This window comes from Tasmannia lanceolata, unplaced genomic scaffold, assembly GCF_043159265.1.
Source record: "Tasmannia lanceolata isolate RefF3 unplaced genomic scaffold, GAP_Taslan_0.1 ptg000026l, whole genome shotgun sequence".
NCBI lineage: Eukaryota > Viridiplantae > Streptophyta > Magnoliopsida > Canellales > Winteraceae > Tasmannia > Tasmannia lanceolata.
Genome location: NW_027518703.1, coordinates 7,036,387 through 7,179,925, shown reverse-complemented (window position 1 = coordinate 7,179,925; position 143,539 = coordinate 7,036,387). Strand labels below are relative to the sequence as shown.

Below are 143,539 nucleotides of genomic sequence, written 5' to 3'. Positions count from 1 at the left end.
ATTACTTAGGGATTGAGAAATCCCCTAATAATCCTCAACGAATGGGGGCGTCGCTCCAATTCTTCAAGGCTCCGGTTAGATTCCAGCACAGTTCCAACCTCCTTCAAAGAGCCGCTCAAGCTCTAAAAACACTAAACGGGCATCGGGTAGCCTACACAAGTGCACTTAGGAGCCCAAGATGCTTCTCCTTGAATGTTCCGCCCACCTACTCATTATAGGCTCGGAAAGCAAGGATGATATGCACAACTTTCGATGTGGAACTAAAAGTTAGGTTTTTTTACAATTTTTCTCAGGTAGATTACGATCGTAGCCCAATGCCACGTACGATTAGTGTAATGGATTACAATTGTAAGTCAAGTCAGACAGGTGAAAACAGGGAATATTATGGGTATTCACCGATTTTCAGACTTGATCTCTAGAATCTCAAATTGATGAGGTCAGGGTCGTGTTTGCAATCTGGTTTTGACAAGTTCGGACTGATTCTGGATGTACTTTTAGGTCACAGGATTTTGGGAATCTTTTCTGTTTTATGTGCCTATAAAGTGGTAAATGGCTGATTCACTCAAGGATGCGAAGCCTTTGGGGATCATCATTGGAGGCTTCATCGCGCAATTTATCGTTAGTCCGAAATCAGAAAAATGGGGTGTCTACACCTGCGTTCTGGATTCAAACACTTGATCGTAATTTTGAGTGTAGTACCTAGTTTTGGACTCAATTAGTCATCAAAATCCAAAGCAAATGGGACCTAGGTTGAAGCCACCGCATGCATGTACTAAGTGTACCAAAAGAGATGATAGAGTCAACAAGCTAGATTTTCTCTTATTGTTATAAAGATAGTGCTTAGCAAGGAATCTTTTGGAGCTTGTGGAGTGAAGAGGAGTTCCTGTGAAACTACCAATTACGCTAGAAGCTTCTTAAGTCGTTGGAGATGAAGTTATTTAATCTTTTATACTTTAACACTCCCCCTCACGTGTGGCCCCTCTTTCTAGGGTTGGCCTACATGTGGCACATGTGGACCCTCTTTTGGGTTGGGTATTACATGTGGATTTTTAATATCTAGGAGTTTTGAACTCAGGAGCTTTGCTCTAATACCATGTTAAACTACCAATTACTCCGAAAGCTTAAGCAGTTGGAGATGGAGTTTTTTAATCTTTTATACTTTTAACACTCCCCACTCATGTGTGGCCCCTCTTTCTAGGGTAGGCCTACACATGGCACATGTGGATTTTTAATATCAAGGAGTTTTGAACTTGGGACCTTTGCTCTAATACCATGTGAAACTATCAATTACTCAAAAAACCTAAGCTGTTGGAGATGATGTTATTTAATCTTTTACACTTTAACAGTTCGTGTACGCGTCTAGCCAATCAACTAAAGTGATTTTAGAGGAGTTGGAGTTAGTGCCGGTATCATAGCCTACGTTTTCACGGTGTTAAGGGTTAGTGTGTTGAAAAAAACGTGTTGGCTAAATTTGATTCGTCTGTGTATAAACAAATGGAAAAATAGAAACAAAAGCAAAACACAAGATGAACGCCAAGTTTTATGTGGTTTAGCCAAGATACCTACATCCACAAGCGAGAACACAATCTTCCACTATGAGAAAACAATATACGTACCGCAAATTACAGCTCTTTCCATGTTCTCTCAACCAAGACCGTACATATGAGCAACCCAAGTAAAATCCGTAGGGAAAAACTAAGACGATTCTCTCTCCTTCTCCCCCTTTATCTTTCTTCTCTCTCGTTTTCGCGCCCTAAGGGAAAACCATCTCTTACATTTTATACCTTACGTTTTATACTAAAACCTAAAAAATCAATTTCTTTTTTTAACCTCCCACCGTATGTGGGAAACAAGGAAACTTACCAACATCAAGTAAATGTAAAAAAGGGAACAAATGGCTTTTGGATCATAATGGCAATGAACGTTTAAATAACAATGTTAAAATTTAAAATGGCACTTGTAACATAGAAACTAGACTCACAGTTATGGCGGTATTGAAATCACACCCTTCACATTCGTACACACACTCTGCTTATAACTAAATTCATCGGCTTATAATTTTAGTTTATTCATGAACAAGAAGAGCTAATCACTCTCCACCAGTGTCTTCTATTTTTTCCGGTGTCGATTGTTTCCCTTCTTTTTCCTCCATTTTTCTGGCGTCTTCTATCTTTTTGGCGTCGATTTTTTTTTTCCCTTCTTCTTCGTCTCTTGTGGTCTCCGGCTCACTCAGAGCGGATGAAGAAGACAAATAGATCTATCAGCAAAGAAAGAGACCCGAGGGTAGAACAATATTTTTAACTGACGGCACCAGCTGAGAAAGGTTGAACCACAAGCCACCTATCATTTCATAAACAAAACGCAATTTACGAGGCACTTTCCCTTCAAAAATAAAGTAAGAAGTGTCGTTATCAAAAAAACGAGAGCGGATGCATCGTTTCGTACAAATAAAGCAACCGGAGCGTATTGGAGGTGCTCACACACGATTGAATAACGGCCACGTTACAATAACCAGTAACACAACCCCGTCTTCGAAACATCACTCGTTTTTGTCCGTAAATGCGAAAATCAAACGGCTTCTCGAATAATTCCTCAAATCTTTGTCTGTTCTCCACCAAACAAAGAGCAAGAAAAAAGGAAAAAAAGAAAAAGAAAAAGAATTGTTCACGAAACATCGAAATCATCTGATTATCTCTTTATTGTTTTTTTTTTTCCTGGAGAAAGATTGGGGAAAATTCATCCCTCAGCTATTACTTTTGAAAAAAAGTAGATAGTTTGAGGGGGAATATATGGAAATCTGATAAAAGATTTATTTTTTAATATTTTTAGGGCGAGGAATCTGGTAAAAAAGTCATCGAGTTTTGAAGATTACAGATTATTCTAAACAAGGAAGATTTTATAATCTAATCTGATATTTATCTGTGAGATTTGTCAACATTTGAGGCGGCTATTCTAAAAAAAAAGGGCTTTTTTGTGAGGTCAAAAGATGCTGGAAAGGGTTTTGTCTTTTTAGCCTTTTTGTTTGTGTTTTTTTATCAATCCTCCTGGTTGGGTGATGTTGCTGAAAGATTGGTAGCTGAGAAGTTCTTCGCTTTTAGGTAGGTGTGGAGTGTGGACCCCCTTTCTATGGAAATTTGGGTTTTTTTTTTGCCCTTTTCCCTTTTTCTTTTCCTAGAATTCATGAGTTTTTATTGCCTTTTGTAATAGCTCGTCTTTGAGGAAAGGAAGCAAGATGGGGACTTGTGCAAAGCTTGCGAAGAGGGTTTTGGAGACCGACACTCCAGTCATGGTTCAGGTATTGATTTTAATTCATTTTTTAGGGTTTTGCCTCAATCCCTATATGCCATGAAAATCTGTTCTTGATTTGATATGTGGTTCTTGTTTTTTTTTTTTTTTTTCATGGCCAATTAGTTAGTTGTGGGGTTGTTTGTGCAGATACAGGAACTGGTCCGTGGATCCAAAGATGCAATTTCTCTGGCTCAGGTCTGTTTTTTATATGCCACTTTGTAATGTCTTATTCTTCCTTTTGTACTGATTGTCTCGAGAATGGTAAAATATCTATATAATTTTGTTCTTATACCCTTTTTTTTTTTTTTTTTCCTGCATGGTTGGAATCTGTTTCTGCTGTTGGTTCCTTTATGCCCAGAAGAATAACACAGAGAAATTTATGCCCAGAAAGATAACATGTAGAAATACACGGTTGTGATTGTTTCAATTGCTGTTCTAACAATTCAAGATTCATTAATAGCACTCTTGGGTTTGGACATGTTTGATCCGAAGCACTTTGTTCTGTAAGAGCAAAACCAACACGGGAATACGTGATGTAGCTAAATGCAGATACTGGGCTGATCCAAGTGAAAAATTTCCAACGTGGTCATTTGAAATATATTTTTGTCAATTTAAATGAGAAAAGAGAAATTATATCCAAGAAAAGCTGAAGTCGGAAAACAAGGGAAATTTCAAAATGGTATTGTAAGTTTGTAACATATATCATCAATGAATGACTGTATTGTGGTATATAATCCTATACATATATAGATATGCACATGAAAGTGCTGCCGTTTTTTAAACTCGTACCATCCACTTTGGGTCTTTCATTCTTCATTGGCATTATGATGTAGGGTGTTGTTTATTGGCAACCACCTGAAAATGCTTTGGAGAAGATCAAAGAAATTATCCGGGAGCCCTCAACTAGTCGTTACGGTGCTGATGAAGGTCTTCCGGAGCTTAGGGCGGCATTGACTGAAAAGGTATTCTTTTGAATCAGCTATCCCGTCGCATTCTAAAATAATTGTCATCTATAAACAAGCATGTTATATAAAAGGAGGTCCCTAAAGTTCTTACTCTTCCCTACAGCACAAAGGGTATTTGATTCTTTCTTATAACTCCCTTTTCTGCTCTCATGGACGATGTAAGTTAAATTAAGAGGGTTCCCTAGCAAATGATACTCAATTGCATGTTACTCTATAGAATCATGACAGAATCTTGGTAATGGAGCATCACAATCTAGATATTAGCTCGAATATTTTTTTGGTTACATTCAGTGACTTCTTTTCAACGACTCAAACAAGTACAATGGTAGATCTTTGTTGATGAAGAACCAGAACAATCTACATGGATGAGATAGAACGACAATATTGAGGGAGGATCAAATGCCTTCATAAGGAGGAAGAAAACTACATGAGCTATAGTAGGAAACATATTGATGGGGACCATCCTTGGGCCCATATTCTAATTTATAAGTCTCTTTTAGGTGTTTTTAAGTCGTTTAAGTTATAGGAGGGGTATTGCGGTGTTTTCTCATTAAAATCACTTTAGTTCTTTAAGTTATGAGTGTTTTAAATAGGCCCCACACACGTATTACGAAAATTTTAAGTCATTACTACCACCATACGAGGTAGAGTGGTAGTAATACCCAACAATAGTTGCTCGTTGATATGTTGCCCCCAATATCCATCAAAACATTTTAGGATGATCTAACAAAGAGGATCTTGTTGCTTTCCCAACCACTTTTTCCTTGCTTTCCCAAAGAAAAAAAGACGTTATACAATATATCATCTTTTCTGAGATCCATGTTCATTATTTCTTGTTTTTCTTTCAATTAAGTTTTCTACTGTCTTAGCCTACATCACCATTCAAAAAAAAAGTTTTTTACTGTCTTAAAAACAAACAGGCTATATAGAAACCATTTGGCCTAGGATCTCTATCTCTACTTGGGCTCAGTGCTTCTTCTTTGCTCTCATCAAGCTCTCTCTGGTTTTTTAAATTGAATCTGCAAAGGTTGTACTTCCCTACAATGCAACGGAGCTCGTTATGTACTTTTTCACTCTTCTACTACATCTAGTTTCCTGTTGTACTTCCCCACAATGCAATGGAGCTCGTTATGTGTGGCCGCTTCCTAAGAAGCACGGGTACTCTCCAGAGGCCCACGTACCCGTGTCGGGTGCGGGTTGCTCTTGGCTACTCTTTGGGTGCGTACCGGGTACGCACTTGGGTTTGTGTACGTATCGGGTGCGCACCCGGTTCAATGTAAATCGAAAATTACAGATTTACAATAGAGGGGTTGTCTCAATTAACAAAAGGGGGGTTGAATATATCAAAACATCTATAATATATATGTATCCCATAATTAAAAACCTAACAACTTAGAAGTAATATTAGATTTTGGTGATGTTATTGACTTATTGTTATTTGATCGTTCTCCAATTAAATTGTTTGAATTCTTTAACAAAATATATATATATGAGGAAAGTGTTGGTGAGCTTAAGCTCACCAAACTTATGGTGAGCTTAAGTGCCCCAATCACATGGGTCCCACATTTTCTGTGGTGATCCAAACCATTCATTTGCAAGGCCCTATCATAGATAGGGTGTGTACCAAAAATCAGCTCCATAGGATCATCCTAACCCCTCCATTTGTGGAGGACAAAAATGGGCAGATTTGTGGACAAATAATGTCTGTCCATTTTGACCTCCACAAATGGATGGGTTAGGATGATCCTATGGAGCTGATTTTTGGTACACACCCCATCTATGTAAGGGCCTTTCAAATGAATGCTTTGGATCATCCTAACAAAGTAGGCCCCAATGTGATTGGCCGCTTAAGCTCACCAACACTTTCCTCTCTCTCTCTCTCTCTCTCTCTCTCTATATATATATATATATATATATATATATATATATATATTATATTCAGCGTACCCCAACGTACCCGTATCCTTTTTTTTTTAAATCACGTACCCGTATCGTGTCGCACCCGTACCCGTGCTTCATTGGCTGCTTCTTCACTCTTCTACTACATCTAATTTCCTTTCATGCTATTAGAGGAGTGCTTTTTCTTTTCCTATTTATTCATCCTGCATTGTTCGGGTGTATGGTTTTATTCATCGTTTTCCTTTCCTTTTGTTATTCTTTTTAATTGATATAGATGCACTCGTTTAGGAAGAAATGATTATATGCATATTTCCAGCGCCAGCATGTAGCCATGCCTGAAAAATAACATGTTACCCGAAATATCTGTGCATGTATAAAAAATAACGTAACATAACACAGAGCCTGAAAAGGGTCAAAATATTTGCTCCCAACTGAGGGAAATATCAAGAAAATGGTTAGCGTTTTTATTTAATATTTCCATTGTAAGAAAACTATAATTTCCATTAAAAAATACGTTTTTCGAATTTTTATTTTGATCTCCATTCATTTTGTAAATATGAAAATGACATGTGCATGGTCCCAGGGAGCATTATTTAATTAAGGTACAAATAAGTCATATATTGGAGAAACCTTCATCTCGAAATCTCAAGAACTTGCATTAGTAATATTCCTTCAGTATGAAAAGTAATAACTTGTTGCAAACCCAGTGCTTTAGACTATATGATTATTTAGATTCTTCTAATGGAAGTGTATCATTAGACATTTACCTATCTGTACGTTTACTTATGTTTGTCCATGTTGCAGTTACGTAGAGAGAATGGTTTGCACAAGTCTTCAGTCGTTGTTACTGCGGGTGCGAATCAGGTGAGCAACCCTGGGCTTTCATATTTTCTCATAAATAAGATGTAACCTTATTAAGATAATGGGTACCTATTGTTATTCTCCCTTGGATAGTTTGTGGGCTTTCATATTTTCACATAACTTAGATGCAACCTTATTAAGATAATTACCTATTGTTATTGTCCCTTTGAGAGTTTATTCAGTAATCTATTTAAGATATTTCTACTTCAAGATTCATGTCACCTATTGTTATTGTCCCTTGCATAGTATATTCAGTAAGATAATTAAGATATTTCTACTTCAAGATTGATGTTGGATAAAATCTCCCACAGGTTTCAGACCCAATTATCCTTTTTCAATGTCCAAGGAAACATTATACTTCAATGGGAACGTGTTATGGAACTCTGGCCTCCATTAACGCCATTTACATTCTCTATATTGTCATTTCTCTTTTTTTTTCTTCCTAATTTTTCTCTTGATTTTTAATTTATTCATCTATTATTTATAGAGTGACCAACCACTAATGACATCATAGGAAGCCACTGTTGCTTGTTTGCACCAAGGTTGAGAACCATATGGTTTTTAGATAGCAAACCAGAAGCCCTGGGTGTTATGAGGGCTTGATATAATCAACTGGTAGAAGTTTGTTTCCTCCCTGTTGTAACCTTTCTTTCACATTTACTGTTAACTTAGAAGTCTAGAAGAAGCTCTAGAAATGCTACTGACATACAAGTCTGAGTACCGACTTAGTAACGCTTCCATAACAATGAAATTCTTTAGGGGCTGAAGAATTATTTCACTGGCCTAGTCATAGAAACTGGAGGTATTGAATAAATACAAGGGAAGAATTAATGAGAGACAGTCGTTGGAGATCAAGATGGACACATTTTCTCTTTAATTAAAGCACAAGTCAAATGGCCTATTTAAAAGGAATGAGAATCAACTTGTAAAAAAATTAAACCAGGCACTGCCCTTCTACTCCCAAATATATAAATTCTAACAGCCCCCTTAAGCTAGTAATTTTCCTTGATAGATAGCTGGTTCACTAAAATTGATGTCAAAATACCGTAAAAGCCTTTCTGAATCTGTCAACCACTTGATCCTGAGTCGAAATATTTTGGACCCAATTCACCATCCGCTATCTTCTCAGGCACAAAACAGTGAAAATTTTCAATGTGAAAGAGTAGATTCGACCCACAATCTAATTCCATTTTAATAATAGCAGAGAAGAGCACAAGCATATAGAAGTAACTTCAGTACACTCATTAGGTAATGGAAATGTGTTTATTCAGCAGTAATAGCAACCATTGATTTGTATTCAATTTCCTTACATAGGAACAGTTTTTAACTTACCGCTCCTCGAGATGAGGCAACCATTCGTCTTCACACAGTAACCTACTGATGACTTACAATTATTCCTCTTTGGATTTATCCAATAAATCAGATCCACACTTTTACTGATTCAAGAACATGAATTTTTCTCTTCACTTCTATTCCAATGAGAATGGTAAGGGAACCAAGATGGGGCGGATGGGCATCTAGTGATACCATAGAGCTAGAGAAGTACCATCAAGATGACCAAAGGATAACTTCTCCAAACGCAATAGGAAAGATATGACCATTTTCAAAATATGAAATTATCGTCGTGTAGTTGACAGCAAAAGGTTTAGGCAAGAAAGAGCAGGGAAAGGATAAAAAGAGATGAATGAAAGAATAGAAAGGGTTGCAATAACCGGCGGATGGGCATCTAGTGATACCATAGAGCTAGAGAAGTACCATCAAGATGACCAAAGGATAACTTCTCCAAACGCAATAGGAAAGATATGACCATTTTCAAAATATGAAATTATCGTCGTGTAGTTGACAGCAAAAGGTTTAGGCAAGAAAGAGCAGGGAAAGGATAAAAAGAGATGAATGAAAGAATAGAAAGGGTTGCAATAACCAATAAGGATGGGTTTTAAAGAAAGGGAAGACATAAGCCCTAGGTTGATAACATGCTGTTGTAGCTAGCCATCCAACTCAAATTTGGGAAACCTGCATTGACTGATTGGTTTGGTAAGAACCCTCTAATTAGAACTAATTGAATGTATATGCCTTATCCAGTTGCATAATGAGTTCTAATGTTGGATTATTTCTTGAGAGCTGATTTATTGAAGAGAACGATGTATCAGCTTTTAAAAGAGTATTGGCATATCTTTTGTGAAAGAAGTAATTGACATCCATGACTCTCAAAGAAGTAATTGCTTCATTTTCCGTGCCTAGATTTGTCAATCCGTGTTTTGTAGTTCTGAAATTTTAAGAGAAATATTCTATCTGATTTGCAGGCATTTGTGGATCTCGTGCTGACATTGTGTGATCCTGGGGATTCAGTAGTAATGTTTGCACCATACTACTTCAATGCATACATGTCCTTCCAGATGACAGGTGTCACTAACATACTGGTGGGTCCAGGAAATCCTGAGACACTTCAGCCAGATGCAGGTGAGAAGCTTCTAATGCCTTTGTTTTCAAAGGGAGCTTGAGTTACTAAAGTTCTAAGTCAATGTGTTACATGCTGATAAAAAATGGTCTTTCCTAACTTCTGATGGTGTTCATGCATCTTGATAGCTGAAATTTATTGGAAATCCAACTGATTCTTTTAGAATTTGTTTATGCCCCCTCAATTAGTGAATTACTCTTTAGAGGGTTTCATTAATGTCTTTGTCCTACTTATTTATTTCCTACGAAAGCTTCTCAATTTTACCCATTTGAAACTTGTTTTGATAATGTAGACGAACCCAGCTAGGGTCAGGATTAGACTTAGTCAATTTGAGCCTGGATTCTTTCACCTTCTTCCTGAAAATTTTCTAAAGGATTCATTAGCCGACCCCAACTAGTTTGGGACATAGCCTAAGTTGAGTTGTGTTGAGTTGAGCTAGGGCCATCACATAATGTCATTAATATAATTATGATTATTTAAATAAATATGTATAGCAACCCTTGGGAGTTGTGAGGTTTACATTTCAAAACCCCCAAATTCTTTCCTCTTTCTTATTCTCCGCTTCCTCTCACTCTACGCCGTGGCAAGTTACCTCTCAAGATTTATTTATTTTTCTTTTATGTTAACATGGTATCAGATCCATGTTAACATGAGGTTCACTGTGTTTTCGTGCCCTAGTGAGGGGCTGAGTGCTATCGAAGGTGTTATTCTTTTGGTATTAAGTGAAGGAGGAATTGGTGCAAAGAAGATGACGGTCGCGGTAACATGCATAAAAGATGAGAGTTACTAGATGGTGCCTGTTGAGGGCTATGCCGCTCTAATCACTGATTTGCAAGTGTGTTGCCCTTTTTATGTATTATAAGCGTACTGCCTTCTTCATGTGGACTCTGCTGTCTAGCCGCCCTGTTTGGTGGTTCTATTGGTTGCTGTTCTATTCATGGATTCTATTTGAGGAGTGACTTGTTGGCCTATTTGCTGGTTGTGGGTTCAAGGTTGGTGACTTGATGTCTGCTCTATTTGTGATCTACTTGTATTGCCTTATTTGTGTAGACTGTAGACCAGTTGTTGTCCAATTTGTGAATCTCCATCTTGAGTGAAAAATACACCTAGTCATTCAAACAACATGGAGATGTTGGGGTTGCATCTTCATCTTTCAAATTGAATGGGCCCTCTTCTATGGGCTCAATTTGTGAAGGCAGCTCTTGGTGCAAGGGAAAGTTGAAGTGTCTAACTGAAAGTGGACCTATGTAATTGTAAATATGAAGAGTGTCTTAGAGAAACTACCAATATGGAACTCAAAGTTAATACATATGTGTTGCTCCCTGATATGACAAAAAAGTATGGGAAACATTAAGTGAAACTTACTCTTCAGGTGAAATCACGGGCTTATAAGCTGTTTGAAATTATATTCTTGTTTCAACAATAATCTCTGTGCTTTGTGGGAAGAGTTATATTACTTGCGGGAACTGCTTGCATCCCTGTGCTGATTGATAAGTTTGCTGCTAGAACTGAAACAATGAGATTAGAATTTGAAAATCTAAGTGTGTATACTCAGACTTGTAAGCTAAAAAATATGAAGTTTGATCAGAACCAAGAAAAGCAATTCTTCCTTCTATTTGATAATGTGGTCCTTAACTCTCCTTTGTCTTCAATTAATAATAGTAAAAAAAAAAAGAACCAAAAACTTGTCTTTTTTTATTTAACTTTTTCCTGTTCTGTCACCAAATATGCCAATGAACTTGGATGAACCATAAAGAAATAGCCTTTGTTGGCTCAAGCCCATTTTGGACTGTCCTATTGTTCAGTTTCTTCTCCTTAATTTCCATTTTGTATGTATATTTGGTGATTTTGTAGACTGGTTAGAAAGGATTCTATCAAAGGAAGAGAATAAACCAATCCCCAAGCTCGTAACCGTTGTAAATCCTGGCAACCCATCTGGAACCTACATTCCAGAGCCTCTTCTCAGGGTATCTCTCTCTCTCTCTCTCTCTCTCTCTCTCTCTCTCTCTCTCTCTATATATATATATATATATATATATATATATATATATATATATATATATATATATATACACGTGCGTGCGTGCGTGCAGACTTCTCACATTTGAGCAGGTGTGTGCATGACTCTGGAAATGAATTGGAACTGACTTGCAGGGTCTGTTCCTATCTCATCTGTTTCATTCTTTCTAACTATTCCTTCTTTGTTTTATCCAGAGAATTTCAGATATGTGTGAAAGGGCTGGTTCTTGGCTCGTTGTAGATAATACCTATGAGTAAGTATATACTGGCCTTATCTGTGCAATTTCTATGAAGTTCTTCTCATCCTCTGTTCGCAATAATTGAAAAATGAAAAACTATGAAGACATCAAGTGTTCATGACATGAGAAGCACATGGAAAAGTTCTCCTTCCCCAGGATCTTATCACAGGTCATAGTTTGTGATTGTAATCATTCTATTGATATTTTTTATTATAAATTTCTAGTTACCATGATTAGATCTTTTATCGATGATTCTTTTTTTTAATCTCTGTTTTTTTTTTTTTTGACAAGGAGACCTTCATTATTTCTTATGGTGCAGTGGATTTTTGTTTCATTAATTTTTTTATATAATAGTATCTGTTATTTCTACTGCATTGCAGGTACTTTATGTACGATGGATTGAAGCATTCCTGTATAGAGGGCAACCACATAGTCAATATTTTCTCCTTCTCTAAAGCTTACGGGATGATGGGATGGCGAGTTGGATATGTAAGTAGAGCTTTTGGCTCTTTATGTTCATTTTCATATACAATTATATGGTCATGATTTCTTCATAAGAAAAAAGTCAACAGTTTCAGATTCTTTCCTGTAGTTGGAGGCACACTTCTCATGTTCTGATTTCGTAGTGATGATGAGTATCAACTACGATTAAACATTAATCTTCTGATGATATGGATGTGGATTCAGTTATCCTTTCCATTCATGGACATATAAAATAAACTATTTCTGGAACAATCTATCAGCATCTAGTCATATATTTGATGAATCTTTATAGCATCTGCATTTGTGTAATGCCATTTCCCCACAGCTAGATCTTTGTGTAGACACTTTACTTTGTCCCTCTCTGATCTGACAATAATAAAAAATTTCGGGGTTGCATTCCAATGATGAGAGTGTCCTTGAGAGGTTGAGGAGCTTTTACTTTAAGACACAGGACTTTCGGGTATGAAACCATTGAGAAGAATTTTGCAGTATAAAACATGAAAAAATCAATAGAACTTGAGGGTCATTTACAGGTTTAACTAGAGTACTTTGCGGAAAACATGAAAACTTGAAATAATTGAGAAAAAAAACTTGTTAACTCTTTCTCGAGTTGTGCCTGAAATTCAGTTTGAATCTCTGTTGGTTTACTTGATTACTTGAACAGTTCCAAAACAATTTTGAGTCAATGGTGTGTTTGGTTTTAACTCTATGTAGAGAGACAGGGCTGGTCCACTCCTATCACTACATGAGTACAATTAAGATACTCATATCTTATTAGGTACATTGAGTTCTTCTTGTGCTTGAGCTCTCCAGTCTTCAAGTATGCATATTTTTATCACCTTTTGTTTATTATGTAAAGATAATAGATCTTGTTTATATGATTTACACCATACATTCAGTATATGGTTCTATCCCCACGATTCAGATCACAATTACAATAGTCATGAGCTTAGCACAAGGTACTAGCGGGAAATGTCTCGGCCCGCAAATCAGTTCTGTATATCTAGCATGTGGTAGGCCAAACTTACTGCCATCCCACCATCTGATCCAAGGGTGGTAAATTTTAACCATTCTTCATGTTCTTATATGTTTCATATTGTTTTTGCATTCATGTAAGTTTGGAAAATGTATTGACTCACAATTACAGCGATAAAATGATTGCTCACATGTTACAGATAGCATACCCTACGGAGGTGGAGGGTCTTGCTGATCAGCTCCTCAAAGTCCAAGACAACATACCCATCTGTGCCTCCATTATTGGGCAGCGTCTGGCACTCTACTCTCTAGAAGAAGGACCCGATTGGATCAAAGACAGAGTCAAGAACCTTGTCAAGAACAGAGAACTTCTCCGTGATGCACTCTCCCCCCTCGGAGAGGATGCGGTGAAGGGCGGTGAGGGTGCCATCTACCTCTGGGCAAAGCTTCCAGAGAAATACTCCAATGATGATTTTGGGGTCGTCCGCTGGTTAGTGCAGAAGCATCGAGTGGTCGTGATCCCTGGGAGTGCAAGCGGAGGGCCAGGATTTATTCGGATTTCGTTTGGGGGATTGACTGAGACTGATTGTGCTGTTGCTGCTGAGAGGCTTAGAAATGGTTTGGAAGAGCTGGTGAGAGATGGGATGGTATGATCATCTCTTCAAATGGTTATTTAAATTCTTGTGATATTATCTTTTCTCAATTAAATAGCTATGTTCTGGCTGATGGAATGATCTGAAAACCGGTTTTCACCGGAAAAGAAGCTGAATTTCAGCCTAAAATTGCTGTTGAATATTTTAAAGCAATAAAAAAAATTGTAATTTTTATATTTGAAAATTTAACTGTAGGGGATGATATTTCCACCCCCTTTGGGTAGGTACAATGAGATTTGTATTTGCCCTTGGAGTTGATTGTCTCAGCCTAGAAGCTTGCTCGAATTGTTCTTTGCCGGTTTGGCGGATGACCATAAGCTTGATTTTTTGTTACTGTTCCTACAAAGATCATATGATCCTAGCATTGGATTTTGAGAATCGATTGTGAGTCCAAACTGATAATTGGACTCAAAATTAGGTTTAATTAAGATTGTTGGACAGCTGTTCTCCACGGTGGCCTTTTACTAACTTTGAGCTTGTTAGAAAGAAGCAATCCATCTCAAAGAGCTGCCCATTGAATAAAATTGTTGCATTGGTTTTTTTGAGGAATGTGATGTACGACGCAATAAACCTTCCTGTATGGTGTTTTTATGATACCCACTAGGCCCAGCCAACTGAGGATTGTTCTTTAGCCTTTGCTGCAATGTCAAAATTTAATCTAAAATACCTTCAGGGAGAGGGTTATGATGGGGTGTAAAAAGAACCATCCAATCGCTAGTCGACACGTGGCATTAAGGCAAAAGTGAAATTATACACTAAAGTCAGGGGTAAACAGGTAAAAATACCTCCAAAGGAAAGCACTAAAGCAATCTCTACCCAATTACAGGTTGACACCTGTAAAAGGGTGAAAAGGTAATCTTTTTTGCCCTCACAAATCCAAAGCTAGGGGTCTGAATCTCAAAAATTTACTATTCATAGCTCTGCTTTCCTTATCTACGTTATACTGACATAAGTATCGGAGGACCTATCTGGAGTTACCACTCCGGGCTGGTCGTCTTACCGGGTGCTATCTTGTGCAGGCCTCATCTTCATACTGAACAGACGTCGACATCCTTTCAAACCAACTTGCATTCACTCTTACCTTAGCCGGACCATTTCATCCTTGACTACCATATCGTGTTACAGATTTTAACATTAACATGTTACATTTTAAATAGAGAGGAGTTTGGTATTGAAGGGAGTATATCCGTTTGATTCCAATTCGAGTTTTGTATCAGGGTTCAAAGACATGTATTGAAATACTTGATTGGTTAAAAACGAATAAATTGCTTCCCTTCCCGTTCTGCCACCATGTTATTGGTTTTTTTAGGTAGGTAAGCTGGGATCAATCTGCCACCATGTTACTTGAAAGGCGTCCAAGAAAGGATCGGATCAATTAAGAATCATAGGATATAGGAACAAGATGAACGGATTGAGCAATTTTGATCCACATGAGCTGAAATATTTTACGCTATGATAATGACTAGGAATTGTATCATGGATATTGACATTATAAATTTTGATAGCTAATTTTTCAATCATATGACCATCCCTTAATAAGGGTATTATAAATATTAATCACTCAACTAATTGATATTTAATATTCAAATCTAGACCCTGCACATTTTTTCTCATGAATCTTACGTTCAGTATCAAACACTTTGACCCATACATGGCACAAATGTATGCAATCTGAACCATTCATCAATTAGATCCCATAATAGATGGACTGACGCCTCGAATTCACATTGATCAGATGATCCTGACCTAAATGGAGGACTTCTGAGGATTGCAATAGACAGCATGAAACGACAATGTCTTAACGCTCGAGATACATCGGGTAAAATTCTACCTTTCATCTGGCTCCAGATACAAAAACATGCCACATGAACCGGATTAGAGTGCTTGATACAAGAATGAAAATCTTTGGAGACGTATGCAATGCCCAGTTACCTAAGGATTTGGCAAGGAGTCCCCTCCATGTTTCTGAATTTTCTTAGAGCTGAAATCTTGTACCACTTCTCTTCAGGGTAGGCAAGGCAGTTCTTTATAAAGGTTGAGAAATGTTGCAAGGGTGTTCTACATTTTGAAGATGCAAAACAACATAAACTCATGAATTAGTTGGTGAATGCTTTGAATGAGCTAGGAATAGGTAAGTTGTGGGTGCTCATTTCTTCCACTGAGGCAGACACTGAACAACAACCTGAATCAGAGTTGAGAGAAAATGCATGTTAGTATCAGAAAGAAGAAAGGGTGGGGACAGAGTTGCTTTGCAATCTAGATTAAATAGCCAGTTATTATGTTAGAGATGCTTGAAGGGTGTTAGCATATAGAAGATCGGTAAACTGCTTAACCTCTTATGATCCAAAGCATCAGAGAAGCACATGTGAGGAATTGTTGAAAGATTCACTATAACCCATATGTTTGATTATGGGAAAATGAATCATCCAGCATTTCATGACAAACCATTCCGTCAAAGTTATGTAGGGTGTCAATTTTCATAAGACAAGGTTCTTTATAGTGGAGGAACTGGATTTTACTGTCAGTTAGCCTCCGGGAAGTTATTTTCTTCATGGTTCAGCCAATTCTGAGTCAGAAAGGTTGTATAGTTTCCCTCCATAGCAAGTTGAGGATGACTCACACTTGAAAGGAATGTTTAGAAACTCTAATTTGGCTTGTGAATTACCAGTAGAGATAGCCAAGTAACGGATGGATTCTAGGTGTTGCTGAATTTAGGGCAGGCAATATATGACAATTTGAGAAGAAAAGCGAGTGAAATAATTGCTTTAACCCATAATGAAAACAAGATGACCATAAATCCAAGTGGAAGAGATTTAAGGTGTACTGCTGCAGGGACAATCATACAAATAACTTGACTTATACAATCAAGTTATGGAAAATCAAAGAGAAGAATACAAAACAAAAAAAGAAAAAGAATGATGACTTCTAAACATGATAATGAAATTGAATTTACAATAAAATGGGCTATTTTCAAAAGATTAGGAACACTCGTAAATAGATGCTTAGAAGTCAAATGCGGATGAACAAATTGGGTTATACATAAATAGTATAATAATGTGCAGCGATCTAAGCCTCTTAGGGTAAAGAAAGAACGTTAATTTGTATTCTCAGTGTGTAATTTAACTTCATGATACCCACAGTATGCCAATAATAAGCAATGTGAATTTGTATTCTCAAATATAAGTGTAATCTAACTACTTGATGCCCACAGTATGCCAATAATAATTAACATTGACACTGAAACTACCAGTTACTCCAAAAGCTTAAACTGCTGGAGAAGGTGTTATTTAATCTTTTATACTTTAACACTACCCCTCATGAGTGGCCCCTCTTTCTTTGGGTTGGTGATGCGGACGGAAATCACCAAGAACAGTTTGGTTCGTTTTTTGGATTTGGTCATTGCATGCAGATTTGCTATCAAGGAGGTTTGAACCCAGGCATTTGCTCTGATACCATGTGAAACTACCAGTTACTCCAAAAGCTTATGCTGTTGGAGAAGGTGTTATTTAATCTTTTATACTTTAACAGACACAGTTGGATGGCTTGCCAACTATACACTGCTACTATTCATCTTCCTTTAACTTAGCTCAGAAATGATCACATCTACACAAGTACATTTGCACTGCAGAGGTGTAGTACTACACTTTATAGTTACAAACCAAGAGCACCATCATAATAAAAGAATTACAGGAAATAAAATTTGTATTCCATTGATGAATGATTATTATTTTTTTTTTTTTTTGGGAATGGTAATTTATGAATGAAAGTTATGAATCATTAAAACATCAAATCATGTAATTAGGCATCATAGACAAGAAGAAAAGTTACAGCATACCTTGCCAGCATTTTCCTTATTGCCAACAATAGTTTGACAAGCGAGCCTCCAGGAATCAGGTTTCTGCATTTGAAACCAATGATCAATGAATAGACAAACAGGACTTTATATGAAGAAGATTTAAACAAACAGAAGCTAACTGTTAAGCATTAATTGTTGATGATATCAATTTATCCATAACTAGTAGTAGAACATTTTAGTCATATTTGAAGAATATAAAACAATTTGGAGCTAAAACATGGTACAATTAGCATGCCTTCTTCAAGTAGCGCAGTTCGGTATCTGTTCTTTCATTCAAGAGTTCTTTTCCATCAGTAATCTGCACATAGAATCAATAAGCTGAAAAGAGTCCTCCAAGTTCTATTCAACAAAAGAATGTGAAATTGAGAAAGAAAGCAAAAAACATGAATTACAGTTTATGTAACAAGGACAAACCGCTTTCTGTAGGACATACATATCTGACACTCATCGACACAACTATATGGACAACTTTAGCAATCTATCAATTTTGTTCTTGTTTCTCGGTAAATTTTTTTTTGAATGATTGTTTCTAGGTATTATTTATGTGACATTCTCGATGTTTAATATATTTGTATTTAAAAGGTGGCCCTATATATCTTAAGCCTGTATCAATCAAACGAGAACTATTTTGTCGGTCCTAGCCACATAACACGACACAATAGTCCTGACCTTAAGACAAATCAATACTCTCCATTATATACATACACAGAAAACTAAGAGAAAATTGATACAGAACAAAGAAACTTTGACACGGACACATCAATGGTGATCTTGGAATACCAAAGTAACCCAACCAGCAGCCATGTATCTGTACAGTTATATGATAATATGATTAAAAAAATATTTCATACAGCATATGCTAAAAACATAACTAGACAACCATAAATAAGTTAGAACTATGTAATTAGGAAAGATAATTATTATTTTGTCTTGATAATTGTGTCGATGAGAGTCAGACACATGCATCCTACATGCATAATGAGACATGACAATCTTTAGAGTTTCTAGAAATGCAGTGCCGAATAGAGCCATTTCCATCTAGTGCTGTCTTGGAGCCTGCATTAGACAGTCTTGGTGGGTCGCGCCAGTCAATACTAGCAGAAAACGTCAATTCATTTCGACATAAAATCCTAAAAATACCTCAACAATGCAGGTGCCACAACTTCCACCACCCCCACAGTTCATCACCTTTCCCTATTAAAAGCAAAAAAAATTGTCTTAAAATTCTGCAAATGAATGTAATATATTAGTCTCATTAATGATCAGTAATATTACAAATGTGCAGTTAACTGTGACCAATGATCTGTTGTATACATGTATTTAAAAACTTCCCGAGTCAATCATTGGGTCGTCCAAGTTGATTATTCAAGTTGGCTCAGTTTTGGCCCTATTGAGTCCAAAAATTCCTTCAAATCACCCAAGTCGACAAAAAACTCGTTGCATCAAAGCTATTAGTGTTCATATAAATTGTACTGCTCGGATTGTCATAATTTGGGCGGATTTGTCTGATTATGAGCTCTAAGCATTGGCATATGAGCACCAATCATTGATGCATACATTGTTAACCACCATATCATCTATGGAGGTGAAGAGAGACTCATAACCTACAAGGGAAATGAGGGGCAAATCCGTACCTTAAGCTGGTGGTGGATATATATACGAAAGGAAAAAAGAAGAAGAAGGGAGTGGAGTGGGTTGATACTCAGTCCTTGAAAAGTAGTCATCATACTAACATGTTCCCCAATGAACCCACATCATGACACTCTAAGCCGTTCAATTCATATAGAGCCAACCACAAAGCAACCAAGTAACATGCTCATACTTCACAAAATCATTACAAACCTTATCCAACGGCTTAGACCGTCTGGCTCCAGATTCCCACTAGAGCCTCAAAGAAAATAAAGAGATATAAGTTTCTTTCAACGTCTCTCATATTCTAGAGATGAGAACTCCCCAATGAGATATGATGCATTATTGGCATACCAAATGATTTTTTAATAGATTCTCCTAAAAAACTTATCTAATTTTATCCTCCAAGCTCCTCACTAACAATATCAAGAAAACGTGTATGTATTTAGTATTATCCAGCAAATACAAGGCAAAAGAAAAGTCTATACTAACATGAAGTACCTATTTAAATTAACTATTCTTTTTCACCAATGCTAACTAAGTCTGCTTCTAGTCGTGCTTAAGAACACACAACATTTGCCATAGAATCCAAATATCAACATTTACAAGAGCAAATGAAACAAGAGATTTCATACTAAAACAAGCACAACCTTGTATATAATTAAAAATGGAGCAGTCAAAAGATTTCTCCAATACTACGTGACTAACATGCGCTGCAGTAACGTAATTATAAAGCTAATTAAATAGAATCTGATATGAGCACTCCTCTCATTATTTTCCACTCAGCTCGGAGTTGGTAGCATTTTAAACAAACATATCAGCACAGCAGCAGTAGACATTTAAAAAAGAGAAGAGAGTGCCAATATCAATAGGGATCGACTTACATAAGTGGCGTAGAGCTCAATCTTGTTGTCGAGCATAATGTTCCTCAGAAGCTTCTCCCCGCTAATAGCCTTTGCTTTCTCTACTGGATAACATCCATCTGCCCCTGCTTTACCCTGTTTTTAGCCACAAAAGACAACAAAATAAAAAAAATGGAAAACAGAGAATGAAATAATAGGAGGGGAAATGGAAATGTCAGTTACGGAGATGAATTCGAGCAGGATTTCGGGTTTTGGGGGGTCCAGATTGGAGGGGTCTATCTCTATGGCTCGAGGGGTGGAAATTTTATACTTCATATTAGGAGGATGAAGGGGAAAGAAGTGGGATTTTCTGAGAGAATGATAGGTTTGGGGTTTTTGTTGAAGGGAAGATGATGACGTGGATGCGAGAGACGGTGGTTGGAGGAGAGAGAGTGAGAGAAGATGCAGTGCTGCCATTTTCTCTTGTTTTTTCTCTCTCTTTCGATCTGCTTATTTTTATCATTTTTAGGAGGATTGGTTTCAGCCACATGGTCGAGTTTCATCCATTTAAAAGCTAAATTTCAGGGTAGATTCGCTAAATCAATGGTCTTGATCAATCTTGCAAGCCATGTGGGACTTAAGTTGGGCTATTAAGATCATATCTTAACTTAAACAATGATAGCTTGGCTTGGATACTAAACCTCTAAACTCGTAAAAGCACACATATTTTGGACGAACGATGTTCGCGCATGAAGTAAGCTCTTTTAAAAATGATATCTCCACACCTTTGACTATTGATGATTTTTTCACCCCTAGAGGATAATGCGCCCCACTTTTAACGTGATTTGTAGGGGTGTCAACGGATCCACTTCGGATAGGATCCACCTATGTCTTAGTCATGATCCATTCAAATCCCCTATTGGTCGGATCGGATTTGAAGTGTTCTACCGATCCTACTTCTTTTGTCCCGATCACAATCCATTCCAAATCGGGTCGTCCATTAGAGTGTCCTAGCAGGTCCTACTTACAAAACAACAAAAAATCCCAACTTTCTTCATTTGAAATGAACTCCAAAACTTCCTCAATTCGGAAAAGCATTAGTCACTATATCTAATAACAACCCATGATTTTGATGAATAATAGGATTTTATTGTTGAAACGAACTCCAATGTTTGAGGGTGATCGAGTGGCAAGTTTGCAGAAAGAAAAACCGATTGAGGAGAGGAATAGAAAAAAGATGTCTGGAAAAGGGGGGGAAGTGGAAAGTTGTAAGCTAAGCAATATTTAGTTCATTTTATGAAAATACCCCTCATTTAAGACTTAATATGAGAAATATTTTGAGGATATTTTAGTAAAAGGATTTCGGATTGTGACTATCCATCATATTTTTCTACAATGTCTTGATCACGGTCCGAATTTATCGGATCTTACAAAAAGGATCCAAAATATGTCCATGGATCCTTCTAATGTTCCTACATCCCGACTATCATTCAGACCGTTTGGGCCCATTGACACCCCTAGTGATTTGATGTCAAAAAGTGTTAAAGTCTGATTTAGATTTTGCTCATTTATTTTTACTTCAGCTCATATATAATCTGAAGTAGAAATATTAAGAACACTGCAAGAGAGCGTACCTGTATATGAACTATACTTTTTGTTTATGAGATGTTTTTTCCCTCGCAGGAACCAAAGCTTTTTAATGGGTTGAAGTTCTATTTCAGTGGAGAATTTATGCCTTCATGCAAGGGCATGATTGATAGCTTATTTCAATGTATATTGGAGATGACATGTTTGATAGTAAATAAATCATATTAAGTAATATCTGGGTGTTTTGTTTCTTGTGGAATTGATTATAAGGCCAATGTGAACATTTTTAATCAGGAAGTTCATGCGGATCTCCCATTGATTGAAAAACTCCAATAGATAATGAAACGCTGAGAATATCTGGGTTTGGTTATCCCTTGTCTCTTTTTACTTAGGCTCTGTTCACTTCTTTTTCCTGGTGCTGATTTCCCTGGAAAATATCCTTTTTTTTCCCTACAAGACCTTGACAAGACATAATTTATGTGTTCACTTCTTTTCCAAGGAAAAATATTATTAGATGTGGAATTTCTTATTTAAAAGTTGAAAATGATGTGGAAGTTGACTTTTTTCCCTCTTACTCGAGATTTGGTTTCTGATTAAATATATCGGAAAGAGGCTTTCTAAGGAAAATGAAACCTTTTCCTTGACAGTTTCCCTGGATTCTTTTTCCTTCTGCCACGTCACCTGGAAAGGAAAGGAAAGCGAAATCCTTTCCTTTCCTTTCCGGGGAAAAGAAGTGAACAGAGCCTTACGAGCTTTTCCTTTTCATTTTCCAGGGCTCATTGGCCTAACATGACAGCATATTTTATGATTGGATTGTTGTGATGTGGCTGGTGAGATTATATGTGGTTGAGTATTGTTTGTACAAAAGACAGATGTCTCCTCGTAGGAGAAATCAATTGAGAAACAGGGGGACCAGCTTATCTCTAATCCCATCCATTCAGAATCCCAACGGGAAGCTTGATTTGGTCCCACCCACATGATGAATTTGGATCCTTCATCCGACGACCCCCAGTTTTTTCAATGAAATTTTTTTAACCATTCAATCATAAATCTTGGAGAAATGCTTACCCAAATGGGCGGTTCAGATCCTACCTTGGATCACACCTTAGAATGATCTGGCTGTCCATTTGATAAGTCTTGCTTTGGATCTCTTGTGGCCTCCACGACAGATCCAAAGTAAGCCCTAGCAGGACCCACAAATGCACAATATTATCTGGATATTTTAGTAGGGCCCACAAATCTATTGGATCATAGTAAACATTGATTATTAAAACTCTAGGACTTCAAATTCATGTATTTGTTGATGACTAACGGGTGATTTCAATATCCGCATGACTCTAAAAAGTCCCCGTTGGAGTCCCTAGAGTCTCTTAGTGTCCGCACATTACAGTTCAAGTCCCCAAAGAGTCATGGACAACACGGAGAAGTCTGCACATTAAAATCCTAATTCCCCGAATGCTCTAAACTAGTTGGCTTTACTGTATAGTGAGTAGAGTGCCATCATTGGGAGAAGCAGTATCGTTTCCATTTATTTGGTTACAGATATTGGCGCTCCCATGTTTTGACAATTGCACCAAGTCTCCTTGTCTTTTCAATCTTCCAAAAAAGGGATTTGCTAGGGACCATCGCAAAGGCATTTTGTGGGTTGGCTGTTGCATGATGGAGCAGCCACCTCAGATGAATTAAATGAAAAAGACAAAATCCGTGCCTATGTGTGGCACTGAGGCACTCTCATGCAACAACGGGCCTGCGAAATGCCTTACGCGATGGTCACTCTCGTAAGCAAATAAAGAAAGAAAAAGACAAGATGAGGTATTGCAATTGTCAAAACATGGTAGTGTGAATATCAGTACCCTTCTCTTACCAGATCATAAAATTTCTGCGTATACATGAGGGTAGTTCCGTAATATCGACTCTCCCCGGCCTAAAAAGCTAAAAGTTCAAACGTCTCCATCATCTCAAATGTGTTGCAGAAGAGTGTTCAAACCAAACACATCCAAAATTAAGTTAAGAAAAAGCCCTAAAAAAGCACAGCATTTCCCCAATGCTTTCTTTTCCATTGAAACCCAATCAGAACCCTAATTCTTCAAAACCCTAGGTTTCAAGAATGGTCGGACCACTTTCAGGCTTGCAGGATCACGTGAAATTGGCCAGAGAATATGCCCTAGAAGGCCTCTACGATAGCTCCATCATCTTCTTTGATGGTGCCATCGCACAGATCAACAAGTAATTTCTTCTATTTGCATCTCTCATTCTCATTTTATTCGATTTTTTCACGTCGATTCATCTTTGGGAATTCTTTCAAGATCTCAGTTTGCTGGCTTTTGGTTTCGCCTTTGTACAATTTCCTTTGTTGTCTTATTTATCAATGTCAAGGCGGATTTGCTATTTCTTTTATCTTTATGATTTTGATTTTAAAAGCAATTTAGTAAATCAGCTTAGGTAATTTCACCTTCTTTTTTTTTTTTTCGCAGAAATGTTTCTCTGTTTGATTCAGTGCCTTTTATTTACTTGAAATTTCTGATTAGCTGATCAGAATTAGAAATTGGTTTGTTTTGTTGATGAATTTTGATTCTTGCAATTAGACATTACTGTTCATTTATTTTTGAAATCCATTACAGTTTCCATTATCGCATAAATATTTTAATTATTCTGTGGCTGTTGCTGTGACTTTAAAGTTGACCAGACCACTATAGGAAGAGTGTTCTCACAGTATCGTTATTCCAACTTTCTATTTACCATTTCAGATGAGGTACTATTATTATGTGATGCACATGTATGTTGTTTCCGAGAAGCCTTGATTCTTAATAGTTGTTACAATGCTACTCCCGATGTTTCATCGTATGTATGTTGATGTCTTCCTTGTCATATGACACTAGGATTATGTTTTTGGAGTGGCCTCCAATTGGTTTATGGGCTTTGTAAGTCTTGTATTACAATTTCCACCTTTTGATGAAACATGTGCCGAAGATTGCCCTTTAGCTCTTTAGATGAATTATAGCATATCTGGGTCACCACCTAGTCTTGTGGCCATGACAGTGGTCCAGAAATCCATCCAGTGGCTGCCACCTTGGGTAGCCCAGAACCCAAAAAGCCACATTGATTGGTCATTCCTCACACCTCGATCAATGGATTTCTTGTTAAATATAAACTATTGCCAATATCATTCATAAGTTTTAAGTTTAACTCTCCATTTGCATCCCACTGATCAGATGATTGTGATCTTTTGATCGATGTGACTTCTGGGCCATTGTTCATCTACATTGGGGATGTGCGATCAAAATCACTGCCCATGTGAAGATGTTTCAAACTGCGAATGCTGAATTCCTCAAATTTTTAACTTATATCCACATTCTTTTGCGTATTTTCCCCATTACGGGTCAGCAGAAAGGTAAGATTCTCAAATTTTTTCTGTTTTCAGGCACCTGAGCACACTCGATGATCCTTTAATTCGTACAAAATGGATGAACTGCAAGAAAGGTCTATCCGAGGAAATAGATATTGTCAAACAGTTGGATGCAGAAAGAAGGGCCTTCAAGGAAATTCCGGGGTCTAGACGCCCTTCCTCGCCCCCGATTCCTACTAAATCCTTTATTTTCCAACCACTTGATGAGTACCCGACTTCCTCAGGTGCCCAGATGGATGACCCTGATGTTTGGAGACCGCCCAGCCGAGACAATAATCAGCAATTTGGAAGCAGAAGAACAGGAAGGGCTGGCCAAGTGGGTGTAAGAAAATCTTCTCAAGATACAACATGGGCTCGTAGCTCATCTAGAGGGGGAACTGTTGGTCGTGGAGCAAAGTCAAACAATTCAAGTAGATCTAACTCAGGTGTTCGAGCATCGACTGCATCTGGAGTGCCTGGGAAAAAGAGCACAACCTCCGGCAAATCCTATTCCGGCAAGAATGATTTGCTGGTAATTCTAGTAAATTTATTGGTCTTTGCCATTTCTATATGTTGATTGCAGTTTAGTGATTTCTGCATTACTTAGTTTGTCTAAACCAAGTTGGACATTTTCTTTTTGTTGATTGTGATTACCGATTTCTGCCTCTCGCTTCGAAGTTATGTTGACAAAGTTGAAGTTAAATGAGCATAATATTTGATTGTTCATATCTCTTTCTCTAATAATTATTGACATCGTCTCTTAAATTTAGCTTAGCTTAACTTGGCTTTGACTTGTCTTCGTTTTTAGAATTGGTTTGGTTGACTTTGCTCGACTTATATTGGATTGAACTAGATTTGCCATTCTTCAGCTTGTCTTGTGCCTAGAAGAACACAGCATGGAATCCCCTTGCATCTTCTCACGGCAGTGCCATAGCTGATACACATTTTTCCTAGTAAGTTGCGTTGTAAAATTTCTGATTTGAATTGTCATCTCCGGATGACAGATCCCCAATTTGCTAGTAGGGATCGCTTGCTACTCCCACAAAATTTTTTTGGTCATCTTAACTTGACTAAGCAAAATAAAAAAATTTATTTAAACCACTGTTGCCTTAATAAGAAAATCAATTGACAGGTATTGTGTGTGAGACTTGCAGGGTGGGGATTTGTACAAAAAGAATGTCAAAGTAGACGAGGATAATAGTTGAAGTGGATACCCTGTAGAACTTAGTGTCATTTGGATATGTAGCCTGGGTGGTGAGTGCCAACGCAATTCAGGTTTCCGACAAGGTGGCATCAAATGCGGGCATGGTTATGCTTCCGTTCAAGAAGTCAAAATAAGAGAGAAAAACCAAGAAATAAAGAAATGGAGAAAAATTATCAATCCAATAGAGAATTTTAAAATATCATTCAGTTCCAACCAGGTCTGTTTATGGCAAATATCTAAACTTCTAAACTAACAAAAATCATTTACAACTAATTTGGTTCTCTTTGTGTTGCCTGCTGTAACAAGCATACAAAAGCATTGAATAAACCCTAAATAGATAATAGGAAACCAAAAGAACAAAAGTTATAACTCTTTGACTTGTGGGCCTTGGTTTCCTTTAAACACAGCAACAACAGCAACATAAAATGGAAATAATCAGTAGAACATGAGTTGCAAACAATTAAAATGAAAGGGCATAATTTTCTTTGGTACCATGAATTGCACAGATCATGGCTGGCTTCTAAATGGTGGTAGAACATAACCTTTTTCCGCCATGCGGCTATGTTCCCTGTGCTGTTGAAGAGTGGAATAGGCCATTAAAATTGTGGTTAAATGGCTTTAGCAGGTGCAGTAACAGGAAGCCTTTCTCCATTGATTCAGGATCCAAACTAAGAAGAGATCCCCACTGTCACGAACTTGGGCCAGAGCATTGCATGTATCTCCTGTCCGAAAAGTTCTCATGCTGGCACCTAGAGCTCCACCAATATCCTGGACAAAAGCGACAACCAAAGCTGGAAGTCTTCATCATGTATTATGGTGAATCTGATACTGTATTTTGCATTAGGAAGTCTTAGCAAGAAAATCTCTCTCTCTCTCTCTCTCTCTCTCTCTCTCTCTCTCTGCATGTGTGCATGCATGGTGCAAAGCATGAGGTAGGTGATTTAGTGACAAAAGCCAACATTAGCTGTTCTGAAAAGGGACACGGTGTCATGGGATGCTGGCATGGGTCTTTTTTATGGCATCATGAGGATGCTTCATCTGTTCTGGCCTGGAGTGTCATTATTGTCTTGGGGACTGTCTACTGTCTCCAAATGTTCATGCTGAAAAAGACCAAATGTTAGAAGTGTCTCCAGGTAACACATGTGGCAACTGACAAATTCACAAAGCTTGTGCCGAGATGTCACTATCAAGGACCATTTAACTCGATGGAGCACTTTGCAGAAGGCAAATGATATTGAATGAATTAAATTCAAGGAGATCTGATTGCAGGTAAGTTTTGTCTTTTATAATGAAGGTGCTGATCAAGAAATACTTCATTGAGCTCAAAGTTCCAAGGCGAAGAGTGATGCTCTCCCAAGACAATATCAGAATTATAAATAAGAGTTGTGAATCTTCATTTATAAGAATGCATAGACACCTAATACAAAAAAAAAAAAACAATTTTTAGAATGCCCATGAAACCAGTCAGAGTTAGCTAAACTCTGTAGGCATAGAAGCAACAAAAAGGTATAAAAAATAGTCTAAATGGGTCCAATTCAACCACTTAGTGAGTTGTCTTGCTATATCCCTTGAAAAACTATATTTTTTTTTCTTTTTTGAATTTGTTAACCACATTAACTGTCAATAATCATGATTGATCTTTACTTTTTGCATAATCGCTTCGGTTATAGATGCTGTTGTCATATTTATTTGATATCGGTCATATTTTAAATCCTACTTATCAATTCTGGTTACTTGTATGTGATGTTGATAGGGTGGGGATGCGGAAGAGGGAAAATCAAGGAGAGGACAATATGAAGGACCAGATGCAGACTTGGCTGCAATGCTGGAAAGAGATGTATTGGAAACGAGCCCTGGAGTAAGATGGGATGATGTTGCAGGATTGAGTGAAGCCAAGAGACTTTTGGAGGAAGCTGTCGTCCTTCCTTTATGGATGCCTGAGTATTTTCAGGTACTCCACTTCCATTGGGCCTGACTTTTCCACTGTCAATGTTTTTCCTCAATTTACAGAAACTGCACCCTGATTTTTCTTTGCAGTGTTTCCTTTGTACTTTGCCTTATCCTTTGAAGATTAGTTTTATATCACTCTAAAAAATGTCAACCATCTAAGAACACAAGGATCCAACAAAAAAAGTTCCTTGAGACAGCAAGAATTTCAATCTTAAATTCCCAAATTCTGCGCCGACTAGACTAATAACAAATTAAAGAATTTATAATAATGAATTTAGTAAGGAGAAGAATGTGTTATATTTCTGCCTGTATGCACAGTAGGTCTCATGGAGTCTTAGAATGCCTTAGGTCACTTTTTGTCATGGATTTAAATTTCAACTGAAACTGACAGAACGATAGAAATGTTCGGTTTCCATCCCCACCGAACCTAAACTGAAACGACCAAAATACATAAACCAAAATTGTAAGGGTAATATTGTATACTATATCAGTATGTATTCGATTATTATATTTATATGAATTGCATGCGAAATGTGGTGCATGTATTACATATAAATATTTATATGAATTACATGTGAAATTTGGTATGTACTAAATTATAACGTATGCGCAACACTGCATTGCACTAGGTGTTCGATGTTTTTAAACCATTATGGATGGTTGTCTTGCTTATGCGATGCTTTGTAACTTGTGTGTATTTGTGTTTATAATAGCATTTTATGAAGTTTCATCTTTAAATTCTATCTTTTGCATATGATTAAAGTATAAAAGATTAAATAACGCCGTCTCCAACAGCTTAAGCTTTTGGAGTTATTGGTTGTTTGACATGTTATCAAAGCAATTGGCCTGGGTTCAAAACTCCTTGTTATTAAAAAAATCCACATTTAATGGACAACCCAAAAAGAGGGGCCACGTGCCACGTGTAGGCCAATCCTAAAAAGAGGGGCCATACATGAGGGGGAGTGTTTAAAGTTTAAAAGATTAAATAACTCCATCTCCAACAACTTAAGCTTTTGGAGTAATTGGTTGTTTGACAGTTTCCATATGTTTTCGTGATTATACAGGATTTCCACTGATATTTTCAACCAAAACCGAAACTTTCCGTTCCTTTGGTAACCGAAACCGAATTTGAAACGTTGCTTTTTGTAAAGGGCCTAGAAGGCTAGAACCTTGTTGAGAACATCTCAGTTCTATTCCATTTAATTAGTAGTCCTTGAATGATTACATCATTACCCATCTGAACTGTCTCACAAATGTAAAGGAAGGTCTGCATGGGTGTGCGGTGTCCCAATGTAAAGCAGGCTTCTGGGGATGTATTGGCTTTCAAGTATAGCAGTCAAATGCCCAGCGAGAGCCCCCTGGGCACCTAAGCAGGGTCCATGAAACAGGTTTTTCTAGCATATATAAATGCAGATACTTTTTTTACAAGCATACAAATGGACTTGTTTAGTGGTTTAGTGCCAAAAGATTTTCAAGTCTTATTCAAAAGTCATTCTTACAATAATTTATCAGTTCTAATGATGGGTGGCCGCCTAGGCTATAGGTAGGGCTGTATTTGACTCCCAATAAATCCAGTGAATAGCTAGGTTCAGGATGACTAGGCTGGTTTAGTCTAGACAACAGGCTTTTGGTTCGATTCCAAGGTGCAAGTAGCCTAGGTTATTTTTTATTGCAATGCATAAAAAACCCAGGAATTGAAGATGATTTGATCTTGAATGCTGAATGAATCCAACTAAGGCTTCTGCAACGATTATGACTGTTTTGCTCTCCCTTTTTGAAAATTCTACTTGGAACTTGCTACTTGTTACCAGGTTGAGTACAATATGCAATCACTGCCCTATTGGACTGGTTTATGTCGGAGTTCTATGGTCAGTGATGGATTAATTCTTAACCAGAAGATATAGATCATCACCAGTGCTAGTTTATAGAAATTTATTGTAGATGAAGTAACTTCAAGGTCAGCAAAAGTTCCACAAATTCATAGGAAATTTAGACATAAATATTCAATTATCAAAGTAATTCTGTCAGTAAATGTAAAGCTTTATCTAAATAAAAACCTGCATACATTTTCATTTCAAAAATGAAATTAAGGTTATACAATGTTGAAAATCAAGAGATCTCTAATATTGCAAAACAAGATCAAACCAGTGTTTAAAATGCAGATTCGTGGAACGTGGCCGAAGAAAATCCTAGTCGACTCGGCACGACCCGGTCGAACACTTGGTTGACGCGGTCATAATCCGGGAGAGTCAAAGGAGTTTTTATTGACTTTGTAGGGCAAAACGCGTAACACGGCCACGGTAAAAGGGAGTCGGCTCGGCTGAGTTCCGAGCTGAGTCAACAAGTTTTTAAACACTGCTTGCACCTGTAGCCCTAATATGCGGTTCAGTGTCGCACACATTAGTCCCCCGGGGTGATGAATCACTGCCAGAATACAAGACATTAAATGCACATCATACAGATTAGGCCATCAGGTATACTCAAAATGATTGAACTGTTAAAAATCACGGGATCGTTGGTCAAGGTCAAATGGCATATCTAATATGATATGTTGAGTGTTCATTTTTATTTTTTTTGAAAATGGTGATATGCTGTGTTCATTTAAAACATCTTAGTCAAAAGACAACTCATCCTTCCAAGTGCATGTTGTTTGTGTGATTGACAACCTGTATAAAACTGCAAATGTTATTATAACCACAGTTACAAAATTTTCCCAACAATAGTCAAATATTTGAAAAAATCCCTAATTTCCATCTCCTTGTTTTAAACTTTAATAAAACTTATGTGAGTTAAATGTGATATTTTCCGAACTACACCCAAATCTTCCAAATTAAATGCGAATTTTACGAATAGTTCATTAATTTCTCGTAACTTTCATCCACAAATGAAATTTTATTATCATCTTGTTTTTCTATCATTTACTTCAGAAGTAAAAATAGAGTTTTTACACTGTCTTTGAATCCTGAAGTTAGGTATTGCTTGAATCTAGTTATGAATTATTATTGACTGATAATCATTATTATTTTCAATTGCTACAGTAACTGGAGTTATTTGAATGCTTCCAAAATACTGTTCCTTATGATAATATAGCTCCTATATCTGACAGAAATACTGAGAATTAGATCAGTATTGCAATCAGAGTAGTTCAACGTATCTGTTGCAAGTGTCTGGAGTGAACTTTTTGGTGGTGCATTGCCATATATAGAGTTGCCATAATAATTTCTTTTACGTTAAATTTTACAGGGTATTCGTCGGCCATGGAAAGGAGTTCTTATGTTTGGTCCGCCTGGCACTGGAAAGACTCTTTTGGCTAAAGCAGTGGCTACAGAATGTGGAACCACATTTTTCAATGTTTCTTCGGCTACACTGGCTTCAAAATGGCGTGGGGAGAGTGAGCGCATGGTTCGATGCTTGTTTGAATTGGCAAGAGCTTATGCTCCAAGTACAATTTTCATTGACGAGATTGACTCACTTTGCAATGCTCGGGGGTATGCATATGTGGGCGCCTTCCCTTCTTCCTTTTTTTTCGTTTGGTAGAAATAGAAACTTGTCTCCTATATATGTGTATATGCATATGGATACACTGTGACATAATGCATGCTAAAACCTCTGAAATTTCCAAAGGAAAAAGGTGCATACATATGCATTACCGTAGATACACAGTCCAGAAATTCAAGTGGTTTTTTAGTGTATTAGTATTAGTCCAGGTAACACTATTAATTCATGTAACACAAATTCACATATGTATTTATTTTTATGTAGGCATGCATGTGCTTATGTACTTGCTATACATTATCTTGGCCCCATTTCAAGGGCACATTTATTCAAAGGGGCGAATGTTTTATCTAGTAGTTGACATTCTGCCTATGCTATGCATAGTTCATGGAAACTGACATCAATATTGATGCCCTTTGAACACAGGTTTCGAAATAACTGTTGTGATTTATATATTATCTGTTTATTTTTTAAATCTTTCGGCTTGATATTTCTAGAATGCTTATGGTTATGGTGGCACATTTTAGTGAGTTTGATCCCGTAATTTTGATGTCAATATAGTGGATAGTATTTAAAAGCTTGGGTTTGTCCAGTGCTTCAGGAGAGCATGAATCATCTAGGAGGGTGAAGTCTGAACTTCTTGTACAAGTAGATGGTGTTAGCAACAGTTCCACTGGTGAAGATGGTCAACGGAAAATAGTGATGGTCTTGGCAGCCACTAACTTTCCATGGGATATTGATGAAGCGCTTAGGTTTGAAATCATCTAAAACAGTACTATGAGACTTTTGTGATACGGTTGTTGTTATGGTTTTATTCCGAAGAATTTGAATTTTGGCATATCTTTTTTTTTTTCCATTTTCTTCAAAATGGGCCAGTCTCCTCTTGTGTTGCGCTTGGACTGACTTGGGATGTTATGTGATGCAATGCAGGAGAAGGCTGGAAAAGCGAATATATATACCTCTTCCAAATTTTGAGAGCCGTAAGGAGCTTATCCGGATTAACCTCAAGACTGTTGAGGTAAATGGTTTTTCTTTACCTGTTTAAAGTTCTTGGCAAGTTAATTTTTTTTAATGTGCCATGCTTTAGTGGTTTTTTTTTTTTTTTGATAGATTTCAAGCTTCAGATGTCTTCTCTTTTGAACTTGTTATGCCTTTTCTTCAGATACGGCATACTCATGTCTTTTGTGTGATATACTTATATACCTACATTGAAAGTTCATCATTATTATTTGTCACAACCATTTATTAGTTCAGGAGTCCATTGATCAATAAATTCAATCAGTCCATAAAGGCATTTTGAAGGCATATACTCAATGACCTCGAAGCTCTTATTCTTAGGAATATTTTTCCTTAAGGGGTAGCCCTCTCTCCTAAATCTTACCCTTGAATCCACTTCCGAATCACTTAATGCTCCCACCATCAACTACTGCTATTGCTTCTTATATAAAGCTTCTGTCCCTTTTGAATCTAGATATTGCAACTTTCACTTATTTTATTTTGTTTCATTTTTTGGAGTGAGTGTGTGTGTGCGCTTGGGGGGGGTGTGTCAAATGAGAAAAAGATGATTTATTTGGTTAATTGGGGGATTTTTGCAGATCCGAATCAGCTGGTGGGCTTGAAATTCGTAATCTCAGCTTAATGAACTATGCTCTTCTTGGGAAGTGTCAGAGGAGATTCGGAGAAGAGAGAAATCCTTTATGGGGGAAGGTTATAGTGCATAGATATGGGAGTGGTCATGGTGGTTGGAACCTGAATGATAGATATAAGAACGATACTATCAAGGTATGGAAGGACATTTTGAAATTGGAACGCAGATTCGTGAAAGGTATCAGATATAGAACGTATAAGGGAGACAATGAAGTTTTGGAAAGATCGGTGGTGTCTGGAGTCGTCTCTTGTGGTCTTGTTCATTGACCTTTTTGTCGTGGCTAGTGATGCCGAAGTCACGGTCTAGGATTACTTCAAGTAGGTATGGTTTTAAATTTCCCCGAAATTGCCGAAATAGATTTAGTAACTGAGCTAAGCGGTGAAGAATGAGAACTGGGCCCATCTTTGACTCCCACCCCGCTACCAAGGTGATTCAGAAGATATGTCCTCAAATAAGGGTAGGGAATGAGCTTCCGGCTCTTCATGCGTCGGTGGAACGGTAAACCCCATACGAGAATGAATTGGTTCCGCACAACATGTTTCCATTTCCATCCCCACCGAAACGAAATCTACATGATTTCCTTTTACATCATTATTTCCCCGAAATTTTGACCGAAATTCCCAAAACTCAACCAAAATTCGATCAAAATGGTCGGAACAACAAAAATATGGAAAGATATTATTTGCATTTCATTTCATTTCAGTAATGTAGAGAATGATATCTGATGGGCAACATCATTTAACTGCACAACAAAGTAATCGTATCTTATGCATGAGATATTAGATCGGCATGGGAACGGTAATACATTGTAACTCTATGTCGTATTAAGGTAGAGTTAGGGTCCTTGGAGGAGAGACTGGTCATTGTACTTTCTTTACAATGTACTTCTTTATTGACTTTATTGTTCTAGACATGTGTGACTAGGGGTGTAAACGAGCCGAGCCGAGCTTGGCCAGGCTTGGCTTGGCTCGTTCAGCTCAAAAGCTCGGCTCGGCTCGGGCTCGAACCAGGCTCAGGCTCGGCTCGGCTATATTAAGTTCACACCCCTCATCTTCCCTGGACAACCCTATCTAGTGTAATTTGACTACTTTTTTTAGACTATGGGGGGTGGTCCAAGTAACAAATGGGGTTCCAAAAATGAAGTGACATATTTTGCCTCCCCCTTTCACTCCCTGGACAACCCTTTTAGTGTATATATTAATATATACTATATATATATATATTTAAATATATTAAATTCTTAACGAGCCTTAACGAGCCGAGCCTGGCCTAAATCGGGCTCGGCTCGTTAAGCTTAACGAGCCTGGCGAGCCCGCTCGGCTCGGTTTGTTAAGGATTCGAGCCGACCTCGAGGAGCTTCTGAGCCCGAGCCAAAATTGACACCCTTATGTGTGACAACGCATGTCAGTAGGTGTTCGACGTGATTAAGCCATTTTGGATGGTTTTGTTGCTCATGTGATGGTTTCTAGGTATATATTTATGCTTATTCTAGCATTCCTCAAAGTTTCATCTTTAAATTTCATCATTTGCACATTGTTTTAAAAGATTAAATGCACATTGTTTTAAAAGATTATTATTTTTTATTTGCATATGTTTCTATATGTTTCTGTGATTTTACAAGATTTCTACCAAAATTTCCACCAAAACCAAAATGTTTCCGTTTCCGTGCCGATCAAAACCGAAACCGAAATTTAAATCCTTGTTAGTAGGTAGATGGTAGGGTCTCTTGGAAAGTTAGGTTCAAGTCCTGCCCTAAAAATTAGCGTGGGGATACCCTGTCAAAAAAGAAGAAGAAAAAGTTAGGTTCTGTCATAATTTTTTTCGGAAGAGGATGGATTCATTGGTTAGGTTCGTAAATATTCTCAGCTATGAATTTTTGAAGAGGAACATAAGCGACAAAAGGGTCTGCATCTGGAACTCCATCGAGGTTTTCAACATCAAATCCGTTATCTTCGTCTTTTGTCAGCTTTCCCATCTTCGCCAGCAAAAAAAATTTGGAGGATTCCAGCACTCTCTAGTGTGCCTTCGGATGGTCCTCAACTTTGGTTAAGATTTTGACGTTTGATCATTTGAGAAGTCGAACAGAAGCGACAAAAGGGTCTGGATCTGGAACTCCATCGAGGTTTTCAACATCAAATCCGTTATCTTCGTCTTTTGTCAGCTTTGCCATCTTCGCCAGCAAAAAAAATTTGGAGGATTCCAGCACTCTCTAGTGTGCCTTCGGATGGTCCTCAACTTTGGGTAAGATTTTGACGTTTGATCATTTGAGAAGTCATGATTTCCTATTGCAGGTTAGCTCGAGAGGTTTGGAATTCGTAATGAGAAAAAAGAGGATTTATTTGGTTAATTGGGGGATTTTTGCAGATCCGAATCTGCTGGTGGGCTTGAAATTCGTAATCTCAGCTTAATGAACTATGCTCTTCTTGGGAAGTGTCGGAGGAGATTCGGAGAAGAGAGAAATCATTTATGGGCGAAGGTTATAGTGCATAGATATGGGAGTGGTCATGGTGGTTGGAACCTGAATGATAAATATAAGAATGATACTATCAAGGTATGGAAGGACATTTTGAAATTGAAACCCAGATTCGTGAAAAGTATCAGATATAGAACGTATAAGGGAGACAATGAAGTTTTGGAAAGATTGGTGGTGTCTGGAGTCGTCTCTTGTGGTCTTGTTCATTGACCTTTTTGTCGTGGCTAGTGATGCCGAAGTCACGGTCTAGGATTACTTCAAGTAGGTATGGTTTTAAATTTCCCCGAAATTACCGAAATAGATTTAGTAATTGAGCTAAGCAGTGAAGAATGAGAACTGGGCCCATCTCTGACTCCCACCCCTCTATCAAGGTGATTCGGATGATATGCCCTCAAATAAGGGTAGGGAATGAGCTTCCGGCTCTTCATGCGTTGGTGGAACGGTAAACCCCATACGAGAATGAATTGGTTCCGCACAACATGTTTCCATTTCCATCCCCCCCGAAACGAAATCTACATGATTTCCTTTTACATCATTATTTCCCTGAAATTTTGACCGAAATTCCCAAAATTCAACCGAAATTCGATCAAAATGGTCGGAACAACAAAAAAATGGAAAGATATTATTTGGATTTCATTTCATTTCAGTAATGTAGAGAATGATATCTGATGGGCAACATCATTGAACTGCACAACAAAGTAATCGTATCTTATGCATGAGATGTTAGATCGGCATGGGACCGGTAATACATTGTAACTCTATGTCGTATTAAGGTAGAGTTAGGGTCCTTAGAGGAGAGACTGGTCATTGTACTTTCTTTACAATGTACTTCTTTATTGACTTTATTGTTCTAGACACGTGTGACAACGCATGTCAGTAGGTGTTCGACGTGATTAAGCCATTATGGATGGTTTTGTTGCTCATGTGATGGTTTCTAGGTATATATTTATGCTTATTCTAGCATTCCTCAAAGTTTCATCTTTAAATTTCATCATTTGCACATTGTTTTAAAAGATTAAATGCACATTGTTTTAAAAGATTATTATTTTTTATTTGCATATGTTTCTATATGTTTCCGTGATTTTACAAGATTTCTACCGAAATTTCCACCAAAACCGAAATGTGTCCGTTTCCGTGCCGATCAAAACCGAAACCGAAACCAAAATTTAAATCCTTGCTAGTAGGTATATGGTAGGGTCTCTTGGAAAGTTAGGTTCAAGTCCTACCCTAAAAATTGGCGTGGGGATACCCTGTCAAAAAAGAAGAAGAAAAAGTTAGGTTCTGTGGTAATTTTTTTTGGAAGAGGATGGATTCATTGGTTAGGTTCGTAAATATTCTCAGCTATGAATTTTTGAAGAGGAACAGAAGCGACAAAAGGGTCTGGATCTGGAACTCCATCGAGGTTTTCAACATCAAATCCGTTATCTTCGTCTTTTGTCACCTTTGCCGTCTTCGCCAGCAAAAAAATTTGGAGGATTCCAGCACTCTCTAGTGTGCCTTCGGATGGTCCTCAACTTTGGGTAAGATTTTGACGTTTGATCATTTGAGAAGTCATTGATTTCCTATTGCAGGTTAGCTCGAGAGGTTTGGAGCCGCTTATTAGCTCGCTTTGGCATCTTATGGGTCTTTCCTCTTGGACTACAAAAACTAGTTGAAAGCTAACTGCTAGCCCCTTCGCCAAGAAAAGGAAAGATATATTATGGAGCTCGGTCTTTCATGTTACTAATGGACTATATGGAACTCAACTCTCAACTCAACTCAACTAAGCCTTTGTCCCAAACTAGTTGGGGTTGGCTAATGAATCCTTTAGAAAATTATCATGATGAAGGTGAGTTGAGTTTATGACCGGCTGCCAACTTGACGCCAACCCTCCTCCTTTATCCTGGGTTGGGGCAGGCTTTGAAAAACACGGGCGGAGTTTTATGGACTATATGGAAAGAACAAAATAATCGAGTGTTTAAGGGTAAAGTAAAAGGCTCTCATATCTTCTTTTTAATGGCTGAAATTTTATTAAAGAACCAAAGCGGGAAAACCCGTGACCGAGAAGGTCAAGATAATAATGACAGAGAAAGACAAAAGCAAATGATTGAGATAGAGAATCTATAACGCCTCCTGATACCGCATTGATCAAGGTGGAAGATAGTCATACAATTCTAGGTTCTTCTCAGAAACACCTGCCCTAGCAAGCCTATCGGCATTGCTATTAGGCGACCTGACATGATTAAAAGACATAGAGGAACCTGCCACCATGTCCTGAATCTCATCCAAATATAAGGCAAATCTCCAAGGGGAGGCTTGGGATCCCTAGAGCCACCTAATGACATTGAGGAGAATCATCCTCCACCGCCACGTGACCCATAAGGTTCCTCTCCAACAATCTAATGCCCTGCACGATTGCCCTGATCTCCGCCTCATTGGAATCTAATGCTATTCACTTAGGCCCTGTTCATTTTGGATTTTGTGAATCGATTGAGTCGAAAACTGGTTAATGGATTCAAAATTGCATTAATAATGTACTTTGATCACACTGTTAGGATCAATCGATCAATGTGAATTTTGGGCTGTGGTCTGTCGAAAAGGTCGTCCACCAATTGGATGGTTTGGATTGACAGGCATGTTAAATGATTGGACAATATAAATGCTTTATACACCAAACTATGATGTATATTTTTTTGTATAGGATTATGCCCTTCAATATACTCTTCATTTTCGTTCCACTTCTCAGATTCTTTAGTCAAAGAAACTGAAGATCTGAAGTACTTCGTTCTGGACTGTTGCCATAACTATAGCCGACTGTCTAAAACTACACAGATACGTAATGGTAGCCTTCCAGTGCAATGTTCCAGTTGTGGCCTGTTTAAGAGGTTCCAAATATATTTGATGGTCCAATTTGATGCATATAGAGATTGTTTAGACACTGACAGTATATAATTATACATTATCATTCCCCTTATTTGAGGCACTTGTGTCATTTCCTTTTGGTAGGCTTTATATCTTTCAGTAACTCGCGCATACCCCTCAAACAGGTTGCTCCTGATGTAAATGTTGATGGCGTGGCCCGTCGAACAGACGGATACAGTGGAGATGATCTCACGAATGTATGTAGAGATGCCTCATTGAATGGCATGAGGCGTAAAATTGCAGGCAAAACACGAGATGAGATCAAGAACATGCCTAAGGATGAGATTTCAAAGGACCCAGTGGCCATGTGCGACTTTGAAGAAGCTTTGACCAAGGTTCAACGCAGTGTATCAGCAGCTGACATAGAACGCCATGAGAAGTGGTTTTCGGAGTTCGGATCAGCATAGAAACGGAATATTGAGATTGTGGCGTTCTTCTCGATCCTTCTTCCAGTTCAATGATTGGTAATGATTCTTTTCAGTTTGCCATTTAACAGTGTTTAATCTATGCTTATGTGTTTCAAAAGATCTCAATTTCTTCGGCTTCTCTGTTTTAATTTAATTTGTGCTGTAGGACTACTGTAATACGTTTGGAACACGATTGAATCTTGAAATGGTGATGACAGAGGGTTTCATTGAATGTATCCTAATGTAATATCAGGTTTTTCTTCTTCTCAGGGGGTTTGAAATCCTTTTATCACGTCTCTTCTGATTTTTTTGAAATCCTTCTAGGAATGATATTACTAGTATCAGTATGGTCACAAAATCATTCCGATTTTTGATAAAACTACCTAATCCCAAAATTTTCTTGAGATTTTGAAAACTCGTCAAGATCTTCATATTCTATTTTTTGCTGCGAAAATATCACGAAATATTGTGATGTATTATTGGCCACATTATATTTTGTCTATTGATATCTACACTGCAATGTTTTGATAATGAGACGAACTCTCTTTCTCTTTTCCTTTTCAATTGGCTGCTGAAAGCCCTTTGGGAATTGTATTAGCTTTTGAGAGCTGGTTAAATAATAAGAGACAAGGTATGTTTACCCCATTATCAAAACATGGCAGTGGCAATATCAGTAGCCTTTTTTCATAATTTTGTTCTTAATTTTTATATTTTTAAACATTTCACATATTTTATTTTTTCAGTTTTTCCGATTTAAATCATACACTAACAAAAAAAAAACACTAAAATATCTTGAGATTCACCCTTCCTAAGACATTTCTCAGACAAATATTAGTGACTTCGATTACGAGACATGTATGAGAAGTATTTGTTAGCCCTATGGGTATCAGCACGATCTAAACCCTTCACCGCTTGGTGGGGCCCATCATGGAGATGACATAGCGTTAAAATCACTCTAATCAAGCATTCCTAACCATTCATCACTCCAACACGCATCTTTGATCTTTTATCTTAACCGCACATTTTCCATGTCCTCGGTATGAAAGATCGATCCGAAGTGATTATAAAGTCATCTCAATTGCATGGCAGTCCACTCTAGATGAACGGTTCAGATCATCAAAATGTCAAGTAAGTAGGGTCGGCCGAAGCTATTAAAAAGAGGTACTTTGACATTCCAAAATTTGTATCTTGTGCCTCAAAATTCCTTGTTTTTGGTTCTAGTCATCCTGGTAAAACCCGTCTTGCTGCTTAGGAATAAACACAATAATAATCCATCACCATTGGTCCCTACTCCCAACTTATGCTCTATGCTTTGGCACCATGTGCCTCTGCTGCTCTTTAAAACTCTTCGCAAAGCATTGTACTCCTTAACTTCTTGAAGGGCCCACTTTGTCATTGCTAAAGCCATGGGGGGCTCTACTCTAACAGTATTTTCTTTATGTATTCTACATTTCTTCTTGCTAAGTGGTTGCTTTCGAGCTTCTTATTCCTTGACCCTCCCTGATCCTATTACAGGTACTTATTTGGGAGTTAGGACTTTTTTTTTTCTTTATTACTGTTTGTTTTGGTTTTGGGTCTTTTCTTGTTAGGCACTAAGAAGGGTGATTTTTGGTGTAGCTGCTTTGTGTGCTGTTGTAAATTGTGGGGAAGGGACATGTCAGGCTTCTTCAAATGGTTCGAACCTTCCTATTGATTGCGAGTGTAAACAAGGATGGAAGCAGATAGAGATTGGGTCATTTACTCTCCCTCCATGCGTTCTTCCTAACTGTTAGTCTCTCTCTCTCTCTCAACTCAACTAAGCCTTTGTCCCATATGAGTTGGGGTCGGCTAATGAATTCTTTAGAAATTTTTTATGAAGAACGCGAAAGGATCTATGTTAAAGTAGAAAAGATAAGTAACACCTTTCTCCAAAAGCTTAGCTTTTGGAGAAATTGGTAAGTTAACATGGTATTAGAGCAAAAGGTCTCGAGTTCAAACCTCCCGAATAGCAAAAATCCACCTGAGATGGTCGGCCAAAAGCGGGACCACATGTGCCATGTGTTTGCCAAGTGGGCTACACGTGCAGGGGAGTGTTAAAGTATAAAAGATAAATAACGCTTTTCTCGGAGAAGTTGGTAAGTTAACAATCTACTTGGCTCAAATTGACTAAGTCTAATCCTAACACTAGTTGGGTTCGTCTAAATTGATACAAATATATATATATATATAGAGAGAGAGAGAGAGAGAGAGAGAGAGAGAGAGAACGGTTCCTACACATGTGTAGATAAGTTATCTACACACTAGCTTAAAATACATTGGGGGCCACATTATTTGGGTGATCCAAACCATTCATTTTTTAAGGCCCTCACATAGATAGGGTGTCCACAAAAAATCAGATCCATAGGATCATCCTAACCATTCGAAATGTGGAGGCAAATATGGTTTGTGTGCAACTGCACAGATAAGCCATCTGTGCATGGTGCACAAACCATGGGGGGGCACATTTTTTGTGGATCCAAAGCATTTATTTGGAAGGCTCTTCCATGGATAGGGTGTGTACAAAAAATCAGTCCTTTAGGATCATCCTAACCTTGCCATTTGTGGAGGAAAAAAATGGGAAGAAACAGTGTCCGTCCATTTTCTCCTCCTACTTTGATCGGGTTAGAATAGGATGATCCTATAAGGCTGATTTTTGGTACACACCTATCCATAGAAGGGCCTTCCAAATGAATGCTTTGGATCCCCAAAAAATGTGGCCTCCACCATGGTTTGTGCAGCCATGCACATATAGCTTATTTGTGCAGCTGCACACAAACTATATATATATAGGATTTTTATCGCTATACTCACTTTGGGGCCTACAAAATCAGTGAAACCACTTTTTAGATGCTTGCCTAACAATCATCGTACCATGTGGACCCTCTGCATGTCTGTGGTGATCTTGTCCATGGGTATATTGTGCCTTGTAATTTTCTATTTAGGGAACTTTTCCATGGGAAAAAAAATTCCAGGATCTAGTAGTGTGGGAAATAACTTAGAAAAAAGGAATTTTTTTTCAATTTTAACCCCAAATCTTTCAACATAAAACAAAAAAAGGGCGTAAAAATTTACGTAGGGGAGAAAGTGATTTCGGCTCCCAAAACTTCTACAGCTGAATATTTTTCATTTTCATCGAACAAGAGAGATGCTAAACTGACAGACACCCTTGCAGAAACCGGTTACAAGGGCGTCGCCATTGGATCCACGTCATTTGCTTCTAAAGTTTTCAGTGCCCTTTAAATGAGCTCAGGATGACGTGGATCCAATGGTGGCGCCTTGTAACAAGTTTCTACAAGGCTACAAGGCGCCTGTCAGTTTAGCATTCCTCATGCTGAAAAACATTTTCGGACAAAAATTGTTTTTAAGTAAAACTACCCTTGCATCCAAACAGTCCCATAGAACATTATGGAAAAAATATAAATTGTTATGCCTCCATTTCTTTGGATATAAAATGGGCCGTAAAACAATTTTTACTCCCATTTTAAGTTAAAAAAAATGGGCGTAAAATTGGTTTTACGGCCATTTTACGTCGAAGAAACGGAGCCCATGCGGATTAAGTGTTTGTTTTCCATCTGACACTAATTTCCAGTTTTGTTTTTCCTTTTTATCATGGAATTGTGAGAGTTTGTAGGTTTGATTTTTTTAAAAATGAGAAAGTAATAGTTGATGGTATTATGGTGTATGTACAGGCACTATCGATTTCGACTGTGGGAGCGCCTCTCCTCCTCCGCCTCCATCTCCGATTCCCTTGTTACCACCCGTCAATTTATCGGACCGTAAACTCTCATTAATCATAGATAATTTTATTTTTATTAGTTTTTTTTTTTTTTTTTTTTTTTCAAGAAAAGCTTCCATTGCCTAATGAATGATAAGCCTCCTATTTGTTTGCTTAATTATAAAAGCAAATTACAATGACTGGGATTATTCGACGTATGGGATTTTCGTAATATCGCCCGTTTGGAGGAGGCTTCACTAAACGAATGACTCTGTTCACTATCACAAAGTTCAAATTCACCACAAGAAAAACCTTCTTTGGCGGCAAAAAAGAACGTCACTATAGATGAGATGGTTAATTATCCGTCGCAAAAAGGGTTTTTTCTTGTAGTGATTGAGGAATAATTTAGTGAGGCAAATGTTCAATTATTTAGGGAAATATTTTGTAAAGAATTCAAGAAATTTTTGGAAAAGAATACATTTGTTTTTCTATTTATAATACATAATATATCTGACAAAGAGGTGGGTGCGCGCGCCTACTTAATCTCCTAGTTAATGATGTTATATAAAGAGAGATTGTAATTTGTAGTTTGATTTTGAGAAGACTTTCTTTATTATTACATATGAAATTAAATAAAATAATTTCTGTGTTGCAGCTTGTAACTATACATTCTGTGGTGATGGAATTTGTGCAAAAACCACTGCATTTCCATTTTTCAGTTGCAATTGCAAAGAAGGTTCTGCAAATTTACTGAATTTGACGAGCATGGCGTGTATGAAACAATGTAACACTTCTATCCTTCTTATATTTATTAAAATGAAAATTAATTTAATAATATTGTTAGAAAATTTTCATGTGGGTTTTTTTCCTCTTATTTCATAGGTTATTTTGGAGTGGATTGTCATAATCTCGGGTTTGGCCTGGGTGCACCACCACCCCCTGTTTCATCGAATGGTTCTAACTCCGGTTCTAACTCAAATCAAGCTGGTAAGAATGATTCTAACTCGAAACATGAGGGTAAGTTGTACACCGAACTGTTATCAGTAGTGTTTTGGAGAAATTTACATAAAATATATAATTTTGTAATCATTTCTGTTGCGTTTTAGTTAGTCTTTCATCAATTCAAAATCTATTTTTGCAAAGGATAATTTTTTTTTTTTTTTTTTCCTGAAATGGATGGCGGTGTGTACACAGGGCACAGACATAGTCAATGCGAGCTGATAATCGATCCGTGCATGCTAGGAATTCATCGTTCAGGACCAACAATTGCAATGACCTATCCCTATCACAATGAAAGTTTCAAAGATTACTTTCAAAGGATAATTTTTAGGGAAGTGATATATCCGCCCATTTTGAGTACTTGAGACACCCAGCAGCAGTGTACGTGGCAATCAGCCCCATTGAATCCTTGTGACATGAAGTACATCAGCCCCTCTGCAGTCGTTGATACACTGCTGCTGGGTGTCCCAAGTAATCAAAAGGGGCCGATTTGTCACTTCCCTAATTTTCTTGACAAAAAATGATACAGTGTCTACTTGTACTTGCAATTATTTAAAAGTAAATAAAAATGGTGGACCCATATTATTCGATGATCCTATCCATTCATTTGTCTGACTCTAACTTAAGCGGATACTTATGATTACTTTTTTATTTTATTATGAACTTCGTATCTTAGCTTGGAACATATGAAAACTCAAAGTTTTAATAAAAACACTAGAAAGAATTATAAGAAAATTTCATTTTTCATTTTCGCTCAAAACCAACCTTTTCTCTTTCCCATTTCTATTTTTTTTTAAATCTTATCCGAATTCTTAATTAACGCTCAAGCTGTTAATCGATAGGCCTGATAATTAATTTTTCATATTTTCCGTTTACTTCTCTAAATATGCAGGATCAAGGGAAGGGAGTAATTCTTCAAGGCATAATGTGGTGCTGGTTATAGTACTGTTCTTAGCCATTTTTATACCTTGGATATAGACGGAGTTGAATATGTGAACGGTCTTGTTTGCTCCGTATGGTGCAATGTTACACCGATGAGCGGTCGGATCGCCCGCTTGTCCCACGTCTATGGTTTTTTTTTTTTTTTTATTATTAAATGCTATACTAGGCTTATTATAGTTGTCTCTGACATATGAAGTGAAAAAATGGATGCTAATATCTATCTTTTTATTTAATAAAAGGAAAACTTAGAGTATTTGTTGTTGATTGTGGATGGCAAGGAAACAGAAAAATTACAAAATATATGCAAAATGCTAATTCTAAGGTGGAGTTAATTGAGGACCCCACCCCTCTCTCTCTCTCTCTCTCTCTCTCTCTCTCATGGGCCTAGGTTTTCTTCTTTAATTGTCTACACAAAAATATAGGAGGGTACTTCACTTTATAATTGGGAAATGATAAATGCGCCCCTTTTCATTACTTGGGACACCCAGCTACAGTGTATCTATGACCGCAAAGGGGCTGATGTATTTCACATTTGAAGGAATGAACGGACTTGATTGCCACGTGCAATGCAACTTAGTGTCCCAAGTGATGAAAAGGGGCGCATTTATCATTTGCTAACGAGTGTGTAAAATTAAGTTTCCAATGCACCTTAATGGGTGGTGCCCTTACCCATGTTTTGATAATATACAAAGAGACTTCCATATATAGGGGATGTTTGGCAACCTTGAAAACATATTCCATGAAATATTAGTGCCAATTGTAAGAGATTTGAAGAGATGGGAGCATAAAACACCCCTCAAAAATAAGAAAGAAAAAACTCAATTTGAAGTAGAGTATTTTTTTTCTGACAGAAAAATACGAAAATAGTGAATGGGTGACACCCTTTTGAAAGTTGGTGAACGGAGGTCGAAACACCTTTTTCTGACATGGCCTTTTACCCAAATACCCCTCATGGCAAAAAAAACACGTTATACTAGATTTTTCTCTCTCTTACTTTTCACCTACCAAAGTATACCGCCTACCTCTTGCAAATTTCTCCATTAACGCCTGAAACCCACGAAGTGTAAGTGAAGGTTAGTAGCTTATCTACTCTCTTAGGATTAGTGCTTCCATTAATGCGTTTGAACCCTGTCTTTAGTGTGTGATAATAACCCTGTCTGTATTGTGTGTGATAACCCTATCTTTATTGTGATTGATAACCCTATCTTATAACCCTTTTAAAATGGTGACTTAGGGCTTCTGCTTCTATTATCTCTAAAACTGTTCTTATAGAGTTGGTACCCTACTAATAAAGTTGGTATTAGTGTTTGATGACCCGAATATAGATGGTTTATGTAAACCCTTTTGTACATGAATCACAATTTTTTGCACTTGATAATCCCTTATTTGCTGTTGATAAGTCCCATATATTTACCTGATAAACTTGTTTTGACACTTGATACACCTCGGAGAGGCTTGGTAACCCCCTTGGAGAGTGTTGAAAAGCCCTTGTACATTGTTGGTAACTCCCCTTCTATGTACTTGGTAATCCCTTTAGAAACTTGAAAACCCCCTTGTGTAGAGAGTTGAAAACCCCTAATTTGCAACTTGATTACCCTTTACAGAAGCCTCCGTACGGACTTGAATCCCTCATTAGGTAGCTGATAATCTCTTAGAACACCTTGTGGACTGACTTTCAAACCCCAATTGAGGTAGTAAAACCCCATTTAGAGTCCATTATGAACTTGGTAACCCATTGTGTACACTTGAATACCCCTCAAGAAGATATGAAGATCCCCTTTTAGTAACAACTCTGTTTAGAACCCCTATTTAGAATTTTATAAAAATGTCCGAAACAATGGTTTCTCTTCTTTTACACTATGATGGAGATTTGAAGGATGATGTTTCTTGGGAATACGTCGGAGGGAAGAAGACATTGTTATCTGTCAGCCGCGGAATCAATTTCGATGAATTTGAAGCTGCAATCCGAAGAAGGATTGGTGTTATAGAAAGGCAGGTTTTACTATCAATAAAATGTCGATATGTTGTGGATCCATATATAGTCACTTTAATCGACGTCGATGATGATGATGTCCTCCAAACAATGTTAAGGATGTTTGACAGATACATGTTCAATTCTGTGATGATATACATAACTAAGAGCATAAATGATAAATGTATTAATTCATTGAATTCGTCAATGCTTCCCCCAAACAAACTCTGCACTAGGAGACCCTCTCTTAATCGTAGCATTCCTTCTACTTCGATTCCGTCCCAAAAACGTCTTCGTTTTGAAGTGGACTTGCAAAAAGACTACGAAAGTGAATTTGATGGGAGATATGTTAGTGAAGAGATCAGAGGTGCTCCAGCAGAACCTGTCATAAGGTATTGTAGTTATTTGGCAATGTTTGAATACTTCCATATTTCAATTTATAATTCATATGGATCCAACTTGATTATATATTGCCGAACTATGCAGGTCTGAAATTGACTTAAATGAAACATTGGCAAGTGATTTGTATGGCAACCATGTTTGTGGAGGTATTGATGACTTCCAAAATGTGGGAGATCTTGAAGTGGACTTCAGTAATGTTTTTGAAGACGGTTTCTGTGTGAGGGGTTTAGATTTAGAAGAAGAAATAAATGATGATGATAATGACGATGGTAGTGATGATGATGATGATGATGAGGAGGAGGAGGATGATGATGATGATGACAATTATGGAAATATCGGTGTTAGTCCATGCGCTCAGCCTTTCAGTGCGGATTCTGCTATCAGATAGAGATCTCAACCGGTTCCGACTAACAGTAGTTGGCCAATGAAAGCAGATGAGATGTTTGTTGGGGCCCATGATGTAGATACTAATAATCTTCAGTTTGAGCAGTTAACGGTTGGGGCAATATTTTCTATATGCAACACTTCAAAAAGGTTGTCAAAGAGTACGCTATTCGGCAGAAGTTTATGTTCGTGAGGTCAAAGTCAACACCGAAGAAGTATGCCGTTCGATGCAAGGTAGAGGGTTGGAAATGGCGTATAACGGGTACTAATCATATGACCTGTGTGTTAGTGAAGTCGTTTGTCCCCGACCATACGTGTAGAACTAAATTAAGGGGCAATGATCACCCTCTTGTCATAGCAGCTTGGGTTGCTGAGACATGTTTACGCTTATTTGCTTACCCAGATGATGTGAGGACGAGGATGATACGAGAATATATCAAGATGCATTGGGGTATAATTATAAGCTATTGGAAGGCGTACAACGCGATGAATATCATACTTGAGATTAAGTGTGAGAATGTGGAGGACTCTTATCGAATATTACCTGCACTTACAATTCAGATGATGAGAAGAAATCCCAGCAGCTATATGCGTGTTTTCAGAGCCAGAGATTTACGACCTAGGGGAGATGATAGATTTGTTCGCTTATTTTGGACATTTGGTCCTAGCATACGGTCTTTTCATCGAACACTCAGGCCTATAATTTTGGTTGATGGGACACATCTGCGAGGGAAGTATCTAGGAATCTTATTGATTGCAATCGGGGTCGATGGTAACAACGGTTTATATCCATTAGCATTTGGGGTTGTTGAGACGGAGAACGAAAATAGTTGGAGGTGGTTTTTTATGTTGCTGAGGCAGTACGTATTGGCAGCGGAGATGAACATATTCACCATATGCTCCGATCGACATAAGGGGTTGTTGCAGGCAGTGCCTAATATATTTCCCAATTCTCATCATAGTTATTGCATGCGTCACCTCGCCGCCAATTTGCGATCCGAGTTCAAAGATGTTCTACTTGAGAGATTGTTTTGGAAAGCCGCACGGACTTTGAGAGAGAGTGTGTTCAGAGAAACAATGGAGAAGATTAAGGTGAGGAATGAACGTGCACACAAGTGGATAAGTGACATTGCGAACGAACACTGGGCTAGTTTTTATTTTAAGGGGAATAGGTATGATGTATTGACTACAAATAGATCGGAGTGTTTCAATGTTGTCCTGAAGGATGCAAGAAGATTGCCGATTGCATCATTGGTAGAGCACAGTAGACATCAGACTACAGACTTCATTCAAAAAGCGTCAGAAATTGGGTCATAGTTGGCAAACAAAGTTGACTCATTACACATAAGAACATATAACATTAGCGAGGGAAGAGAGCCGCCAGTATACAGCTTATCGAGTTGGGATTCATGAATATGAAGTACGGTCCCTTGAACATACAAACTTCTCAGATATTGTGATGACTTCTTTTTTGTTATTTTGTAAAGAATGGTTGTAATTGGAACATCAATACATAAACAATTTTTTTGGATATAGATATGCTATTTGTTCTCTATTTAGTTGTCGCTCTCCTACATCTAAACCATGAAAAGGGACTTATCAACAGTCAGAATTGGATTACCGGCACAAACAATAGGATTATCAACCAATTCCCTAGGTTATCAACCAAAATCTAGGTTATCGACTCCCCCAAAATAAGTCATCAACCAATCGGAAGTGAGGTTATGAACACTCAAAATTGGATCATCAACCCATTCCCTTGGTTGATAAAGCTACTGGAATTCAAAATCCAGGTTATCGACTCCCTCAAAACGAGGTTACCAACATTCGAAAGTGGGTGATAGACCGAAAAATTAAAGTTACCAACCTCCCATTTTTTGGGTCATTGACCTTGGAATGTGGGTTACCAACCCAGAAAAAGGGTCACCAACCATTTTTCCGTCCGAGGAGTGAAGCTGCTGGACTTGAAAATTAAGGTTACCAACCTCCCATTTTTTGGGTCATTGACCTTGGAATGTGGGTTATCAACCCAGAAAAAGGGTCACCAACCATTTTTCCGTCCGAGGAGTGAAGCTGCTGGACTTGAAAATTAAGGTTACCAACATCCCATTTTTTGGGTCATTGACCTTGGAATGTGGGTTATCAACCCAGAAAAAGGGTCACCAACCATTTTTTCAGCCGAGTAAAGCTGCTGGAATTGGAACTTAAGGTTACCAACCTCCATTTTTTTGGGTTATTAACCTTTGAATGTGGGTTATCAACCCAGAAAGAGGGTCACCAACCATTTTTCCAGCCGAGTAAAGCTGCTGGAATTGGAACTTAAGGTTACCAACCTCCCTTTTTTTGGGTTATTAACCTTCGAATGTGGGTTATCAACCCAGAAAGAGGGTCACCAACCATTTTTCCAGCCGAGTAAAGCTGCTGGAATTGGAACTTAAGGTTACCAACCTCCCTTTTTTGGGTTATTAACCTTCGAATGTGGGTTATCAACCCAGAAAGAGGGTCACCAACCATTTGTCCAGCCGAGTAAAGTTGCTGGAATTGGAACTTAAGGTTACCAACCTCCCTTTTTTTGGGTTATTAACCTTCAAATGTGGGTTATCAACCCAGAAACACACATGTCTAAAACCTGTTTAAATTTACAAGTTCCAATATTCAAATTGAAACACAAACACAAATACACTTCCATAAAACCTGGTTACATTTACAACTTCTCCACATTCATAAACAAGTTCACAATTCCATAAAACCTGCTTACATTTACAACTTCTCCACATTCATAAACAAGTTCACAATTTCATAAAACCTGTTTCACCAACCAAGTTCTCCACCCATTCACAAACACAAACACACTTCCATTAAACCTATTTCAATTTACAAGTTTTCCACCCATTCACAAACAAAAACACAGACCATAACAACTTCCCTTGCCATTTAACAAATCCCCTGCCAATCTCCATTAAAAAATAAAGTTTGATCATCAGAAAAAATAAACATCCATCAACATTAGAAGGTGTTCCTATATAAGTGTGCAGTCCCCAAACTCTCATCGTAAAAATCTCTCACAGAGTTGTAGCCGAAATTCATGAATGTCTGTCGGCCCAAAGTTCAGTGGTTGACCATGGTAGAGATGCTCAATCGCTTTTAGGACAAAAGCGTCGCAATCAACCATGTATAAAAGCATGCATTGAATGGAGTTACTTTTAAGCTAACTACGAATGAGATAGGAATACTAACAAAAAATCGAAAGTTTTAAGTTTGAACCCACCCATTGTTCTGCTTTCGGAAGCCATCCATCTGTGAATATGGAAAGTCATCGATGTTGCAACCCCGGCCCTTCAAATATTCCTTCATTAATGCTACCTGAATTTATGACAACGAAGGAATATTGAGTGTTATACATATGGAAGTAACTTTAAATGTTACGGAAGATGTTAATTTACTTACAGTGGGAGATGCTCGCTCCTGAAATGAGTCCCCTTCCATGAGTTGAACTCGACCATCTTTTTATTCACCATATCAACAAGCACAAGAGCCCAATGAAAGTCTTGACAGCATGGGATTAAAAGCATCCCAATATCTTCTGACGGGATATGGTCAAGTGTACGATACACTAGCTCGTTCGCCAACCGATCGGAGTCCAACTTATTTTTGTCATCCATTGAATCACGCCCTGAAGTCTTATATCCCTGTACAATGAAATGAATTTTGTGGGAACACTAAATCATGGATAAGTTGTAAAGTAACATGTATAGCTACAAAAAAGCCTCTTACATGTACTGACGAAGGAATATATACAATCCGTCCAATCAAGGCATTGCTGGAGGCGCACAAATACTTCCCATATACATCCAACACCTACAACTACATCAAGTGTCAAAACAAGTTTATCAAGTAAATATATGGGACTTACCAACAGCAAATAAGGGATTATCAAGTGCAAAAAATTGTGATTCATGTACAAAAGGGTTTACATAAACCATCTATATTCGGGTCATCAAACACTAATACCAACTTTATTAGTAGGGTACCAACTCTATAAGAACAGTTTCAGAGATAATAGAAGCAGAAGCCCTAAGTCACCATTTTAAAAGGGTTATAAGATAGGGTTATCAATCACAATAAAGATAGGGTTATCACACACAATACAGACAGGGTTATTATCACACACTAAAGACAGGGTTCAAACGCATTAATGGAAGCACTAATCCTAAGAGAGTAGATAAGCTACTAACCTTCACTTACACTTCGTGGGTTTCAGGCGTTAATGGAGAAATTTGCAAGAGGTAGGCGGTAAACTTTGGTAGGTGAAAAGTAAGAGAGAGAAAAATCTAGTATAACGTGTTCTTTTTGCCATGAGGGGTATTTGGGTAAAAGGCCATGTCAGAAAAAGGTGTTTCGACCTCCGTTCACCAACTTTCAAAGGGTGTCAAAGGGTGTCACCCATTCACTATTTTCGTATTTTTCTGTCACCAGTTGACAATTTTTCCTTGTTTTTAATGGATTCTTTTGTGCAAGTCAGAAATAAGCATCTGACCGGACTTGTCTTTTTGGCCTATGCGTGCTTTAAACTATCCCATCCCCAACTAGAAAAAAAAATTAGGCAATTTAGTTGCACCCAAAGGCACAACTTTGTCTGGGATGTTATTCTGTAGCTTTAGCTATTAATGCTCAACAATACGCACCGAAAAGAGAGATGGAAAAATCAATGAGCCACACATTCAAATCCCATGCCAACAAGAAAAAGCAGAGATGGGTTTCTTTCCAATTTAATGCAACTCTCTCTCTCTCTCTCTCTCTCTCTCTCTCTCTCGTGAGTCTGTAACAGCCATCACTGACCAGTCCAAAGTAACCTATTTTTGAAATGGTTTGGATGCGTACATAACAACTTTGGATTGACCACGCACAATTTTTTCGACTAGCTTTGGAAAAAAAAAAAGAGCATTCAAGAGACAGGATCATATATGATGAGTGACTTTAATTTGATGGACGGGCAATCCTTATCAAAAGATAACAGATAAATTATGGTTTGGATCATTCTGTTGAACAAGTGGCCCCCGATCATGGAACTAGTGTGGTAACATTTATCATTTTTTTTTTCAACTTCCTGCCACCTTCACTTTGTTCACTTTTGTTGGGCTCTCAACCCCCTTGGTTGTGAGTCCTTTTTAACTAATAAATCATTATAAAAAAGGGCAGCCCAGTGCACGATGCTCCTGCCATTGCGGGTTCTGGGGAGGACTAGATGTTCGCAGCTTTACACTTGCTTTGCAGAGAGGCTGTTTCTGTGACTCGAACCTGTGACCACCATGTCACAATGATAATTAATAAATCATTATCATTTCAAATAAATAAAAAAATATTAGATGCTATATTATAAAACAAAGGGGCAAACCCCTAGATAGAAGTTTTAAATTTCACCCAGAATCGGAAATTTCGGATTTCAAATCAGTAATACCTGAAAATGTTACATTATTAATTTTGAAACCATGGACAGAAGAGGTGAAAAGTACAAAGAAGAAAAGAAAGATAAACTCAAAGCGAAGATCAAGGGGAAGAAAATTAAAAATCTCTAGAGATGTCCTGTTCACCCCAATTATCGCTAGCCGGTCCGCCTAACTATTAGCTAGCTGATTGACGTACGTCCTGGAGCAAGACTGAATGCCCCTTGACGCAATCATGAATCTCATCAATCTACCAAAAGCTTAATATTTTGCTAACACTTCTGGTTATCAAGTTTCGGAGCAGTCGAAACAGAATGTTAGTCGTTAGAAGCAACTCCATTTTGCTTTGAGAGTTTACCTTCTTTTACCACTCCAAAAGTCAGAATTTCGAGAAACAGGCAGTGGGTCGAGTTTGCTGAACACCATTATTTTCATTCTCTTGTTCTCCACCAAACAAAAAAAAGAACAAAAATACAGCGGAAAATGATTGCTGAAAACAGCCTTAATTTATTATTATTTTCTTGTCAAATGTAAAGACACATGCAAATCACTTTCTTCCCTGTCTTGAAACTTACTTCAACTTTGGGATTCTAATGAAGCAACCCACAAGGAAAATTGATGGTAATCAGTGAGATAATTAGGCCTTGGCTTTGAATGGTTTAACAAAAAAAAAACACAATAAACTCAATTGAATGAAAACTATTCTCTGGTTGGTAATCCAACACACACACACACACATCATGTGTGATGGAGGATGTTTATCACAAATATGTCTTTCCTCACATGGAGAGTAGACTTTTAATTTGCCATACTTACATATCTTCTTTGGATTTTCATTCATTCAAATTGTACAAGTTTTATAATAGCAATTGATATCTCCACTCCCATGTTTCACTTGTTTCATTTAATTCATATTACGATGTGGTACTTAGTAGCATGAAAAAAAAGTTGCATAATTTATGAGCTGCCAAATGGATGTTTCTAATACCTAAAGCATTAAGAATTCTAGACTGCCATTGTACTTTAATGAATCAAAACAGGTGACAAAGAAATCTAGAAAACAAAAAAGAGGAAGGAAGAAAATGAAGTAACATAAATGGATTATTTCTCTACCTTCACCTTTATATTCTCTGAATAGCCTCTCCTAAAAATAAGTCATCCTTGAGAAGTGGCTCTGAGAAGGTCACTAAATTGTGGAGCCTCATAAAACAGCCCTGGCCCACATATAAACCATAAGTTTATAGTGATAAGTCACACATTTGGCCTTCTTAATTATTATTTTTTTAAAATTTATATAGAAAGACTTGCTTGTTTCTGGATTGTCATGAACATTTATATTAGCCAAATGGTGTGCATTTGTTACATGTTATGGTGTTAATGAGTAGATGCAGTGTGGTTGTTACATGTTATGCTTTTATTTGTTCATGGATGGTGTCTCACTTTGTGTTACTGTTAACTTACCAACTTCTCCAATAGCTTAAGCTGGAGAAAGGCATTATTTATCTTTTATATTTTAACACTCCCCCGCACGTGTGGCCCACTTGGCAAACACGTGGCACATGTGGTCCCACTTTGGACCGACTATCGTATGTGGATTTTTGCTATCCGGGAGGTTTGAACTCGAGACCTTTGGCTTTGATACCATGTTAACTTACCAACTTCTCCAATAGCTTAAGCTGTTGGAGAAAGGCATTATTTATCTTTTATATTTTAACAGTTACTACATACAAAGGAGTTTTCGAGAGAGGGAAAGGGGAGCGAGGAGATGATATATGTCCTTCGAAATGTGTGACTTGAAAAACCCAAATCCTTATCTAATCTCATTTGCACTTATATGAGAGAGAGAGAGAGAGAGAGAGAGAGAGAGAGAGAGAGAGAGGAAAATGTTATATCTTAAGGCCTTGTTATATTGATCTTTGTAAAACCCTATCAAATGGTTTTTTTAAACCAAACAAACAATTTTACTATTAAATAGTGTAAAACCATATCGAATGACAAAATTTTATCCATGACACTCTAATTTTGTTTTAAACTCATATTTTTTCTTAAACCAAACCATTCTTAAGGGAGATTTACATCATTTTAAAAGTTTCGAAGGGTATTTTAAAATAATATATAAGTCTTATGCTCCCAATATGGGGCAATTAAAATATCTTTATGCTCAACTCTAGGCTTATTTTTGACAATTAATTTTGAAGACTAGCTAATTTTTTTTTAAAAAGGACAGAAATACTTTGGCACATTCAAGAGAGAACAAGTGATCATTATTCGAGCACGAGGTGACTAATGTCTCTACAACGGCAGAAGGTTTCCTAATGGACTGGGTTCTCACATACTAACACGAGTATAGATAAACAGTGTATTTTTAGGTATTAGTCTCCAATACTTGTAGTTTAATCCCAGAAAGCTCAAAACAATCTCGAAGTTTGGAATATTATTACACCATATATGCAAGCTAAATCCTCATCGGCTTACGTTATTTGAACATGAACATGAACATGCTTTACTTCATCTTGATTTCCTAAGAAATTGGGATAATTTATCACCTCTGCATAATTGTGCTCGTTATGCTCAATTGGACTCGTCTTGATATGCAAGTACTTGACCATTTTATCAACAATTAGTAATTAATTATATGATAATTATCATATTTTTATAACATGCATCATTGTAAGAATACAATAATAAGAAATAATAGCTTGCATATATATATTAAGTAGAATATAATCACAAGATTCACAACTATTAATCTACACAAATCAACATGTTTTCAATACTCATAAATCAACAAGTATTAAAAAATCTTAAAAATTTCCCAATAATTATTATGGATTTGCTAGCCAATTTTGCAGAAAGCCATTTAGCGGCGGGATTTTGCATGTGGGAACAGCCGCTCACGTTAATAAAATGAATAAGACAGAATCCGCTAAAAAATCAACATGTGTGCCTGTTCTCACATGCAAAAGCCAGCCACGAAATGGCTTTCCACGAAATTGTCTAGAAAATTCCTAATTATTAATAGTCGATGATGATACTTGTTTGCATTAATAGCAATAACTTTTAGTCCTCTATAGCCAATGAGGGTTAGACAAAAATGATGAGCTTGGTGACTTCTTCAAGCAAGCGTCTCTACTTTATAATGAACCTACAATAATCTACAATGCCTAGGCATTAGGAAACCTCCACTCATAACACCACTATCATATAAGAGCCCCTCTTTCTTTTCATAGATGGGTTTTAAAACCGGGGAAGGTTGCGACCTAAAACCGGACTATATCTACACAGTGGCCGGTGCGTTACAGAATGTCAGAATGGCATCAAAGCCACACCTCCTCTAGTACTGTGTGCCAACAAGGACGCTTGGTCCTCAAGGGGTGGATTGTAGAATCCCATATTAGAAAGGGAGGGGAAATTCCTGAGCTATATATATATATATGCAGAATTGCAGACCCTCTCTTTCCCTTTATAGATGCACTTTAAAACCGGGGAGGGTGTTGGCCTAGAACATGATTATATCTATACAATGGCCGGGGTGTTACATCATATTCACAAGTTCACAACGCAAGTAGCATGCCACATATCGCACCGTCTTCAAACGTTTACACGCACAATTAATTTTGATTCCTCCTACCCCGATAGTCGAACTCGTAAATAGATCTTGTAGCAAAGCATCTACACTAATTGACTGATCATATTGGAAGATCAGAGTTTAGACTATCCACATTAACCATGTAATGATATATGCGCCTACTGAGTGGGTCACACCACATGTGGGCATGTGCCCGCTAACATGAAGGTTGGTCGGTAATTCAGTGGTCCTCACTCCTTAATAAATGAACAGGGTACTTATTTCGCGGCTGTAGGAGAGAATCAATGAATCATCACCTTAGAAGACAAAAATCTGATATGAGGTCACTGTTCTCTCCAGTAGATGTGTGACATGACTTTTTGTGATATTGACAATCCCTAAGGCTGCTAGCAAAACGGAAATCTGTTTTGCAAAAAGAAGAAAAAAAAAAAATGAGCTCTTTATCTTATGTGGTAAATATGATCAAATCTTTGTTTATTTTTCACTTTCGTATTTATTTTCCTAAAAGAACTCTTTTTTGAAAGTGTTTCATTATGAGTTAAAGGGTTTTGCCAACGACTGCCCTTATGGCACTTGTTAAGCATCATTTAATTGCGCTAACGATCTTGAATTTTCACATAATTTGAGTAAAAAATCTCAAACTGTGTGTAAAAGGCTTAAAGTATGTGTAAATTCCAAATTCCAAGGGCAATTAAATGATGCTCAACTGTTTACAAAAGCCCTTAGGGTCTGTTCAGTTGCGCGCAGGAAACGAAAAGGAAAAGGAAATGACGTGGCAGAAGGAAATGGAAAGGAAAAGAAACTGTTAAGAAAGCAGTAGGAGTGCGCATTCAGTTGCCATGAAACAGAAACGAAACAGTATAGAAACAATATTATGAAAGGGGGTTTCACACAAGATCTGAAACAGGTTTCAAAAAATAAGCTCAAAAATCAAAACATATGAAAGAGGGTTTCACTTAAACCCTAATCCGAACCATCATATAAAGCCCTAATCATATTTTAGAACTTTGCAAAAAGCAGAAAGCCAAAGGGAAATCTAATCAAATCAAAAGCAGATTAGCGTTTTTTGCATTGGTAGAGAAAGAATTAATAGAAAAAGATTCAAATGTGCATTTTCTGAAAAAGAGTTTCAGGTAGTTGCCAATATCTGAAACTGAAAACCCCTAAAAAATGGTGATAAATCCCCATTAAAATGTGCATGAAACCCATTCTTCTTTTCCATCTGAAATTGATGAGAAAACTCCTAAAAAATGGCGATAAAACACCAATAAAACAGAAAAAATAAAAAATAAAATAAGGAAAGAGGAGAGAGGGACGAGGTAAGAAGCTTACCTCTCGAGGAAAGTGGAGTGGAGAGCGGAAAACCACCGCATTGGAAAAGATGGCAGCAGTTTTGCTCTCCACAGACCAAAGATGATGACGAAGATATGTGGGTTTAGGGCTTCGTATTCTCAAAACCAAAAAAAGAGGACGCGACTTGCTTTTTTCCGGTTTCCCTAGTGAGAATCCGTGACAAATCCGACTATTTTTTACGGATTGTAAAGGGCGGAAAGTGAGTTGCCACGTGGGATTCGGCGGATTCCACTTCAGATTGGCGCTTTCCGAGGAAAAAAGAGCCCGTTTTCCGTTTCCTTTCCTCAAAATAAGCGCAACTGAACAGACCCTTAGTTAAATGCTCGTCAGAGAATACGAAGTTAATTAATTTCCGCTTAGTCACTATTGGCTCATTAAAATCCAACTGCTTTTTATGTCGTTTTTATCAGTCTAGCTAGAGCTTTAAAACTATGCTTTTGAGATAAGTCTGTCTTGTTGTCAATCACCATTGTGATTTAAGGGTTTTGCTAACGGGTGCCCTTAGTTAAGGTGCATTGGAAATGATATTTCACAATCATTCTACACATTGCCTGATAAAAATACTCCTATTATGTGAATTTATTATCAAAAGATGTGTAAAATATCATTTCCAAATTCCAATGCACTTTAATGAGTGGCCTAAGGGCAGTCATTAGCGAAACCCGCAATTTAAATGTATAATCTACCATCATCATTTTACACTTGGACCCACAATCAATGGTCCATATCATCTAATCGAAAGCCAAATATCGACTAATTAACCTAATACCAATTTTTCTACTTCACTTATTTTAGGGATTTGCTAGGGACCATCGCAGAAGGCATTTCACGGGCCAGCTGTTGTATGAGAGTGCAGCCACCTGGGATGAATTAAATGTATATGACAAAATCTGTTGAAAAGTGAGCCAATGTGGCTGCTCTCTCTTGCAACAGCCGGCCCACGAAATGTCTTCTGTGATGGTGATCCCTAGCAAATCCCCTTATTGGAGTAGATAAGGTGGTTCATTCAAATAAAATCAGCCATTAAGAGAGAAGAAATAAGAGTGATGTAAGCCGCCCCTTAATTTCCTTTCTGCATGCACCTTTCTCATCACACAACAGTAAAATGAAGTGGAGAGCGACAGTTATTTTTACTTTGCATAGCGAGAGAGACCTCATTCTCAGCCCCAAAATCTTTAATACCAATGGGCCGTATTTGGCACCGACAGTCTAAAATCCAAGATCGTACTGTCGTAGAGTGAGAGGAGGATATTGAAATCTCAAATCGTCTCTCTTGCCTTTCTAATGCCGGGTCCGGACACTGCTCATGGAGATAGATAAACGGGGAAAGCTTGGGACATCATGCGCATAAGCCCATATAGGATTATTTAAAACCTTATTCTATCTATACTATGTTAATCCCATCTAGGAATATCAACAAAAAAGTTATTTAAAACCTTATCTTCAATATTTTAATGGAAAAACTTGGTGGGTTATTAAAACCGTATAAATATAAAGTTTCCACTAACAATTAAATACATTGCAAATGTAAATTTCTTTAAAGTTACTAATATCTTATACATAATTTCTCTTTTGATCCTTACTTTATAGATATGAATTTCTCTATAGCTAGTTTTTATATGATGGACGAACATGCAATGCACATGTGCCCAAAAAAGTATAGCAGCCCCACTTGAGGGGATGATAAAAACCTTTCATTTTCCGGTTCTTGGGATGGATAGGTCATGCATGCCCTAAAATGGGGGCCATAGGATGATCCCAACCCTTTGATTTGGACGCACTCTAATGAAACTCTACATATTGAAGCATTTATAATCAAGGTTTAAAATTACGGTTTCGGTACCTATTTCGGACCCCACCAAAATCTGAAATTTCGTATTAAGCTTTGAAATTTCGAAATTTAGGAAATTCTGAAATTTTGTAACAAATTTTTTTAATAAAAAAATGCCACTAAAACGAAATTTCGGCCAAAATTTGGTAATTGGTGAAATTTGGAATTTCGGTGAATTTCGGTTTCGGCCCCCACCGAAATCCTAAATTTCGGGGAAATTTAAAACCATGTTTATAATCATCCTATAACCCTCATTTTTTTGGGCACGACTTTTCTGACATCAACATTGGCGCTGGCAAATTGTGTGGGGGAGTGTCATGGCACCATTTTGTCTTGCATTATTCACATGGCCTATGGCCCCTGACATGTAGCATGTATGAGGCCTGTGGTCCGAAATTATTACACATGAAATGCACTAAATATTTACCCTCTGTTGCACATGAAATGCACTAAAAATCTGTTGGGTCCCACGTGTGCAATGTGTCAATGATGACAAGTCCAACCCATTGCCATTGATCCCGTTGGGATCTGACGCCCTGTTCGTTTTAGATTGCTGTATCTGATTTAATACCCTAAATTGATTATCGGAGTCCAAATTAAGGCCCTCTCATTTAAGATTATGACAACAACCGGTGAGTGCCAAACTAATTTTTGGACTCAAAATTATGTTTAAAAGCCGATCCTATTTTGAGTAGAGTTTTTTGTTTCCCGATTTTTAGCCACTAAAAAAAAAAAAATCATGATCGCCTAACATGTCCTTAATTTTGAGTCTAATAATTAGTTTCAGTTGACACTCACAATCGGTTGTCATAATCTCAAGCGAACAAGGCCACGGGACTTCAACAATCGGTCTCAGACTACTACAGTCGGTTGTCACAATCTAAAACTAAAAGGGAGTGTCTGAGTCTCTTTTAACGGATTCTATTAGGTTTGTCACGCCTTAATCCTTAATTGTTCAATGATCTTCATCTTCGGCCCTGTTCGTTTGAGATTGTGACAATAAATTGTAAGACCCCAAGACGATTATTTAGGTCAAAATTAATGTAATTTTGACCCCAATAATTGAATTAGTTGGGGGCTCACAAATCACAATCGATGGTCATAATCTCAAAGGAACAAGGTCTTAGGCTCCCTACACAGAACCACAACTACGTGAGTCATTTTATATTGTAAAATATCAACTATCTCGTATTAAAGTATGGTTTCAGTATCGTGGATGGTTGGTAAGAATCGCAATTAATGCGTTCTTCAAAAGATGGCAGAATACGAGAGGCCGTCAGGGATAACCCCGACACGCATGTGTCTTCCTAGCGTTCTCTCTAACGTGACTGGTACGAGAGAGATAAAATCGATACTATCGAAACAAGGAGTGCCAATATCAATTTTCACTGCTGACACTGTAAAGTTTGAACTTCAGCTCACCGTCTCTCTCCAGTCTTGAAATGCCCGCCGTTTTTGAGTTTTTTTTCTCAATGTTTCCAATTTCCGCAAACAAACGCTAGAAACCTTAATTTATCTTAAACCCCCAATTTTCCCAACTAATACGCTCCAGTGCAGAGAGAGAGAGAGAGATTTTGTGTAGCCATTAAATGCGCTGCTCAACAACCTTTCATTCACAGTTTTCCAAGTTGTTAGTTGGATGAGAGTAAAACCAAGTAACCAACCCAACCACGCCAGTAAAATGTCATGCTCTTTATATCATCATCATCACATCTACCTCCTCCTTCCTTATCCTGGGGTTATTAGGGTTAGGGTTTTGTTTTGTTCCATTTTTCTCTCATTGTCTGTGAGATGTGGAATTCGGCGGAGAGCGTACTTTCCAGATCGCATTCTTTCAGAGAAATCGACAAAGAAGATGACGAGGAGGCGCTCCGATGGGCCGCTCTCGAACGCCTTCCGACTTACGATCGAGTCCGGAAAGGGATTTTCCGAAATATTGTTGGAGATTTTTCGGAGATCGAGATCGGAAGCCTTGAATTTCAGGAACGAAAACTCGTCTTAGATCGGCTTGGAAATGCTGCTGAAGATGATGCCGAACGTTTCTTTGATCGGATGCGAAAGAGATTCGACGCGTATTTCTACTCTCACTCACTCTCTCTCTCTCTCTCTCTCTAAATTTTGCATTTTATTTTTTTTCTTCTTAGTTTTATGTATTTTTTTTGTGATTTTCTCTAGGTTGTTAGTTTCAGAATTAAGGAAAAATAATGTACACTTTTCTGTTATTTAAGTAGATTCGACGCTTATTTCTACTCTCTCTCTCTCTCTCTCTCTCTCTCTCTCAGAATTTTGCATTTTTTTTCTGTTAATCAAGGAAAATAATGTACATTTTTTTGTTATGAAGTAGATTCTAGTTCTACTCATATTTCTACTCTCTCTCTCTCTCTCTCAGAATTTTGCATTTTTTTCTGTTAATCAAGGAAAACAATTTACATTTTTCTGTTATTTAAGTAGATTCTACTCATATTTCTACTCTCTCATCCTCTCTCTCTCTCTCTCTCTCTCTCTCTCTCTCAGAATTTTGCATTTTTTTCTTTTAATAAAGGAGAATAATTTACAATTTTCTGTTATTTAAGTAAATTCGACGCAAATTCAACAGTTTTTATTTTTTGTTATTTTCTCTAGGCTGTTTGTTTAAGAATTAAGGAAAATATTGTACATTTTAAGCGTTATTAAGAATTTTATGATTTTTTTGCATTCAAATTCAATATTTTTAATTTTTGCGATTTTCTCTAGGTCTTTAGTTTTAGAATTAAGGAAAATAATGTATATTTTTGTGTTATTGTTTTTTCATTCGAATTTTATGAATTTTTTTGCATTCAAATTCAATAGTTTTTATTTCTTGCCTGTAATTTTTTTTTTTCCGGTGTCTGTGACTTAGTTTTCGGTCTCTACATTATTTCGTTCATACATATTTTGTTAACTGTCTGTGACTTAGGTTTTAGTTTCTGTAAATTAATGTACACTCCGAGTTTCACTTTTTTTTCTTCTGTTTTGTAATTTTATATTTCCTGTGACTTATATGTATTCTGGATTTATATGTTTTTTCCATTTGTCCATGCGTGCGCTTGGCTAATTTTTCTTTGTATTTTTCCCTCTCTGTGTATTCTGGAGTTTGGCAGACTCCAACCACTTCATTCACTAAAATTTTAACTACATCTAATAAAATATTTTTCTCTTTTTTTTTCTGATATATATATATATATATATATATACACACACACACACACAGAGAGGAAAAGGATTGTACACTCGAGTGTACCATGGTACGCTCGAGTGCCCCAAAGCATTCATTTGCAAGGCCTTATCATAGATAGGGTGTGTACCAAAAATCAGCTCCATTGAATCATCCTAACCCCTCCAAAAGTGGAGGGCAAAAATGGGCAGATTTGTGGTCTGTCCATTTTGCCCCCCACAAATGGATGGGTTAGGATGATCCTATGAAGCTGATTTTTGGTACACACCCCATCTATGTAAGGGCCTTTCAAATGAATGCTTTGGATCATCCTAACAAAGTGGGCACACATGTGATTGGGCACTCGAGCGTACCATAAGCTTGGTACGCTCGAGCGTACAATCCTTTTCCTCATATATATATATAAATTTGAAATTTTGTAAGTAATGCAGTTTATAGTAATTTGTTTGTGCAAGAATTTTTTTTTTTTTTTAAAAATTTTCGGAGAAGTGTTTTCTTTTCTTCTTCTGCAATTTTAACTACAAATTCCCTGTTCTGCTACCTATTTTGGACGATGGCACCTAGCGATCAATTCTTTTATTGGCTCGACATGTTTTCTACTCTCTCTCTCTGTCTGCATTTCCCATTTTGTTTCTTTTTAATTTTGTAATTTTATAATTTTTTATTTGGTTTTAGTTGTTCTAGATGATTTGTTTCTGAATTAAGTAAACTATGTACATTAATGTGCTAGTGATTTTTTCTTATGTTTTTAAAGGAATTTTTGCATCACATTTAATCATTTTCTTTCTTATCTGTATATTTTTTAGTACCCACGGCTTTACTTTTCAATTTCATCATATTCAATAGTTTTCTTTCTTGTCTGTATTGTTTTTTCAGTGTCTGTAACTTACGTTTTAAATTTCTGCAGTTCATTTGATTAATCTATATTTTTTCCAGTATGTGACTTAGTTTTTAGTTTCTATATTTTATTTTGTTCATCTGTATTTTTTTTCAATGTCTCTGACTTATCTGTATTTTGATTTTTATGTTTTCTCAATTACTCCATACAAAAAATGCCTGTAAATTTTTTTTTAGCTTTTCCTTTTCAACTAAGGTGGTTTTTTGGTGGAATCTGACCAGTTAATTCATCTAAATTTTAATTACATCTTGCATGAATGTTCTTCTTCTTTTCTCGTTAAGTATTTGATTTATTTCTTGAAAGCGAGTGTTTTTTTTTATTATTTTAAATTGGTGTTTATGTTTTCTGTCTAGTTCGTTTACCTGTGCATTTCCGGATATTGCTCTGTTCGATGGGCCTCTTGTGTCCTTTATCTCAAGTTTTTGGTTGGTTCTGCATCCATGATTTCTTAGCCTATTAGTTTGCTGTTTTTCTTCAGATATAATTTTTATGTGAGATGGAACTTTTTCTTGGCCCTTATTGTGGAATTTGTTTCCGTTTGTGGCATTACAGAGTAGAATTGGAATTCCCCAAGATTGAGGTCCGCTTTCAGCAGCTGATGGTAGATGCATATGTCCATGTTGGAAGCAGGGCATTGCCCACAATTCCCAACTTCATTTTCAACATGACTGAGGTAGGATTGTGTAATTTATAAATTAGTTTGGGAGATACGAATATCCATTTTGGTGGCAATTTTCTGATCTGGAATTAGTTACTTGTCCAAGGCCTTTCTAAGGCAGCTCAGGATCTACCCGGGCAGGAGACATAAATTGTCGATATTGGATAACATTAGTGGGATCATTAGGCCATCCAGGTAATGTTTGAACTTTGACAAATGTCCCAGTTGTGGAAACATGAGTCAGTATTTCTTTCCCGCTGATACATGGTGTTTTTTTTTTCTTTTTCCCAGAATGACTCTGCTGTTGGGTCCTCCAAGTTCAGGAAAGACTACTTTGCTTTTGGCTCTTGCTGGACGTCTTGGACCAGGTCTCCAGGTACCTGGGTTTCTGTTTGGTTTGCTAGGGAAACAAATCCTATCACAGCTTTACTTGATAAGTGTATCCTGAAGGAAAGCAGCTGTTATGTTAACATTTGTATGGGACATCGGCGCAGTTAGCATGTCTGACACCACATGCCATTGCAAAATTGCAACATATGTCACAAATATCTCCGATATTTTCAAAATATCGCGCTTTTATCGCGACATTTTGACAAACGACAAAATCTCGAAATAATCCCGAGATTTTAAAAATATAGGGATATTTTCATTTTTATCATAAAATATCGCGATATTATCCCGATATTTTTTACGATATTTTTATTTTCCATTTTTTCTTAAATTTTATATATTTGTATATTTTTTAAATAATTTTATTTTTATCATTTTCCCGATATAAACCCAAAAAAAATAAAATAGATTTAATATATCCCAAGATTTTCCCTTGCTGAGAAATTCCCGAGAATGATATTTTTGAGGTAGTATCTAACTTACATTGCTAATATCAGGATATGTTGATTTTGAATTCTTTTATCTGCGTCTAGCTCACGACTACGTTTGGAATTTTTTTAGATGTCAGGGAGTGTCACGTATAATGGACACAGTCTGAAAGAATTTGTTCCTCAGAGGACATCGGCTTATGTTAGTCAGGAGGACTGGCATGTTGCTGAGATGACAGTGAGGGAAACTCTTGAGTTTTCAGGACGCTGTCAAGGCGTTGGAATTAAATACGGTAGGCATTCGGAGTTTACGTCATGTATTCCTATTTTGTGACCCTGAAGCTTAAGTATGGTCTCCCGTTATATATATGCTTTTTGTTTGAATGAACAATTATAGATATGCTTTTGGAACTTTCAAGGAGAGAGAAGAGTGCTGGGATAAAGCCCGATGAGGATCTTGATTTATTCATGAAGGTACACAGTGCAACTCAATTTGATTCTTTTTTTTTCCCTTTTTCAAAATTTTGTCTTTTTTTTTGATGAGTGAAAAATTCCATACGTCTTTAATGCTTCACAGTTGGGAGTCCTCATTATGGACTTATTTTCACCTTTCTTTCCAGGCCTTAGCTTTGGGGGGAGAAAAGACGAGCCTTGTTGTGGAGTACATATTGAAGGTATTTTGTGGGATGGTGTGAATGTAGTTATTGATTGTTAATGCCATATGCAGCAATGTTATTGATTGTTGTTTCCATCCTATCAATGAATCAACCATTGATCTAATGCCATATGTTCTGTTGTTTTCTAAGAATGGGTTTTGCGACCTTTCGTTTTTTAGCTTTTATATTCTTCACTAGACTTGCACCAGTTCTATCATAACTTAGTTCTGAGGCTGTTGGAATACTTGGGTCATATTTATACATGTCTGCTTATTTTTCGTGAACTCGTTTAAGTGGCAATGAGGTTTTAAACACTTCAGTACAATTTGTCCTTTTGGTCCAGGATTGTTCTTTTTTTCTTTATCGAGTTTTGAGAAGTTAGTTTAAATTCTAAAGAGACAGAAACTTCATTCCTTTTTGTGAAACTAGTATAAATTTAAGAATTATTCAATTATAACTTCTATGGTGGCCTTCTTGTTTGCACATGGTTATCTTTTGATTTTTTTTACTGTGTAATGAATCTAAATGCTTGGATCTTTCCACAAAGAGTTTTCATTATGCTTGTATCATTTTATCTAACGACGTTGTTTCCAATGTTATGGGAATTGAAGCGAATCGAGTTTTAAACTTTAGAAATAACTAAAAGTATAACAAAATATGACAAATCAATTATATTTTAGCATTGTATAAGCTTGTGTTTCTTCAATTTATGTAATATATTACATTTCTTTGTAGTTAACTTTATGGAGCACCTGAACTGCTTCGGTTATGAGAAGTAATTCAGTTTTTACTATGTTCCTTGAACTACATTTAGTCACCTTTTTTTTTTTTTTGGAAATGGCAATATGTTGAAAGAATGGAACCGAGATGGTCCACAAAAATACAAAGAAAGAGAAAAGGTACTTCAAAAGGACTAAAAATACATTTCACGGAGGGAGATAATCAAACCATTCCAAACCCTCTTTATGGACACCCGATCTAGCAAGGGAATCAGCTTCACCATTGGCTGATCTTCTAACAAATTTAAACACTATGGATGAACCTGAAACAAGATCAGCGATCTCCTCAGAGAAGCTAAGAAGTCTCCACGGTGGTGCAATCTTCCCAGATAACCAATTGATTACGTTAGAAGAATCACCTTCCACAATCACTTTATCAAACATATCCCTACTCAGATCTTTTATTCCTTGAAAAGCCGCTTTTACTTCCGCTTCAGATGAATCGCTTCTACCAATTGGGCCAGCAAAAGCCCAAGACACCACCCCTGCAGAATCCCTAGCAAGGCCACCAATACCAGCCGGCCCCGGATTACCCAAACTAGATCCGTCAAAGTTTATTTTCAGATACCCTTCAGGAGGTGCCTCCCATCTTTGAACTATCTTCTCTCTCCTCACCCCTTCCCAACACACAATTCTCCAGCCTTCCCATAGATCAAAAGCCGAAACAAATTGAAACTGAGGAAGACTCTTCGCCCAAAAAATAACCAAAGCAATAATTTTCATAAAGAACCAGTAAGATGACTTAGCCACTTCATTGAAAACTCTTGAATTTCTTTCTTTCCAGATAACCCACCCAAAGCTATCAAACACAGCTTCCAAAGCAATTTCCCTTTCTTCTTCCAAGGCACAAAATCCCAACTCAACACAAGTTATGGTATAGAGTTTGGGAAGATCCAACAGATACCAAACCTATCCAGAATGAGGCCCCAAATCTCCCTTGCAACCTTGTAATGAATAAACAGATGATCAATAGATTCACCATCTTCCATACAAAACGAACAATAATCTACACCCCTTCTTCTAAGAAATTCAATGGTCTGAATCCTCCCACAACAAACTGCCCAACCAAAAAAGGAAACTGATGGAAGCCCAAGGAATTTCCAAACTTCAGCTGCAAGAGGGGAATCTGAAGCATGCACCAACAAAGAGTAAAAGGATTTCACAGAGAAGAATCCGGATGGATCCTAGATCCAAATTCTTTTGTCCACCCCACTTCTTTTTAGATAGCAATTCTCAATCAAAAGAAGTAACCGAGAAATGAAATTTCTTTGTTGAAAAAATTCCTTCTGAAGCTAGGCTTCCAAACTACCTTGGTGTCCACCCTCTCAAAGCAATCACACACCAACACATCTTTAGTCAAAGCCAACTAGAACAAATCAGGAAAAAGAGCCTTCAAGGGTTCATCAGAGCACCAAGCATCCACCCAAAATTTTATACGATCCCCTTTGTAAACTTTAAACTGAATACCCACGTCAAATCTTTGCTTGAACCTCAAAATGTTTTGCCAAACAGTCCCACCTTTCTCGCTATAAGAATCATCCGAGCACCAGTTCCCATTTAAGAAGCCATATTTGCTACTAATCACCTTACCCACAAAGAAGATTGTTCCATACCAAAACGCCAAAGCCACTTCCCCAACAATGCACGATTGAACTCTCTAAACTTCCTTATCCCCAGACCACCATTCTTTATCGGAACACAAATTTTTTCCCACTTTACTAAGTGTATACCACCCTTACTATCAACACCTCCCCAAAGAAATCTTCTTTGAATCTGTTCTATCCTCAGCACTACACTAACCGGGCAATTGAACAATAATAAATAATACATTGGTATGTTAGCTAACACTGCCTTGACCAAGATGAGTCTCCCACGCTTAGAAACAAGATTCCTCTTCCAAGTTTCCAATCTTCTTTCTATCCTTTCCACTATAGGAGTCCATAGCTCTTTTCCAGGTTTTCCCACCCCCAATGGGAGCCCTAAATACAAGGAAGGCAGGGAATCCAGCCTACACCCCATCACCTTAGCAAACTCACCAGCTTCTGAAGGAGGAAGATTAATAGCAAACAAACTAGATTTCCTAAAATTTGATCTTTGACCAGTGACCAATTCATAGCATCTTAGAGTAGCCTTCAGTTTAAAATCATATAAATTTTAGTCACCCTTCTATCCATAAGATAAATTGAACAGTGGAACAATTCACAATCTAGCCTTTTAATTATTGTCTTTCACCTTTCCTGGATGATATGATTCATATAAGTTTTCTTATTAAATGACGTACAAGTTGAATTTATAATTGTTTTCCATGAGATTTGAATTGGAAAATGGAAACCAATCATTCCATAAGATTTGAATTGCAAATTGGAAACCAATCAATTTTAAAAACACTGTACTTTTCTTTTATGAACATTACCCATTACATAATACTCAGTAGTGTTTACATATTCTCAGAAAATTGCTTGAGGGACATCATAAATGGCATATGGAAAGATCACCTTCTAGTATAAGACTGTATATCTTATGATTCGATGATTTTGGATGAATTGATAAAAAATATGAATGTTGTGGGGTTTACTTCTTGAACCTCGAATACCTGTATCCAGTGCTAATGACTAAATCCCTGCAATATAATTGATAAAAAGATCTTTCAAGCAATGATAATGAAATTTCCATTCTCATGCATGCCAATTATGTTGGAATGATAATCTTTTCTGTCATAATGGTTCCACCAGTTCTTGTCTGCAACTTAAATGGCATATATGACCTCTAGATGGTATAGTACAATTTTCCATCAAGTCTAGAAAATTTCTAAAGTACTAAATTTTACCTAGCAAAGATTTTAGGGTTGGATATTTGTGCTGACACATTGGTGGGAGATGAGATGCTTAAGGGGATCTCTGGAGGACAAAAGAAGCGTCTTACTACAGGTGTGGATTCATTTTATCTTTATTTTCTTTTGTTGGTATCTTAGTTGTGAATTCTGTTCTGGACAGAATGGGTAAAATGATTTGGTCCGGTCTGGAAAATGGAACAAAAACAACATATATTCTGTTTCGGCCTCTTCTGATCCGTACCGGTCTTTTCCGGTCCATTTCTGCTGAAAATGCCCCGTTTTGCTGGAATACAGTATTAAATTATTATTTTTTTGAAAAAATTATAGTAATGTCAAATTTACTGTTTTACCTTCATTTTATAGCCGTTTGAAGGGTTATTTTCCGTCTTTTTGCCTCCCCAAACAAGAAAACCCTATAAAAACCCATCTAAGTGCTTCTTTTTTTTTCACTTCTTCTATAACCCAACCTTTCCCTCTCATTTTCTTCTAAGTTCTACTCTTCTCAATTCTTCTACTCAATTTCTTCTGCTCATCTCTACTCATCTCAATTGGTATTTTCAATATCCAAAGGTTTTTAAAGGGTATTTTCAACATCCATATGGAGGAATGGAAATGGAGAAGCCCTTTCTCTACAACGGTATATAATACATACATACATATTTGAAAGAGGTATTTAGTTGCAAAATATTCTATACTATTTTTTATTTTTTCCTCGTGTCTTCGAAGGGTACCTTCAACATCCATATTTAATTTTTTAAAGTAATAAATTGTATTTTTTTGTTAACTTTGATTCATATAATGGTTTCTTATATTTTATAGCAAGTTTCCATTTTTTGATATTTTAAAATTTTAATTATTAAAAAAATTTTCTCTGGTTGTTGTGTCTTTTCCAAAACGAAATGCTGAAACGGCCGAATTACCAAAATGTTCTGTTCCATTGAGCAAAATGAATGACGAACAGAACGGAATTGACAACTAGGTTGAGATACTTAGGGCTATAAAAATATTTCTTGAATTCTTAAAAGATTCAACCGATGTGTGGGTTTGGCAGGTGAACTACTAGTTGGTCCAGCTAGAGTTCTTTTCATGGATGAGATATCAACTGGGCTTGACAGTTCGACAACATATCAAATCATCAAGTATCTTAGGCATTCAACCCATGCTCTTGATGGGACCACAGTCATATCTCTATTGCAACCAACTCCTGAAGCTTATGAGCTATTTGATGATGTTATTCTCCTATGTGAAGGGCAGATTGTGTACCAGGGACCTCGTGATGCTGCTCCAGACTTCTTTGCGTTTATGGGTTTTAGGTGTCCTGAACGAAAAAATGTGGCAGACTTCTTGCAAGAAGTAAGTAATCAGGGAGTTGTGGCTTTGAATATTTTAGTGTATTGAGTATTCATATAGTTAATTGCATTTTCTTCTTTTTTCATATCTTTCTCTAGGTTATATCAAAGAAAGATCAAAAGCAGTATTGGTCTTTTCCAGACCGTCCTTACCAATACATACCAGTAATGAAGTTTGCCGAAGCTTTCCGTTCGTTTCATGTTGGAAGAAGTTTGTTTGAGAAACTGGCTGTTCCATATAATCGCCTATATAACCATCCTGCTGCACTGTCAACTTCTAGTTATGGTGTAGGGAGAGCTGAGCTTCTTAAGGCCAGCTTTTCCTGGCAGGTGCTATTGATGAAACGTAATTCATTCATCTATATCTTCAAGTTCATACAGGTACTTCTGAGAGCTACTGCGGCGGAATTTGTTGAACTTTTACAATAACATTTTAGTGTTATTTTGATGATTCAATGGGTGACATCCTCTTTAGTAGATCGATTGCTATGATACTAGTTCTAAAAATTTAGTAATATAAATGCTTTGTGAAATGTGAGTTGACGTGAATTGGAAACTGTTAACTACCAGTTTACTCCAAAAGCTTAAGCTGTTGGAGAAAGTCGTTATTTATCTTTTGTACTTTAACACTCCCCCGCACGTGTGGCCCACTTGGCAAACACGTGGAATATGTGGTCCCACTTTGGGCTGACTATCGCATGCGGATTTTTGCCATCCGGGAGGTTTTGAACTCGAGACCTTTTGCTCTAATACCATGTTAACTACCAATTTACTCCAAAAGCTTAAGCTGTTGGAGAAAGGCGTTATTTATCTTTTATACTTTAACAGAAACCAACTGGCCTGAAACTGATTATAAGTTTTGATGAACAAGTTCATTATGCCTATTTGCTTTATTATTTACAAGATTGATTTATGCAAGAACACAAATGCAATGGATCCCATCAGAACTCCGAAGTCAAGAGTGCTTGGGCGAGAGTAGTACTAGGATGGGTGACATCCTGGGAACTCCTCGTGTTGCACCCCTCTAATTTTACCATAAAAAAAAGAAGAATATTGATTTATGCAAGGGATTGATCCCTAGCTCAACGGTCAAGGTTCTGTTCCTCAACTTGGTGGTTGGAGGTTCAATCCCTACTTACCTAACAAAAAAAAAGGATTGATTTATGCACGTGCGCGCACACACACACACGCACACACACGCGCGTGCGCACACATATATGTAAATTGAATTGGTATTTGTGAATTCACAATCTTGAAGAGAAATTCTTGGGACTACCAATGATTGTGAGTTCTTATTGAATACTGAAAATTTTAGTGTTGGATGCTATTTTGCAGCTACTGCTTGTCACTTTGATCACAATGACAGTATTTTTCCGGACAGTAATGTATCATAACTTAGTTGATGATGGACATAGTTGTCAAACTCTTATGAGTCATACGAGTCAACTCTCGAGTCGAGTCAAGTCAAGTCGCTAGGCTTTCAAGTTGAGTCGCATGGGTGACTCGCCTCTATTGAAGACTCTTACGAGTCGTCCGGTGACTCTTACGAGTCGAGTCGAAAAAACTAAGACTCTTACGAGTCAAGTCGAGTTGCTGGGCCTGAGCTTTCTTGTTTTGATGGTTGAAAACTTGGAAGTTGGAACTTAGAACTTAATTATTATTTTTTAAATAGTAGGCAATTGCATTAAATGCGAAAAAAAGACCGAGGAGGTCTATACAAATAAAGAGACATAAAATGAAAAAGAAAGACAAGAACAAGCCCCACTGCAAGGGTCAAGGAGGAACGAAGTCAAATAGCACAACTCTCTCCCTAGAGACACCATCTCTAGCTAAACTGTCCGCCACTCCATTAGCTTACAACCTATGATGGAAATAAATCGATGCATCCCCCACCCTATCTTGGATCTCATCGAAGAAAGAGGCAAATCTCCAAGGGAAGGAATGAGAGCCACTAAGCCACCTTATCACATTTAGCAAGTCTCCTTCACTTTATTCAAATCTTCATTCTCAAGATACCTTATTCCTTGGTACATAGCATGCGTTTTAGCTTCATTAGCGTCTGCGCCAATGGGAACCGCAAAAGGCCATTTCATAGCTCCAAATTCATCCCTCAAGACTCCCTCATTTCAGGAAGGACCATGGTTCCCCATGCTAGACCTGTCAAAGTTTAGCTTCAAAAAATCATATGCGAGAGGCTCCCAATCTTGGACAATCTTGGGCTCTTGGCCTGAACCAACCACAAATCTCCTTCCAACCATATCATAAATCATGGGTGGATACAAATCTAAAGCAAGGAAGGGTTTCCCCCATGATTAAGTTCCAATCATAACTTAATTATTTTTTTGCATGCAAGTTACAAGCGTATAGTTATTTATATGCTTGGCTTAGTGCTTTATCTATGTGCTATTTGGTTATATTTTTTAGTTTTTACATGCTTCATCTTTTGATATATTATGATATTTTTTTCAACTAAATTTCTGTTCTTATCAAAAACTCTTACGAGTCACGAGTCATGAGTCATGAGTCATAAAATTAAGAAATCGAGTTACGAGTCGAGTCACGGGTTGAACAAGTTCATTATGCCTATTTGCCTTATTATTTACAAGATTGATTTATGCAAGAACACAAATGCACTGGATCCCATCAGAACTCCGAAGTCAAGAGTGCTTGGGCGAGAGTAGTACTAGGATGGGTGACATCCTGGGAACTCCTTGTGTTGCACCCCTCTAATTTTACCATTCAAAAAAAGAAGAAGATTGATTTATGCAAGGGATTGATCCCTAGCTCAACGGTCAAGGTTCTGTTCCTCAACTTGGTGGTTGGAGGTTCAATCCCTGCTTACCTAACCAAAAAAAAGATTGATTTATGCGCGCGCGCGCGCACACACACACACATATAAATTGATTTGGTGTTTGTGAATTCACAATCTTGAAGAGAAATTCTTGGGACTACCAATGATTGTGAGTTCTTACTGAATACTGAAAATTTTAGTGTTGGATGCTATTTTGCAGCTACTGCTTGTCGCTTTGATCACAATGACAGTATTTTTCCGGACAGTAATGCATCATAACTCAGTTGATGATGGACTCGTCTATCTTGGTGCTCTGTACTTTGCAATTATAATGGTTCTATTTAATGGATTCACAGAAGTTTCCATGTTAATAGCCAAGCTTCCAGTGCTATACAAGCATAGGGAGTTGCACTTCTATCCGTCCTGGATTTACACACTTCCGTCCTGGATTTTAAGCATTCCAACTTCACTTGTAGAGTGTGGTATATGGGTGGTGGTTACATACTACGTAATCGGATTTGATCCACAAATAACTAGGTAATAAAGTGTCTTACACCCTGTAGAAATCTTTTGAAGTCTGGTTTAACCTTGGGATATATATTTTTTTGTTATTTGTTATTTCTTATTTGTAATATATTGGTCTGCAGATTCCTTCGGCAGTTCCTGTTGTTTTTCTTTTTGCACCAGATGTCTTTAGCGCTTTTCCGACTGATGGCATCTTTGGGTCGAAATCTTATAGTTGCCAACACCTTTGGATCTTTTGCGATGTTGGTCGTTATGGTTCTTGGAGGATTTATCCTTTCCAGAGGTCAAATCTAAGCCTTTCTCAGTGTACTTTGACTTTGCTTGTTGCTCATCTTCTATCATTTTAATTGTAACAGATAGCATCCCAAGCTGGTGGATTTGGGGTTACTGGTTTTCTCCTCTGATGTATGCTCAGAATGCAGCTTCTGTAAATGAGTTTCTTGGGCATTCTTGGGATAAGGTAATATAGTTTTATCAATTATTAATCTTTGCCCTACCAATATTAGGATAAATTTATGCCTGTACATGTATTGTATACAATTTGTTTCATCTGATTTCTTAGTATAAATAAATGGCAGACTAAACTTGCAAAAAGAAAAAATTGAAGGTTTCATATAAAAAGAATGTATGGTTGAAGGAAAAAATATATAAAGAATATGTATGAAGTGTCTCAGCCATTCCTACTCGGTCAAAATTAAGAACCCAGGTCATCCACATTGTTTTCTGTTTGTTCTATGCTATTTGAGAATTCTGTAAAATATTTCAGGTTGCAGTAGTAGTGATGCATGATCAATTATGATGCCAATTGATTCTGTAAAGTTGTTTAATTGCTCTTCTTTTCTTCCTTTGGCGTTTGTTGGATTTAAATCTAAACAGTGATTTCTTATGGATAACCCTAATCTGTAGATGACAAGCATAAATGAGAGATGCAATCTTGTGTGTTCTCTCTCGCTTATTATTCCCATTGAGAGAAGTTAGTTTAATGTGCAAAAAAGAAGAAGATTATCGGCCTCGGTCTCATACCGAATTGACACCCCCTCAAGGTTTTAATGTCCGAAAATATACGATATCTCAACTCAACTCAACTAAGCCTTTGTCCCAAACTAGTTGGGGTCGGCTCAGAAAATATTTGATATATATATATATATATATATATATATATATATATCGGTTGGTGATAAATTGATAGTATTTCAAAATATCATGATATATCGGGCAATATATCACAATATTTTAAGGCTGAATATGTTGCGATATTTTAACGGATTGATACTTCAAAACTATGCATATCGTGCCTGATATTTTAAAGGAACGATACTTTAAAACTATGCATCCTGTGCGTAAGATGCAGTGACCTTTGGCATCTTCTTGAGGCATGTGTACATGCTACTGTAGGAAGGGTATAGCCCAACTTATCCTCACGTTTTTAACTACTTCAATGAGTTCGATGTGTAGATTTTACTGCGTGAGTATCACCTCTATTGGTCAAGCTGTTAAGCTTCCATTAAATCTACTAAATTACTGACCTTATAATTTTGTTAGTCATCAGGAAAGTGGTGGTTTGGCAATTTTTATTGTGTCAATTACTCATATTTTGTTCCTTGTTGCAGAAAGCTGGGAACCACTCTAATGTATCATTAGGTGTGGCAGTGATGAGAGCACGCAATCTATTTCCTGAGAGTTACTGGTATTGGATTGGTGTTGGTGCTTTGCTTGGTTATGCTATCTTATTCAACCTTCTCTTCACCATCTCTTTGACTTACCTCAATCGTAAGTTATGTCCCTGTCTTCAGAGAAGCAATATAAATTAGAAAATCTTTCTTAAGAATGGGTAGCCAAAAGTTTGATCATGCTTTTCAATTTCATACAGCTCTGGGAAAACGACAGGCAGTTGTGTCTAAACAAGATCTCCAAGAGAGGGATCAGAGAAGGAACGGAGAAGGCCTTTCTATTGAGCTAAGACCACAAATGCATTCAGGCACACTGGCAGGTTAGTTAAGAGTACACTCTATCAGGTCTTAAATTTGGTTTTCTTGGAGTCTAGTTCGACTTTGTTTTCCTGCTCCCAACTTTTGGTGCAGGTACAAATGGTAAAGGAAAAAGAGGAATGGTTCTTCCCTTTCAACCTCTTTCCATGTGCTTCAGCAATATCAATTATTATGTCGATGTGCCTCTTGTATGCCTACTGATGCCATCCTTGTATGCTTGCTTATTTTCAAAAGTTTTAGGGGCTGTTTGGATACATGGATTTTGGGATCCAGGTTTTAGTTTGAAAACTGTGTAAATGAGGGGCAGAAATGAGGGACGTTCTTCTTCTCTTGTCTGCCATTTTGGATTTTGAGAAAGAAATCCAGGTTTTAGAAATCTCTCCCCCATCCTGTGATTTCTAAAACCTGAAAAAACATGTCAATCTCCTACTCTATTGCTCAACGGAAATTCGGGCGAGAAATCAGAAAACAACTGATGGTCTCTTTCTCTCTTCTTCCATCCAGAATTTTGAGGAAATCCAAGATTCTAAAATCCTCGTATCCAAACGGCCCCTTAAGTATTCATTCTTTCTTATTCGATATTGCCTAGCAGGAACTGAAGCAGCAAGGCATTTTAGAAGATCGATTGCAGTTGTTAGTTAATGTTACTGGAGCTTTTAGACCTGGAGTTCTTACGGCATTGGTTGGAGTCAGTGGTGCTGGTAAAACTACCCTCATGGATGTTTTAGCCGGTAGGAAAACTGGCGGGCTTATAGAAGGGAGCATAACTATTTCCGGTTATCCAAAGAACCAAGACACGTTTGCAAGAATCTCTGGTTATTGTGAGCAAACCGATGTCCACTCTCCATGCATGACTGTGCGTGAATCACTTTTGTATTCCGCATGGCTTCGGTTACCATCTCACGTTGACTTGGATACACAAAAGGTAATTGTAAATCATTATTAGATAGCTTCATGTTTCTCGTCGAGCTTGTGTATTTCAGAGGGCTTTCTTGTGGATTTTATTTTTATTTTATGGATGGTTTTGCAGGTTTTTGTGGAAGAGGTGATGGAACTTGTGGAACTCACTCCATTAGGTGGTGCCCTTGTTGGTCTACCTGGGATAGATGGGTTGTCCACAGAGCAACGCAAAAGGCTGACAATTGCTGTGGAACTTGTCGCCAATCCATCTATTGTGTTTATGGATGAACCCACCTCTGGATTGGATGCCAGGTCTGCAGCCATTGTTATGAGAACTGTGAGAAATATTGTGGATACTGGCCGGACAATTGTGTGCACAATCCATCAGCCGAGCATAGACATTTTTGAATCTTTTGACGAGGTATTTATCTCTTCTTAAACAATAGAAACAGTTATTAACTCAACTCAACTCAACAAAGCCTTTGTCCCAAACTAGTCGGGGTCGGTTAAATGAATCCTTTAGAAAAATTTCATGAAGAAGGTGAAAGAAATCTACCAGGCTCTAATCCTGGCTCTAGTTGGGTTCTTCTACGTGGATCACTTTCTTCCATTCTATCCTATCCAAGGTCATGTTCTCTGCTATGTTCCTAGCTATCAAGTCTTTCCTTATTGTTTCTGCCCAAGTTGTTTTCGGTCTGCCCCTACCTTGAGTCGCCTCTTCTCACTAGAGCATCCAAAGGCCTATGTTGGATATGTCCAAACCATCATAAGCGGTGCTCTCTCATCTTCTCCTCAATTGGTGCCACCCCGACCTTTTTACGAATGTCTTCATTTTTAATTTTATCTAACCTTGTGTGGCCGCACATCCATCGCATTCGCATCTCCGCTACACTCATCTTATGCACATGCTGCTTTTTGGTGGCCCAACATTCTGAGCCGTACAGCATGGCTGGCCTCACAGCTGCCTTATAAAACTTTCCCTTCAACTTGGTAGGGATTTTGTGGTCGCACAGAACTCATGAGGCAAGCTTCCACTTCAATATGCACTAAATTTTTACAGCATCTTTTTAAGACAGAAATTTATTAGATATGAACTAATTGCAAATTTTTAGTCTCCTCTAAAATCTGCATTGCCAATCTCAGCTTCTATTTATGAAGCGTGGTGGGGAGCTTATTTATGCGGGGCCACTGGGCCGCAATTCTCAAAAGCTTGTTAATTTTTTTGAGGTGAGACTGCCCTTGCTTATCATATTTGTTCACATATAAATGGGAAAAGTGGATACGGTGCATTTGTATTACTGAAATACAATCTCTTGACTTTCTAGGCCGTTGACGGAGTATCTAAAATTAGGGCCGGTTATAACCCAGCTGCATGGATGTTAGAGGTCACTTCTTCAGCAGAGGAAAGTCGCCTTGGTGTTGACTTCGCTGAAGTCTACCGGAGATCTTATCTATTTCAGTATGTGATGTTTTAGGAATATGGGTGGTGTTCTCAGAACCATGTTTTTTTTCCTCTAACCATTGCCATTATTGTTTCAGGCAAATTAAGGAGTTGGCCGAGAGTCTAAGCAAACCGAGTAACGACTCTAAAGACTTATGCTTTCCGACCAAATACCCCCAACCATTTAGTGTCCAATTTATCGCTTGTCTTTGGAAGCAAAATCTATCCTACTGGAGGAACCCACAATACACGGCAGTCCGGTTCTTCTATACTGTCATCATTTCCTTAATGTTTGGATCTATCTGTTGGAAATTTGGTTCTAAAAGGTTTACTCTTGGACCATTTAATCAATATTTTTGCCACTATCATGTTTCTTACTCTTGACATTGCACTCTTATTTTATTTAAAATGTTGTGTACATATTGCCTGACCATGAGAATGTGTGAAACATTTTAGAGCTGTTATCTAGCAATGGTGTTGAATCTGCTGACCACGAACAGGAAATTATTTGTTACTCATGAAATTATCTTAATATATGAAACTGTACATGAACCCTATTTAAATCTGTTTCTCCATTTCCAGAGAAAATTTATATCATTCTTTCGGAATATCAAGTAATGTATTAGCACAATATATTAATAGCTTGACTGGTTGCATTCAATTTAACAGGGAGACCGAGCAGGATATCTTTAATGCGATGGGATCCATGTATGCTGCTATTCTTTTCATCGGAATAACCAATGCAACAGCTGTTCAACCTGTGGTTTCCATTGAAAGGCTTGTTTCATACAGAGAGAGAGCTGCAGGGATGTACTCAGCTCTGCCATTTGCGTTTGCCCTGGTCTGGTTTATTGATATTCGTACTTTAATTTGCATAAGCCTTCTGCTTTCATTGGGTAACCATGCAATCTTCTTGTTGGCAGGTTGCAATTGAGTTCCCTTATGTGTTTGTACAGACACTTATTTATGGCCCTGTGTTCTACTCCATGGCATCATTTGAATGGAGACTGGTGAAATTTATCTGGTACATATTCTTCATGTATTCAACCTTACTATACTTCACTTTTTTCGGCATGATGGTGTCTGCAGTCACACCCAGTCATAACATTGCACCAATCATTGCTGCACCATTTTATACACTGTGGAACCTCTTCAGTGGATTCATGATTACGCACAAGGTAATGAACTGGAACTATTGCTTCTTTCTTGTCTAAGAACCTCATTTGCTGATGGTTGTTCCTGTTTGGAGTTCGTCACTGGACTTTTGCTTATGGTAGTTTTAGTGTCCCTTCCAATGTTCAATCATAGACTTACTTGTACAGAAAACCTTCTTTTAAAACCCTTGAGTTTGACCGTGTTGGGTCAAATTAGAAACATTCTAACTTTTCTTAAAAATTGAGTTTGGGCATGGTACTCAAGACTCTTGGCTGAACTGAGTTGTCTTTGTTTTTTGTTGTTGAAGATTTTTCATTAATAATAGAAGGTAAAAAGCCCGACTGAGAGAGTTGGAGCTACATACGAAAGAAAATACAAGACTGTAGGTACAAAATACATAGTGTAAGTAGAGGTCAAGGAGGAATGAAATCGAATAACTCCAAGCTATCCCGGTTTACCCCGTCCCTGGTTAAGTGATCCGCCTCGCTATTTGTTGACCTCCAAATGTGTTGGACCCTAACTAGGGTCCCTGCAAGCCGATCCTGTAACTCATCAAAGTACTCCGCGAACCTCCACGGTGGGGGATGTGATCCATCCATCCATCCATTTGGTGACGTTGAGTCTCCCTCAACTATGAGGTCATCCGTATCAGGCCTATCCACAATCCTGATGCTTGAAAAGTGCCCAGACTTCTAAATCTTTTAATCCGATGGGTCCAAAAAAGGCCCATCTGGTTTCTCCTGCTTAGTCTCTCAGAAGACCGCCAATCCTTGCTAGGTCAGGATTACCAATACTAGAACCGACAAAATTAAGCTTTAGCCACCTAGATTCACGAGTAATCCATCTTGGGGTAAATAACTCCGACCTCTCCGTGTTCTCATAAATCTCTTTCTAGCATCATCTTATGTCTTATGTAGAGTACAATCTAAACCATGGCATGCAACTCACCCAATATACTATGAGGGAGACTATCTTCATGTAAACATTGAACGGGCTCTTGGATACATTCTTAAATTGCTGAGCATTTCTTTCCTTCCATATCATTCATTTCTTTCCTTTCAGATTGCCTCATAAGGTCACTAATACCTTAACCTTCCAGAGTGTCCTCCCTTTCTTGGGCTCAGAACTAGAGAAAGAATCCCTTCTTTTGTTTTTCTCGAGCCAAATTTCCCGTATCCTCCCTTTCTTGGGCCTCTGTACAACATACCAAGACTCGAGGTTACTAAACTAAGTTGTCTTGGTTGTTTTTAATGGATCAAGAAGTTTCCAGGCAATGATCCATGTAAAAAAGGATGTTTCGATGAACACATTTCTGGTTGGATGTTATTGCTTTTGGGGAACATTAACTGTTTTTTATAGTTAAGGGAAGTGATATTTACGCCCCTTTTGATTACTAGGGACACCCAGCGCCAATGTGTCAATGACTAAAGGGGGTGCTCATGTACTTCATGTCAGAAGAATCCAGTGGATTTGATTACTATGTACACTGACGCTGGGTGTCCCTGGTGATCAAAAGGGGCGTAAATATCACTTCCCATAGTTAAATAGAAAAGCACAATTTGGAGGAGTGTCATTATCAATTATGGGAATTCAGATACCAATTCTGTGTATTTAATATGGTAGTGTGGATATCATTTCAAAATATTTATTCCATTTGTTCCAGTGGAAAAATTTTATTGGATTTTTTTTGAAAAGTTTGATTAGAAATATATTCCATGGAAGATTTTTATTGGATATATTTTATAGAAAATAAAATTTTTGGCATTTTGTAAACTCATTTCTATGGAAATTGTTTTCCAAAATAATTTTTTTCTCTATTTTCAAGGAAAATTGCAAACCCACTAGATCTTGGGGTTTTTTCCTTTCTTTTTTTATTCCATATGTTATCATTTTCTACAGATTTTTCCATGATTTTTTTTGTAGATCGAAACATCCCCACAATCTCCACCCTAACCCATGAATAGTGTAGAAAACTGAGAAATACCTTCTCAAATAAGGATCAAGCAAGATGTGCAGCAAAAAATCGTCACGAAATGAAGCAAAGAACACAATCACACAATCACACAAGATTTATGTGGTTCGATAGTGTGACTACGTCCATGCGGGAAGATTTTCCACTATTTCGGTCTAGGTCACAGACTCTCTTCTTAGACAAGAAACACAAAGAAAAACCTAATCCCATAACTCTAACATGTGGCTTATATATCAATGCCACTATATGAAGAAATTTAGCAAGATACCCTTTAGTGGAAATTCAAAAATTAAATTTTCCTTCCGAGGCGTTACCTCCTGGGCACCTCCAACGAGCTGACCGCGTATGCATCGCACACACTGGTCCGTCAAGGCCCTGTACAATGCCAGAATGATAGTGCCCCCCCACCCAAACAATGTGGGCCCCCATTGTATTTTAAGTAGACAGAGTAGACAACTTATCTACATGATCGTGTAGGAACACCTCTCTCTCTCTCTCTCTCTCTATATATATATATATATATATATATATATATATATATATATATATATATAGAGGAATAAGATTGTGCGGTCGACCGTAGGTGTGATCGAGGGCCCAAACGCATGGGTCCCACATTTTTGTGCTGATCAAAACCATTCATTTGCAAGGCCCCATCATAGATAGGGTGTGTACAAAAAATCAGGTCCATTGGATCATCCTAACCCCTCCAAAAGTGGAGGGCAAAAATGGGCATATTTGTGGCAAACGGTGTCTTTCCATTTTTCCCTTTACTTTTGGTTGGGTTAGGATGATCCTATGAAGCTGATTTTTTGTACATACCCCATCTATGTAAGGGCCTTTCAAATGAATGCTTTGAATCATCCTAACAAAGTGGACCCACATGAGTTGGGGGCCCTCGACCGGACACTCCTTTTCCTCATATATATATATATATATATATATATATATATATATATATATATAGAGAGAGAGAGAGAGAGAGAGAGAGAGAGAGAGAACTGTTGGTGCGCTTAAGCTCACCATTTTTTTGGTGCGCTTAAGTTGTTATAACGCCCTCCCATTCGTTTAAATGTTTGGGTCCCGCTGGGTCCTGCTTAAGCGCACCAATGGGAGGCGTTATAACAACTTAAGCGCACCAAAAAAATGGTGCGCTTAAGCTCACCAACAGTTTTCTCATATATATATATATATTAGTGGTATGTTATAGATTCCATCTTATACTTAAATCTATGAAATATTTTTACATTTATTGACAATGCAACTTTTCTATACCGTAACCCTCGAGACTCGAGAGTATCCTCCCCGTTGTGTAATGGCTACTGATTTGACTAATATTTGTCACTTCTCAAAAAAAAAAAAAAAACTATGGTTTTCCAGTGTGGCTGAATCAAAACACTACATGCCATGCCAGCAGACACACCACTGCCCAAGTTATATCATATTAGTTCATCAAGCACACGTTTCTACTCAACACAAACAACTACACTACTCTTTTCATATTAGCCTGGAAATCTATGACTGCGTAGTAGTTTTGGTTTACACCCAAAGTTCCTTTTTAACTGATTGATGACAATTTGCAAATTTTTATTGGACAAAGAAAAAAGCAGAATAGAGATTGTAAATTCTGGTTCAACTACTCATACCTCCATTTTCTTCTTCTCTGTAGTGGATTCCCGTGTGGTGGAGATGGTACTACTGGGCAAATCCTGTCGCCTGGAGTCTATATGGGCTCCTGGCATCCCAATTCGGCGACGTTGACAAACCTATGAAGCTAGCTGATGGGGTTCATTCTGAGAGTGTGAGACACTTTCTCGAGCGCCACTTTGGGTTCAGGCATGACTTATTGGGTGTTGTTGGATTTATGGTGGCTAGTTTCTGTGTGATGTTTGCTGTTATTTTTGCCTTTGCAATCAAATACTTAAACTTCCAGAAGAGATAAGGGGGAGTTGTCTTTCAGTGGCAGGTATTGGGTTCTGATAGTTTCTAATATATAATTATAAATTTCATGTAAAAGTTGTATAGTAAAATGTATCTCTGTAGAATTCAGTTGTTTCTTTTTTTTGAAAAGGAGAATTCAGTTGTTTCTTCTGTGCCCGGATATCATGTTTCCTCTGAGAAGCGAAATGTATGAGAAAAAACTCCTTGGTACTCAAAAGTTTTTGATTGAAAATTAAAAACAATAGCGTGCTTCCTATGAAATTGTGGATTATCCAAGATTTAATATGTGAGGTAAGTTGCAGTAAAATAAGGAAAGAGACTGCATCAGAAATGGGAAATAGTCTCCCCCAAAATTATTTGTATTCAAATGTTTTTGGAGTTAAATTGTGATTTCTTTAGGAAAAGGTTTTTGAGCTCGAGCTCAGCCTGAGCTAGAGCTCAGAAACCACCACTCCCATAGTTATTTGACTTATCCAACCCATTCATTTCATAGGTTATGATTAGGGTTACGGTTATGGTTAGGATTATAGATTATGGTTAGGGTTATGATTTGTGGAGGTTTAGAATGGATGGCTAGAAAATGGGCTTCTAGAGATTGGATGGTTAGGATTATGGTATGGAGATGGTTTGTTAGGAACACCTTATCTATGTGAGGTCCTATAGAATGAATGGGTTGGATGACCGAAACAACATGGAGATGGTGTATTTATAGAGCTTGTCTGAGCTCTAGCTCAGAAACGCTCTCTCTTTTATTTTTAATTTATGGCAATACTGGTTAGGGAGGTGTTAAAAAGTAGAAATTTCTTAAAAATAAGAAAATTAAGTGTGGCTAGAGTTTTACTTTCCTTCAGACTAAAAAATTCAAAGTTTACCAGCAATGGGAGTGAACTGTGTTCCGAACTATTTGCTATGTGCCTGTAAGAAATAACATACTGAAAATCTAGAGCTATTACAATCATGTTTTAGTCCTATTTTTCCATCAAGCTATCAAGAGATCAGCCTAATTTCATTGGAAGTTGTTTCACTTCTGCACTCATACATGTCAGGCCTGCGCTTCTGAATATTATCCTCTCTACTTACATAATACAATGTAATGGCTTCATATAAAGGGCAAGGATTTGAAGTACAACAATGAATGTCAAATTATTTATTTGTTCCATTGAACCGACTTGGTCGTGTTTCCACTATTAACAAGTAACTTAGTTTTTTACCCATTTCCCTCATTCTTAATGTGAACAGCAACAAAAAATATTGGGAAAATTACATTTACACTCCCTCTAGTTTCTACCCCTGTGGTTCTAAAAGTGACAATTACACCCCTGAGGTTTCAAAACATGACAAGTACACCCCATCCGCCAACGGTCTATCGGTTTAACCTGACGGAAAGACTAAAACTAACCATGCTTAATATTTTGAGAACAGAAATACCCTCATTTGCAGAGGGATTAGGGTTACGCCATTTTCCGCCGCCGCGGTCGCACTTCTGGCCACCACCACCGTCGCCACCTTCGGCCACCACTGCCATCGCCATCTGGCCGCCACAACCGTCACCTCCACCACAGACAATGAAACCCGACCCCATGGCTACATCAAACCCACATTTCAAGAAAAAATATTGATAAAAACAAAACAAAAAGCCCTAAATTATTAGGGTTTATGTGCAAATCATGATAATGGTGTGAATGAAGACAAATAAAACTCCTAAATCAAGGGTTTATGTTGATAAATAAACAAGGGTTTGAATCAAACCCTAGTTTTTAGTTTTCAAGTCTGAAAACCCTAATTTTCAGTTAGGGAAGACGAGGGCATTTTGGTCATTTCCCCCTCGCCGTCTGGTCCGTCCGGCTAAAAAAACCAAATGAAACCATAAGGGGTGTAGTTGTCACGTTTAGAACCACAGGTGTAGAAGTGTATGTCTCAGAAACTAGAGGGGGTGTAAATGTAATTTTCCTAAAAATATTTTGAAAATCTACAACCCCACCCCTTGGATACATGGATTTTATAATCCATGATTCCAAAATCCTGGATTTTATAAGCCAAGACCTGGATTTTACAATCCTGGTTTTAGTAATGTACAAAGATCATTTTATTAACACTTACATAATAGTCATCCGAATTTGGGAATCTGAAATTAGAGAAATTATATGGTGGACGCCCTTTACATATAAAGGGCAGAGAGAGAAAAAATCAACCACGTTGATTTTTGATCAAGTTAAAAGTCAAAAAGGGGAGTTTGACTTGGATCAAAATCAAGGGGGAGTGTTTTTCTCTCTCTGCCCTTCATGTTTGGACGGTCGGCCACCATATAAAAACTCCTGAAATTAAATACAGTTATCAAAACCAGCTAACCCTTGAGCTCGAGTCCACTCGCTTCAAAGAAAAACAAAGCCCAACCTTTATTTTCATGTTCATATCAATGATAATTTTTTGATATGATATGATTTTTTATATTGATTTTTGATATTTTGTTGTCAAAATTGAAGGCTTTTATGTGATTTTAGCATTATACATCCATTTTTATAGATTGAAAATTTTCTTCTTTTGTTTTTCTGTATTGTTCCAAATCTAGTGATACCCTGCTCATACTTCTTAGAGAACAAGCTAAAAAAATTACACTATTTTTTTAATGGAAATGATAAATGCACCCCTTTTCATCACTTGGGACACCCAACAGCAGTGTATCAATAACTGTAGAGGGGCTGCTTTACTTCACGTCGGAAGGATTCAACGGATTTGATTGCCACGTACACGGCAGTTGGGTGTCCCATGTGATGAAAAGGGGCGTATTTATCATTTCCCTTTTTTAATTGACAAAATTAGGCTCACTAAGTTTTAAGATGTACTACAATCTAATTGAATATTCTAACAAGATCTCTCTTTCTCCAAAATGGGCATTTGGTCACCACCTCAATCATGTATAAAATGTATACTTTTGTGTGACCAAGTTTGTATACGACAGGTTAGGGCCGCAATATATGGACTATTCCTTCGCCAGCTAAGCCCCCATTGGTGTGAGGAGCATCCTTAATGCCCAAGACTCAATCTAACAACACATCTGCTACCTGGTCGGTCAGGAGAAAGAAATTGATCTATGGCATCAGCCATGGCGTCCGCAAGGCGTCCTCAACTCCCTTATTCCTCGAAGATCTACAGACAACTCCCTTGCTGAAATGAGATCTCTAGATCAAATCTATAAAGTGTTGGGTATATGATATAACCCATGTATGCTCTAATATAAGCCCAATAAGATAATGGAGCGGTGTAGTGGGCCTACATGGGCTAGAGTCCATTAACCAGTCATTAACCCCAGTGTATCTCTATATATAAGGGCTGGAGGCAACAAACTTGGTATTCCAAATTAGATACCTTGGGTGTAATGCTTCAAGCAACCTCTTGCTTGACCTAATTATTCTAATAATCTTGAAGCATTAATTTTTCAAGCCTTAATTTTACACGTCTGCTTCTATCTCTCGGCTTTGGTTCTCATTTTTGAAGGGAAGGGAACTCTTACCATTCGATTAACGTTTGTAGAAGAGTGGGTGATTTCGACTTTGGATCTCACGTTCAAACCCCAATCTTGTATTCTCCACAGCGATTTTTTTTTATGTGGGTTTCATACCGGTCAAATCGGTTTTGGACGTGTTTTGAATCCCTAGAATCGATTTGGGCATGGGATTATTATCTCTCAAATTGAGGTGGGTTTATTCTCTCGGTGGATCGTCTGCCTCTCTTAACAAAACAGGGATGTCTGTTGATGTGGTTTCAACAGAATAAAAGAGGGTTATAAGATGGTTTGTTTGCTTGTATTCCACCCGATCGTTGTTTGTATTTCATCCATTGGTGGTTTCAAAAGAAGACATCTGCCATATCTCGCTTTGCCTTTTGGTAATTGGATGTGGGCGAGCGTTTTTATCCTTCGCTTTAGCCACGTACCACAAGAAGCCCACGTTTCTTTTGCCATCCAACCATCGTTTTGTTGGGGGTCATACGGGTATGTGCCTCTTCTTTGTCTTCTTCCCCAAAAAGTCTGGTCGTATTGGGGATTAGTTTTGGGGCTGATTCTCTTTCTCGTCCAAGAAGAACAAATTATGTTTTGTTGAATGAACTCGCAACCGGATTTCTCATCCTCGTGACAGGCTTACTTAGTGCCCAACTCAATTTCTCATCTTAGAGTTTTGTTGACCGAAACCCTTCTTTGGAGTTTTGTTGTGTGCAATATTGGCTTTATGCTATATCTGAAAGGGAGAGAAACTAGTAACCGACAATCTCACCTTACAAAAGTGTTAGCCACCAGTTTCAAGTGGCTTTGTTGGCTGATTTTGCAACAAACTTAATTGTTCTGAAAGAAAAATTGCTTTGGGCAATTTTCTTCCAAATCTAGTTTGACAAATCAGAACTGATTTATGAGATTTTGCAGTTGGTCTGATTTATTGCCGCAGGTAGCGAATTGGTTTGCCTAATCAGTTCACTAACTAGTTCACTACCAGTTTTTGGTTGGTTTGCTACTAGTTAGCTTAGCACCTCGCCTCGGTTTTGCCTTGGTTGGTTCTTTGCTTGGTTCACCCCCTGTAAATCCCAATAGCTGTTGGTTTTGGGTTTGGGTTATTACCTTGGTGGTAATCTTTTTATGAAGGGTGTCACCTTGGCTATGTGATTTAGCGATCTCGGATTTGGGTATTGGATTTGGTTCGCGACTTGGTACTTGGCTTTGGCTTTCTCGATTCACAAATCAGGTGCCCTCTTTCCAATTTGTGTTTTAATCTAAAAATAAAATGGAAAAGACTGCAATTTCCTTTGAGATGGTCAAACTTCAATCATTTGGAGGCTCAAAATTTTATTCCTAGAAGCGAAAGACTCAATTCGGTTTGAAGTACTTAAATGTTTATTATACCGTCTTGAGTACCTTTGCTGATACGATTAAAGGTGTTGAGGAATCTCAATGGATTCGAAATGATGATTTCTACAAAGACTATTTGTTAAATTGTCTGTCAGACCGTCTTGCAGAAACCTATAGCAAGTTTAACACTACTACAGATATTTGGGATAATTTAGATGCTCAATTCCATAGGAGGAGGAATTGTCCAAGACTCACTTAGTGGACAAATTCATGGATTTCAAGTTCTAAAAGGACATGGAAATCACTCCCCTCGTTACTGATTTAGAGAATTTGATATCTAAATTAGCCAATGAGAAAATAGTAGTGTGTGATCCGTTTCTTGTAGGTGCAAGTGGGACTGGATAATTTCAAACAATTCATTCGAATCGAAGATGAGAATAGAGCTAGGAATAACTTGGAGATGGTTAGATAGCATAAGTCAGCTGCTAATATGGTGATATATCCTAAGAACTTTCCTAAGAAATCCAAGTCACCTAAGAGTGATATCCCCAAGTTGGAAGCCAAAAAGACTGTCTTTAAGAAAAAAGAAGGGCAAGTGCTACACCTGTGGGAGATATGGTCACTTTGCTGCAGATTGTAGGCAACCTAAGATGGTTAATTTGACACACCATATAAGGAAGCTACTATGTTGGTAGATAAGGCTGAGCCTAAAAGTTTCACTGCCATGTTGGAAAAAGATAAGGCCAGTAATTCTTCAAATTAGTGGTTAGATACAGCTGCCATCTGTCATACTTGCAACTCAAAGAAACTTTTCACTGGTGTTACCGAAGTAAATGAGACTGGTACAGTGGCTAGTGGAGCAGACATGGAGGTCACTCACACTGGTACTGCGAACTTGGCCCTTTCTTCAGGTAAACAACTACCTTTATAAGGTGTTAAAGTAGTTACTACTATTTTGGTTTATGCACTTCATTTATGTGTGGTAGAGTAATTTTGATTGTTCACTCAACATATTTTGGTTGTGCATATTTGATAGATGGTATGTATGGTTTGAGTTTAAAAAATGAGACTGTTAGTCAGGATAGCTCACTGCTAATTGATCCTAAGTTGTTACACAACCGATTGGGACATGTAAACTCTCAGAAAATGATCCAACTTCCTAACACTCATAATATATCATTAACTATGTCAATTAAGTATTGACAAGTGTAAATTTAGGAGTGATAAAAGAGGAGGAGGATACACAATGACAGGGTTTAAGGAATTTTGTGCCTCTTAGGGTGTAATCCTTGAAACCACTGCTCCTCACTCACCTCAATCATGTGGCATAACTGAGTGTAAGAACATGACGTTAACTTAAGTGTTAAATTCCATGTTTTGTCAGCTAGCATGCCTGGTTGCATTTGGGGAGAAATTGCTTTGGTTGCAAGTCACATCCTGAATAGAGTGCCAAACTCATTTGCTCCTCCATTCTTTATGAGTTATGTCTTATGTGATAGAGTACCCAAGGGTTATGGTGAGGACTATGTGACCTACCATATGGAGAATAATCCATCATCCTGTTAGGAAGTGATGAGATCTAGGAACTCTATGTTATGGGCAGAAGCCATTCATGATGGAATGAGCTCTCTGTTGGTTATCTAACTTGGTAGCTAGTCGATTTGCCAATGAAGCTAATACTATGGGTTGTAAGTAGATATTTGTTTGTATGTGATTCTACAAAGCTCGTATGGATGTTAAGCTCTAACAATCCTTGTATTGGTCTTAATCAAGCACTTAAATTGTGACATCAGACATTTGACAAAGTAGTAAAGAGCTTTGGGTTTTCTGATCAATTACTCGGATAAATGCCTTTACTATCATTTTGTGTCGAATTAGGTTATGATTATTTGCTTGTATGTAGATGTTGCTTCTTGTTTTCAATCTCTTTATGTGATGAGTAATAGAATTCGACATGAAAAGACCTGGGTGTTGTTAACACCATTCTTAGTATGAAAGTAAATTTTTGATGGCCTAGCCCATTATATGAAAAACTACTTTCCTTTTGAGGATGCAGTGAGTGCAAACCGATTGAGACACCATTTTAATTATACCAAGAAGCTGATCTCTAATGAAGAGACAGTGTGAATCAGTTAGATTATTCCAAACTGATTGGTAGTCTCATGTATGATTTGTGTTGCACTAGGCCAGACAGCCTTTATAGTTGGCATGCTGAGTCGTTCTACTAGCAATCCTGGCCATGAGCAAAGAAATGCCCTTATGAGGCTGATGAGATACCTTTCGTGTACTCAAGAGTATGCTCATAACTATGGTGGCCATCCACTTATCGTGGAAGAATATTTTGATGCATCATGGGGATCAGAATTCGGGGACAACAACTCTACTGATGTTGTATGGAAGTCGAATTGGAACTTTATGCTCTAGCTTCAGTTGCAAATGAAAGCAGAGGAGATAAATATTCTGATTATGGTTATGGACATTCCACTGACCCAGTTAAGGATTAGTTCCTTATGTGTCTTCTGTGGTAATCAAGCTACAACAATGGTTGTGAAGAAATCACTCTTTAATGGTAAGAGGAGACATCTTAGGCTGAAACATGCCATATGCTGAATTATCTCAAGAACACGGGATTATCACTTTGATTGATACAAAATCGAAGGATAATAGGCTGAAGGTCTCGCAAAGGGACTGAACAAAGATCGAATATTTAGAACTGTGGGGAAGACGGGGTTAAAGTTTGTATAGACATGACTTAACCTACATCCATGTTATTTTGAATCTTCGAATCTCCCTTTTTGGCCAAGATAGGCACTTGATATGTTTCGATGATGTTTATAGTTGTTGTGTGTCATTCCACATTTGATGACATGTCCTTTTTGGGAAAGGTTGTACATTCCAAACTTGATGATACAACTTAACTCAAATATGGATAAGATGACTGTAACATTCCAAAAAGAAACATGAAATGGTTCTTTGCAAAAGAAACTATTTGACCTTGTTCTTTATTGAAACTTGACAATTATGCCTATGGTGAGAGTGATACTTTTTTAGCCATTTAAGAAATTGTACTATGTTCTTATGATAGAACTAGATACTTTCGTGAATTATGGGATTGTACTAAGTTCTTCTTAAGGGAGAAGTAGGTACTTTCATGTGTAATTCATGTTTTACACAACTGATTGGATTCATTCTCATGAAATCCATATTTTGATAATTCACAGGGATTGGCGAAAAAGGAGGAGCTTGTCTTGATTTGAACTTTGATGATGATGACTTACTTGATGAGTAAATCTTCTAAAGTCATGAAGACTATACTTTCATTTCAGTATGTATAGAGTTCACTTGTTTGTGAAACTTTATTTTGGATCTCGATGAGAATCATTCCTCATGAATGAATTCCTTTAAGATCAGTGGGGTTCACTTATATGTGAAACTATCTTTTGGTTGAGTTTAGATTATATCTAAAACTCTTAGTTAATCATAAAAGTATTCGTGTTTTCAGCTGGATTATAGATCTTTTATGATATGGTGATGTGGATGATTCAATATTTTATTTGGACATCACACTATCTATCTATTGGATTGTGCTATATATAGAACATAAGAGGAGATTGTTGGGTATATGATATAACCCATGTATGTTCTAATATAAGCCCAATAAGATAATGGACCGGTGTAGTGGGCCTACATGGGCTAGAGTCCATTAACCAGTCATTAACCTAGTGTATCTCTATATATAAGGGCTGGAGGCAACAAACTTGGTATTCCAAATTAGATACCTTGGGTGTAATGCTTCAAGCAACCTCTTGCTTGACCTAATTACTCTAACGTAAAGAAGGTCAGTGGGACCCAATCATATGCAAGGAATCCCTAAGAGAGGAAAAGAAAATCCTGAAGCTTATGGTTACAAATGACAAGCAGGAAAATAAAGTAATCTGGAAGCCCAGAGCTAATGGGGAGTTCACGGTTAAAAGCGCTTGAGAAATGACAAGAACTCATCATCCCAAGCCTGAATGGTACCCTGTAATTTGGTGCTATGGTGGTATTCCAAAGATGGCTCTCACAGCATGGAAAGCCATCCAGCACAAATTGCCAACCAAAGACAGAATTCTTCATTTAAATCAGGGAATCGACATTGTGTGTCAACTGTGTAATTCCATGAATGAATCCACGGATCACCTCTTCTTTAACTGCAGCTATACTGCAGCTATACGGTATGGATATGGAGATCAGTTCTATGGAGACGAGGGCAAAGAAGAAAATGCAAAAAAACCATCTAGGAAGAGGAAGAGTGGATCAGGAAGTTGCTCCCTGGTAATGGCCAACGCTCCCTTGCTATTAAAATTGGGTTCCAAGTGGAGATCTACCATATTTGGAGGGAAAGGAACAATATAATTCTTGAAAAGAAAAATCGTCAAAAAACTCAAGTTCTAAAGGATATCCTTTGGGATATCAGATCTAGAGTGAACACCCTCTCCATCTATGATATCTCCAATGACCCAAACGAGCAAGTTGCTGCAAATTTTGGGTACAAGCTTCGAATCAAAGAAAAAACAAAGAAATCGTGTTCCTGGATTAAACCTTCACGAGGTGTGATCAAGATAAATACAGACGCTTCCCTTGATGATGATGGTGGAGGTTTGGGTGGAATCCTAAGGGACCAGGAAGGCATGGTTCTCGGCCGGTTCCCAAAATCCGTCCCCAAAGAGGATATATACCTACTTGAACTTATGCAATTTGGGAAGGAATTAAGGGGCCAATGAGATTAAAATTTAGGGACATTTGGGTTGAATCACTGGTGCCTATTAATATCATTCTCAAGATAAGCAGTAAAAGCCTTGGAGAGCTGTCGGAGTCATCAATCAGATTGAATCAGCTGTAGGGAGTTTCGAATCGTGCAAATTCTCGCATTGTTGGAGGGAAGGAAATGCCGCGGCAGACTAGCTCTCCAAGAGAAGCTGCATAATGAAATGAGATGATTGCCTTCCTTTTGTCATGCCCCCGGATGTTCTTCACATCATTAACTCGGATCGTGATGGGACGATTTACTTAAGATTGTAATCCCCTCATTGTTGCTGGTCTTTGGTCCTGTTTCGTTTTGTTTCTCACTCTTTTGCTTCGGTGCTGCCCTTGTGGCCATTTTGTAGTTTCTTTTCTTATCTTTAATATATCTGGTCGGGGTCCTGCCTAACCCCAGATTACTCATCAAAAAAAAAAAAAAAAAAAAGTTCGTATACGACACTTACAATTTATGGCAAACGATCATTGATATGATCTCAATGATCAACCCTGCGTCGCACATAACATACATTGTGGTCAAGACTGTTGGTTTGGTGGATCCCCATATAGTGTGACCTATATGACCTTGGTCTCACGCCACATTAATGCCTGATCTGTATGATCAATGCTAACAAAATTCAACAATTTAGGTTGTGTTTGGCAACCATTCGCATCCATTCGTGAAGATGGGATAGTGAGAATCTTACTAAGTGGATCAGGGATCAGAGTCGCTTTGGATTGGGATCTCTCATTCATCTGATGGAAGAATGAGAGCAGAGAATGGTTGTCGAACAGACCCTGGGCTTCTTTTCGGCGGGCCCTGAAAATGCATTTTTAAATCGAGGTATTAGTGATTATCCGGTTATGATGGGCCCAACTGCAATGGGCTACACTTGTGGAATATTTTATAATATTTGCATATTTTAGGAGATTTCACTGTCATGTGTGGAATATTTGCATGTATGCAAATTCGATTATAATATTACGTGTATTAATATATAAAATATTTGCATATATTCAAATTAAATTACAATATTACATATATTAATATATAGATTTCTTCAATAGCTATATAGAAATTTACATTGATAAGATATTAATTAATAGCTAATAAAATGCTTACATTTATATGATACTTGATAGATGAGGGGAATCCGTGGCCACCCTTTCACTGTCATGGTGAAAGGGCGCCCCCAATGGCTGCAAGACACTGTTAATACGCAGAACCTCCCTTGCAGCCAATCGGGGGGCGCCCTTTCACCAATTCTGCAAGGGCGCCCTTCAATTTTTTGCGAGGACTTAAAATAAAAGTATTAGATATGATGGGCCACACGCATGCTCTACTGAACTATTCAACTAACTTTATAATCTTCTTGATAAGAGTTGGATAATGTTTAAATATCTCATCGTGGTAGAGAAAGATCATTACACTGGTTAGCATTCAAGGATGAGGCTTCATGAAAAGGTAAAGAAACTCAGGGAAGGACCACGGATTAATCTCTTCAATGATCAAGCTACTCATTCCTACGTCCCCATTGTGGATATGTTATTCACTATAACTCTTCTCCTCGGACAATTTTATCCCTTTCACTTGTGCTCCGTAAAATGATAAATCATTTAAAAAGTAAAATAGATTTTTTTAATTTTTGGTAAAGAAGCTGGGATTGATGAACATCTTGGACAATTACGGTTTAATAACGTAGTCTTTACCAATTGAGCTAGAGGCTCAGCCGCCCCCTGTAAAATAGAACCCTAAGGGTAAATTTATCCAATGCAAGAGAGTATTAGAAAGAAATCCAATTTTCAATCCCATTAAGTTAAAATTATTTGGCATTTGATCCATCAATTGTCAGTTCCAACAGTTGAGTGGTTTGGATTAGAAAAATCGATGGACCACTTTCAGAATTTATTAAGGTTAGTGATGCTGGCACTATCATGTTTCGATCATTGCACTAACTCATCTTGTCTTTTATTATTCAAACAGCTTCTAAAAGTGGTTACAATTCTCAAAAGGGCGACGATAAATTCGCACCGCTTTAAAGGAGAGTATGTTGCAGACTTTAACGCTTTATAACGTTAATTCATGTTAAACGGGTGCGAATTTATCATTGCACCTTCCCAAAAAGTTATCAAAACCAATTTAAGCATAAAAGACAAGCAGAGTTCGTGTAATTATTAAAACATTGTATTGCCGATATCAATAGTTTTCGTTTTAGAAAAAAGAGGAATGATAGATACAAGTGAGCTCTTGCATAGAGAGCCACAAAAGGGCTTTTCATTGGATCCACGTCATCAAATGTAACTGATTTTACTTTTTCAGAAAATGACGTGGATCGAATGAATAGCTCTTCCGCGGCTCTTTATCCAAGGGCTCCCTTTATCCATCATTGCTCGCTAGAAAAAAACAACTAGGAACTCGGATAGTGTGTCCGTAAATTATTTACAAAACGAGGGTATTATTGTAGTTTTACCTTAAGCCGAGCCGAGCCGAGCCGAGTCGAGCCGAGGGCGCGGATACAATAATAAGTCAATAAGACACGAGTCAAGGTCTACTTGAGAATAAATGCGAAAAGAAGAAAAAATGCTCGCAGTGGGATACACGACACACATGCATAACTAGCGAATCATAGAAAGCCACGTGTCTATTCGTACGGACAGCCTTGTCACGTGAGGGGCAGAGGCTGGAATGAAATCCCCACACCTCTCTCTCTCTCTCTCTCTCCTCTGCAAATGCTGCAGAACAAAAAAAAAAAAAAAAACTCAGTCCATGAAAAAAAAAAACAGAAAAATATAAAAGCAGACCTTTTGCTTTTTAATGCAGTGGCAGAAGAGCTCTGAAAAGGGTTCTGCATCATCTTTTCTTTTTTGCCTCGTCAAAATTCGAGATTCTTTTTGTGTTCTCCCTAGTTTTCTTTGGGGGACTGAGCTCGTATTTGTTGTTCTTCTTCTTCTTATTATTATTATTTTTTGAGCATGATGATTTTTTCATTTTCTTGAGGGAATGGCGATCTTGATGATGGCTAATGATGAAGAAAAACCCATTTTCCATGATTTCTTTGGAACGACTTATACGGATTCGGCTTCTGTTCTTGTAAAGGGTTTTGTTGCCGGAGAAACCCTAGCATCGGAATCTTCACCGTCGGCGTCGATCGGAGCTTCTTCCGGTGGCCATGGCCTTGTCTCTGCAACTTCTGATCTGGGCTCCGGTCAGTTTCCATGGCCATATTTTTTTGGGGGTTTTTTTTTTATGAATTGGTATAGTCAGTTTAATGGGTTCTTCTCTGTTTTTTTTTTTTTTTTTTTTTTTTAAATTTTTTTTCTGGGTCTTTCGCCATTCAAAAAATTAAATTTTTTTTTGTGGGTCTTTGATTATCTGTTTGTATATTTTTTCTGTTTAATATTCTAGAGTTATTTCAGTGAGTTTCTGGAGTCGGGTTGGTAGTTTTGTGGGTTTTTTCAATAACCTCTCAGAGTCAATCCATGAACCTCTTATCCATTCTCATTCTCTTTCACCTCTAAACGCATCAGAATAGTTAATGATAATCATATTACGCGTACTTAGGTGATCTACTATCAAGATTTTGCTGAGATAGACCATCTAGGTGAATGTGTAAACTCTAGGGGAGGAGTTTTCCATATCCTGTTCCCATGTGAGAGATTCATAACTGACATAAGTAGCTTGTAGAAAGAATGAATAGAAAACTCACCATCATGGTCTCAAATCCAAACTCTCCTATCCTCACCATCTCTCTTAATAAAAATCGAGTTCAAAGTATCTATAACATGCCCATCCTCTCTGCCTCTTTATATAAAAAAAATTGAAGAATAAGACCTTCTAGCTTGCCTTGTTATTCAATCTATAGAAAGATTCTTTCATTGTACTCTTCCGCTCCGTCGCCAAAGAAAATATGTCAGGGAACTTCTTTTTTCAGGGCACCTCACGACACCACACCACACCACGAAACGGCTCCCTTTGGAATAACGACACACTTCAAAATATCTCTCCAAATTGTACCCCCCTGATTCCTAAGCAGTCAAGCGGGTTCCAACCTCCAAAACTAGCACATTACTTCTCCTCGACCACCAAGGACCACGAAATATCCTTCAACTTAGTTTCTTGTAAGCTGAAAACATAAGGGTTACTGACCCAGATCATCTCCTTCACATTTATGGAGAGCCTAATCCCCACACATTCTGACTTCATTGGATAATTGCTATTTGAAGATTTCCATCCACACTCCTACACCCACAAGTTCTAACCTTGGAGATTCCAAGAAGTTTTTTCTCATGGTTATGTAGAAGTTGGTATCACCTTTCTCTTTTCCCTTTTCTTTGTTTCTCTTCTTCATTTTGTTTTTCTTCATTCTATTTTACTGGGTGTGTGGAAAATATAGGTACAATGGGTTTTGGGTTTTCTTAATTTTGTTATGGGATGTTGGTTTCTTATGGGAAACATTCATTTGCTGTGTATGTGTGTGTTCTTTCTGCACTTTTGGAAATTTTTATTTCAAAATCATTCTTGTGCTTCCCACACTGAAATCTAGATTAGTCTCACACTTATATTTATTTATTTTCTTACATGAATGTTAACATTTAGGACTATTACTACTTCGTCATGTTCACTCATTTATTTATTCGTTTCTGTTATCTTCCGCAAAAGTTTATTTTGGATAATCTGAGTGGTTTACTTTTGGTGTTAGATATGCAGAACTAATGTTGGCTTGTTATTCATATTGGTGGAACTGATTGATTTTTTTGTGGAATCTGATATGTATTGTTTATATTTTCTGAAAACTTCCTTGGGAAGCATTAAATTTTATTTATTCATTGTTTTACATGTTTGTAGAGAGGCAGGCAGGAAACAATTTTGAGGGGGGTCAGTTCCATGGTACAAAGAGTGACTTTTCTGGGACTCTGACCGAGATAAGTAAGAGATTTTTGGGAAGAAAGAGGAGCAATTCCGATTCAGCTTTTATGGGTTCTAACAGAGATAGGATACTTCCAATGGGTCCCGACTCCCTTGAGAGCTTGCGTCATGTAAAGGTATTAGAATATTTATTGTAAATTAATTTTCTTGCTATAGTAGTAGGCGATGACTCCCTGTAGAAGATCATTCACATTCTAATGCCAGATGACCATGCTTCGTCATCAGAATCTATGTCGTGCCATTTTTTTTCTGTTCCTCTTCCTTAAGGCCTTGTTTGGACTGCAGAAAAAAAAACAAACATTTCTGATTGAAAAATTTTCTCAGGAAAAATTATTCTTTCCACAATTTAGAGGGAAATAATATGATTATGGTTAATTTAGAGGGATATCATCATAAATTGAAGCTCCCTCTAAGTAAAAATTGAATAGGATTGGTTCAAGTTATCCTTTCTCATGTGTAGATAAAGTAGGCAATTTTGGAATTATTTTTCCGTTCCAAACTTTTCCAGAAAATTCCTGCAATCCAAACAGCACCTAAATGCATTCTCAACTTGAAATGCAGATGTTTCAAAATGAGATGGGGGGAGAGCGACAAAGAAGATCACATGACAATGAATTGTTGTTCACAATGCAACCACCGAGGCCTACTTGTACTTCACCTCTGATCCTACAGCCTCCCATTAATAGTAGACCAGATTTAGCTGTTTCCAACTGGGAGCGGTCCATGCCAATGAATGTGGGGCCAATGATGCATCACCCTTCACGCCTCGGCCGAGTTGCAACATATGTGGACAAGCATTCTTCAAACAAAAATAGAGAAACTAGTGCTAGCACTTCACTTATTTCTCAACCTGCTGCCGATGAAGGTTCTAGAACAGGCATTAAAGGATCGAGCATTCTAAATGTCATTAATTCTTATAATGGAGTCAACGAGAGAAATCCAACTGGGGTGTTGCCAAATAGTAATAAACTAAAGGCTGTGCCCCAAAACACCGATACTGATTCTGCTAATCGTCCAAGGTAAATATCATCTTGCATGTTTTTTCTTCTGTGTTATGCTCAGGGTGTTTTTTTATTTTTATTTTTATGCACCATTTTGCTCAGTTTCTGGACCACTTGATTAGGAAATGGATGTAGAATTCAAATGAAGGAAAATTGATGTGATCCTATATGTTGTCTGTTGCCAGTCGATGTAGCTTAACATCCTGTAGTAGGCAGATGACAATCTTTTATGGTGGCCAAGCACATGTCTTTGATGATGTTCATCCAAATAAGGTCAGCATATGCTTGTCTGTTTACCTACTTTCTTATGGTTTTGTTGCTAAGTATAAGTGGATTAATTTGTTTTGAATAATTTTGCTCCCCAATTTTATTTATATTTCACTATTGTTTCAAGAATTTCTTGTTTTTTTTCGTCATGTTGCGTGTTGTTAGAAAGCCGTAGAGAAACTTGATTCGATTATCTTAGGTTTAATGACAGTAGCAGATGAATTTAAATGATGATGATGTGATCGTTGAGCGTGATGGATTTAGCTAAAACGATTGAATTTCATCCATGCTTTAAGCTCTTTAAAGTTATTTAAAAGGAAAACACACCGTTTTGGAAATTAAAACGGACGTGATGTGACCGTTGATTTGGCTTTTTGAAGATGTATTTATTGCTTTTATGGGGATTTGAGCTCCCTTCCTTTGTCATTTAGTGGACGTGGCTCCAATAAATTATGCCATTTTTTCCCCCAAACGGAGTCCCATTTTCCTAGCAGTGCTCTATTTAGAATGTAATATCTTGCAAATCATTGAGGTATATTACAGATTACTGTTTCTTTGTTGTGTGCGTTTGGGTTTTATTTTTTATATATATATATATATATATATATTTTTTTTTTTTTGAATGGTTCTTTTTTGATATAATTAGTAGTCTACAAACAGGGGTTGAGGAGGCCTCTCAGCTCAAACAAAAGCTGAAACAATACAAATGAAAAGAAATTGCACTTGTCAAAGCTCATTCCCAACACGAAGTTCAATCCTATCAATGCCCTCCTTGCTAATAAGTCGGCCACATTGAGTGAGGGAAATATCTATCTACATAAATGTAACACTTCCAAAATAGCATTTCCCTTGTTAAGGATGGAAAACTTGGGACTCTGTTTTGAGTTGACTCGAACATGGCGTAAGCTTTGAATTGGGTAATTCACTACAATTAGGCCCGTCAACGAACGTGGCTTGGATCCTAATTTGTTTGGAGCCTAATTAGAGAATTCCTTGGATCCTACGCCCCACACCTTGTCAAGGGGAGAAGTCGGTACCTTGAGGCCGAACACAAAGAAATGAAAGATTTGATCAACTGGTACATTTGAGGGACGTTTGAACAAATCTTGCTTTCGAAACCAAAATGGGACACATACACCTACCTTATCCAAAGCTGCTGATAAAGAGATGATACTTTCAGATTCACCTTTTGCAGACATTCTCCTGTGTAAGTTCAAGCAGGCAGGAAGCAAAAATGAAAAGGAAATCATCCCCCATGCGGGAGAAATCATTCCTGGTGGAAATTCCCCATCAAGTTCTCCTTCATCTTCAACAGCAAAGGATGGAGCTGCTGCTGGGACTTCAAGTGGTAACTTCACCAAGAAAACTGGACAGATCTCTTCAAATGGTGGTGGCCCTCATTCAGCTCCCCATGGTGTATTCTCCCCAACAAGCAATCCCTGGACAGATCTCTTCTCTCCCCATCCTTCAGTCAAAGCCCCAACAAACCTTGATTTCATTGCCCCAAATAAGGAGGAAGCTGCAAACCTGGAACTAGACATCAAAGATGAAGAATCGGAAGAAACCTCAGCCAAATGGTCTAATTGCCTAGTGGGATACTTTTTAGGCAAGAGGCCCTACTTCATTGCGCTAAAAGAAAACCTTTTTTGCAAATGGAAACTCAAGGGCATTTTAGAAATATTCAGTTTGGAAGAAGGAATCTTCTTATTCAGGTTCTCTAATTCGGAAGACTGCACTCGTGTTCTTGAGTAGCCTTGCCACAGTTATGGTGGGAGCCCTTAAGCCTTTTATGCTTAAAAACTGGTCTCCTGACACCTCCTTGGAGAAGGAAAAGCTCCAGGTAATCCCAGTTTGGATTAGGCTGCCAGGGCTTCACCTCAAGTTTTGGTCCTCTCACATCCTAAGCCGGATTGCCAGTATCATTGGGAAGCCCCTATATATGGACTCTCACACAGCCCAATCTTCAAGACTCAACTATGCTAGACTGTGTATTCAAGTTAAAGCTGGCCAAAACTTTCCTGAGTCTATCAACCTTAGATCATCTTCGGGTGTGAGCACTCAAAAAATTGTCTATGAATGGAAACCAGAAGCATACAGTAATTGTGTGGATTTCAGTCATAAAACGAGTGATTGCTGCTATGCCAAAGACCAACATACTTCTCTCCCCAAGCAAGTATGGAGACCTGTAATTAAAAGCGAGGAGGCTGTTACATCCAAAGCTAATTTGAATCAAATCAAAGCTGATCACATTCGAGCTTCCACCTCTAGCGTAAAAAGTCCCACAAGAGATAGTCCCATGGCCTCAAATGTGCCTTCTCCCCAAATTGATATCCACTGGAACAGATTTACAGCCCTAGATCACTTAGATTGCAATTCTCCCACCATAGAAGGTGTGGAAATTAATCGGCAAAAAGTTCAAAGGAAAAAGAAAGGAAAAGCCACGACTTTGCTCCTGTGCCCATCCTTCTCCTGTGTGCTGCCTTCCCTTTCTAAGCCGCCTCCTAAGATTGGGTAATTCTGAGCTCTTGGATTCAGTCTCTAGTTGACTCTGGTTCCTCCTTGGAGTTGTTTGTTCATGTTGTTTTCTCCTTTGTTTTGCTAGTTTCAGCTTGTTGTAGCTCTTTGTAGCTTTGTGCTTTCGACTTTTGTTCTCTTTTGTTTCTCTTGTTGTTTCCCCCTCCTTCTGGTTGGGTGCTGCCTTTTGGCCCTTTGTATTTCTTATGCTTCTTAATATATTCTGGTCGGTGTCCTGCCTAACCCCAGCTTACCCATAAAAAAAAAAAAGGTTCTAGCAAGCATGGCATAATGGGATGGACCCAAACCGAATATCTTGCTAGGATGCTCATATGGGCTACTCAATGAACACATCTAGGGATGCGATGAGGGTGGTATATGCTTTGACACTAAAGTCCAAAGGTGAAAGATGTGAATCAGAGTTAGCTAGGAGGCATAAATTGATGCAATGAACATCTCTAGCAAGGACCTTACTTGACCATAGATCCTAAAAGATAAAAGTAACATGAGAATATGAAGATTGAATAAACGTAGAGGCAACCTGGTTGATGAGACGAGAAAACCTCACCACCCATAATAATACATGAAGAAGAAGCAAAATACAAGACTGGAGAGGACATGATATCCGAGTCTGATATGAAAGAAGAAGAGTATCGTTTAATGGAAGAAGAGAAGAATTTCTCAAGAAGTTTTGCTTTAGATTTCTTTGTTTGATATGTAAAATGAGGCTTACATAGACTTATTTATAGGCATGTTTCACCAACACTAAAAGAAGCCTAAAACATTTAGATATTTCTCTCCGTCGACTTCATCTTCTCTTTCATTTTAGATATTTCTTGAAAAACTATTTCTACAACTTCCTAGATTTTACTAATTACAAATTACTTTCAATACCTCCTCTTAATTTGTAATTCGAACTAGTTGCTTGAAGTGTTCTATTTTTTCTGATTTGACTGTCTTGGTGATTAGCGAGCTATTCGTTGGTGCTGATCAAGTTCAATCCTATTTGCTTTCTTTTAAAGCAAAAAACTTGCTGCTGCATATGGTGTCTTGTTCAGAACAACCTTTTGGGAGACCGATTAAGTATATAGACTGTTGTGTTCACCACTTCTGCCTAGAATGTGTTTGGAAGGCCTTTTCCTTTCAGTACGCCATCTCCATAATAATGCTATTTTTCCATTCTGCCATGCCATTTATGTAGATGATTAGATATATATATATATATATATATATATATATTAATGAGATACTTTCTTGGCAAGTGCAAGCCAGTTAGCACACCAATGGCGGCAAACGAGAAATTCTCTATAAATGATGGAGCTTAAAAAGTTGACGCATTAGTCTATCGAAGCTTTGTTGCCTCCTTGATATATCTTACAAATACAAGGACATACATTATCTACCCAGTCAACCTCATTTCCATGTTCATGATTGAACAAAAAAAAAATCATTATATTGCAGCAAAGAGGATACTACAATATTTACTGGGAATAAAAAGTCTTAGCATCAAATACATGACTGAAGAAAATGGCGGACTTATTGGATATACAGACATTGATTGGGCAGGATCCATTGATGAACGAAAAGCACATCGGGCTACGTATTCTGCATAGGATCAAAGCCAATTTCGTGGTCCTTTCAGAAGCAAAAAACAATCGCACTCTCTTAAGTAGGAGCCGAGTACATTGCTGCCACTGATGCCGCTTGTGAAGCAGTTTGGCTCTTTTCAGATCTACATCAAGAAGAAAAAAGGTGTCACAACAATTTATTGTGACAATATGTTTGCAATTGCCATGGCGAAGATTCCCGTATTTCACAGCAGAACCTTCGTCATCATTTTATCCGAGACTTAGTCAGTGGAGAGGAGATTCGATTGAACTTCATCATTACCAACGAATAGCTCACCGACATTTTCACCAAGGACGTCACATCAGAAAAATTAGAACACTTTAAGCAACTAGTTCGGATTGCAAATTAAGAGGGGGTGTTGAAAGTAATTTGTAATTACTAAAATCTTGAAAGTTGTAGAAATAGTTTTTCAAAAAATATCTAGAATGAGGGAGAAGATAAAGTCGGTGGAGAGAAATATCTAGATGTTATAGACTTCTCCTAGTGTCGGTGAAACATGCCTATAAATAAGTACATGTAAGCCTTATTTTACATATCAAGTAGAGAAATCTAAAGCAAAGCTTCTTGAGAAACTCTTTTTTTCTTCCATTAAAAGATCTCTTCTTCCATTAAAACTTTTGTATTCGAGAGCATATCAACCACATCATTTACACTTGGGGGGTATGGGCAAAGGCAAAATCGCGAAACTATAGATGCAACATAAAATCAAGAATCTCGTTATTGATCTTAATGACTCTCCAAGGGCTGACAGACTTCTTCCTTACTAGGAGATAACATCCATTGAGTCCCCTTCCACCTCTAGGATGCCCTAAAAATCACGAGAAAGATCTTAAACCAGTGAGCAATGGCAACACTTTGGCTTCGCTTGAATCCTTCCAGCCATTTGGTTCAAAGAATGCACTGATGAAGTCTCCAAACTGATTTTTGAATACTCCAATACCTGCCAGGAGTTTTTAAATGGTGCCCGACCGTCAGGTACCGTGTGAGAAGTACCGTCCTTGATATTCAATCCAACAGCAGCCCACTTTTTAAGAGGCTGCTGTTGGATCAAATGTGATGGTGCTTCTATCGTACCACCTACAAGGGACTTGACGGTCGGGCACCATATAATTTCTCACCTGCCAGACCCTAGTTGCCGATGGATGCATCGTCACCGTTCAATTTGAGCATGTTGGGATATGACGGTCTCCGTTAGCGTTTCTCTTACTTTTAGTCACTCTATCCAGAATAATTTCGATCCACTTCCCAAAATACTATATATTTTTTTGAATGGATCCCAAATAGGGGTGGCAAAATTGGCCGAAGTGAACTGGAACTGAGCCGAAACCAGACTGAAAATTCGGTTTCGGTTTGGTTAAACCAAACCGATTCAAAATTTCGGTTTGGGGATCAAACCGAACCGAAACCGAATATTTATAGTGATTATGAGTAAGGGGTGGCAAAATTGGCGGAACCGAACCGAAAATTCAGTTTCGGTTCGGTTTCGGTTTGGTATTTCAAATTTTGGTTCGGTTCGGTTTGGGGGTCAAACCAAACCGAAACCGAACCATTGCCACCCCTAATCCCAAAATACTATATTAGGAGACGAACATTTATTGTCAAAAGTTTTCCAGTTCCTTTCCTTCCAAAACATCCGACTATCTGAAAACAAAGCAATCGTCCATAGAATACGACCCTTTCCCCCCAAATTCCTAGTCCGAAAACCATCCACCAACTTTTTTGAAAGAGTGGGAAGATCCAGCAAATGCCATAGAGTTCAAGAATTTGATGCCAAACTCTTCGCACAAAGTTACAATGGTTGGGTAAATGGTTTAGTGTCTCTTCATCCCTCATGCAAAGAACACACCAGTTTGTCAAATGGAAGTTCTATTTTTGAACAAATTTGGTTTGCCAACTTCCATAAAAATATAGTGTTTTGTTCTAGTTTCTAGAGTTTGTTTTCCATGCAGACATTTTATTTATTATCATTGACTTTTTTTTCCCTTTATGACCATTTGTTACCATCCCCATTTCAATATCTTACGAACTTTGAAGATTGCATTGATTGGCCTTATTGACCATTCTTTACCATCTCCGATTTCTGTTTCTCTCCAAACTTTGAAGTTTGATGGCTTAGACTTATCATTGCATTTTCCCCCTCATAACCATTCTTTACGATCTTGCACTTCAACTTCTTGCCAAAATTCAATGTTCACGTAGCTTTGGCCTTACACCCTTTACGACCTTTCTTTATCATCTTTGATTTCAATTTCTTGCCAAACTTCAAAGTTTGATAGCTTGGCATTATCATTGTTTTGCCCCTTTACGACTATTTTTTACCATCTTCGATTTCAATTTCTCACTGAACTTTGATGTTTGCATAGCTTGGCCTTATCATTGTTTTTTCCTTTTTATGGCCTTTCTTTACCATTGTCTTACGTTAATTTCTTGCCAAACTTAGAAGTTTGAATGGCTTGGCCTTGTCATTGCCTTTTCCTCTTTGCGACCTTTACCATCTTCAATTTCAATTTCTCATGAAACTTTGAAATTTGCAATCTTGGCCTCTCACTTACCTGATGAAGGCCGTGAAAGAAGTTTACTACTAATCTCCCACTCCCAAGAATGCTTCCTTCCACCCAAAGTATCCATGGCTTTTTGTCCTCCCCCCCCCCTTCCCACACACACCACACGTTGCAAATAGGCGATGTACCTATTGTTGTCATCAAGAGGATTTAAAAGAATTCTTTGACCTAATGAAAGGTCCAAAAGAGGTGTCGCCATTGTGAGTCCATTGATGACGTTGATATAATTGGAAATGAGACTGATTCTATCCTTAAACGTCCTATTTGGAAACAGATATGAGATCACAAATCCGGGTCAAACAAAGGTTTCAACTACTCACGAAGCAGAATCACTTGCTTGATACTGACTCAGGAGTCTACTATCTAATAAGGCATTTGGTAGGTTGATTTGCTTAACAATGGTGGAACTTGATAACCTAAATCATACATATGGTAAGTGAATCATGGAGTAGAATGGAAAAGTATGACATAACACATGACATGGGATTTTATGCTTACATCAAATCATGTTTTGGGGAATCAGTCTTACATGCAGGGAAGGATTTGGGAGTTGCTCGCTAGTTTCTTTAGGGATGGAAATTGGGCTGGGTATCCTTTTCATAAAATATTACAGGATACTTTTGTGTCTTTGTTGAAAAGAAACTAGCCCCATGAAAGAGAAAAAAAAAACCCTCAGATTGTTTCAGATGAAGTGCATGAGCAGAGTATTGGCGAGTTGGTTAGGGATTTTCTAGCCAAGTTGCCACTACCCCTATGGAATTTGGCTCCTGAATCCACCTTTAATGCCATTAATATTGTATTGTTTGTAGTTCATTGTTGTTTCTTGATTCTTTATGTCGTTGCTAATTTTTGTTACTGTCAACTAAGAAAGTAAATCAGCGAGTTTTCTGTCATTAATGTTTTATTAGTTGTAACTAGACTTTATTTTAAAATTATTTATAAATAAGCTTCCTAGCTGGTCCTGCTTTGTGCACCCAAGCTTCACAACGAGGAAGTTGGCTGGGATTAAGGCACCACCATACAAGATTTACTTTTCATTAGGCCCCATTTATTTGTTTAATGACAATAATCCCTTACAGATACCATTAAAAAAAAGAAAAAAAAAAAGAAAGAAAGAAAGAAAGAAAGAAAAATAAGTCCACAATAAGATAAAATGTACATTGAAGTGGACTGCCTCTTCATTTGAGGAGAGTAACTTTTCAATGGAAGAAAACACTCTTTTCCAGTTCAATAGTGTGCTTTCAACATAGGCCCTGATACTCTGTTTGAAGAGACAGATGTAACTTTCTAAGAATCATGAGCCAAGGTCAGACCAGTCCCTCAGTTTCTTCACATGTTATGGTGCATTATTCTTTTAAGTACTTCATGCAAGACCACCTTCATTCCTGCAGTCTTTCTTTTTTCTTTGGTTAATGGAAATTTTCTTATGATATTTGTGGCTCCCTTCCTTTCAAAGTTATGGCATGTTATGATTGATAATTAGTGACTCTGGTGTTAATAACAGGCAGATGCAATAATGGCGTTAGCTGGTTCAAACGGAGGTTCATGGTCCACTACTTTTTTACCCAAGTCTAGCGCGCGCCCACCTCTTAACGAGACTTATGCACCCAGTGGAGAGAACGAAACGGGTGTCGGTAACATAGCATTATCACAAGATACAAATGGAAGGCTATCCCTTCTGGGAACTTCCAATCAAGGATTCAGTGAACGTGGGCGGATCCCAATCCCGGGTGATCCTCTAAACTTATCATCCAGTATGTAGTAGTTCCTTTCTGGGTCAAAATTTTCGTTCAAACAAATATATTTGTTGTGCTTTTTATGATCATGGATTCTGTATTATATGCAATGTAGGTGGGCATCAAGGCACTAGGTTGGTTAGAGATGCGAGAACTGCGGCTCAAGCCGCAGAACCTGGTAATGAAGGTAAAAAAGAGGTATGAAACGAGGCCATCAGGCTCTCGACCTCTGCTCATGCCCGTAGCTTTTTGAAGAATCTGAGTTTTGTTCTTACATCTTTATCTTTTGGAGTTTGAACACTTTCAACTGTTTGTTTATTTTTCGTTTTTTTTTCCAATCTCAAGTTTTTCTTACCTTGGTCTGGCTATAGTATATACTTGCATTCTCTCATGTTCGATTCAATTGCCTTTTAGTTTTTATTGCTTGATCCAGAGGGAATCGTTATTTTGAATCATTGGCATGGAAATATGGAAGGTAGGATCCTTGATCTACACCATCCATCGAGTGGGTGGGCCCTACCTGAGGTCCTCAACGGCCAAAAGCATTTCTGTTGCTTTAAAAATGGAAGGGATTAATTTCAACTGTCATCAACATAACCATTAGTTAACGCCAGGTGGTCTTTAACATATAATGACAAATGATAGGTGGCTGTTTAAAAAATAAAAAAACTAGAGGTTGCTTTCTAAGAATAAGCTAGGTGGTTGTTTAAAAATTACAAAAAACTAGAGGTTGCTTTCTAAGAATAAGCTAAACTACTTGTAGTACTTCATAAAATCCCCTTTTATTTTTCTAAGCAAAGCTTTTTTGTCTTCTCTGATTATATTTTATCCAGAAAATAGCAACTCTATCCAACAATAAAATAAACCCTAGCAAGCTATCCCTACGGTGAAAAGCCCCTCAGCGGGACCCTAAACGTGGCTTGATCGAGGCTAGATGGATCAAGTGGCTGATATAATCCAATCAAGGTGGGATTTGGCTGCCCAAATGGTTGCTGGTGAGATCGCCTTGATTACATAAATGATGTACAAGAAGGGCTCAATCTGTTTGTTTTAGATTATGACAACCGATTGTAGAGTCCCCAACCGATTATTGGACCTAAAACTGCACTAAATTTGAGTCTCGGTCGGGGACTACACAATTGGCTGTCATAATCTAAAGTGTCTTTTAGGATGGAGGATACAAGTGACTCTTTTTTTTGAGGTTTTCAATTTTCTAGTCAATGGTAAAAGACAAATTTTGAGTCCTACGAGGGAGAGAGAGAGAGAGAGAGAGAGAGAGAGAGAGAGAGAGTTTTCCAAGTATAGAAAATTAAAAGCAGAGATGACCCACGTTACAATATTGGATAATGCTACCAGACAGATTTTCAGAAACAGAAACACTCTGACCATTGATTTTTCAAAAATTTCCTGCATCTGCATGCACACACGCCTCTCGGTTGACACAAACGAGGGAATACATTTATCTCTCTCTTTAAAAGGACACCCAACAAAGAATCAAGAAACAACTAGCTCCACTACTCAAAACTCTTACTACTACTACTTGTGTATTAAAATCCAAGTTATTGTAAACACCCAACTCCTCAATCCACCAAATCTCTTCATTTTTCATCTTTCTCTCCAATTCCAAACTCAAATCACCATGTCTTCACTCTCAGAATCCTTCAAAGGTATCCCTTTAGACCACCGCAGATCCCACATTGATTTGAATTCGGCTCAATCTGTCCCTGATTCTCACACTTGGCCCACACTCGATGACTACCAATCCACTGAATCATCCAACATCAAATCTCTACCCGTTATAGATCTAGACGATCCTAACGTAGTCAAATCCCTTGGACATGCATGTGAGGAATGGGGTATGTTCCATCTAAAAAATCATGGGGTCCCCATGGACCTTCTTGAGGCTGTTGAGTTTCAAGGTTTACGCCTTTTTTCTCTTCCTTCTGAAGAGAAGCTAAAGGCCGCTCGAGCCCCAGAAGCGTTAACAGGCTATGGCCTCGTTCATATCTCGTCCTTATTTCCCAAGCTCATGTGGAACGAAGCCTTCACCCTCATTGGTTCTCCGATTGAACACGCTCGTCAACTTTGGCCTCACGACCACATACAATTTTGGTAAACGTTACTTCTTATTGGCACAGAAATATTTGGGTTGGGTAAAAACCCGACCTGCACGACCCGGCACAAAAATAACCCGGGTCAGGTATGGAAATCATGGGCCTTGGGTAGCGTAGGGTTTGAGGTTGAAAAACCCGGCTCAATCTTGGATAGGGTAGGGTTTAAAGGAAAAAAACCCGAAACCCGAAACCCGAAATCCAGCCCGACTCTTAAAAGTGTACTATGACTTTATTAAATATCTATATATTGAATAACATTGCAAATTATTTTCTAATACATTGATATAATTGTTTCATTGGGCTGATCATGTTTCTTTTGTGAAAAAGTAGTTTCTTTCTTAAATTTATGCATTGATGATATAAATTTAGAGATTTTTGGCATGAAAATCTGTCGTTTTCTACAATCTTAGAAATTAGTCATTATCCAACGCTAAATAATAAAAAACCCGACCTGACCCGAACCAACCCGAGAAACTATCTTGGGTAGGGTCGCGTTTATGAATCTAGTGTTTTCTAAAAGAAAACTAAATCCGACCCAGCCTGAGATAATTTATCGGGTAGGGTAGGGTTCTAGAAAACCCGACCCGCGCGACCCGAGTTGCTGCCCTAATTCCATCCCTTTAATAAAACTTAAACAGCCATGGTTTATGTTACTTTTTTCATGTGTAATCAAACAAAGGAGAATCAGGAAAGGGAGAATGATGTAGTCTCCTCATGGGCCAGACCTGTCTATTGTATTTATGACCGAGGTTTTAAATTTCGGTTTGGGGGTACTTTCGTTCCTCACCGGAACCAAAATTTTAGCCGAAATTCGGTAGAAGCGCTCGAAATGTTGTTTTCTTGGGCCAAAATTTTGACTGAAAATCGATATAAAATTAATATTTTATCAAGAATTTCGCCGAATTTTCAGAAATTTCGACAGAAATTTGGTAAATTTCGGCAATTTTGGTTTCGAAAAGTTTTGGTTTCGGTCCTCACAGAAATCCAAAATTCTTGTTCATGACTACCCTTTTACATTTCAACTGGGTGGCCCAAGGAAGAAAAAGAAGCTAATATATCATTTCCCTAAAACAAGGGTGAATTTAGCGTATGGCCAATTGAAAATTGACCTTTTCTCTTTGACCCATTTTTTGCATGCACGCAGTGAGGTAATTGAAGAATACGAGAAAGAGATGAAGAACCTTGCTGCGAGGCTCATGTGGCTCTTTCTCGAATACTTGGGCATTAACAAGGAAGATTTGAAATGGTTGGACCCCACGGGAGGAGAGTACAAAAGTGCTTCAGCCGCTCTTCAAATGAACTACTACCCCAAGTGTCCGGACCCAAACCGGACCATGGGCCTAGCCCAACACAGGGACTCATGCTTCCTCACCATCCTTCACCAAAGCAACACCACCGGACTCCAACTCCTTCGTGCCGGAGACCCAGCCTGGACCCCAGTTCCCCCACTTCCCGGCGCTCTCCTCATCAACGTCGGAGACTTTCTCCACATCCTCTCAAATGGCCAATTCGAGAGTCCACTGCACCGGGCCGTTGTGAACCGGACTCGAACCCGGTTCTCCATGGCTTACCTTTGGGGCCCACCCAACGATGTCGAAATCTTCCCATTTGAAAAGCTCATGGGCCCTGATCGCCCCCCGTTATACCGCGCTGTGTCTTGGAGTGAGTACCTCCGAATCAAGAAGAGGAATTCCAACAATGGGCTGGATGCCCTTCGCCTGAGTTCTGAGTTAAAACAGCCTCACATTAACGCTGATGATCAACCTCTCACCAATGGGCTGGATCCCATTAACGCTGATGATCAACCTCTCACCAATGGGCTGGATCCCATTAACGCTGATGAACAACCTCTCACCAACTAGGGTTTGGCTGATCCCAGCCACTTAATAATAAGGAAGAATATGTTTAAATGCCAACCAGGCCAGTTTATTGTTAATAAGGAATATCGGTTTTAAAATATTTTGTCTCTCTTCCTAATAAATGGTTTTGGGACCTCTTTACTCTACATTGCTTGGGTGGGGGTGGATGGAAACGAGTGAGGAATTTAATTGGTTAGTTCACATGAGCAAACAAGGTCCAAGCAGATCAGTTATATCAAGTCATGTAGAGGCTAGTGTTTTCTTGTAGTCCTGTATACTAGAAAATAAAGAGTAGTGGTACCAAAGAGACGACAATCTCTTGGTAACATTGTTACCACACTTACCAATGTGGCAACTTGCCAAGTGTAGGGTGATTTGAGATCAGGGGTTCTCGGTTCATGCCTTTGGTAACAAGAACATCTAATAATTTAATCAAATATGGTACGTCGGATATGATGGTCCTAAATTTGGAAAAATAAATTAGTTCGCATTCATGTGGGACTCGGTTGACATGCTATCCTTATGATGAGAAATGATGGGGAAATAGGGACGAACGATAGTGGATAAACTTTCCCTTTCTAAATGTGAGTCAAGAAACTATCCAAGAACAAGAACAAGAAACCATAAAGCACAAAATACCAATCCACCAAGCACCCACAAGAACTCTAGATTTAACGTGGAAAACCCTCCAACTTGAAGGGAAGAACTATGGGACAAACTTTGATGCATATATACAACAAAATCCAATAAAGAAAAGAAGAATACAATGTCTAAAGTCTTCCCAAAACATGATGCATGTATACAACAAGAATAAAGGAACAACAAAATTTTGGAAGAAACATGGGTTCCCTTGCAAGAGAACTTTTTCAACGAGAGTGAGCGATCTTCTTCTCCAAGAACCACTTCAAAATCCTAGGTTTTGGCTTCTTCTTTCCTGCTTTCGCAAAGACTCCAATTCCAATTCCCTCCGTAAACGGATAATGATTACCAATTCTAGCATTTGGGTAAGCGCTGGAATTTATCTAGGGAATCAATTGTGATTTCCATTCTAGTGTTTGGTACTGTCCGGACCAACGCCGGAATGGAATCAAATTTTCAATAATTATTTCAATCAATAATAATTGCATCTTTCTACTAAAATATAAAACCATATATATATATAGATACAAGAAACCCCGAAAATTTTCTTAATTACCAATATTATCATCTTGCTCCACATAAACCCACAAATCCAGTCAGAACCCACTAAACCAATTATTGGACTCAAATTAAATTAATTTTGAGTCCAATAATCAGTTTGGGAGCTCACCAACAGTTATCATAACAGAACAAAAGACTGCGCTTAAGCCCGCTTGTTCCCATACAATAGCCACTCAAACACCCACTTAATAAAAAATAAGGGAAATGTTATCAGCACTACCATATTTTGACGATCACACTACTCACTTTGTTAAAAAGTAAGGTATAGCCCGCACCATAGGATGATCCAAACCGTCCATTATATGGGCCACAGCCTAAATAGGTTGTGCCCCAAAAATCATTTCTTTAGGTTGATCCTAACCCTCCAATCTATAGAGGAAGTGAATTTTAGAGGGTGGATCCTAGCCCTCTATAGATTGGAGGGTTAGGATCAACCTATGGAAATGATTTTTGGGGCACAATTTATTTAGTAGCCCATATAATGGACAGTTTGGATCATCATATGGTGCGGAACATACTGTACTTTTTACAAAATATGGTAGTGCTGACTGCTGACAACATTTCCCAAAAATAATTTCATTTCTTTCTTTTTTTTAGGGTTGAATTTCTACTAGTGCTTAAACAGGAATAAAATCATCTCCTCCTACATTCTATTATCATTGTGAAGAGGTACTGCGTATGCAGATCGGCAAACATAGGCTCTTCATAAAGGAATCCAATATCCATCAATGTGTAGACACCCCATTTTGACCGTGCCCTAAACCCTTCCAATTTTATGCAAAACCCCATCAAACCAATGCTTTAGGACTCCAAATTTCTCCCCAAGGTAAGTTAGGGTCCCAGCTAGGTCCCCGCAAAATTTCGTCAAAATCCGAGTACGTTTGCCTAGCGAACGAGCAGAGAAAGGACCGTAGTGTAAACCAGAAAAGGGGGGTGAATTATCCTGGAACGGTGCAGAGCAGATTTTGAATAAGACACGATTGGATGGTGCGCCCATCAATTTTTCCGCCAATAGTGCGCCCATCAATATTGGTAGTGCCAATATCACCACCCTTTTTTTATAAAATAAAAAAATAATAATAATAAAATAAAAATCGATTTTACAGAGAGAGAGAGGAGAATCGTCGGTTTCTTTTACATATATAAATATATATATATAATATAAAATAAAAACCCATCATGATTGTCCCCCTTTTTTTCTTTTCTTGAGCCCGCACCTCCCATTTGACGAAAAAAAAAAAAAAACAAAAAACCATCATCACTGTCCCCCCTCCCTTTCCTTTTTTTCTTCATTTCCCCCTCATTTTCTTCACCTACCACCCCTCTTTCGTCAAACCAGAATAATATAAAAAAAAAAAAAACCATTGGAGGAGTTCTTCTGGTCGCCAACCCTCTGCAGACAGAAAAAAAAAGAAAGAAGAAACGACAGTAGAAGAAAAACCAGAGGGGAGAGAGAGAGAGAGATCTGCAGAGAAAGGGAGAGAGAGAGAGAGATCTGTAGAGAGAGAGAGAGAGATCTGCAGAGAAAGGGAGAGAGAGAGAGAGAGATCTGTAGAGAGAGAGAGATCTGCAGAGAAAGGGAGAGAGAGAGAGAGATCTGTAGAGAGAGAGAGAGAGATCTGCAGAGAAAGGGAGAGAGAGAGGGAGATCTGCAGAGAGAGGGAGAGAGAGACAGAGATCTGCAGAGAGAGAGAGGAAGGGTCTTCTCCTCCGGCAACCCAACCGGATTCCGGCCACCTTCTCCGGCATCCTCCCAACCAACCACCGGAGCTCCACCGGCATCCCCATCTCCTCCACCCCACCTCCAGCGGGCCCCACATCAGCGGGCCCCACACAAGCACGACTCTGTCAACACCTTCCTGGATCTCTTGTGGCGTAAGTTCATTTCTTTTTTATTTTTTATTATTCATTCTTTGCACTACACGGGTCCCACAGCGGGTCCCACATCAGTAGGTCCTACAGCGGGTCCCATATCAGTGGGTCCCACAGCGGGTCCCACATCAGCGGGTCCCACAGCGGGTCCCACATCCGCGGGTCCCACAGCGGGTCCCACAGCGGGTCCCACAAGCGGGTCCCACAAGCGGGTCCCACATCGGCGGGTCCCGCAGCAGGTCACACATCAGCGGGTCCCACAGCGGGTCCTACTATGAATAGTAGTTTTGAATTTTTGAATAGTACTTATAAATAGTAATTATGAATAGTAGTTTTGAATAGTACTTATGAATAGTAATTATGAATAGTAGTTTTGAATAGTACCTATAAATAGTAATTATGAATAGTATTTTTGAATAGTAATCTTGTATAGTAATTATAAATAGTAATTATAACAGTCTTCAGCACAGGAGTCAGTCCTTCAGTCAGTCCAGGAGTTTTTCCTATCATCATAGGGGTTAGGATTCTGTCCATCCTCTCATCAAGTCGTGATCTTTACCCGCTCCTGCAAGGTATAGGATGCTGTCCAACCCTTGCCGAGTTATTTTCCTGTTCGTTCCCCCGCAAAGCATAGGATGCTGTCCAACCTTTGCGGGATTCCAGAAGTCTCCCTACCCTTATGATGATAGGATTTTATTCTCTGGTGTAAAAAAAAACAACAAAAACATTCCAAAAACACTTGAAAACAACAAAAACATTCCCAAAAACACTTAAAAATTTAAAAACATCTCAAAAACAATTCAAAATCCAAAAACATCTGAAAAAATCAAAAATCTCAAAAATCTCGAGTCATTAGAGTGTAGTTAGGAATTCTGTCCGAACTACGTTGGCTTGATCCCTTTCAACAGGGTACGTAGTGCAGCTTGGGGTCCACATCCCAGGTCCAGCCAAACCTTTAAAAATAAACATTTCAAATATTCCCAAAAATACAAAAAACTTCAAAACTTCCATAAGCTTTCAAACCTTTAAAAATAAACATTTCAAATATTCCAAAAAAATACAAAAAAACTTCAAAACCTTTTCAAAAAAGATTTTCCCCTAGAGTTAGGAGTCTGTCCTAGATATTTAGGGTGTTTTAGAGTTAGGAGTCGGTCCTGATTTGTATTGATATGGTGTGTCCTGTCGTGTGAGTGTCCCTAGAGTTAGGAGGCCTCAAGTCGATCGGTTAGACATTTAGTCGAACCGATGGCTAGACTAGGAAGCATATAGTCAACCCATGGTTTTCCTTAGAATGCATAGCCTAGATACACATAGGATATAGGGCCCACCTGCATTAGCTTAAGGCTAATCAACTTGCATTAGTTAGGGCATATAGAGTCCTAAAAATTACAATCCACTTGAATTTAAGCAATCGCACAAAAAGCTTTAAACATCAGTCGAGTCTAGTGGATCGAGTCTAGGATAGCGGTCCTAGAGTTTTAGGCATCGTAGTTTAGAATAGGGCACCGAACTACGTTGGCTCTGATTCTTCCCGAGGCCGGGATACGTAGTGCAGCTAGGATGGATGGCCATCCTGGTCCGAGTCAAGTATTGCATTAGAGTCTAGGGTTTGTCGTGTCGGGTCGTGTGTCGAGTCGTGTTGTGTTGTGTGTTTTGCTGTGTTTTCTTATTTTTATGTACAGATCCTATACCTTTAGCTGTAACATGCATGTGCTTGTCCACCAGAACTTAGACACCAATTAGGCATGTCACTCATAACCTAGCTATTCTTAGGCGACATATCTTTCATTTCTTTTGTGTGTGCTTCTTATTCATCTCCGAGACATGCATGATTAGCTAGACGTTATCTCGGAGATATTCGTTCTCATTTCGCATGATTTTCGCCCAAAACTCTTCAAAATTAATAATAAATGGCATAAGAGACCAGGTGCTAGCACTTGGGCGAATTGGGGGCGCCTAATCCCTTCCCCATTCGTCATCAGGCACGAACCCTATTTTATATCTCTGGTTATCCGTTGCAACAGAGCACAGCATGGGATCCAGGGCCCACTTCCTTGGATGGCGACTCTTCTTTGTTTAAGGTACGCCTCGAATCTGGGCTAGTCCCCGAATCGAGAGGTATCCCACTTTACATCGCCGCTCATGCTGTGAGGGGCACTCTTTCGAGAGTTCCTTGGTGGGGCTCTCCTTCACGTGGACGATCTAGAGAGACTCGCGCGGGGCCCCGTCCCTCCACGCCCGTCCCGGATCTGGTTCCACAGGCTGGCGACTCTGCTGGGGAAAATTTTGAAACATTGCCTAACTCTGTAAAAATGCCATTTTATTAATTTTGAAGAAATTTGGGTCAAAACCAAGTTAAATGAGAACTTTATCGTTAGAAATCCAGGGGCACCAAGTAGGTGCGTAAATAAAACAAGGGATTCACACACTGCACATCATGCATTGTCATATTCTTTATTTCTTTCATTATTTTCCTTATTGGCCTCAGGGAATAGATATGACGCGCACCAGATGGGAGCCGTTGTATCTATTTCCTAGCTATGCGCCGGAGCTGCAGCCGTAGACACTGGGTGTGCTGGTGTTCTACAGCAGCCGATGAGCAATGAACATACTCTGTATAATGCTGGGTGTGCTGGCGTTATACATCAAGGGTATGGTCATAGGCATAGTACCCTGCAGAAATGCCTGGGCCCTACTTTCATTTCATTATATTATGTATATATATTAGTTGCTCCCTTTAGAACCAAAATTAGGGAACCCTTGCTAGGACACTATATATATGTACTCATATAGGACGAACATATGTTGCTTACACATGTGAAGCCTAGAGTTAGGAGCCTTGTCCGATTTGTAGACTAGGGTAGCTCACCTTGTGTGGCTACAACGCGGTCCTAGTACACTCATCAGTCTGTCACGAGTCGAGACCTCTTTGGCTCCGCTAGATCAGGTTAGGGCCGGTGCCCCTGGTTAGGATGTATATATATGTATACATATTTGTTATTAGATTATGGTTTACTTCCTAGTTAAGTTTTCCTTCATAATCTAATCAATTATTCTTCTCTATCCATTCTGTGGATTATCATCAGATCCTTGGCTCTCTTATCCATGATCTATCTCCCATGAGTCTGATCCTTTGATTGATCCTGATCAGACCGTGTTCCACATGTCGATTGTGAGTCTATCTTGCCATTATCATTATCGGAGTGTGTGTTCTTGCTGAGAACCCTGCTTTATCTTGACCATGACGGCATACTCTTCATGTTTAGTTGCTGAGACCCTCCTAGTATAGCCGTCATGCTGCCAATTTTTTTTTTAGAACCCTTGAGCGTAATCATTATCCTTTTGGGTTCATTGACAAACCATGTGCTTACCTTACCACATCTCCTGGTATAGCCGTTATGCTGCCGAATTTTCTCTAAATACCTTGAGTGTGGTCATCATCCTTTTAGGCTTGTTGACAAACCATGTACTTGTCGTACCACATCTTCATGTACAACCATTAAGCTGTCGGATTTTGATCCAAGGGAAGGATGTGTTGGCGCTACCTTTTGTCTCAACTTGCGCATTGCATTGCCATGTGATTAATTCTCATTGAGCTTAGTGTTTGTGGTGTCCATGAAAGGAGTCTTAGTCACTCGTCTGCCATCAACCCCAAAAGAGCTTTCATTTCTAAACTCGCTTGGTCTAGCCAGTCTGCTGTACCTTTTTCCTCTCACATTGCCCAGATGGCCGAGTACACTGAAAATCTCATCTTGACAGAAATGAGAGAGACGATGATGACATTCAAGACCTGATAGACAGGGATCCCCTCATTCTTCTTGAACTCAAGTGCTTCCAAGAACCCTACACCTAACCGTGTTGCACCTCCTACACCCACCATGGGAACCATTTCACCCATTCAACCCTTCATATATCTTACCACCTTTACCTGTACCACCTCTGGGCTGGAAAATGATTGGGAAGAGAAAAGAAAAATATCATACCAGAGAAAGCCTTGCCATTGTCAGGTGCCAAAGAACAATTTGAGCTGGGTCAACAGAAACCGAAGAGACCCTCCCTTCTGAGATTCTAACTCTAGGATTACTCTTTCCGATCATTATCGCCATTAATGAAGGCACGTTGTCCTTGAACTTTCAGCGCCAATCCGTTGCCTCCGATAAAGTGTCTCATCTTTGAAATTTGTTTTGAAGTGTGTATACCAACCCTCCTGTCAAAGTTGGTAAGTCTAACCATGTCAGTATCAATTCTAAGTATGTTGTGTTTACCGGTCTCTCTCATTGTGAGCCAATGTCCAATCTTTTGCTGAATTTGATGGAGAGCCTATCGTGGCGCATCAAAAATCATTGTATGTACTTCAAACATTCAATGAAAAGAACATTTGATTCCAGTGTCGTCAATATTCTTGTATATGTTCACTCTTGGATCTAATGTTAATAAACAAATTAAGACACCCTCCTCGAATGAGGATGCCGATGAAATTCTCCTCGAGATTTGAAAGATAATCAAACGAGAGGAAGAGCGTCGAGCAAAGCCACTTGAAGATGAAATTGATACCGTGGATAGTGGTATCGAAATCCGAAACTCGGGAAATAAGGATTGGCAAAATCTCCCGAAGAGTGCAAAGAGTCGATAAACCTATTTAGAGGGTTCAAGGAAGTGTTGCTTGGTCCTATGAGGATAAATCAGAAGCGTGCCTTGGCACTGTTCAACGTGAGTCACCCTCAGCTTCAGACATCAGGTCGAAAGAAAAAAAAATTCAAATGAAGAATATCAGACATCAAATGCAATGAATGAAAAATTGAGAGAAGACTTTCAGACAACAAAGTCATGAGCATAAAACATGAACCCCAAGAAGAATGCTTGGGCTATAAATTGTGATGGAATTTCCAGTTAAAACATTCCAGGTGTAGGGGCATTCCCCACATCCAAGCAAAAAAATAAAAATCAGAATGAACAAAGAAAAATAAGATAGAATCCAGAGAAGAAAGGAGAAGGGAGCATGCCCCACGTCAACTCCTCAAGAACGTCAGAATCGCAGGAAGCAGAGTCGATAAATGGATTGAAAATTTCAAAATCATCTTCAGCATTCATAGAAGACCCAGAGCCGTAGAATCCCGAATATCAGTGCGAGATCCCAAAGAAAAAGTGGGAATTCAATCAGTCTAGCTTGCACAGTGCAGATGAAGTCTTGCCAGGAAATGCCGCCAGACTCCTCAAAAAAAAAGAGAAAGGAAAAAAGTTCAAAGCCATTGAACCTTAGCCATTCAAGAAGCTTGTATGCCAAAACATCAGAAGGCCATCCTTGGACGCCTGAGCCTTAAACGCCAAAAATCCCAAGTTCAAAAAAAAAAAATCCTTTTGCGAACACCTTCGAGCCTCAACAAAATCAAACATTCTTTTCAAACACCCGCAAATTAGGGGCATTTCGGCCCGAACTACGTCTGACCTGATCCCCAACTCTTCGGGGGTACGTAGGCAACCTGATCAATTCAGGTTCGGTCAACCTTTGGGATAAAAATCAAATTATTCCCTTTCAACCTTTGGGATAAAAGTCAAATTATTCCCTTTCAACCTTTGGGATAAAAGTCAAATTATTCCCTTTCAACCTTTGGGATAAAAGTCAAATTATTCCCTTTCAACCTTTGAGCTTAAAAGCCAAATCATTCTGTTCCAAACCTCAGCGAACCACTCGAACCTGATCCTCCATTGTTGGGGTACTTAGGCAACCTGGCCAATCCAAGTCTAGTCGAAACTTTGAAATCCAAAAGAAATATCCAACCGTTTTGAACCCCGGCCCACTTAGAAAGTCCTTCTGGTGAACAAGCAGAGGTTCAAAGTCAAGAACAAAAAACGATGGAATCTGAAGACCCGCTAGGCTGAAAACCCGGGAGGGCGGTCTAGGCAAAATTTAGGGTCATTCACCCGCTAAGTTGACAACTGAAAAGTCAGCTTAGGCAAAAGTTAGGGTATCGAGCCCGCTGGATTGAAAACCCGAAAGGGCGAACCAGGCAAAAGTTAGGGCAAGCGGTCCGTCAGATTGAAAACCTGAAAAGGCAATCTGGTCAATGGCAATGACTTCCAGCAAAAAGTGAATCATTGAGGTGGAGAAACAGTCTTCAACCAGGGTAAAATCTCGGAGTCCAAGTAGTGCCAGCAAGCTTACTTTAACATTCCTCTAAACTGAGGGCATCGAAACCGAGCAATCCAAAAGGGATAATAACCATGACATAAACACCGAAAAAGGAGAGTTGTGCATCTTGACACGGTCTTCGAAATACTCTAAGAGTGGCTAAGCCATACCCTTAAAAAATGACACATCAGATCCAAGAATGAGTCAAAAGCGAGTCGAGTCCTTGGAACAATGAGAATCTTCTTTGATTGAATCCTTGGAAATCTGTTCCTCCTTCATATTTGTGTTCCCTCTCCTTGCGAAGTCCAAACTGTCAGATGCTGGAAGAATGGGAGCGTGTCATCCAAAATGCGAAGAAAATTCAGAGTAAATCCTGGTTTAGGTATCAGAAGGGGCGGGAGACATCTTGTTCAAACCTACCAGAGACCTTAAGCCTCCAAAAGTGAGCAATGCGAAAGAAGGGATTTTCAGACTCAGCCATCATGGTTATTGTCCTATTCTCTCCATACAAAAGAACTTTGCATCCTTGAGCCTTCATGAAATGAAGCATCTTTTCTTCAACCATCATTGTCCTGCCTCCTTAAAACTCCTGTCATGGAAACACAATATACTAGGGGCATCTTTTATGACTTGCGTCATAAAAGATATCAAGCACAAAAAGCAATCAGTGCCAATGTCTTCGGTAAGTTGAGATAAGAGATGTACGAGTATATCTCGAGCCAAACTTCAAACTTCTCAGACGAGTGCACTCTCTGAAAGGTCAACTTCCCCAGAAAATCAGTTTCCCAAGCAGAGTCTAGAATTTGCTCGCGCAGCCTTCAATCCCCGGCAAAATCAGAAAAATGGTCAATACTCAAAACCTCAGCAAGTTACCTGTGTCTGGTTCTCAGCAGAGATCACACACTCCTAACGTTCTCGGCAAGAGACAATCAATCATGTAATGGAATCGATCGAAATCTCGATTTCTTGAATCAAAATTGTTCCTCCTTGAGTTTCGTGTTCTTGATTCTTAGAGTGGTTTGATCATGATAGCTGTCTAATCATTCCGCCATGTTGATCTGTCAAGATGCTATCTTCCCAGATCCCAATTTAGGTTTGATCATGATAGCTGTCTAATCATTCCACCATGTTGATCTGTCAAGATGCTATCTTCCCAGATCTCAATTTAGGCTTGATCATGATAGCTGTCTAATCATTCCGCCATGTTGATCTGTCAAGATGCTATCTTCCCAGATCCCAATTTAGGTTTGATCATGATAGCTGTCTAATCATTCCACCATGTTGATCTGTCAAGATGCTATCTTCCCAGATCTCAATTTAGGCTTGATCATGATAGCTGTCTAATCATTCCACCATGTTGATCTGTCAAGATGCTATCTTCCCAGATCTCAATTTAGACTTGATCATGATAGCTGTCTAATCATTCCACCATGTTGATCTGTCAAGATGCTATCTTCCCAGATCCCAATTTAGGTTTGATCATGATAGCTGTCTAATCATTCCACCATGTTGATCTGTCAAGATGCTATCTTCCCAGATCCCAATTTAGGTTTGATCATGATAGCTGTCTAATTATTCCACCATGTTGATCTGTCAAGATGCTATCTTCCCAGATCTCAATTTAGGCTTGATCATGATAGCTGTCTAATCATTCCACCATGTTGATCTGTCAAGATGCTATCTTCCCAGATCTCAATTTAGACTTGATCATGATAGCTGTCTAATCATTCCACCATGTTGATCTGTCAAGATGCTATCTTCCCAGATCCCAATTTAGGTTTGATCATGATAGCTGTCTAATCATTCCACCGTGTTGATCTGTCAAGATGCTATCTTCCCAGATCCCAATTTAGGTTTGATCATGATAGCTGTCTAATCATTCCGCCATGTTGATCTGTCAAGATGCTATCTTCCTAGATCTCGATTTAGGCTTGATCATGATAGCTGTCTAATCATTCCACCATGTTGATCTGTCAAGATGCTATCTTCCCAGATCCCAATTTAGGTTTGATCATGATAGCTGTCTAATCATTCCGCCATGTTGATCTGTCAAGATGCTATCTTCCCAGATCCCAATTTAGGTTTGATCATGATAGCTGTCTAATCATTCCGCCATGTTGATCTGTCAAGATGCTATCTTCCCAGATCTCAATTTAGGCTTGATCATGATAGCTGTCTAATCATTCCACCATGTTGATCTGTCAAGATGCTATCTTCCCAGATCCCAATTTAGGTTTGATCATGATAGCTGTCTAATCATTCCGCCCTGTTGATCTGTCAAGATGCTATCTTCCCAGATCCCAATTTAGGTTTGATCATGATAACTGTCTAATCATTCCGCCCTGATCATCTGCCAAGATGCTATCTTCTCAGATCCAAATTCAGGTTTGCACATCTTCGACCTTTCGGTTCATTCGCAACCAGGTCAATCCTTTGAGTTTTGACTCATTCGCAGTCTCGCTCATATCCTCGGCCTTTCGGTTCATTCGCAACCAGGTCATAGGTTTGATCATGATAACTGTCTAATCATTCCGCCCTGATCATCTGCCAAGATGCTATCTTCTCAGATCCAAATTCAGGTTTGCATATCTTCGACCTTTCGGTTCATTCGCAACCAGGTCAATCCTTTGAGTTTTGACTCATTCGCAGTCTCGCTCATATCCTCGGCCTTTCGGTTCATTCGCAACCAGGTCATAGGTTTGATCATGATAACTGTCTAATCATTCCGCCCTGATCATCTGCCAAGATGCTATCTTCTCAGATCCAAATTCAGGTTTGCATATCTTCAACCTTTCGGTTCATTCGCAACCAGGTCAATCCTTGAGTTTTGACTCATTCGCAGTCTCGCTCATATCCTCGACCTTTCGGTTCATTCGCAACCAGGTCATAGGTTTGATCATGATAACTGTCTAATCATTCCGCCCTGATCATCTGCCAAGATGCTATCTTCTCAGATCCAAATTCAGGTTTGCATATCTTCGACCTTTCGGTTCATTCGCAACCAGGTCAATCCTTGAGTTTTGACTCATTCGCAGTCTCGCTCATAACCTCCACCTTTCGGTTCATTCGCAACCAGGTTATAGGTTTGATCATGATAACTGTCTAATCATTCCGCCCTGATCATCTGCCAAGATGCTATCTTCTCAGATCCAAATTCAGGTTTGCATATCTTCAACCTTTCGGTTCATTCGCAACCAGGTCAATCCTTTGAGTTTTGACTCATTCGCAGTCTCGCTCATATCCTCGACCTTTTGGTTCATTCGCAACCGGGTCAAAATCTTAGGTTTCCGACTCATTCGCAGTCAGGCCTGTTTTCTAATTTCTTGACTCATTCGCAGTCAAGTTAATCTCTTTGACTTCGGTTCGTTCGCAGCCAAGTCATAATTCTGGCCTTTTGGTTCATTCGCAACCGGGTCAAAATCTCGGACTCTTCGGCACATTCGCTGCCAAGTTCTCGCTGATTTCTTGATTCATTCGCAATCAAGATAATCTCCCTGACTTCGACTCCTTCGCAGTCGAGTCAATCTTTCAATTCTTAACTCATTCACAGCTAAAACCAAATTCCAGCCTTTTGGTTCATTCGCAACCAAGCTAAAATCTTAGACTCTTCGGCTCATTCGCTGCCGAGTTTCTTGCTGATTTCTTGATTCATTCGCAATCAAGCTAATCTCCCTGACTCTGACTCATTCGCAGTCGAGTCAATCCCTCACTTTATAGTTCATTCGCAACTAGGCCAGTATCCCTGATTTTGGCTCCTTTGCAGTCAAGTCAACCCTTCGCTTTTCGGTTCGCTCGCAACCAAGCAAATTTTGACCTTCCGACTCATTCGCAGTCAAGTCAATTCTCGGCTTCTGGTTCAATCGCTACCAAACCAATATCTTTCCCGGCTCTCTTGCAGCCAAATCAATCCTTTAAAGTTTTGCAAGAGAGGCTATCTCATCCATATATCCACTATTGAGTTACGAGTTCAAGAGAGGCTATCTCACCAGCGTTTGTGGAGTCAGAGTCCGGTGAAAGGCTATTTCACCATGTTATCTTTGTGAGTATCATTTTCAAAAATCCAAAAAAAAAAAAAACAAAAAATCCAAAAAAAAAAAAAAAAAAAAAAAAAAAACCCTCTGATTTTGGGCCAGTCAAAATGTGTTGTCTGTTCAGCTTTGACATTCGCGCGACAAGCACGCTCTGCCAAAGAGGGGCATCTGTAGACACCCCATTTTGACCGTGCCCTAAACCCTTCCAATTTTATGCAAAACCCCATCAAACCAATGCTTTAGGACTCCAAATTTCTCCCCAAGGTAAGTTAGGGTCCCAGCTAGGTCCCCGCAAAATTTCGTCAAAATCCGAGTACGTTTGCCTAGCGAACGAGCAGAGAAAGGACCGTAGTGTAAACCAGAAAAGGGGGGTGAATTATCCTGGAACGGTGCAGAGCAGATTTTGAATAAGACACGATTGGATGGTGCGCCCATCAATTTTTCCGCCAATAGTGCGCCCATCAATATTGGTAGTGCCAATATCACCACCCTTTTTTTATAAAATAAAAAAATAATAATAATAAAATAAAAATCGATTTTACAGAGAGAGAGAGGAGAATCGTCGGTTTCTTTTACATATATAAATATATATATATAATATAAAATAAAAACCCATCATGATTGTCCCCCTTTTTTTCTTTTCTTGAGCCCGCACCTCCCATTTGACGAAAAAAAAAAAAAAACAAAAAACCATCATCACTGTCCCCCCTCCCTTTCCTTTTTTTCTTCATTTCCCCCTCATTTTCTTCACCTACCACCCCTCTTTCGTCAAACCAGAATAATATAAAAAAAAAAAAACCATTGGAGGAGTTCTTCTGGTCGCCAACCCTCTGCAGACAGAAAAAAAAAGAAAGAAGAAACGACAGTAGAAGAAAAACCAGAGGGGAGAGAGAGAGAGAGATCTGCAGAGAAAGGGAGAGAGAGAGAGAGATCTGTAGAGAGAGAGAGAGAGATCTGCAGAGAAAGGGAGAGAGAGAGAGAGAGATCTGTAGAGAGAGAGAGATCTGCAGAGAAAGGGAGAGAGAGAGAGAGATCTGTAGAGAGAGAGAGAGAGATCTGCAGAGAAAGGGAGAGAGAGAGGGAGATCTGCAGAGAGAGGGAGAGAGAGACAGAGATCTGCAGAGAGAGAGAGGAAGGGTCTTCTCCTCCGGCAACCCAACCGGATTCCGGCCACCTTCTCCGGCATCCTCCCAACCAACCACCGGAGCTCCACCGGCATCCCCATCTCCTCCACCCCACCTCCAGCGGGCCCCACATCAGCGGGCCCCACACAAGCACGACTCTGTCAACACCTTCCTGGATCTCTTGTGGCGTAAGTTCATTTCTTTTTTATTTTTTATTATTCATTCTTTGCACTACACGGGTCCCACAGCGGGTCCCACATCAGTAGGTCCTACAGCGGGTCCCATATCAGTGGGTCCCACAGCGGGTCCCACATCAGCGGGTCCCACAGCGGGTCCCACATCCGCGGGTCCCACAGCGGGTCCCACAAGCGGGTCCCACAAGCGGGTCCCACATCGGCGGGTCCCGCAGCAGGTCACACATCAGCGGGTCCCACAGCGGGTCCTACTATGAATAGTAGTTTTGAATTTTTGAATAGTACTTATAAATAGTAATTATGAATAGTAGTTTTGAATAGTACTTATGAATAGTAATTATGAATAGTAGTTTTGAATAGTACCTATAAATAGTAATTATGAATAGTATTTTTGAATAGTAATCTTGTATAGTAATTATAAATAGTAATTATAACAGTCTTCAGCACAGGAGTCAGTCCTTCAGTCAGTCCAGGAGTTTTTCCTATCATCATAGGGGTTAGGATTCTGTCCATCCTCTCATCAAGTCGTGATCTTTACCCGCTCCTGCAAGGTATAGGATGCTGTCCAACCCTTGCCGAGTTATTTTCCTGTTCGTTCCCCCGCAAAGCATAGGATGCTGTCCAACCTTTGCGGGATTCCAGAAGTCTCCCTACCCTTATGATGATAGGATTTTATTCTCTGGTGTAAAAAAAAACAACAAAAACATTCCAAAAACACTTGAAAACAACAAAAACATTCCCAAAAACACTTAAAAATTTAAAAACATCTCAAAAACAATTCAAAATCCAAAAACATCTGAAAAAATCAAAAATCTCAAAAATCTCGAGTCATTAGAGTGTAGTTAGGAATTCTGTCCGAACTACGTTGGCTTGATCCCTTTCAACAGGGTACGTAGTGCAGCTTGGGGTCCACATCCCAGGTCCAGCCAAACCTTTAAAAATAAACATTTCAAATATTCCCAAAAATACAAAAAACTTCAAAACTTCCATAAGCTTTCAAACCTTTAAAAATAAACATTTCAAATATTCCAAAAAAATACAAAAAAACTTCAAAACCTTTTCAAAAAAGATCTTCCCCTAGAGTTAGGAGTCTGTCCTAGATATTTAGGGTGTTTTAGAGTTAGGAGTCGGTCCTGATTTGTATTGATATGGTGTGTCCTGTCGTGTGAGTGTCCCTAGAGTTAGGAGGCCTCAAGTCGATCGGTTAGACATTTAGTCGAACCGATGGCTAGACTAGGAAGCATATAGTCAACCCATGGTTTTCCTTAGAATGCATAGCCTAGATACACATAGGATATAGGGCCCACCTGCATTAGCTTAAGGCTAATCAACTTGCATTAGTTAGGGCATATAGAGTCCTAAAAATTACAATCCACTTGAATTTAAGCAATCGCACAAAAAGCTTTAAACATCAGTCGAGTCTAGTGGATCGAGTCTAGGATAGCGGTCCTAGAGTTTTAGGCATCGTAGTTTAGAATAGGGCACCGAACTACGTTGGCTCTGATTCTTCCCGAGGCCGGGATACGTAGTGCAGCTAGGATGGATGGCCATCCTGGTCCGAGTCAAGTATTGCATTAGAGTCTAGGGTTTGTCGTGTCGGGTCGTGTGTCGAGTCGTGTTGTGTTGTGTGTTTTGCTGTGTTTTCTTATTTTTATGTACAGATCCTATACCTTTAGCTGTAACATGCATGTGCTTGTCCACCAGAACTTAGACACCAATTAGGCATGTCACTCATAACCTAGCTATTCTTAGGCGACATATCTTTCATTTCTTTTGTGTGTGCTTCTTATTCATCTCCGAGACATGCATGATTAGCTAGACGTTATCTCGGAGATATTCGTTCTCATTTCGCATGATTTTCGCCCAAAACTCTTCAAAATTAATAATAAATGGCATAAGAGACCAGGTGCTAGCACTTGGGCGAATTGGGGGCGCCTAATCCCTTCCCCATTCGTCATCAGGCACGAACCCTATTTTATATCTCTGGTTATCCGTTGCAACAGAGCACAGCATGGGATCCAGGGCCCACTTCCTTGGATGGCGACTCTTCTTTGTTTAAGGTACGCCTCGAATCTGGGCTAGTCCCCGAATCGAGAGGTATCCCACTTTACATCGCCGCTCATGCTGTGAGGGGCACTCTTTCGAGAGTTCCTTGGTGGGGCTCTCCTTCACGTGGACGATCTAGAGAGACTCGCGCGGGGCCCCGTCCCTCCACGCCCGTCCCGGATCTGGTTCCACACAATGTTTCATTGCTTATTCTAACTAAAATGGCAAAACAACAAATCACAAAACAAAAATACAACATAGCCTCAAGAATTAAGGTTATCCAACAATATTATAAATCTGCATGCTCTCTGTGGGTAGTGTTTGGAGAATTCGAGAGTACTGTTTGTGATAGAAAACAGAAACTAAAGACTGTAAGGCGGGATATCACTTTCCTTAAGACAAGATTCGCCCCCACCAGTAGTGTGTAAAGGGGATCCGCGAATTGCCTCCAAGATACAATGAAGCCTAGTAGGAAAGCCCTATTAACGTTTGATGACGCCTCGCACTAGCGGAATGAAACCCAAAATGCCATTCAGAAATTTCAAGCCTTAGAGAAATTTCCAGATACTGTTTTTGCAGAAGAACAATATCTAGAATAATAAAACAAAAGACAACAGTATGTAGAAATACTTGGAGAATTTGTAAGAATGTAGAAATGGGTTTAGAATTTGTCAGAATAGCAGAAGGAAATTGGTAATTCGATTATGTTCTTAAATGACCGAATTCTGCACATTTTACAGACCACCAGGTGTCTTTTCAGTGTGTAAAACACCTCTACAGAGCACATTTCCAGAATGATTGAAATCTGACCGTTAGATCGCACCCATTTGATATTGAACGGTCCTGATCGATCTTAGAGGTGATTGTTGGTTTGAGTAAAACCTCTCTCCAACCCCGTTATCGTTAGATCAATTATCTATGGTGCGGATCGCACCCCCTTGGCTCTTGACCGTTGGAGGAAGGGACACAACCCATTTGATCACACTCCTTGACCGTTGGAATTCTAGGCCTGTTGGGCCGACCGTTAGGCCCGAGCCGAAGCCCAACCCAACCGAACCATTCGGCATCGGGCTTGATGGGCCTACGAACCATTTGGCCCACCCATCCGACCGGTCCACCTTCATCTTGATCCAACGGTTCAGATCAAATATGGAAAAAACAAAGGCTCCAATCGCTCCTCGTGACATAAGTGCAAAGTGCGCCTAAAAAAACGCCATTATGCGCCCTATGGCCCATTGCCCATGCAGCGCGCGCGTGCGAATGGTGCGTTGCATCGTCCCGCGGGTCCAACCATGGGTTTAACCTAATGTGCAATGAAACAAGTATTAGAGAAGTGTAGTGCTTTATAAGCCCTTCTCTTTTCTTTCTCTCATTCGGTGCAGGACTATCTTTTCAACTACACTTCTACATCATTTTGTAAAAGCAAATCTTTCCAAGAAAATATTTTCTTTTTCCCAAACGCTTTTGATAAAACATTTTCCAAAACACTAAAACATGAAAAATACATGATTTTGAAAAAACCAAAATCACTAACAGGTAGTAAAGAGAGACCCAAATCTGGGTTTCAATAGAGAAAGAGTGGAAAAGATAAATAAAAGGCCTGCGATTCTGGCCCCAACGAATCAATAGACACCATGCTTCTTGAAATTTCCCACTTATAATCGTGGAACCGGACAAGAGAGATACATCTGTGATTCAACAAAAAAAACAGAGTATCAGGAGGGAGAGAGAGAGAGAGAGAGAGAGAGAGAGAGAGAGAGAGAGAGGAGGGAGGGAGGGAGATGCATATATATTTCTTGCTTTAGATTTCTAGGGCATAGATTGCCGTTGATTTACAGAGAGAAGAAGAGTGAGGAGACGAAAGAGGTACAATAGAGGTAACTTTCTCGGGAAGAAAAAACTAACTATAGAGAGCAAATCGAGTCGAGATTTGGCGCAACGTTTTTCGCTTTGGCGCAACTTTTTTCACTTGTTTCCGGGAATCAAAATACCAACCCCTTGAGGTGGGTATCAAAATGAGCCGAAAATTCTCTCATTTATTCCGACGGGAATAAAAAATCGATTCCCATTCCATTTGTAAAATTCAACCAACACATGAATCACCTAGATCGGGATCAAATACCTATACTGATACCTGATTCCAACGATCCAAACACAGCCTTTAGGATTTAGCCCCTGGCAAGCCCTAGATGGCCATAAGAGAAAACCTCTCTCTCTCTCTCTTCACTTTTCACATTTTTTTTTCTCACAGTCAAACCGGAAGTCACGACTCTCTTTTAAGGGACTTGCATGAGTGGGGTGGGGCCTTCATGGGGATGGACCCACAACAAAAAATCCTCCCTCAGGGGAGCCCTAGACAGGCTTGATCAAGGCTAGATGGATCAAGTGGCTAAGATAATTCAATCAAAGTGGCATTTGGCTACCCATATGATTTCCCTTGATCAATAGACCTGATTACATAAATAAGGTACACGCATGGTTTTAAATTTCGGTTTCGGTACCAATTTCGTTCTAGGCTGAAATCCGGTAATCATAAAAACAAATATTATTTAATTATGTAGCAAATTTCGGCCAAAATTTCTTAATATTTCTATATTTAAAAAAAAATCAATTTCTAAAATTTAGGCCGAAATGTCCGAAATTCCGTAAAATATTATATTTTGGATTTCGCCAAATTTCGGTTTCGGTCTCAACCGAAATCCAAAATTTAAAACCATGGGTACAAGCATGGTTTTAAATTTCGGTTTCGATGCCAATTTCGGTCTCAGCCGAAGTCTAGTAAAATTATTATTTAATTATTACCAAATTTGGTAATTTCGGCCGAAATTTAAAAAAAAAATCAATTTCTCAAAATTTCAGATTTCGGCAGGAATTTAAAATTTTGGGTACAAGCAGGGCTCAACAAGTATCTTTTAGGAAGGAGCATGCAAGTGACTTTCTTTCTTGGTCCATCTTGGTCCTATGCCAAACGAACATCTCATGATTAAAATAAAGGGCAAAAAATCAACAATTTATATTTTCTTGGCAAAATAATAAATGAGGCTTGTTGGATTAAGGGTCTAAGATCATCCAATCAAAGTGTTTTTAAAAATGTGTTTATTCAGACTTAAGTTTAATTTGCTGTTCAGATCAACAGATTGATCATGTACACGAGGCAAAAGTGGAGCCCAATATGTCGTTTTTAGAAGGAGCCTAGTAGGTTCTTATCAAGGTTTTAAATTTCATCCGAAATCCAAACTTTCGAACCGAAATTTCGGATTTCGGTCAAGACTGAAACCGAAATTGGTGAAGCGTACCGAATTTCTGTCGAAATTTCCAAAATGAAATTTCGGCAAAATTTGAAAAAACATATTAATTTTTTATTCCTTTCCCAAATTTCAGCAGAAATTAAAAATATTATTATTTTAGGGCGCTGATATCCCCCCCCCCCCCCCCCCCTTTTCCTCTGACGGCTGGCTAACGTTAAACGTTAGGATTTAACGTATATGTCACTTTCCCACCGTTTGACCGGTCTCTCTCTCTCTCTCTCTCTCTCTCTCTCTCTCTCCACACACACACAACAGAACAGTTGGTGGGCCCAACAGAAATCGTTGGTGGAATGGTGGGCCCATCTTTGAACAACGTAGGCCCTGCCCATACCACACCATAGGATAATCCAAACCGTCCATTTGATGGGCCATAAACGTAAATAGGTTGCGTCCCAAAATATCATTTCCATAGGCTGATCCTAGCACTCCGATCTAAATAGAAACTACATCTTATGCAACCTCTATAGATTGTAGGGTTGTGATCATCCTATGGAAATGATTTTTGGGGCACAACCTATTTACATTATGGCCCATCCAATGAATGGTTTGGATCATTCTATGGAGTTGGTCGTAAAGTAACATTAAGGCCCGTCCACAACATAGGACGATCCAAGCCGTCCATGGTTTGGATTATCGTATGGAGTTGGTCGTACAGTACCATTAAGGCCCAATCGTAGGCCCACCGATATTTTTTCAAATTGAAGCATACCGTCCACAACATAGGATGATTCAAGCCGTCCATGGTTTGGATCATCCTATGGTGTGGTTTGTACAGTAACATTAAGGCCCAATTTAGGCCCCACCTATATTTTTGAAAATGAAGTGTACCGTCCAGACCATAGGATGATCCGAGCCGTCCATTTGTTGGGCCACAATGTAAATAGGTTGTGCCCCAAAAATCATTTCCGTAGGATGATCACAAGCCTACAATCTATAGAGGTTGCATAAGATGTAGTTTCTATTTAGATCGGAGGGTTAGGATTAGCCAATGAAAATAATATTTTGGGACACAACCTATTTACATTTATGGCCTATCAAATGGACGGTTTGGATTATCCTATGGTGTGGTATGGGCGGGGCCAATGTTGTTCAAAGATGGACCCACCATTCCACCAACGGTTTCTGTTGGGCCCACCAACTGTTCCTGTTGTGTGTGTGTGGAGAGAGAGACCGGTCAAATGGTGGGAAAATCCATTTCTTTGTCACTATAAAAGCACACCCAACACAGGCCACAACGCCAAGAAGCCACTCTCATACCTTCCATATTTCCCTTTCCATTCTCAAATCATCATGTCTTCTCTCGTAGAGTCCGTGAAACCCATCCCCTTAGACCCCTACAACTCTCACATCAATTTGAGCTCGGCCCAAATATGTCCCTGATTCTCACACCTGGCCCACCCTTAAGTACTACCAATCCACTGAATCAACGACCTTCAAATCTGTGCCTGTTATCGATCTAGACGATCCTAACGTTTTCAAATCCCTTGGAAATGCATGCGAGGAATGGGGTATGTTCCATGTCACAAACCACGGGGTCCCCATCAGCCTTCTGGAGGCTATAGATTACCAAGGTGGGCGCCTTTTCTCGCTCCCATTAGAAGAGAAGCTAAAGGTTGCTCAAGGGCCCGATGGGCTCAAGGGCTATGGCCTCAAGCATACCTTTTGCTTCTTCGCTAAGCTCTTGTGGTATGAAGGCTTCGCCATCTTGGGTTCTCCCATGGAACATGCTCGCCAACTTTGGCCTCAAGACTACATGCAATTTTGGTAAACGCGAGTTACTTTTACGTACTCAAATATATATATATATATATATAGAAGAAATTATATAATGCACGACCGTGAGAATATAAAGGGCGGGTAGAGACAAACCCTGCTGCCTTGTTTTTGAACCAAGGAAAAGTCAACAAAAGAGCTTTCTCTTGGATTAAAATCCAAGGGAGAGATGGTTTTCCCTAACAAAGGAATTAAATAGAAAAGACAAAATTGTTGAAAAGTGACACAGTGTGGCTGTTCTCTCTTGCAAAAGTTAGCAGCCAAATGGCTTTCCCTAACAGTCCATATTAAATCCCATCTTTGAAAAAGGTAGGCCAGATTCATTCTTATTGGACGAGATTTAATTTGGTGTGTAAGACAAATTTTTTGAAAAGTGACAGTGTGTGGATCATCCTAACATATGGTCCATTGAAAATTGACCCTATCATTCTGACCCATGCATATTTTGCATGAATGCAGCGATGTAATTGAAGAATACGAGAAGAAGATGGAGAAACTGGCTGAGAAGCTCATGGGTCTCTTGCTTAAATACTTGGGAATTAACAAGGAAGATGTGAAATGGTTGGAACCAGCAGGAGGAGAGTCCAAAACTGGGTCCTCGGCCGCTCTTCAAATGAACTATTACCCCAAGTGTCCGGACCCAAACCGGGCCATGGGCCTAGGCCAACACACGGACTCATGCATGTTCACCATCCTTCATCAAAGCAATACCACAGGACTCCAACTCCTTCGGCCCGAAGATCCGGACTGGGTCCCAGTTCCCCCACTTCCCGGTGCTCTCCTCATCAACGTTGGGGACCTCCTTCACATCCTCTCAAATGGCAGATTCCAGAGTTCAGTTCACCGGGCGGTCGTGAACCAGACCCGAGCCCGGTTCTCCATGGCTTATCTTTGGGGCCCACCCGAGGATGTTGAAATCTCGCCCTTTCCGAAGCTCGTGGGCCCTGAACACCCTCTGTTATATGGTGCTGTGTCATGGAATGAGTACCTCCGAATCAAGGAGAATAATTTCGACAATGGGCTTGCTGCCATTCGCATTAACGTTGATGATCAAAACATTGGCCATGATCGACCTCTAACCAACTAGAGTTGGGAAGAGCACAAGCAGTTTGTAATAAGAACATGTTTTACAGCCTACCAGTTTATAATTAATAAATGAAGAATAACTGCTTTAAAATCTTTTGTCTCTCTTTCTAATATATAAATGGTAACTTCTGGGACTTGTGTGTTACTGTACATTGCTTGGGTGAGGGTGGAAGGAAAAGTGTGAGAAATTTGGTTAGTTCACATGAGCACACGAGGTCCGAGCAGATCTGTTATATCAAGTCATGTACATGCACAGGCTAGTGTTTTGTTCTAGTCCTGTTTACTTGGGTTAATTCTTACCACATCTAGCTACACTTGGGATACGGATAGAATCAAATCCCAGAGTCAGTTACCTATGTGGTAACTCGCCAAGTGTAGGGTGAATTGAGAGCAGACTGCTCATGTCTTTGGTAGCAAATACGTCTAATAATGTCAGGCCCCGAACCAAGACCACGGCTTCCCCGCACCTGCAAGGTTCCTCATGGCGTACAAGAGGTTCGATATCACATTTGATTTTACCATTAACAAGAATAAAACCAGGCATATTATAAATAATGTGCTAAGTCTGTACATCAATAAAAATAAGGATAACTATCAGTCTCACTACTATCCCAAAATAAAACAAAACCAGAAAACTCCATCAACATTGTCTCGAATAAAATACTCACTCTAAGCAACGTAAAATCGAAATAATCTAAGTCTCGAAAGGTTCCCCTTCCGTTGTGCACCTTAGTGAGAGTCAATTCTCAGGATCTGAAAAATATAAACTACTGGTGAGCGAAGCGAACTCTCGGTAAAGTAATAAAGTACTACTATTATCTTCTATGTGAATTCATTTTTATCTCTTAGTTCTTTACGTTTATTGTTCTTGTTTAATAATAATTGCAAATTATTTTAATAGAACAAAAGTTTTAACTAGGCCCAATTCACCCCCTCTTGGGTTACCTACCTGAGCTAAAAGCTTGGGTAAGCTCTAAACCCTTTTCATTAATTAATTTAAACTATTATTCTTTATTTGCTTATTGTTTGTTAAATCTTACTTTATCTTATTCACTTAATCAAAGCTTTAACCATTCATCATCTTCTTCGCATTTCATTTATTTTACCATCCATACTTAAATCTCAAGTAAATTTTCATATTTAGCATTTATTCAAAGTCTATTTGACTATCACATTTATTTCCTTTGTTTATTAATTAATCAACTGTGTTCATGTTTAGCTGCATCTTATTCTCTTCATTAGTCTTTGATTGAATCATAAATTTACTGTAAACACTCACCTGATGTAATTGTAATCATTATAAAAAAAATTATACTATTATCGCATTCACATTTATACGGCAAATGATTTGTTTTATAGTTTTTATTGTTTTCACATACAATGCTTTGATCTCCTAATAGACCCTTCATGAGACAGATGACGGTGACTAGTGAGCTTTTGAGGAGACCATTTTAGTAAAAGCTAATTTGGGACTTATCTTTTAACCGTATAATTAAAAAAAATACCGTAAAAAAACAAAAAAATGCACTAAGATTATTAGGTTTTGGTTCGGAGGATAAAAAGAATTATCATCTCGTTTTTCACAACTCAAAGCATGGTCAGATATAAGAGATCCTAGTCTCATTCGATTCAAGATTCAAAATCATAACACAATTGAAAGCTCATAATATGCCTTATATATCCTCAATATAAAATTAGGAAACACTTGAACAAGATTCGAAGGGTCCCAACAAAAAATGAGACATTGACTTATTGGATCTCATGATTCTCATGGGTTTCCTGCCCAAGATCGTATCAACTAGGGGTGGTTATTCGGTTATAACCGAACCGAAATAACCGAAATTTGATAACCAAAATAATTTCGGTTATCAAATTTCGGTAACCGAAACTGAACTGAAAATTTTAAAAACCAAACCGATTAAAAATTCGGTTAGAGTTACTGCCGCCGTTTACCGGGGCTTCCATTCAAAGCTTATCACACTTCTCCTTCCGACCTTCCAGCACCGGGCAGGTGTCAGACTCAAATTGGGAGAAAAAGAGGGAAAAAAGTAAAATCCTGGTTTCGATCGGAGGGCTAGGATCATCCAATCGAAATGATTTTTTGAGCACAATAATTAAGTTGTGATCAATCAAATGGATGGTTTTGATCATCCTACGGAGTGCCCCTATAGCACTTTTTTTTTGAAAAAAATAATGGTTTTTATCATAATTTTGGTTAACCGATTTTTTTTTAAGATAACCGAAACCGAAACCGAATAACCGAATTTCCAAAAAAAAAAAAAAAAAAACCCGAAAATTAACCGAAAAGAAAAAAACCGAACCGAACCGGCCGAACCAATTCGGCCGGTTCGGTTATTCGGTTTTAACCGAATAATGAACACCCCTAGTATCAACCCCAGATAAAGAAAGAGAAACAAACAGGAACGCAAGTAATGAGTATTTTCTCTTTGTTGTCAAAGGAGAGAGAGAGAGAGAGAGTAGGGGAGATGGCATCACTATTCAAAAGTTAGTATCATTCGTCCAACTAATGCTTTTCTCCCTCTTACTATGCTTATCGAACATGAAACACGTCGGATGATGATCAGGGTCGTTCATCTTGGTGGCAAACAAAAGACCATCTAGAGATCTAGGGTTCGAGGGAAACTCAAGAAAACGTTGAAATTAGACAAATAAGACAAGCAAGATATTCAACACGTACATTATGTAAATACATCCGGACGAAGGCCCCCAAGAGGTTCCACTCCGTGGGAAAATTACGAAGTTCAAGACAACAAAAACATCTAGGGTCCGTTTGGGTGCAAGTGATATAAAGTAGAAGAAAGGAATACAGATTCCCATTTTTAAACTTTCCTTGTTCTCCTGTTTCTGAGGACTTACCGCCAACTAGGTCTAACAGAGGCTTATAGTAAATGACAACATATGAAACAAACAATTACCCAAAAAGCTCATGCTATTAGAGTTGGTGTTATCTAATCAATTATACTTCGAGACAACCAAACAATGATAGGAAATAGAAAATGTGTCCTTTTTAATTTGATTTTCCCCCGGTGCATCCAAACTGGCTCATATGAACAAGACCTTGCATATATATGGAATCTAAACCTTAATCCATGCACAATATTTTCCGGGCGATGATATTTTCACTCCCAGGCATTACGCGCATGCTCCCCTTATAGCTTGATTTGATGTGAAAAGTGGGCAACTTTAATGCTTTCTGACGTCAAATCACGTTATAAGGGGAGTGTGGGCTTTTGACGCTATAAGGGGAGTGTGGGCATAATGCAGGGGGAGTGAAAATATCATCTCCTTATTTTCCCCAAAACTCAAACTGTGCATTTTCTTTTCTCATGATGACAATGTCTATATTGTGCTTTGGGGTTGTTGGGCTAAGTCCCCTCCCTTGATCTCTTCAATCCTGCATTGTAACATATGTATGTACATGGGGTAAAATGCGAGACATTAATATAAATATAATATAGTCCTATGTCGAACACTCGAACAGACAAGTTTGGCCATTCCATCAAATATGAGTTTTTTGAGGCACATTTTCAAGAGATTTGAATTATTGGTAACATTTTGTGAGGCAGCTTGATGAAGAGTATGGGATCTCCATTCCGCGCGAGTAGACTTGAGCGAATGATAGTAGTTTTCACATCCTAACCAAAAGAAAGTGATTAGCAATCCTCATTGTCTTTTATAATATATAAACACAAAAAGTGTTGAAGGCATGAAGGAACAACAGTACTGCCATATAGTGTACAAGAAAAGCTAACAAAAGGGTTAGGTTGATGATAGCCCACTCACGCAAGGTTGAAAAGGACACATATCCGAAAAACACGAAAGAATTTCCAAGATTTTATTTTTTGCTGCCGACGAGAATATTCTTAATATTTTAGTCTCTTCCACCCTCCATTGCAACAATCGTTTTGCAGTCATGGGAGGTCTCGATGGCTAGAAAGAGGAGAGCTGAATGAATGAGGTCATTATAGTATAGTTTAATTTTCTATTATTTTTGTCCGTACTTGCACGTATTTTTCAAAGAGTGTAGTGGGGCACACGTTATTTGAAGATCGGGACCATTCATCTACACACAGAAAGGGCATACAAACACGTAAAGGTGGTACGATGGAAGTACCACTACCCTTGATATTTGATCCCACAGCAGCTTCTCAGAAAGTGAGCTGCTGTTAGAACAAATATCAAGGATGGGATTATGAGTACATGTTTCTACGCCCTTTCCTTTCGTCATATGTATATATGGCCTCAAAAATCATCTCCAAAGGATGATCCTAAACCTTAGATCTATAGTGTTTATTTTAGGTGGACGCAACTAAGCACCCAATATCACCAATGGAGGCTCCGACTAAGGGCACATCAGCGGTGCCGACAAGACAAAAATAGGAAAAAAAAAGATAGGAAAAAGAAAAACATAACTGCTATTCATTGGAATAAATGTAAGAAAACATGAGATAAAGCACCAGCACTAAACGCACTTTCTAAATTAGAAGATGACAAAAATACCCCTTATGCAATTGAGCATGGGTACCAAAAGAATCCATTTGACTTTTGTCCTTTAGGGTTAGAGGATTATAGTGATTGTAGTCTTGTAGTGCCTTATCATCATAGATTCTAGGGAAGTCTCACCATTTCCAAAGAGGGTAATTGAGGGGGACAAATGTGAGGCTTTTGTGGGCAATAAGGTCATTTTTCCAAATCAAGGAGGGGCTTTGTCTGCTTATGAGATATGGAAAGGGGAGGAGTTATTCCAAGAACATGATTTGGAAGTTCTTCTACTCAAGGACAAGACATGGGCACATGGGAAGGGTTGAGGGAGAGATCTTGCCATGGATGCTTGTTGAGATTCTCCTCACTAGTAACTCAAATATTAGCCTAGAGGACAAGAGGGTCCTTAATTTACCTTTTTTGTTCCTTCTCTTGTCCAACATTTCCCTTTCATTCCTTGTCTCCTCCTTCCTACACTACCCCCAACACCACTCAAAGACACCACTCCCTCCAAACACCCACCTCCACCAACTTTCTCATCACCTTCACCATTTTACCAGCTACTACTCTATATATAGTCACATACAATTCCTCCCTCTTCCTATCTTCTTTTCCATTCTCCTTCTCTCCCTAATATTACAAACAACTACTTCTTTCCCTTACCAACACACCACTTCCGACCTCCCATTTCTCACTCTCATCCTCTCTACTGTTCTTTCTATTTGGTTGCCCAATTCAGTATGCCTTCACTCTCAGAAGCCTTCAAAGGCCACCCTGTCTACCTCCATAACTCCCTTCTGGACTTCAACTCCACACGAGCCGTCCCTGACTCACACGCTTGGGCCCCGCTCAACGACTATCCGTCCGGTGACTCGTTGAACGTTGGAACGGTGCCCGTCATTGATCTCACCGATTGCCACGTTCTAAATCACGTGGGTCATGCATGTGAGACTTGGGGTGTGTTCCAAATCATCAACCATGGCATCCCCATGCGACTTCTCTACGAGGTTGAGTCCCAAAGCCGCCGCCTTTTCATGCTCCCAACCCAACAAAAGTTAAAGGCAGCACGAGAACCAGAAGGAATTGCTGGTTATGGCTTGGCTCGCATCTCTTCTTTTTTCTCCAAGCTTATGTGGTCCGAAGGCTTCACCATCGTTGGCTCTCCCGCCGAACATGCTCGCAAACTTTGGCCCCATGACTACCAGCAATTTGGGTAAATCAGCTCGCTTACACTTATAAAACACACATATTTGCACTCAAAGTCGATACCATTAATCGGTGCCACCAATATTTTATTTTTGGATATTATCCGATTGTGGAGGAATCTATTGTCGCCTGCCCTTTAATTTTATTATTATTATTATATTTTAATTACTCCTCCCATACCATAATTTTCAAATCTGTTCACCGCTTAGCCGATTTCTCCAACAAGATCAACTCAGTCATGGTTAGTGCTCATTTATAAAACAAGAAAATCCATGATAGGAGTAAATGAGAAGTCGAGTTGTGAGTTGATTAATTGAATCCGAGTCTAAATCCATGATCGGAGTAAATGAGAAGTCGAGTTGTGAGTTAATTAATTAAGTCCGAGTCTGGGTTTCGAGTTTCTAAACATTAGCCGAAGTAAGTTTTGTTATTATTACATAGATGATTAAAACTTGCAAAAATTGTGATGGATGAGATGAAATGCTTAATGGTTTTCTTCCAATTAGAAAACGGATTACAGTGGCCGGACGCCTTTTCCTTCTTCAGGAATTTTCTCTATTGGTTTTCTTTTCTCTGTTTTTCATAGTAGTTGAGAGAGGAAAACTTTGTTCTTATAGTTTAGTCCTTGCACCCATCCGAGAATGTTATGAACCAATGTATGTTAGAAATATAAGCTTATATTTCCAACAGCCCCCCTTAAGCTAGACAACTACCATGCCGAGTTTCATCTTCATCTCGATGAATGTATCAAACTTCAATGCCTTTGGTACTTCCTTCAACTCGTATAATATATGCTTCCTTCAATCGAAACGCTTTGTGTTCTTCACTAGTTGGTTTCATTCCAACAATGTATTTCTATATACAACAGAATTGTTTTGCCGAAAAAAAAAAAAGATTATGAAAAAAACTGCACAAAGTTAGAAATATTTACTTACTAAAACTTTCCATGCATTGCATGCAGTGATATAATGGAAGAATATGAGAAGGAGATGAAGAAGGTGGCTCGGAGGCTAATGTGCATGTTGCTTGCCTACTTAGGCATAACAAAGGAGGAGGTGAAGTGGGCCGGGTCGAAATTGGAATTCAAAAATATGTCTGCAGCGTTACAGTTGAACTCATACCCAGCCTGCCCGGACCCTAAACGGGCCATGGGCCTCGCCGAGCACACTGATTCACCCCTCCTAACCATTCTCTACCAAAGCAATATAAGTGGGCTCCAAGTCCTTAGAGATGGGTGGGTGACAGTTCCCCCTTTGCCAGGGGCACTGGTCGTCAATGTTGGTGACCTCCTCCATGTCCTCTCCAATGGAAGATTCCGGAGTGCCCTTCACCGGGCAGTTGTTAATCAGACCCACCACCGCCTTTCCATCGCGTACCTTTGGGGCCCACCAGCCCACATTAGACTTTCACCCTTCTCGAAACTAGTTACCGCCGATCGCCCCCCTTTATACCGCTCTGTGACATGGAACGAGTACCTCGGCATCAAGGCAAAATGTTTCAACATGGCACTCTCTTCCATTCTCCTCCACCCACCATTAAAACAGCAATTCGAGATAGATGATCATAACACTAAGTGTGAGGGCTAGGTTCTTCTCTCTTTCTCTCATGCCAAGTTATTAAGAGGTTTCTTTTTTTAACCTGAAAGGAATGAGGCCCCAGGGAGGACCTCCAAAATTTTATATGTTATAGGGGACATACAAGCAAAGGACAAGCCTCCTAGTCACAATGCAAAAAAGGGGAATTAAACCTAGCAAAGAGCGAAAGATGACCACAATGAGAGGAAGCTAAGGACCATTGGGGAGATGTAGAAGCCCTTCTTGCAGCACCATGTATATTTCACAAATCATGGCAGAAAGTTGGATTTAATATTCTCCCTGACCTGGTTTTTACCCTAATTTTCTGTTTTTCCTTGGTGCTTCAGGTGCTTCTAGGTTGCATGTACTTATTTAATAAGGAATGTTTTACTTTAGTATCTTGTGTATTCTCTCTTTACTCAAAATCATTTTTGGGAAATTAGTGGAGTATACGTCTCTCTATCTTCTATACACTGAGACATGTGATATTTTAGATGATTGTGCGTAGAAAAGATTAGGGGAATTTGGTTATAGTTCCTACAAACAAAGGCCCAAGCAGATAAATTATATCAAATCAAGTATGTGCATGCAAACAAAGAGTCGCTGTTCTCATCTTGTCTTTACATATAAAAAAAATCAGAGGATTCTGCTACGAGACAGGAAAATCTACATCTTATTGCCCCGGATATGAAGGATCCTCCCATGCAAAACGACAAACATAGAGATAAAACCGGTTAAATCTCTGAGGTTACAAACAAAATTAACCCATCTTCAAAGACTGCACAATTTCCCATCGCTTTAACAGAAACTGATACCTTTCTCTTTTGTGAACATAACACTCATGGCCCATTTATGGTCTCTGCTACCAAAAAACAAGTCCTTTCGGTACTCAGCATGCCCTTGTGGATTGGAGATGGGTTTGTAGGGTTGTCTCATAAGGAGCCCACGTGTGCCTCATGTTCCACCACTGAGTCTCCCAATAGGGAAGCAGCGATTTTACGTCCTAACTTAGTCTTATTTTTATTTTGTCTCTATCTCTCTTTCACGCCAATTATGGGGGCATGGCACTTTATGTCACAAAAGGTTACATGTTGTTTGTAGTGATGGTAGAAGTTAGGGTTAAGGAAACCAAACCAGAAATTGGCCCATGCCAGATCATTAATTGCTGCTAATCTTGAGTACAATGGTGATAGAACTAATTTAGTATCAGAATCACGTGGATGCACATGCATTTGTATACCTGCTTGTTTGCTATGTCAAGGTAGAAGGTGGAAGGTTGTAAAATATGTAGATTTCTTCAGACTGTTGATGGACCTCTCTGCCTCCACCCTCCCACCCACCTATATTTCAGATTCGATTTGTAACTGTAAGAAATCCAAAAGGATGAGAAAATTCATGCCCGTGTATAGAGAAAATAGGAAGAGAGCCATGAAATGAATTGAGTCATGTTGGATATGTATTGCTAGCATTTGATATCAATTTATTAGACACTACAGGTTAAAAAA

At 38.6% G+C, this 143,539-nt stretch overlaps 8 protein-coding genes and 2 pseudogenes across 15 annotated transcripts; 9 read left to right on the top strand and 1 right to left on the bottom strand.

Annotated features, from left to right (window-relative positions):
- The first annotated feature begins 2,499 nt into the window (after nt 1-2,499).
- LOC143858397 (aromatic aminotransferase ISS1-like) lies at nt 2,500-14,093 on the top strand. Its single transcript, XM_077369050.1, has 10 exons — nt 2,500-3,098; nt 3,208-3,295; nt 3,436-3,483; nt 4,122-4,250; nt 6,957-7,016; nt 9,317-9,473; nt 11,326-11,438; nt 11,686-11,744; nt 12,110-12,218; nt 13,388-14,093. The coding sequence occupies exons 2-10, from the start codon at nt 3,233-3,235 to the stop codon at nt 13,838-13,840; spliced, it is 1,191 nt and encodes a 396-aa protein (XP_077225165.1). The 5' UTR covers nt 2,500-3,098; nt 3,208-3,232; the 3' UTR covers nt 13,841-14,093.
- A 1,291-nt stretch (nt 14,094-15,384) lies between these two features.
- On the bottom strand, nt 15,385-20,721 carry LOC143858700 (photosynthetic NDH subunit of subcomplex B 3, chloroplastic-like). Of its 3 annotated transcripts, XR_013239002.1 has the most exons (7): nt 20,411-20,718; nt 20,210-20,323; nt 18,837-18,890; nt 17,932-17,994; nt 17,676-17,738; nt 15,773-16,022; nt 15,385-15,678 (listed from the first exon to the last, which is right to left on the bottom strand). XR_013239002.1 is itself a non-coding variant. In XM_077369414.1 (6 exons), exons 1-6 carry the CDS (start codon nt 20,642-20,644, stop codon nt 15,987-15,989), a joined length of 564 nt encoding a protein of 187 aa, XP_077225529.1. In that variant the 5' UTR covers nt 20,645-20,718; the 3' UTR covers nt 15,385-15,986. The 3 variants fall into 3 exon arrangements, 2 of the variants coding, with proteins under 2 accessions (XP_077225529.1, XP_077225530.1); XM_077369414.1 differs by having other exon boundaries at nt 15,385-16,022; XM_077369415.1 differs by lacking the exon at nt 18,837-18,890 and having other exon boundaries at nt 15,385-16,022; nt 20,411-20,721.
- A 2,992-nt stretch (nt 20,722-23,713) lies between these two features.
- Nucleotides 23,714-39,486, top strand: LOC143858606 (katanin p60 ATPase-containing subunit A1-like). 2 transcript variants are annotated; one of them, XR_013238985.1, is made up of 8 exons: nt 23,714-23,980; nt 25,176-25,671; nt 28,097-28,294; nt 31,537-31,781; nt 32,382-32,540; nt 32,719-32,806; nt 38,936-39,274; nt 39,384-39,486. XR_013238985.1 is itself a non-coding variant. In XM_077369296.1 (7 exons), the coding sequence occupies exons 1-7, from the start codon at nt 23,862-23,864 to the stop codon at nt 39,215-39,217; spliced, it is 1,587 nt and encodes a 528-aa protein (XP_077225411.1). In that variant the 5' UTR covers nt 23,714-23,861; the 3' UTR covers nt 39,218-39,486. The 2 variants fall into 2 exon arrangements, 1 of the variants encoding a protein (XP_077225411.1); XM_077369296.1 differs by having other exon boundaries at nt 38,936-39,486.
- Nucleotides 39,487-40,167: 681 nt separating this feature from the next.
- On the top strand, nt 40,168-45,073 carry LOC143858365 (uncharacterized). 2 transcript variants are annotated; one of them, XM_077369002.1, is made up of 6 exons: nt 40,168-40,732; nt 40,835-40,984; nt 42,925-43,011; nt 43,606-43,734; nt 43,833-43,937; nt 44,842-45,073. In XM_077369002.1, the coding sequence occupies exons 1-6, from the start codon at nt 40,624-40,626 to the stop codon at nt 44,925-44,927; spliced, it is 666 nt and encodes a 221-aa protein (XP_077225117.1). In that variant the 5' UTR covers nt 40,168-40,623; the 3' UTR covers nt 44,928-45,073. The 2 variants fall into 2 exon arrangements, with proteins under 2 accessions (XP_077225117.1, XP_077225116.1); XM_077369001.1 differs by lacking the exon at nt 44,842-45,073 and having other exon boundaries at nt 43,833-44,119.
- A 16,363-nt stretch (nt 45,074-61,436) lies between these two features.
- On the top strand, nt 61,437-83,923 carry LOC143858641 (ABC transporter G family member 31-like). 2 transcript variants are annotated; one of them, XM_077369335.1, is made up of 24 exons: nt 61,437-61,938; nt 64,510-64,630; nt 64,722-64,810; nt 64,907-64,991; nt 65,567-65,726; nt 65,831-65,907; nt 66,054-66,107; nt 69,705-69,795; nt 70,753-71,054; nt 71,150-71,431; nt 74,062-74,378; nt 74,489-74,649; nt 74,723-74,826; nt 75,977-76,136; nt 76,237-76,356; nt 76,448-76,542; nt 76,947-77,279; nt 77,385-77,675; nt 78,398-78,481; nt 78,580-78,713; nt 78,794-79,021; nt 79,365-79,536; nt 79,619-79,873; nt 83,492-83,923. In XM_077369335.1, exons 1-24 carry the CDS (start codon nt 61,658-61,660, stop codon nt 83,762-83,764), a joined length of 4,269 nt encoding a protein of 1,422 aa, XP_077225450.1. In that variant the 5' UTR covers nt 61,437-61,657; the 3' UTR covers nt 83,765-83,923. The 2 variants fall into 2 exon arrangements, with proteins under 2 accessions (XP_077225450.1, XP_077225451.1); XM_077369336.1 differs by lacking the exons at nt 61,437-61,938; nt 64,510-64,630; nt 64,722-64,810; nt 64,907-64,991 and having other exon boundaries at nt 65,708-65,726; nt 65,853-65,907.
- On the top strand, nt 73,655-73,775 carry LOC143858856 (5S ribosomal RNA; annotated as a pseudogene).
- Nucleotides 83,924-96,113: 12,190 nt separating the features above from the next.
- Nucleotides 96,114-108,368, top strand: LOC143858724 (protein TIFY 8-like). 2 transcript variants are annotated; one of them, XM_077369444.1, is made up of 6 exons: nt 96,114-96,585; nt 98,226-98,422; nt 98,868-99,325; nt 99,493-99,580; nt 107,783-108,008; nt 108,130-108,368. In XM_077369444.1, the coding sequence occupies exons 1-6, from the start codon at nt 96,381-96,383 to the stop codon at nt 108,216-108,218; spliced, it is 1,263 nt and encodes a 420-aa protein (XP_077225559.1). In that variant the 5' UTR covers nt 96,114-96,380; the 3' UTR covers nt 108,219-108,368. The 2 variants fall into 2 exon arrangements, with proteins under 2 accessions (XP_077225559.1, XP_077225558.1); XM_077369443.1 differs by having other exon boundaries at nt 107,783-108,032.
- Nucleotides 108,369-109,507: 1,139 nt separating this feature from the next.
- On the top strand, nt 109,508-112,133 carry LOC143858678 (gibberellin 3-beta-dioxygenase 1-like). The gene is made up of 2 exons (XM_077369384.1): nt 109,508-110,126; nt 111,273-112,133. The coding sequence occupies exons 1-2, from the start codon at nt 109,654-109,656 to the stop codon at nt 111,988-111,990; spliced, it is 1,191 nt and encodes a 396-aa protein (XP_077225499.1). The 5' UTR covers nt 109,508-109,653; the 3' UTR covers nt 111,991-112,133.
- Nucleotides 112,134-133,182: 21,049 nt separating this feature from the next.
- LOC143858466 (gibberellin 3-beta-dioxygenase 2 pseudogene) lies at nt 133,183-134,826 on the top strand (annotated as a pseudogene). The gene is made up of 2 exons (XR_013238960.1): nt 133,183-133,656; nt 134,125-134,826. The product of XR_013238960.1 is annotated as a gibberellin 3-beta-dioxygenase 2 pseudogene (transcript).
- A 5,010-nt stretch (nt 134,827-139,836) lies between these two features.
- Nucleotides 139,837-142,111, top strand: LOC143858712 (gibberellin 3-beta-dioxygenase 1-like). Its single transcript, XM_077369432.1, has 2 exons — nt 139,837-140,467; nt 141,422-142,111. Exons 1-2 carry the CDS (start codon nt 139,995-139,997, stop codon nt 142,044-142,046), a joined length of 1,098 nt encoding a protein of 365 aa, XP_077225547.1. The 5' UTR covers nt 139,837-139,994; the 3' UTR covers nt 142,047-142,111.
- The last annotated feature ends 1,428 nt before the right edge of the window (nt 142,112-143,539 follow it).

Coding starts and splice junctions, on each gene's coding strand:
- LOC143858724 (XM_077369443.1), top strand. CDS start 96,381: ATGGCGATCTTGATGATGGCTAATGATGAAGAAAAACCCATTTTCCAT. Junction 98,423..98,867: donor AGAGCTTGCGTCATGTAAAG/GTATTAGAATAT, acceptor CTTGAAATGCAG/ATGTTTCAAAATGAGATGGG. Junction 99,326..99,492: donor GATTCTGCTAATCGTCCAAG/GTAAATATCATC, acceptor GTCTGTTGCCAG/TCGATGTAGCTTAACATCCT.
- LOC143858641 (XM_077369335.1), top strand. CDS start 61,658: ATGTGGAATTCGGCGGAGAGCGTACTTTCCAGATCGCATTCTTTCAGA. Junction 64,631..64,721: donor TCATTTTCAACATGACTGAG/GTAGGATTGTGT, acceptor TACTTGTCCAAG/GCCTTTCTAAGGCAGCTCAG. Junction 78,714..78,793: donor CGGAGATCTTATCTATTTCA/GTATGTGATGTT, acceptor TTATTGTTTCAG/GCAAATTAAGGAGTTGGCCG.
- LOC143858700 (XM_077369414.1), bottom strand. CDS start 20,644: ATGGCAGCACTGCATCTTCTCTCACTCTCTCTCCTCCAACCACCGTCT. Junction 20,324..20,410: donor TCCTGCTCGAATTCATCTCC/GTAACTGACATT, acceptor GGCTAAAAACAG/GGTAAAGCAGGGGCAGATGG. Junction 17,739..17,931: donor AACTGCGCTACTTGAAGAAG/GCATGCTAATTG, acceptor TTTCAAATGCAG/AAACCTGATTCCTGGAGGCT.
- LOC143858678 (XM_077369384.1), top strand. CDS start 109,654: ATGTCTTCACTCTCAGAATCCTTCAAAGGTATCCCTTTAGACCACCGC. Junction 110,127..111,272: donor CACGACCACATACAATTTTG/GTAAACGTTACT, acceptor GCATGCACGCAG/TGAGGTAATTGAAGAATACG.
- LOC143858397 (XM_077369050.1), top strand. CDS start 3,233: ATGGGGACTTGTGCAAAGCTTGCGAAGAGGGTTTTGGAGACCGACACT. Junction 7,017..9,316: donor TTACTGCGGGTGCGAATCAG/GTGAGCAACCCT, acceptor TCTGATTTGCAG/GCATTTGTGGATCTCGTGCT. Junction 9,474..11,325: donor GACACTTCAGCCAGATGCAG/GTGAGAAGCTTC, acceptor GTGATTTTGTAG/ACTGGTTAGAAAGGATTCTA.
- LOC143858712 (XM_077369432.1), top strand. CDS start 139,995: ATGCCTTCACTCTCAGAAGCCTTCAAAGGCCACCCTGTCTACCTCCAT. Junction 140,468..141,421: donor CATGACTACCAGCAATTTGG/GTAAATCAGCTC, acceptor CATTGCATGCAG/TGATATAATGGAAGAATATG.
- LOC143858365 (XM_077369001.1), top strand. CDS start 40,624: ATGGGGGGCTCTACTCTAACAGTATTTTCTTTATGTATTCTACATTTC. Junction 40,985..42,924: donor TCCATGCGTTCTTCCTAACT/GTTAGTCTCTCT, acceptor GTGTATGTACAG/GCACTATCGATTTCGACTGT. Junction 43,735..43,832: donor CATGGCGTGTATGAAACAAT/GTAACACTTCTA, acceptor CTTATTTCATAG/GTTATTTTGGAGTGGATTGT.
- LOC143858606 (XM_077369296.1), top strand. CDS start 23,862: ATGGTCGGACCACTTTCAGGCTTGCAGGATCACGTGAAATTGGCCAGA. Junction 23,981..25,175: donor GCCATCGCACAGATCAACAA/GTAATTTCTTCT, acceptor TTCTGTTTTCAG/GCACCTGAGCACACTCGATG. Junction 32,807..38,935: donor TTAACCTCAAGACTGTTGAG/GTAAATGGTTTT, acceptor CCCCTCAAACAG/GTTGCTCCTGATGTAAATGT.